General features: G+C 30.6%; 1 protein-coding gene and 2 long non-coding RNA genes across 6 annotated transcripts; 2 read left to right on the plus strand and 1 right to left on the minus strand.

The window, feature by feature from the left end:
* Nucleotides 1-6,066: 6,066 nt before the first annotated feature.
* Nucleotides 6,067-121,600, plus strand: LOC129920207 (uncharacterized). 4 transcript variants are annotated; one of them, XM_056001454.1, is made up of 9 exons: nucleotides 60,483-60,685; nucleotides 79,834-80,065; nucleotides 87,548-87,718; nucleotides 90,149-90,264; nucleotides 90,344-90,590; nucleotides 90,698-90,812; nucleotides 120,835-120,976; nucleotides 121,112-121,185; nucleotides 121,291-121,600. In XM_056001454.1, the coding sequence occupies exons 2-9, from the start codon at nucleotides 79,867-79,869 to the stop codon at nucleotides 121,487-121,489; spliced, it is 1,263 nt and encodes a 420-aa protein (XP_055857429.1). In that variant the 5' UTR covers nucleotides 60,483-60,685; nucleotides 79,834-79,866; the 3' UTR covers nucleotides 121,490-121,600. The 4 variants fall into 4 exon arrangements, with proteins under 4 accessions (XP_055857431.1, XP_055857433.1, XP_055857429.1 ...); XM_056001456.1 differs by lacking the exons at nucleotides 60,483-60,685; nucleotides 79,834-80,065 and adding an exon at nucleotides 6,067-7,539; XM_056001457.1 differs by lacking the exon at nucleotides 87,548-87,718 and having other exon boundaries at nucleotides 60,484-60,685.
* LOC129920209 (uncharacterized) lies at nucleotides 35,886-37,499 on the plus strand. Its single transcript, XR_008773208.1, has 3 exons — nucleotides 35,886-36,451; nucleotides 36,511-37,040; nucleotides 37,094-37,499. It is a non-coding gene; the product is annotated as an uncharacterized LOC129920209 (long non-coding RNA).
* Nucleotides 85,052-85,878, minus strand: LOC129920208 (uncharacterized). Its single transcript, XR_008773207.1, has 2 exons — nucleotides 85,545-85,878; nucleotides 85,052-85,463 (listed from the first exon to the last, which is right to left on the minus strand). It is a non-coding gene; the product is annotated as an uncharacterized LOC129920208 (long non-coding RNA).
* Nucleotides 121,601-121,896: the final 296 nt, after the last annotated feature.

Consider the following 121,896-nt stretch of genomic DNA (forward strand, 5'->3'; position numbering starts at 1 on the left):
TGGGGCGCGTTTAAGATGCGTTTTGGACGCGTTTCGGACGCGTTTCAGACGCATTTCAGACGCGTTTCGGACGCGTTTCGGACGCGTTTCAGACGCGTTTTGGACGCGTTTCGGACGCGTTTCAGATGCGTTTCAGGCGCGTTTTGGACGCATTTCGGACGCGTTCCAGACGCGTTTTAGACGCGTTTCAGGCGCGTTTTGGGCGCGTTTCAGATGCGTTTTGGACGCGTTTTGGACGCGTTTCAGACGCGTTTTGGACGCGTTTCAGACGCGTTTTGGACGCGTTTCAGATGCGTTTCAGGCGCGTTTTGGACGCGTTTCAAATGCGTTTTGGACACGTTTTGGGCGCGTTTAAGATGCGTTTTGGACGCGTTTCGGACGCGTTTCAGATGCGTTTTGAACGCGTTTCAGACGCGTTTTGGACGCGTTTCGGACACGTTTCGGACGCGTTTCAGACGCGTTTTGGACGCGTTTTGGATGCGTTTTGGACGCGTTTCAGACGCGTTTTGGACGCGTTTCAGACGCGTTTTGGACGCATTTTGGACGCGTTTCGGAAGCGTTTTGGACGCGTTTCAGACGCGTTTCGGACGCGTTTTGGACGCGTTTCAGACGCGTTTCGGACGCGTTTCGGACGTTTTGGACGCGTTTCAGATGCGTTTTGGGCGCGTTTCAGGCGCGTTTTGGACGCGTTCCAGACGCGTTTTAGACGCGTTTTGGGCGCGTTTCAGATGCGTTTTGGACGCGTTTCAGATGCGTTTCAGGCGCGTTTCAGACGCGTTTCGAACGCGTTTCAGACGCGTTCCAGACGCGTTTTAGACGCGTTTTGGGCGCGTTTTGGGCGCGTTTCAGACGCGTTTTGGACGCGTTTCAGATGCGTTTTGGGCGCGTTTCAGATGCGTTTCAGGCGCGTTTTGGACGCGTTTCAAACGCGTTTTGGACACGTTTTGGACTCGTTTCGGACACGTTTCGGACGCGTTTCAGACGCGTTTTGGACGTGTTTTGGATGCGTTTTGGGCGCGTTTCAGATGCGTTTCAGATGCGTTTCAGGTTCGTTTTGGACGCGTTTTGGACGCGTTTCGGACGCGTTTCAGACGCGTTTTGGACGCGTTTCAGATGCGTTTTTGGCGCGCTTCAGATGCGTTTCAGGCGCGTTTTGGACGCGTTTCAAACGCGTTTTGGACGCGTTTTAGACGCGTTTTGGACGCGTTTCGGGCGCGTTTTGGGCGCGTTTCAGATGCGTTTTGGACGCGTTTTGGACGCGTTTCAGACGCGTTTTGGACGCGTTTCAGACGCGTTTTGGACGCGTTTCAGATGCGTTTCAGGCGCGTTTTGGACGCGTTTCAAATGCGTTTTGGACACGTTTTGGGCGCGTTTAAGATGCGTTTTGGACGCGTTTCGGACGCGTTTCAGATGCGTTTTGAACGCGTTTCAGACGCGTTTTGGACGCGTTTCGGACACGTTTCGGACGCGTTTCAGACGCGTTTTGGACGCGTTTTGGATGCGTTTTGGACGCGTTTCAGACGCGTTTTGGACGCGTTTCAGACGCGTTTTGGACGCATTTTGGACGCGTTTCGGAAGCGTTTTAGACGCGTTTCAGACGCGTTTCGGACGCGTTTTGGACGCGTTTCAGACGCGTTTTGGACACGTTTTGGACGCGTTTCGGACACGTTTCGGACGCGTTTCAGACGCGTTTTGGACGTGTTTTGGATGCGTTTTGGGCGCGTTTCAGATGCGTTTCAGATGCGTTTCAGGTTCGTTTTGGACGCGTTTTGGACGCGTTTCGGACGCGTTTCAGACGCGTTTTGGACGCGTTTCAGATGCGTTTTTGGCGCGCTTCAGATGCGTTTCAGGCGCGTTTTGGACGCGTTTCAAACGCGTTTTGGACGCGTTTTAGACGCGTTTTGGACGCGTTTCGGACGCGTTTCGGACGCGTTTCAGATGCGCTTCAGATGCGTTTCAGGCACGTTTTGGACGCGTTTCAAACGCGTTTTGGACGCCTTTTAGACGCGTTTTGGACGCGTTTCGGACGCGTTTCGGACGCGTTTCGGACGAGTTTCAGATGCGTTTCAGACGCGTTTTGGGCTCATTTCAGACGCGTTTTGGACGTGTTTCGGACGCGTTTCAGACGTGTTTCAGACGCGTTTTGGACGCGTTTTGGGCGCGTTTCAGATGCGTTTTGGACGTGTTTCGGACCCGTTTTGGACGCGTTTTGGACGCGTTTTGGACGCGTTTTGGACGCGTTTCGGACGCGTTTCAGACGCGTTTTGGACGCGTTTAGGATGCGTTTTGGATGCGTTTTGGACGCGTTTCGGACGCGTTTTGGACGCGTTTCAGATGCGTTTTGAACGCGTTTCAGACGCGTTTTGGACGCGTTTCGGACGCGTTTCGGACGCGTTTCAGACGCGTTTTGGACGCGTTTCAGATGCGTTTTGAGCGCGTTTCAGATGCGTTTCAGGCGCGTTTTGGACGCGTTTTGGACGCGTTTTGGACACGTTTTGGGCGCGTTTAAGATGCGTTTTGGACGCGTTTCGGACGCGTTTTGAACGCGTTTCAGACGCGTTTTGAACGCGTTTTGGACGCGTTTCGGACGCGTTTCAGATGCGTTTCAGATGCGTTTCAGGCGCGTTTTGGACGCGTTTTTGACGCGTTTCAGATGCGTTTTGGGCGCGTTTAAGATGCGTTTTGGACGCGTTTCGGACGCGTTTCAGACGCGTTTCAGACGCGTTTTGAACGCGTTTTAGACGCGTTTTGGACGCGTTTCGGACGCGTTTCGGACGCGTTTCAGACGCGTTTTGGACGCGTTTCGGACGCGTTTCAGACGTGTTTCAGACGCGTTTTGGGCGCGTTTCAGATGCGTTTTGGACGTGTTTCGGACCGATTCACACGCGTTTTGGACGCGTTTTGGGCGCGTTTCAGACGTGTTTTGGGCTCATTTCAGACGCGTTTTGGACGTGTTTCGGAAGCCTTTCAGACGTGTTTCAGACGCGTTTTGGACGCGTTTTGGACAAGTTTCAGACGCGTTTTGGACGCGGACTTGATTCACACGCGTTTTGGACGCGTTTCAGACGCGTTTTGGACGCGTTTCAGACGCGTTTCGGACGCGTTTCAGACGCGTTTTGGACGCGTTTCGGACGCGTTTCGGACGCGTTTCAGACGCGTTTCAGACGCGGCAAAAAAAGTTTAATTTGGTTGGCCAGTGTTGTTTCTGATTCAAAGACCACTACTTAAATTTTAAATATCTCGGGCAGTAAAAGAGATATCGGAAAGATTTAAGATTTTTGGAAAGAATAAAACTAGCTCTTATAGGCAACGTTACAAATTTATTCATAATGAATTACTCCACATAAAAACATAACCTCGAAAACAGCCCAAATTACGTTTTTTGATATTTTCTAACGGTAATATTTCAAAAACGAAGGCCAATCAAACTTTTCTGTCTTCAGATTCGGATTCAGCACCCCAAAAACTACTAGAAAAGTATATTTTGGTTCTTGTGGCAAAAACCTTGTTGACCAGTGTAATCAGCCCTATCGTGAGTTTCACGTTGAATGTTTAAATTTTAAAAGGTAACGTGAGTTTCACCCGAAGGGAATTTACATTCTCCGCTTAACTAGTTTCTTGATCGGCACCAAAATTTAAGTGAGAGAAGAGCTGTCATAATACCTGAAAATACCGAGAGGAGAGATGTCCGAACGTGAACAACTTTTTGCCCGGAACTCACAATAGAGAATAGTGAAATTAATTTTTTCCTTGTGGAATCTTGTTCGCGTGAAATACACGATAGGGCTAATAATTTGGCAAACTAGATCAATTCAAATTAGATATTTTTCTATTCGAAATTTGGAATGAAATAATTTGCAAAATTATCTTCTTTGGGCTCTAGTGAAAACAGGCTATAACACTGTAAATATGAATTTATTTATATTTCCTTAACGCTATCTATATTTAGAACAGAGCACTGTCGGCATTAGCTTTTTCAATTTGAAACTGGATTGTTACTGAGCTTTAAGCTTTTTCGTTAAAAAAACTAAAATTCAAACCACATTTTTCAAGTTCTGACGAATAAAACTTATTTTAAACTGAAAATAATTTTGTGTAAAGCGTTTATAATTTCCGACATACGAATCGAGTTAAATAGGAAAATATTATACGGATAGGGTCTTTATTCCATGTGCAAGGTCGGACTGGGGCAAAGGGGCCCGGATGGCAAAGTGATGAAAGGGGCTCGCCGCCGTCACTGCTTCCTCTACGGAACTTAAAAAAAGTTATCTACAATAGATACCAAACAAATTTTAGTTTTTGTTTGGCTCGGAAAAAGAAAGTATACTTTTGTCAAGATTTTTGGTGCTTCCAAACCGAATTTTTGCATGCATTTTTTCCAACACATCATTCTTTTGACGTTTCTAATTTTAAAATATTACATCTTAAAATTAAATACATAAATAGAGTAGGTTGGTATGCAAACAGAGCCCCAAGAGGCGTAGGTTGAGCTGCTGGGGCCCCGGGGCAAGACTTTAGTTGGGGGCCTTTGTTGTCTTTATTTTTCCTTCAAAGAAAATGCATGGAATTTATTTGTTTTTAATTTTTAAAATTTGAAACTTCTTCACAAACAAAAAGCGGAATAACTTTCTGTATAATGATTTTCAAATTTTTGAAATTGCAACTGCAAATAAGCAACATATTTTTTTTGTTGTTGTTAAAATCGAGTTTTGCTTGATTCGAGCCTATTACTAAGGGCCCATGAGGATATCTTTTTATTTATTTTGGGGCCTTCGTGTGGAAAAGCTCTCAAAAGATAGCCAATGATTTTGGAATTGAAATAATTTTAATTTGTATTTGGAATTTACAAAACGCATTTAATTTTTACAGGGGTCCAATAATGTTAGGTACAAGCAAGACCCGAAGATAAGTACGGTACGCGAAAAACCCAATAATTTGTATCTATTCTGAAGTTCTATTACGTAATACGAAACGAGCGGCAAGTCAACGATACTTAAGCAAACGATAGTCACGAAAAGAGCTATTATGTAAAACGAGAAAGTCGTTTGGCTAAACTAAACCGACCAATATATTTGTTTGAGGCTCACATGAATTCTACCAGCAAACGTAATAATATTATGACAGGTAAACGCAAACGAAAGTTAAACGATAAGTAAATAGCAGTCGTAAAGATTAACGAGTATCGTTGAAGTAAAACGATTATCGTAATATGTAGTCGCATTTCAACGAAAACGAAGTAGTTTCAACGATAATCGTTTTACAAAATAGGGCCCCTGTTTATGTTGATTCAAGTCTTAAAGATAGATATCTTAGGCGAAAATAAGAAAACGGAGTGCACATCATAGGTATGTATCTGTTTGTTTTGTTGTTTATTTCTTACATCCTGTTTCTTCCTTAAATACAATCTAACGTGGGGCCCTGGCATATGTACGTGGAGGCCCCAGGGCACTGCCTGAAAACAAGGGCCCCTAGGGCCCCAAACCTTTTCACTTCTTATATACATAATTATAAATATAACTTTCAAATAGTTAGATTAAGGGCCTACATTTGTTAAACGGGCCCCTTTTCTTTGTTTGAAATTTGTATTTGTACTTGTTTTTTACATGTTTTTTATGTATTTTGATTATGTAACTATGGGATAGCTGAGGGACCGGGTGGCAATCGCCAAGTCTTTTATATGGCCAGTCCGACCCTGTCCATGTGTGAACTCTTTCAGTGGCAGTGGCATTGGGTATAATTTTTCCGAGAATTCTTTGAATTACAACTCCGTCTCCAGATTTGACACCGTTGGTAAAACATAACAACTTTGCGAAATTTCTTCTTGTATACGAACCACCAATAAACACTTAAATGCAAATTAAAAAGAAAAATTCAAAAACAAACGGTAATCAAACATTTTTTTATAAAGCTTTTTACTTGACGATACTTTTTTGTGAAACGAACAGTTCTACAAAGTAATTTTCAAAGTTTATTTAAACTTTGAATTCTAACATCCCTGTGTTACATTGAGCTTTAATACTTTACTATTAAAAGCTTTTTTAAAAATAAAACAATGCAAAACAAGTAGACAAACAACTATATCGCATGCATAACAAATCAACAATCTAACGTAAGGAAATGCGCACTGCCTTGTACCAGCACGTGCCGCATCTTCTCAAAATGTCAACAAAAGAATCTTCCACATTACATTGTACGACTGCTGCTGAGCGAAAAGCCTGCGCACAGCTCATCATCTTATTTTCGCTGAGTTCGATGCGGTTCCCTTAATACTGCTGCTACTGCTGCTGCCAAAGCAGATTACCTATAATGTCCCGTTGTATGCATTTTCGCAGTTTAGTCGCTAACAGGACATCGGCTGAGGATTTTCGTAGTAAATTGGTTTTTACTGCGCGGTAAAAACCGTGTTACTGTTATTTATCTCTGTTTAAAGAGTGTGAGGGTGTATATGTACCGTTCGTTTTTGTTGGTGTATAGTTCGCAGAGTGCTAGTAAAAAAAAAAGTGACAAAATTCGTATCCGGGTTTCAGTTTCCTTTATTTTTTTGTTCATTCGACATATCCTTTCTGTAGGTTATTTCGATTTTAACTGGGTCGTATGGCGTATACGTACTTTTTTTTTGTTTAATGCATTTATTCCAATGTTGCTGTTATAGTTCGTGGTTGTCATCGTTGTCGTTGTCGCTGTTGTTCTGTCGACTCGAGGTGCAATGTTAAGTGGCTGCAATTTGAAAGAAGAGGTCTTTTTCTGAGATCTTCATTCGTATCTGTTTTTGTCAACCTTTTGTCTTGTCTCTCCGCGTGTGTGCGAGCTCCAAGTTGTATTCGTATGGTTTTTTGTTTTTGCTTCTTACACCAATGTTCGTAATGCGGAACTAAGAAGATGTTATATAGTAAAAAATTCTACTGCAATGATTTATGCATAAAATATGAAATCCTATGAATGCCAAGGAAATATTTAATAAGTTGTAGTGTTGTGCCTGTCAAAGGAGCTGTGAAAGGTCCTTCCTATATTTTTTTTTTGTTTGTTTTTTGTTTGAAAAGCAAAAGTGAATAGAAGAAAATAATGTGTGATTGAGTGGAAGAGAAGAAAAAAGTAAGGTGAAAAGTTCACGTGCAATAATATATACCTATCTAGGAAATAGGAAGAAGCAAGGGATGGAAAAAGAAGGGTGAGAACCTTGTTCACAGTGTGAGAGAGTTTGAGTTTGATGGGTGCAAGGTCCCAAAAGGATACACAACACATCACAAAGGAATAAATATGATGATGCTGCATTCAAAAAGCAAAATTTGAATGGCTTGGCTGAGTAATTAGTTGTTTTGTTTTCGGTTTGTTTTTATTTTTTCCTTTTATTTCGGTTCGTTCGGATCATGAGCGAACGAGGTGTTAATGGACGACACTCGCGTGTTAGTCCCTCACCTGGACGAGGAAGTAAGATCGCCTATTCACCGTGTCCCCGATCTGATCCACAAGAAATAGAAATGGCTGGTAATTGTTTGGCCATTCCGATGTCGGCCATACAGACTAATGGAAATTCAAAAGGTGAGTTTTTTTTATGGATAATATAATTATTAATTATTTGAATTTAGATCTTGCATGGAGCTTTTAGCTGTGTGATAATATTTTATTTTTTTTTTTTTCAAGTGTGAAATTGACATTTTGTGGTAGATAAGGAACGCGATTCTGTTTCGTTATCCTTCCCTTTAGGTATTAGAATGATCAAAGGAAAAATTGTCACATAACTAATACATTCATATCTTCGTTGTTTGGCGAGATAAAATTTTTTTTTGAAATGCCAAACGAAAGTCAAAGTAGTAAAAAAAAAATAATAAAATAATATAAAGAACGTAACCCTACAAATGCGGCAACCCCATTCAAATGAAAACAACACTGACAAAAATCTTCTTTGAACAACACAGTATAACTTTTTATGCACTAAAAAGCTAAACTATACACCATATTTTAGATAATACTCTCTCTCTTCTATCTAAAAAATGTTGGGTGCCACCTCGCAAATGCAGACAAGTACTCGGCAACCCTACTCAAATGCTAAAAAACCCTAAAATCACTTGTTTTTTTAGCCAAAGTGTATAATATTTGATAGAGTTAAAGGCTATAGCATACATAATATTTTAGCTAAAACTATCTTCTATCTTAAAAATTTCGGGTGCCACCTCGCAAATACAGACAAGTATTCGGCAACCCTATCCTAATTTTATTTAAAAAAAATTTTTTTTTTAACCTACACTGAACCAAAAAGGTACAAAAAATTAATGAATTTGTACATTAAATTAATGTAAAAATTCATTAAATTTAAGAATCTTTTTAAGAACAAATTCATAAGGGAATGAATATTTCTTAAAAATTAAGAATAAGTTCTTAAATTTTAAGAATTGTGTTCATAAACGAATTCGAAAAGTTTTGAACATGTTTAAGAAAAGTTTCTTAGATTTTAAGAAAAATTCATACAATTTAAATCTTTTTTTTTTTCTTCCATAATTTAAGTACAAAGTTTAAGAAAAGTTTCTTACATTTTATGATTATTTCTTAAATTTTATGATTTTTTTCATGAATTTCGTAAAAAATTGAATGAAATGTTGCTTAAATTTTATGAAAAAAAATCATAAAAACTATGAATTTTTCTTAAAGTTTTATGATTGTTTTCATAAAATGTAATACACTTTTTATTAAAATGTATGCATTTATTTATATAGATGCATATAATATACATTACCATTATAAGCATTTAATTTGTTTCTGAAAAAAATTGTATTCCAACCAAACAAACAGCCAAAAAAAAAACAACCCAAAATCTAAAACAAACAAATGAAATAATTTTTAAAAATAAAAGAAATGATTGAGTTTAAACGTAATAAAAATGTTTTATTGGTCACTGTAACTATACATTTATTTTTTAATTTAATTTTTCTTTTTTAATTGATGCATCATCTGGAAAGATAAAAAAAAGTTTGTATTAGTAAAATGACTATGTACTATTTGGTTCAAAAAACCGAAATAGGAGGTAGAATTATCTTTTACCTTATTGTAATCGGCAGCATAAGGCTCTGCAGCTGAAAGAAAAAACAATACAAAATTGAATAAGTTGGGGAAAGATCACAATATAAAAAATTTAGGTAGATACATCATTATATAGAATAAAATAAAATTAAAACAAAATTTAAATATTTAAAGGAATCAAATAACATGCAACACTTACTAAATTCTATGTTTTCCAAACATGATGTGTTTGCTTTATTCTGCAATGACAACTTCGGGTGTACTGGATCTGTTGCAAACAGCCTTTAAGATGGTTTTTATGGAGCAGTATTTAGTGCTCTTTTGCGGGTTCTATTATATTTCACTTTTTTGCGAAAATAACATGGTCTCAAATTGAAGATTACTCAAGTGCCTACTCATTTCACAAAAGTATCTAAATTATGTACCTATAACAAAAAAATTTAAAATATATTTAATAAATAAAAGAAAGAAATGTTTAACATATTATGTTTTTATACTTATCTGAGTATATGAGAAAGAGGCAACGTGAACCAACAATAATTTCAACTGTTGAAATGTCTTATACTCTTCAGAATTGTTTACGTGGTTTAAAATGCATAATAAATATTGTTTTTTGTTCACAAATTTGTTTCGGCAACGACCGTCCACTTTGCATATCAGATTTTAAACTAAATCCGCAGAGAAATCCTTCTAAGGCATAGATTCAAAACAACAGTTATTATTTTCTAATTAATGAAAGTCTATGTATGACTTTAAGAAAATATACCTAAAAACTCAAAAGGTAAGAATTTTTTCATAAATTATACATATGTATACTTTCATAAAATTTAATGAATTAATTCTTAAATTTTGGAAAAATAAGAATTTCGAACTTAAAAAGTATGAACAGATTCTTAGATTTTAAGAATAAGTTCTTAATGCCGAATGCAGGATAACGGTAAAATATTCGTTATTTTTCAATTAATGAAAAAATACATTCATTTTAAGAAAAAATACTTAAAAACACAAAATTTATGAAATCCTTACAAATGCAATTTAAAAAATAGATTTTTCTCAATTTAAGAATGGAAAAGAGTCAATTTTAAAAATTATTTTAACTCAAAATACAACTGAATGGAAAATAATAGTGAATTTCATTCATAAAAGTATGTCCAGATTCTAAGATTCAGCTAAATATTCTTTCAAATTGGAGCTAGAAGTTTATGAATTTATTCATATACCTTCGTATTTGTTCTTAAGAAAAATTCATAAAATTTTTTTCCATAGGAAAATTTTTATGAAAACCGATTTTATGAATTTTTCTTAAATCTAAACTTTTTTTTTAAGAATTTGTGCTTAAATGTAATGAATTTTTCTTAAAAATGTATGAATTTTGGTTTATGAACAAGATTCATAGTTTTTAAGAATAATAATTTTTTCAGTGTATATAGTAGGTACCTACATTTTCCAAATTTCTATATAAAAAGTCTTAAAAATTTAAGCAACTTGAACTCCAAGAGCAAGTTCGTGCGACCCAGTCGTGCATTTTCTTTATCATCAATCATCAACTATTGAAACCAATAGTTTGGGAGATATAGACCAATTTGCGATTTTCAAAATGCCGAATTTCACCAGGGGGCTTGCTTCCCGAAAACCAGGACTAAGGCTTTTCTAATACCCTTCAAACACAAAATGCCTGTTTTTGTACTTTCTTGTACTATAAAGAATTGCCAAGACTTGAGTGTATGGAGAATAAAACACAAGTTTGAATATTTGTTGGTACTTTTTTCACTTCAAACGAAATATGTGATTATAATAGTCATTTTTAACTATTTTGTACCTATTTTCTGTACAAAAATAGAGTTATTCGCAAAATTTCATTCAATTCTATCAAGTCACTATTCAAATAGTTACAAAATAAACTATTTTTTCTCTGAGTCTCCATTGTCTGAATAGTCTAATGTATGTATTATGTACCTACGTATCATAATGAGATTTGCGACCTTTTACTGTAAAAGTCGCGAAAATGGCTTTTTAATGAACTTTTGAATTAAACAACAACTATTTGTGGGAGTTACCAACAAGTTGGTAGGTTGGTTTTATGACCTTTTTACGTTTTTCGCAAAAACAACGCAGCTTAAATGATAAGTGTTTTTTTTTCTTTCTAGAAAAGAGAATTAGGTAATTCATCTCCATTTTCAGTGTTGACAAAAATACAATTAATTTGTGTTCCCTATTTCTTGATTTTAGGTACAAAAGTATACCTATGTCTTTTGTGAAATCATGTATTAAGATATACTTATGTTCTTGGCTAAGATCTTATGTTTCCAATATTGTAATATTATCCCAATAAATGTACCTATCTCCACGATTGGGCAATTTGTATAAATGAAACACATCTGCCTGCTGCCTACATACATTTTCCAGAACATCTTTCCTATCTCAATAACATACCTATTATTTTTATTAAACACACGCAAATATTTTTTTTTTCCAAGAATCAAACATCATCTTTTTGTACCTTCCGTCCCGAAAAAAAAACCATCATGATACATTTTCGTTGTAGAAAAAGAAAACACAAGAACATGCCCAACGCAATGCGTGTAACATCAGTCACCATCACCATTGTAGGAGACTTTTCCTTGAGAATCAAATTGATGTGGGTATCACACGAAACATATCACATTTCCTTTTTATGAGTCACCCAGACCCAAATATATATTTTGCATAAAGTTTAAGTAGACCAAAAGGATTTTTTTTTCATAAAATTAAAATAGAACCTTTCTTTATTCTGTATATTATATGGACAGCGAAAATGTGCATATGTGTATGGAAAATGTAAACAGTCAAAGAGGTAAACTTTTCTTTATAACTTTAAGGTAAAAATATAAGAGAAGTACCTTTCCTATAGTGCCAATTTCATTTCATTTCATTAACAAATAAGTTTTTTGTAGATGCTTTGTTTGCCCGGTTGTGTGTGTTTATTTATAGAGACAGCAAACGAACCCTTGAGCAAAAAAAAAAAACGAAACAACTTTAGCAAACGGCACTCGTACTACTATACTGCAACTATTCTCGAGAAATGCAGTCTTCAAAGAGGACGAAAATATATAAGAAATGTACTTCCAAGCGTGGAAGCATCTAGTGAAGAGTCTTTTGCGAATTAATTTTTTTAAGGTCAAGTATTGGTGGCTTGAAACAAATTATAATTATTTTTAGAGTTCTTAAAACTTTTGCCTAACATAAAATGTAATTAGTAAATGCATTTGTATAAGTGAGTGCTATTAAGTCATCGTTACTTTTGTGAAAAAATAGAAAACTTTTCTCAAGTTCTAGACAAAAAATCACAATTATTTAGATTTGCAGCACGTTTGTAGTTTTCGAATATAAACTATTTGCTGTGTTAATGTTAATGTTAATGTTAATGTTAATGTTAATGTTAATGTTAATGTTAATGTTAATGTTAATGTTAATGTTAATGTTAATGTTAATGTTAATGTTAATGTTAATGTTAATGTTAATGTTAATGTTAATGTTAATGTTAATGTTAATGTTAATGTTAATGTTAATGTTAATGTTAATGTTAATGTTAATGTTAATGTTAATGTTAATGTTAATGTTAATGTTAATGTTAATGTTAATGTTAATGTTAATGTTAATGTTAATGTTAATGTTAATGTTAATGTTAATGTTAATGTTAATGTTAATGTTAATGTTAATGTTAATGTTAATGTTAATGTTAATGTTAATGTTAATGTTAATGTTAATGTTAATGTTAATGTTAATGTTAATGTTAATGTTAATGTTAATGTTAATGTTAATGTTAATGTTAATGTTAATGTTAATGTTAATGTTAATGTTAATGTTAATGTTAATGTTAATGTTAATGTTAATGTTAATGTTAATGTTAATGTTAATGTTAATGTTAATGTTAATGTTAATGTTAATGTTAATGTTAATGTTAATGTTAATGTTAATGTTAATGTTAATGTTAATGTTAATGTTAATGTTAATGTTAATGTTAATGTTAATGTTAATGTTAATGTTAATGTTAATGTTAATGTTAATGTTAATGTTAATGTTAATGTTAATGTTAATGTTAATGTTAATGTTAATGTTAATGTTAATGTTAATGTTAATGTTAATGTTAATGTTAATGTTAATGTTAATGTTAATGTTAGTGTTAATGTTAATGTTAATGTTAATGTTAATGTTAATGTTAATGTTAATGTTAATGTTAATGTTAATGTTAATGTTAATGTTAATGTTAATGTTAATGTTAATGTTAATGTTAATGTTAATGTTAATGTTAATGTTAATGTTAATGTTAATGTTAATGTTAATGTTAATGTTAATGTTAATGTTAATGTTAATGTTAATGTTAATGTTAATGTTAATGTTAATGTTAATGTTAATGTTAATGTTAATGTTAATGTTAATGTTAATGTTAATGTTAATGTTAATGTTAATGTTAATGTTAATGTTAATGTTAATGTTAATGTTAATGTTAATGTTAATGTTAATGTTAATGTTAATGTTAATGTTAATGTTAATGTTAATGTTAATGTTAATGTTAATGTTAATGTTAATGTTAATGTTAATGTTAATGTTAATGTTAATGTTAATGTTAATGTTAATGTTAATGTTAATGTTAATGTTAATGTTAATGTTAATGTTAATGTTAATGTTAATGTTAATGTTAATGTTAATGTTAATGTTAATGTTAATGTTAATGTTAATGTTAATGTTTAAAAATAAATGTATTTTTCAAACCCCTTTGGCAGCAGATGGTACTCTTTAAAATGCAAATATCACCCCCTGAACCTGATGCATTGGCATTGGAAATCGATCCGAGATCTTTTTTTTATTAATCATAAAGTAGGTTCCATACACATAATGCATATTTGAGTAGAAGTCAAACCTTCAAATGCATGCAACCAAAGTGCAGTTCCCTTTTTAGATTTTTTTTTTCAAGCCGTAGGCAAAAAAGGCTTCTCTATAACTTTCTGTATTTTCTAGCTAACGTGTGCTTATGTATATGCACGTCTTGAGATGCGCTTTCACCTCCTTCATTGTTTTGTTGCGATTTCAAAAGCAAAAGCACCATAAGGTATAAAAAATATTTTATGCTGTTCAAAATCTGGAGAAACTCTCAACAGGATGCACATACAGAGGAAGGAGATTCAGCAACACACCAAAGGCATTCAGGTAGTCAAGTAGAAAGTGCACTTTCTTCAAGAAAAATAAAAATGGAAAAAGCTACGACGACGTTGTTGCATATAAATTCTTAGGTATATTATGAAGGGAAAGTACCTTCGTAAAATGAGATTTGGCGAGGATAAGAACTAAAGTGTATTGGGACTGAAGTGAATATCCAGGGATGGACTTAGATATTAAGAAGCTCAAGCTAAAAGAACTTGTTAAAGTGAGGTGTGCCCACATCCTCGAATGTGGGATTTTTGTACCAAACTTTGTACACCCTTTTAGTAAGATCTTTATCAATATCTACAAAAGAGAAATTCTTCAAACACGCAAAGCCCATAGCGATGGATAATCCATCCCTGCAGTTTATTCCAAGTATCCATTACTTTATATAGGAAAACGTGTGACATATTTGACATTCAAATGTAGTATAAGTCTAACGTTGCTGTAGATTTGTGTCCTTTGGGGTTTGAATTGCTTGAGTATAATCCCCCAAGATGTATATGAAAGATTAATTCATTCCAATCCTTTTTACGTTCATGGCTGATGTCTTTTACTGTAAATTCTGCCTTGCAAGTGCACAAGTAAAAATATATATGTAAGTCAAATGGCTTTGGAAGGGATTTTACGATTCATTGATATCTTTGGCTATGCATGTCAGTGTGTGTTATATTGGTCTTGTAATGGAGAGTTTAGTTGTTGAATGGTGTTCATTTTGGAAAGTCATTTATCTTGAAGATTTGTAGAATTTGTATTTCCAATGGAAGAAAATCGAAAAGGAAATAAACTGCAGGTGAATTATCGATATGAGGTTCCTTTAAAATTGGGTGGTTTGAACCAAAAATATTTTTCTAGAGACACGACGAATACGACCAAGAAATTATAGAAGCTTATGATCGTCGAAAGGAAATTGGCTACACACTCGTTCTATATTTTTTTTTTTTTAATATTTTTTTTTTTTATTTATATTTTTTTTTTTTTTGAAATCGCGGTTTAAGGCTTAGGATCTGGGTTAATATGAGGAGGCATTTGAAATTAAGAATGCTGATTTTAATACCCGGTTGTGGTCGTTAAGGCCTCGAACTCGAGATAACAAATTTAAATGACATAACGATGAAAGAGAATGCTAGAAAAGTGGGGCCGGCAATTCTATCTGTCTACCTGTGTGAACTTCGAGCTACAGCCCAAACTAATCGAGCGATTTTCTTCAAACCTTGTACACTGAGGGAAAAAATAAATTGAAGTTGAAAAGTCGTTATTTCAAAGATGAACTACTTTGTTTTATGTGACTTTAAGATACGAAACCATCAAAAATTAACCTTTTTTCCACCTTGAATTTATAATGTTCATCTTCAACGCAAAATCATTCCGAATAATAGTTAAATCAATGTGGTTTTCATTGATTTCACGTTGTTTTATGGTGGCTTTTCCCTCAGTATACAACTTGGCGGCTCCTGTCACCCCTTTTTCGTCCACTGCCATTTTGGAATTGTCTATTTTAAACTTTCTTTTACAACCTCTGTCAATTTTCAGTTTTGGCAGAGACAGATTTTTTTTCCAACAAAAAGCAAGTTTCGTTCCGCTTGTTCCGTCCAGTCTGCTTTCTGCCAACAAAAATTTCCCGAAAAAAAAATTCCATTTCACAAGTGAGGTGCTTGCTGATGATCAAAAATCAACATAATGTAGACGCAGCTTTATTTTTATTTATTTAATATGTTAAATGCTAACATTAGAAATAAACTTAAATACTAACAACGGAATTATTAAACTTAAACTCAATAATTGTCAATTAATCACAATAAAATATATTATGTATATTAACATTGAAACTAATTGTACTAATATATATAACAAGAGAAAAAACAACATTCTGCTACATTAGTTATAGAAGCTATTTTTGAATTTATGGGATTTAACATTATCATTAATAGAATCGATTATATGAAAGTTTTTGTTAAAAATATTAATTAGTTGATTCATAGAGCTATTGATGCCATAGTTAGATCTACTAAAAAACACACAAATTGGTAACCTATTTCTTAAACCAGCACGCCCAACATTAAAATTCAGTCAGCTTCTTCATTCAGTGTTATGATTTCTATCTAGGTACTCTGATGTGATAAGCAAAACTAAAAAAAATAGTAGGTATATGAAATTTCATACACCCAAAATGTGAAAAATTAAAATATCTAAAATATTAGGGCTTCTAGAAAGAAACCATTGTGATTTTTAGGCTAAGTGAATCCAAATGCATCAAGATCAGTAACAAAAATTTCTGGAAAATGTTAACAACCAGTTAAAAAAAACGTAGGGCGTATGAGTGTTTTTTACTCAAAGTGAAAATTTCATTCGCAAATTATTTTGTTAATCGCAAAAATTCGCACCCAAATTTTCGAAATTAAATTAAAAGAATAGTCAAAGTTATCATAAATTTATGTATCGAAGCAGAATACAAGGGTATATACAATATGTATATATAACAAAGCACTTATACTTAAAAAAAGGAATACAAATATTTAAATGTGGCACACTCTTTTCCCACTGTCATTTAATTGAACAAAAAACATTTAATATTCCCAAAACTACTCTTTAATTACTATTCAATACCTGCAATTGTATTTTTCATTTGAAAATTTTATGTTTAAAAGCACAATCGCTTACAATCAATCTCCTAACAATACTCACCAAATCACCAAAAATTACAAAAAGAATTTCAGAAAATAAACAGCTGACTTTGAACTTGTTTTGTCACACCAAACACTTTACCACAAAAAAAAGAAGTGCATCTTATGAGCCTATGTATATTAGGGTGTCCGTTATTTCCCAAAGTGATGTTTTTGGGGGAGACACCCCCTAGATCGAAATCTTAGGGCCTAAATAAGGGGAATTTAGCAAAAGAAAATTTTTTGGAGGTCATTAACCCGTGCCTCTAGGGTCATACTTTCCCCATACAAATTTGTATGGGAAATTTTTAACTCATACATAAAATTTTTTTTCTCTCGAGTTAAATCATATTTTTTTTTAATGTTTGATAATTCTGGTTGGAAAACAGTTAATTTAAAAGATCACATTCAAAATTTCCCGTTTAAAATTGTTTTTATATTTTATTTCGGTTTTTGAAATTATTAGCTATTTTCGTAGTTTTTGCTTTCACCTATATCACAATTTTAAATGCAGTTTTATTGTTTTTTAATTCTTTTCAAATATTGCATTAAAAAATTTGTGAATAAATCAAAAATTTCAATTTTTTGAAAATTTTTTTTGGAAATTTTTGCCGTTTTTGTAATAAAAAAATATTATTAAATACTTTACCCTTTCTTGTTTGCAACTTTTTTGATGTAGTTTTTTAGGTGAATAATTTTTAAACAAAATTCAATAAAAATATTGTAAACATATCTTTTGTAGTTCGAGAAAAATAAATTTAAACGTATAAAAACGGCAAAAATTTCCAAAAAAAATTTCAAAAAATTGAAATTTTTGATTTATTCACAAATTTTTTAATGCAATATTTATTTGAAAAGAATTAAAAACCAATAAAACTGCATTTAAAATTGTGTGATAGGTGAAAGCAAAAACTACGAAAATAGCTAATAATTTCAAAAACCGAAACAAAATATAAAATAACCTGAAATTTTGAATGTGATCTTTTAAAGTAACTGTTTTCCAACCAGAATTATCAAACATTAAAAAAAAATATGATTTAACTCGAGAGAAAAAAAAATTTATGTATGAGTTAAAAATTTCCCATACAAATTTGTATGGGGAAAGTATGACCCTAGAGGCACGGGTTAATGACCTCCAAATAATTTTTTTTTGCTAAATTCCCCTTATTTAGGCCCTAGGCTTTCGATCTAGAATACTCCTATGTGCGCTGGCTGCTGTTTCAGTATGGCAGGCTCAACAAAAGGGTTAAAAACTCCTTACACAGATTTGACTTTATTTTTTTATACATGTTTATAATAATGTGACAAAGTATTAACTGCAATTTATACAGCAGTAAACTGTAATATTTGTTGAATGCCTTTACTTTTGGTTGAAAGACGTTGGAAGACAAAATTGCATATTTTCTCCAATGGCTTTACTATTTTTAGTCATTTTTAATCTACAAACATATTTACGTTTTAACTGCCAAGAAACTCGCTGTAAGTTATTTAATTTTTTTCTAGTCTTCTGATGGCAATATTTAAGTCAAACGATTTTAAATAAGTCAAAGTAAAATCAAGCCTTTTGGGAAGTTCTTTATAAATGCAGTTCGTTTGCTTGTAGGCTGCACAGATTTTTTTTTGAAAATTATTCTTCCGCTTCGTTTAATTTGATGAGTTATTAATCTAGAACCCCTGGGAACAATTTTTTCTAATTACCCAGTAAGTAACAAACGTTCACACATAAAACTAAAATATGTATGTAAATTTGTAGTTCAACACTTTACGAAAGTCAAAGTTTTCCTAGAAAAAAAAAGTCAAAGAAATTCACATGTTAATTATAAATATTCACTGTCCATATAAAATGCAGGCGATATTTTAGAGTTTCAACCCCCCCAACCGTACGGGGTAATGCTTCCTTTTTTTTCCATGCAACAGCTAACAAAGTCAAGGATATATAGACAGTCAAGAGAACGTATAAAATGAAACACAGAGCTAGAGCTCACTGCCACACTTCATGATTCTCCAGAAATACACTTTTCCAGTTTATTTATTTTTCATTTTAATTTTTTTTTTTTTCAGTTTGTTGTTGAAATATTTATTGCTGCAGAATATAAAAAGAAGCTCAAACTTTTTTGTTATGACGTAGCTAGACTGCGTATTGACTTAGTTCTTGTTTGAATTTTTTTGTTTTTGTCGTCGTCCTGCAGCAAGGATAAAAATAGGCGGGACAAAATCCTAAAGTATGAATTATTTTGCACAATAATGCAGGTTATTTTTTTAAGCATTTTTGTTTTTTTTTTTTTTAGTATTTTGTAAGTAGTCATACTGTTGGCATCTATCTCAAGTTCAAAGGCGAAACGTGTTTTCTACACTCATTTTCTTTTGAGAAAAAAATGAAAATACAAAAGTCAAGGATCTTTTCAGGTATGTACATCATCTCGCCCCTCTTTCAATGTCACAAATCAGACTCAAGATGACACGTATAAATCTATGCTTGTGCGGATGTTTAGTGATATGTGGAACGTGTGCCAACATTATTTTTCATTATTTAACCTTTTATGCTATGAAAGTTAAGATTTACGGGTCTTTTTTGTTTTGTGTTTTGGCAAATCGATCGAATTATTTATGTATGAGAACCGATATCTGAAAACAGCTTGATAGTGTAAAGCTCATTGAAATCAATGGGCTTAACCTTCAGTGATTTATGTTGTATTTAATATTTTATTATTTTTCGGTTAAGCTTCCACAGGTTATTGTTTGGTAGAACATTAATAGTCTATTGAATAGACCCTTTTGGATGGAACAAATTCGTTCAAGAGTTTTTATTGGCGATTATGATTCCTTGGCATACAAGAATACTCCAGCCAAAAGTGCTACTAAATCCATTGGTGCATTTCTGAGAAAACGGCAACACTGGTCACTTTTCAGTTTTTTTGATTTAACTCGAAAACCAAGCCTGACTTTGAATGGTTCAAAGACACTTTTCATAGCAAATTAAATTTTTCTGTCAAGTTAAGATGGTTAAAAAATTTTAAAAATTATTTTTGACTAAAATTCTAACCTAAAATCAAAGAAAAAACAGTTAAAAAATTGACAATTTTATTTTTTTTTACTAAATCAAGGGGCATTTTGTGTATGTAGCCGGGACGGTCCAAACTTTGTACTAATGAAATGAAGTAGAGGTAAAATCCTTTGATAATATGCAATTTTTAATTTTTTTTGTCAAGAAACAACTTAAATGTACCTATTCAAAAATTAGCACTTTTTCTAAATTTTTGACTTTTTTAGTTAAAAGCAAGTTTTTAAAACTCGATAAAATCGTATTAATTGGTAACTTTTAGACTTTTAAAAGTAAACATACTTCGAGGGATTGATTTAAATATAAACTAAATATGACAAACAAAAAAATTTATTTGCATCCTTATGGCCTTTTGTGCAATTTTGTGTATGTGCATTTTTATAAATTCGGGTCGAATGGATGGACAGAGAGCCATTAGCTTTGGTCTATTGCATAGAAGAACATTTAATACCATACTCTTTTACTGTTTTCATGGGCCTGAAAAACAATTCTTGTAAAATCCGCGACCAAAGAAAAGTTTCTCTTGAAAAACGAAAAAAATACTCTAATGAGTTTGAAACAAAATAGCTCAGGCAAATTAGTAAATCAAATTGCACTTTTCGGCGGGACAAATTTTTTTTCATGGAACGTGTTTAGGTGAATGTCCTTATCGTAAAAGTGAATTTTTTGGGATGATAAGATATCGGGAACAGCCGCCATCTTGGAAAAGAGGTCGGTGCCGTTTTTATTTTATAACTCCATTTTAACTCATTTAAACCAAAAATGTCCGAGGATAAACTTATTATCAATTAAATTATCTAAAAAATTATATACAAATGAATTCCGTGAGTTAGTTAAATTCAATTTTATAGTCGGTCAAAGTCCGGGTTCTTCTCGCAAAGTTAAGACAATATGACATTTTTTCAAATATCTGAAGAACTTTTTATTTGTTTGGGATTTTCTTAAAGAATGAATTATAGCACTTTTAATTATCTATAAAATGAGCCCTTTATCGTAACTGTAACCAACATAATGTATAAGCCATCTAACGTCGAAGTTCACATTCTACTAGTCAAAAGTGAGAAAATAACAAGTTTTCTTCTATTAGACCGAGCAAATTTTTGAAGTTGAGGTACAACCAAAATATAAGTAAACAGTTTTTTAACTATATTCGTCTAAATATTGAATTAAAAGTTTGAAATCTTTAATGTTAACCTTTTATGGTTTTCGAGGTTTTAAATGAAGTGAATTTTCCAATTAATGTGAATAAGCTAAAGTGACACTATTTAAAATTCTAAATATAAGAACTGATGCCCTGTCATTTTTCCTAAACATGAACACCTTAATCTCAGCATTACGATAAGTATAACTCAAGATATGAGGTGTGTAAGCCGTTATGTTTTCGAGACTATTGTGTTTAATTTTTGATTGTTTATTTGAACTATTGAAATCCCAAATATGTTCAGTTAAAAAATCGTATATCATGACTTCGACGTTTGGTTGCTTCTACAATGTGATGGCTACAGTTATGATAAAGGGCTCATTTTATAGATAATTAAAAGTGCTATAATTCATTCTTTAAGAAAATCCCAAACAAATAAAAAGTTCTTCAGATATTTGAAAAAAATGTCATATTGTCTTAACCTTGCGAGAAGAACCCGGACTTTGACCGACTATAAAATTGAATTTAACTAACTCACGGAATTCATTTGTATATAATTTTTTAGATAATTTAATTGATAATAAGTTTATCCTCGGACATTTTTGGTTTAAATGAGTAAAAATGGAGTTATAAAATAAAAACGGCACCGACCTCTTTTCCAAGATGGCGGCTGTTCCCAATATCTTATCATCCCAAAAAATTCATTTTTACGATAAGGACATTCACCTAAACACGTTCCATGAAAAAAATTTGTCCCGCGAAAAGTGCAATTTGATTTACTAATTTGCCTGAGCTATTTTGTTTCAAACTCATTAGAGTATTTTTTTCGTTTTTCAAGAGAAACTTTTCGTTGATCGCGGATTTTACAAGAATTGTTTTTCAGGCCATTGAAAACAGTAAAAGAGTTGGTATTAAATGTTCTTCTATGCAATAGACCAAAGCTAATGGCTCTCTGTCCATCCATTTGACCCGAATTTATAAAAATGCACATACACAAAATTGCACAAAAGGCCATAAGGATGCAAATAAATTTTTTTGTTTGTCATATTTAGTTTATATTAAATCAATCCCTCGAAGTATGTTTACTTTAAAAGTCTAAAAGTTACCAATTAATACGATTTTATCGAGTTTTAAAAACTTGCTTTTAACTAAAAAAGTCAAAAATTTAGAAAAAGTGCTAATTTTTGAATAGGTACATTTAAGTTGTTTCTTGACAAAAAAAAATTAAAAATTGCATATTATCAAAGGATTTTACCTCTACTTCATTTCATTAGTACAAAGTTTGGACGTCCCGGCTACATACACAAAATGCCCCTTGATTTAGTAAAAAAAAATAAAATTGTCAATTTTTTAACTTTTTTTTCTTTGATTTTAGGTTAGAATTTTAGTCAAAAATAATTTTTAAAATTTTTTAACCATCTTAACTTGACAGAAAATTTAATTTGCTATGAAAAGTGTCTTTGAACCATTTCAAAGTCAGGCTTGGTTTTCGAGTTAAATCAAAAAAACTGAAAAGTGACCAGTGTTGCCGTTTTCTCAGAAATGCACCAATGGATTTAGTAGCACTTTTGGCTGGAGTATTCTTGTATGTCAAGGAATCATATTCGCCAATAAAAACTCTTGAACGAATTTGTTCTATTTTTGCTCTGGAGCTCGGGTCTATTAAATAGACTATAAAGGTTATTTTTTTATAAATTTTGGATTCACATCCACATACATATTATGTATGTGTAAAACTATCACATTTATAAATTGAAGTAAGGTTTTTAGTGAAGCGGCCTAGCAACAAAGCCGTGCACTTTGTGATAAAAGCATGAAATTTATATCATTGGTACTACTCCATATAAGAGTTATTTTGAGATATTGGGCCACCTTGTATTAATATAATATGTACCTAAATGATTTCGAGGTAATTTTTAACGCCCGATCGAATAAAACCAATACCAATGTGCCTGGACCGTCATCGTCAGGGGCGGATCCAGGATTTTTTTCTGGGGGGGGGGGGGGGCACAAGGGACGGATTGGCAAAAAAAATCAGCAATAACAGTTAGAAATAAAAAATATAAAAAATCATAAAATGCATGTATAATCCTGTGCTATATTAAAGTTAGTACCTAATCTATTAATTATTGTATTTTTTGACTTAAGTTGTTTCATTGAATAGTTTTTGAGAAATTGAGTTTTAAAAATAAAATTTAGAAAAAAAAAATGTTTACGTTTTTTAATTGATTTTGTATAAAATTTTGCAATATCATGGACATATTTATACCATTATTTAATGACCTAGTAGTTTTTAGTCAAATACTTAAATCTTCATTCTAATAAACATTTAAAGTTCTAAAAGAAAAACAAAAAAAAACTGAAACATTCTTTTTGCCCGGGAAACCCAGTTTTGTTTTTTTTTTATTTGCATTAAAATTTTTTTATATCTCAAGAATATTGTGTTCAAATTGTAAGTCTATTGGAGCCAAATTGACCAAGTTATGGGTATTTAAATACTTCGCTTACGAACGTTTTAGTCCAGAGTTCATAACTTTAAATCGTTCTCCCCACAACTAATGTTTTCAAAGCCGGTGCCCCTCATAACTTCAAAACTAACGCACAGATTCTTTTGAAATTTAGAACACTATTTTTGTTTACATATTTTTAAATGTATCCCTGGAGAAATTTTCTTAATAACATACTGTTTATAAAAATCTATAAGTAAGGGTCGCTTTTGAGGAGTTTTTTTCAAGGGGTCTTTATTTCGGGGTGCAATTTTGGGCAAACTTCTGAAATGCAAGTTTGTTCTACATATCCAGCAGTTCAATAATATATAGGCAATGTTGTGGAGTGATGCGCTGTTTTAAAAACACTAATGTTAAAAAAAAAAACAACGAAAAAAGTGCAAATTTTTTAAGTGTGAACTTCAATCCCTTCGTATGAAAAAATAGAGTTGCATATGAATTAATTTTTTTTTTAGAATACCATTCATACCTTGATTGTCAATGTCCATATCAAAATCTTTCACCAAAATCACTTTGAAATTAAAAAAAAAAAAAACACTTAGAAAATTCACAAGAACAAGAGCCAAAATATTACCAAGTAGATACTCCTTGAAAATAAGTGGTAGGCTGATGAAATTTTGTATGCACGTTTACTATACCATAGAAAAAAATAATAAAATATGTCCGTGAAAAAATTTCAGGTCAAAGGGTGTTTTTTTTAGAGAGAAAGAACACTTTTCAAATGGTACCATTGCAGCACATGGAATTTTTTTGCATTTTTTTGAACCGCATATATATTTTATACATCGTATGAGAACCAAAAATAATCAAAAAATGAATTATACTTACCATGGAATATTGAATTTTCATGCAAAACTTAAATTGCTTGCTTTTATTTTTTATTAAATTTTCATACAAATTAATATTTTGAAGGAGTGAGGTGCAAAAGTAAAAGTATGAAAAATAATTGTGCAGTTTGTGATAAAAGGATCAAATTAATAGGATTGTTAGTGCAATATATAACCCTCATTTTAAGATATTGGGCCACTTAATTTAATATTAATATTATAATATGTTTGATGAATGGTCAGTCAGTTATGTTTTATTTTTTTATTTAGGAGGCTCAGAAACTACTATTAAGTAGCTGAAATTTTATTTTTGACTATAGCTAAAAAAATTAAGCGATTTTAAAATGTCTTACATTTTTGGTTTTGATGTTAGAGCGTTACCTCCTTTAACGCTCTAACATCAATACCAAAAATGAGTCTGAAAGGCTCTGAATTGTTTCATGTAAAAGGGTTAAGTACCAAAGTTGCTAGACCTGGCGGTCCAAAACCGTGCCCATTAATAGCTTACAATGTTAAAGCAATTAATTTGCTGCCAGGAAACTTTTTATAGAAAGTTTAAGTCCCTACAAGAAAACATCTTGCTAATTTGAAAATATTGGATTTTCAGTGAATTAGAAAATTTTGAAATTGAAAATTGATTTTTTAATTTTTTTCTCGATTTAAATCGTTTATAACTTCTTTAGAACTCAATTTAGGGAAAATTACTATGAGACCTTTTTTGTAGAGAATTAAATTTCCTATAAGAATCTGTCGTGGGTTTATTTTTCTATTCACTTATTTGCTCATCACAAAATTCCAAAGTGAAACAGTCAAATTGAAAAAACACTTCGATTTAAAAAGCTTAATTACTCGAATACGGCTCGTCTGACGAAAATTTTCAATTAGATCTTTTTTGTAGGAAATTTAATTTTATATATGAAAAAATGAACAGAAATTTTTTTTACTTTGATCGTAAAACATTATATCATGTATAAAAATAAAAAACACCGATGATAGACCTCTTAAATTTTTTTTTAACGGCTCAAATTTTCACCAAATTTTTTTTTCATCATCCTGAACAAGATTTTCGAAGTAACTTTCAAAAAAAAAATATTTTATTTTTTTGGCCCAGTCTAGCTTACATATATATCGCTCATCTACTTGATGTCATAACTCAAATATCACAAGTTTTGAGTTATCAATGCAGAAGTGATTGGAATAAAGTAATCTTTAATCCTGCTTAAAGTCATTTCTTAACCTTAAAAAATTGACGGAGAAGGAGCACTAGTTTAGTTTTAGAAACTAACTTTTTGCATACAAAAACAGATCGATAGAAAATTTAAAACTCATTTTCTGAAAAAACAGTTTTTTTTTTTTTGAATTATAGGTATGACAGTGTTCAAGTAAATGAGCGACATGTGTATAAGTCGCAAGCAAAATCCTTATACTTATTTGAAGCCTCATTATGTGTTAACTATTCAAATGTACGTAGCAGTTCTGCATTTAATTTTTATTTTCCTTCCATTCTTGTTTTATATCTTATATTTTTTTTTCTTAACCTTTTGTCATAACATTTTTTTTGTATTATTCCTCTTGAATAATTTTTCATTATCATGAGACTTGCGTGGTTTAATTTTGTGAGATAATGAAACGTGACACGTAATGCACTCTCTTGAAAGGAAAATATGTTAATTTCATTTTTATTGACATTTTATATAAAAAGAAAGAAAATATAAACAAAAGAAAAAAGAAAAAGAGATGAAGTATTTATAAAAGAAAACAATTATAATAATTAATATGAATTACATAATATATAATTTTGTTGCTTCAAGACTAAAAATTATGTCTAGACATGGTTTTATATGTGGGGGAAAAACATCGACCAAACAAAACAATTTTGTCATGAAACTTGAAACGAAAATGAAATGTCAATTAATTATATTGATGTTTAAAAAGTAGGTACTTTTATGATTTCAGATTAATTAATTTTATTTTATTTTTTGACCTATCCACATTCAGATTCTAAAGTGATCCCTCTATGTCACTTTTTTTCCGCAAATGTTAAAATTAGTGAAGGGAAGAATATTCAGCTTAACCTAACCATATTTATCTATAGATACTGTCAAGATATGAGGGCTTTTCTTAATAGAAAAAACTATTCAAACAAATTCATTCTTCAAATATTTAAACAAAAAACATTTCAAAGCCATTGAAACATTTCTCACACAGATAAAAGTTAATTTTATTCCAAGCTGATAAATAATTAAACTTAACACTTCAATCTTATTTTCACACGCTTTTACTATTTTCTCTCGAAAATTGTCTCGATTTTTATTGTATTTTCACAAAACCCTTGGATATTGAATATCCTTTATCGTTTTCATTTACATAAAAATACAAAACGAAAGGATTTCTTTCTTCGTAAAATTTCGATTTTATACCTACCTTTTTTTTTTGTATTGTCACTCACACTCAAAAATTATTTCGTTTCCAGCTGATGTCTCACATTTAAACCCAAAATCGTTATCCTTATTGAAATTTTCATGTCGTGTCCTTGAAAAGTAAACCTGCAATTTGCGCAAAATAAAGATAAATCTCATTCGTTATGCTCCCTCGGAGACTGTTAAATGTGTTACAACAAGACTCTTTAAAAATGCAGTAAGCCATATTATGCATGAGTTGAAGACAGCGAGAGAGAGACATAGATAGAGAGCGAGAGAATAAGATAATATCTGAACCTATTTTTATCGAGTGTTTTGAGCGGTTTAACAACTTTAGATACGCATAAGGATAATACCTACTTCTGGGTAATCTCATTAAGTGGGGAAAAAATGGATCTTAAATATGCCAAGATGAGATTCTTGTTGTTGTTGTTGGTTTATATATCTATTATATTTTTTTCATTCATTGGGGCAAGATTATCATGAGGCTGGTGTTCTATGAGTACAAGTTAAGTGCCTAACCTACCTATCTCAATCTCAATGTATATAAATATAAGGATAGAACTTATATTTCTACGCTGAGTCTTAACAAGAAAAGTGCTTCCCTAATTGCATCTAAAATATATGAAGAGGATGTTTTTGTATTCTATAAATAAAAGATTGTTTTGTCTTGAACCTAGAGACTCAGGCAGGCTTTAAGAGTATATAAAGTCCCTACTTTAATGATTTAAATATGACATTATATTCAAAACGCTTGTTTATTTGTATATTGAGGAATGTCCCACCCGGTCTGCAGACAAAAGATGTACAGCAAATCTTCCCATAGCCATCATCATGAATGATTTTTAAAAAGACTTTTTTTTGTATATTATTTTCATTTAAATTTTAATTGGATCTTTGTTTTTATGAGCACCAACAACGACAAAATTCATGTATTTTATTCACAAGGCAATCAGAATGAAAAATATTTATGTTTCATTGTGCAAAAAAAAAAAAACATAAAGAAAGACAAAAGCAGCTGTTGCATAACAAATACGCTGCCATCAAAAAAGAACTATTATAAATGAAATAAATTTTGAGAATGGTCTCTAAACGTTAACGCAGATTTAAAAACAAATTGATAACCTAAAACATATATATGTACATACAAATGTATGTATGTTTTGTATGAGTGTCTGATGGTATCATATGTTCATTGTTTTCATTCAAAAAGAATTTGACAAATTGTTATGAAATGTTTTTTGTTTTGTTGATTATTTTTTTTTTTTTTGTTTAAAAACAAATGTCATTGATTGCCAAAAAAATATATAAAATTTATGTCAAAGCATTTTTGGTCTGCAGACTGCAAATGAAGGCATTTAATTTGGTTTTGAGAACGAATTTATTTTATTTTCGGTTCTTTTGTTATTGAATCATCTCAAAGGATTTCATTTTATTGTTCTGATTGGCCACAAGTGGTTTCAAAAACATCAAAAACCCATCATACAATGGTTAATTTACTTTGGTTCATTTTTTGTATAGACGAAAAAATTAATTAATTAAATTCTAATTAATTTGCAAACATTAATCTAACAAAAAAATTTAAACAATAATTGTCTAAAATAATATTAAATTAAATATAAATAAAAAAGTACGTATACACCCTAGTGAACTTGTATGGTAATTTTAAATTATTAAAAAATATGTTCGTCGTTTTTTTAATTTACATTGATTTTGTTATCATATAATTCGAAAATTGAAAAATAAAAACAAATAAAAACAAAAAATATTTTGAAAAAAGAAAAATCTGGTAAAATAATTTTTTCAATTTTCTCAAAAACTATAGAAACATATAGTTTTCACCCATCGATAAGGAATCAATTGAGGCAGTTTTTTGTGTGAGTAATTTTTTTTATTAAAATTCACAGTCTGGACAAAAATAGTATAAAATTAGTTTTAAAAAATTTAGTTTCGCCTATTTTTAACTTTCAAATCGATTATTTCAAAAACTATTGGTTATATTATATTGATTTAAAAATTAAAATTAAATATACAATTTTGTCTTTCGGAAATGGTATCATTTATCACTGTAAGTGTTGCCGTTGTTTTTTAATAATTTTTTTTTTGTTTTGATAATTTTTTTTTAGAAAACTGCCCCTCCCACCTAAACGGAGGGAGATAGACCCCTCCTTTACAAAAACCCGTTATCAAATCCTGGCGCCCAAGTTATCCTACTACGTGCCAAAACTACATTTTTGTTCTATACCTAAAAGTTCGAATTTCTGTATCTGGGTTGAAATCGTAAAATTTTTTTTTCTAAGCCAATTTTAAACCGATTTTCATAAAAAATAACTCTATTGATTTGGAAATAAATATTGTTTTAGAATATATTTTTAAAACAGCATGTTGTTGTGAAAATATATACTTTAATTTGATGTCGAAGTTGGGTAAATGACGAAAAAAATGGAATTTTTGAACTTTGACAGCTTATAAATTCTAGGTGGTTTAACCGAGTTACATGTTTCATACATTGTTGAATAGGTTTATTTATCTCCTATCAGAAACTGACGAGGCTAGATTTTTTTCAATGGGTGAAGGTAAAAAAAACCGTTTTTTGCCCCTAACTCCGGATTTTGGGATTATTAGGGACCGTTTCGTAATCAGTGCGATTAGCTCTACAAAATGTGATAGGTCTCCGCCCGCGTATATTTTAAAATCTCATTTTTGTAACACCGTATAATTCAACAACCCGAACTCCTACAAATGTTTGGTTTCCAGTTGTGAATAGAGTCTAAAAAGTCCTTTCTTTTGATGTTTTATTCGATAGATTTGGGGAAAATGTTTGAAAATTCCGAATTTTTAGACAAGGGCAGGTACAAATGTATCAATGTGATTAAATGACTAAGGCCCAATTTATTCACTCTCCATTATTTTTAAAGGCTCCATTAAAAATTATAAAACTGTCAAATCGCATACAAATTTTAAAATTTCCCTTTTTTAATGGCGACTTTAAATTTAATAGAGTGTGAATAAATTGGACCTAAGCTAGATTAATGTCTTTTTTAAACTTAAATTGCCCCAAAATATGTGGTAGTCTTCAAAAGTTAGAATTTCTTTACAGATTTTGATGTTTTCAGTTTCAAACTAATCCAATAATTTTTTTTAAGAAAAACCTACTTTTTCAGCGTTTTCTTTGACAAGGATTATTAAACTGTTGAAATACATTTTTTTTGTAGAAACCTTTAAATTGCCTTTAAAGCACCTGTATCTCGAACTCAAAAGAATTTCACTGTCTCTTCTAATGAAAATAAACCTTTAACAAATATGAAATGGCAAAGTTGAACAGTTCCATCCCAAGTAAATAATAACATTACCTTCAGTTTTGTGGTTGTTTTAAAGCCTCCAAATGTGTAGCGGGAAAATTCAAATGTCGCACTGCGGATGTTGTTTCCAGTCTCGCATTCACTTGCTATACCTATTATCCGAAAGTTCACATCTCACAATGGACGCGTGCCTTAGGACTTTCAAACAGAAAGACCACATCTCGCTTCCTGGGTTATATAGCGTGTGTATGTGTAAACTTTGTGTTTTAGAGAGCAATTCGAATTTTTTGTTTGTTTGCATGGGTCGGTGATGAGGCAGAAAACAGGAGGAGGATGTAAGTGGAAAAAGGCGGGACGCATAATGAAGGCCTTGAGCAAACTCACAAAATGTCTGAGCTGAGCCGCCATCCGAAGGTGCTTCCTTGGAGGATGTTTTTGTTTACTTGTGTCTATTTTGTTTGTTAGCTGTGCCATTGACAATTTAGAAAAATAATTATATTTGACACCGATTAGATTTTTATTTTTTTTAGATTTTACATTGCCTTGGTCTATCAGTTGAAAAATTGCAAAAGGCCATTCGTCCTTTTTTGTTGACCTTGGTACTGGCAGTTTAATGAGTGAGGGAGTTTGTTTTTTTACTTAACTTTTCAAATGTTTTCAAAATTAAAAATATATCCTACTTGTTTTCAAGGTCTCACATGGTACATATTTTTTTTGCTGCCAATTTGATTGATTTCTGTCAAATAAAAAGTGTCAATATCCAGAGTTTGAGCAGACTTATTGGAATATTCAATTGAGAGTCAAAGAATAAGGATATGGTAAATGAACATCTATCTTTAGTAGCGTAATAAATTAAATGGATTCAAGGATGAATGACAAAAGCAGTTAGGTTACAAAGTTAATTAATCCAATGGGAGTTATTAAGACTAACGATGGAAATCTTTTTTTATTAGATGAACGTATAAATAAAATGCCTTCGAGGTTTAGGAATAATTAAGTATGTATGTACAAAGTTTTATTATTTTTTTTTTTTTTCAAAGGAGATGGATGACATTGGGAGCATATTAATTATTTTGTCTTTTACGTGGGTAGACGTTTTAATGTTTATACATTAAGAACAGAAAACAAAAAAATAGACAGGTTTTTTAAAAAGTTGTATAATTCTTTACGAGTAGAATTAAATCAAAATCATGAACTGAATCATAAATATAATCCTTTCTTTAATAAAGTTTTTAATTTTTTTTTAAATTATAGCCTGAACCTTTTAGAACTCCAAAGGGCTACAAAATTGTTCAAAAATAAAACCTAGATAAAGGACAAAGGTATGCTTACAGATAATAAGAGGACAAAGGGATAGATATGTACAATAGGACGTTCCTTATTTTGAATTAAAGTTCCTAAGTGGAAAAACTATTTCTTAATAATAAAAACAAATCTCCTAATGTTTTCAGATTTTTATTTTGACACTAGATGGCGCCCCAAGAGGTTTAAAATTTTTCCTCATTGATTTATGAGGCCATTTTTAGGTATTGCCTTAAAGTAAAAATGTTTGATGAAGTTAAACACCGTTTTCAAAAAGGTATAGGTAAACCATTTTTCGGGGACCAGGGGTTTAGTCAGGACATGCATGTACATCAACTGAGGCTATATCCTCAACATCTTTATGGGAGATGGTAGAGGGGCCTGTTTCCCTCTTTTATAAAAAAAAATTACTTAGAATAGAATAAAATTCACGATTTAGTTAAAGAGCTGGCCGCAGATTATTTGTGTGAGAGGTAACAAATTAAATAAATATTTTAATAAGTACCAATCGTGGTGATGACGAAAACTATAGTCTGACAGCATGTATTGCAGAAAAGTTTTTTGAAAAAGTACCTTTTTTATAATTGCGTAAGTGAGGGTACCCACTTGAAATAATAACTATCCTGACTCCCTCTTGTCCCTGGTTAAAAAATACTCATGACAGACGTTTTATCCGCTCCCAAACAACAACAGACGATCTCAAAAAGGCGTATTTTTACGAATTTAAAAATTATTGAGGTAACCATCTAAACAAACCAAACCATGTGGCAAGCCAAAATTTTGTGTTCTTTTTCACGAAAGCAAGGACTTGCGGTTACCACTTGAAATTAATTTCTTCCTGTTGCTTATGACTCCCTGATTACAAAAATAACACCAATGACAGAAAAAAGTGGGTCTGTGTGTCTGACTGTCTATTATCTCGAGGTACAGCTCAAACAACTGAAGCATTTGCTTCATAATTGACTAAAGACCATTTGAAATGATGTTTTACAAAAAAACGAGTATGCCATTTTATTACTAATTGTATAAAGAGGTATTTTTAGAAAAAAGTTTTCGAAAATCGTTAGAGCCGTTTTTTTAAAAAAATATTTTTTATATATAAAAAATTTCTAACATTTAAAAAAAAAATAGTTGGTATGCCATTTTGAAGAGATAATTTATTTACGCATAAAAACGAAATTTCAAAATTTTTCACCAACCTGTTTTCAAAAAATAAAAAAATTTGAAAAATTTTTTTAAAAATCCAAAAAAATTTTATTTATTTATTTTGAAAATTTTAATATTGCCTTTACCTAAACGCTTTCGTATACAAATTTTAGTTGAAATCGGGTTAATTTTGTACGAGATATTCAGAAACCAGAAATACCGTTCTATGACAGGTACACGGTTAAAAAATCTGGAGTATTTTTTAATACTTTTTGGGTTACATATAGGTCTACACCAGAAATGTATTAAAATTTAATACAAGACAAATATTAAAATTTTGTAGTTAATAAAAAATGTATTAAAATTAGAATTTAATACCAAATGTATTAAATTTCAATTATTGTATATTAAAATTTAATCTTTTCGTATTAATTTCTAATAAGAATTTTATTAAAAGATTATACAAAAATATTTCAATTCAACACCAAATGCATTTAAAGTTAATAATAAGTATTCTTTTCCTAAATTCATTACTGAAAATAAATATTAATCATAAATAATATAATAATGGTGATATTATTGTTTCTATTTTACATTTTTCACAAACTCCGGCATGTAAAATCTTATTGCCGATCAAAATTCATTTGCAATGTATGTGTTTTGCTTCGAAAAAACACAAAGCGCCTTCAAATTAGTACAAATTAACAAATATTAATTATATTTTTTTTAGAAAAGGTACCTCAAACAATGGATTTTTTTAATTTTTAAAATGGCTGCTGCTGACCACAGTTCACATTAAAAGGTAATATATTCCAAATCTTATTTCTTTTATTTACCGACGAAAAACGCACAAAAACCAAAAACCGTGCACACCACTAATTTGTTAACAATTATTCACCATTTTCCGCGAAGAAACACAAAGAAATTGGTTATTTTTTAATTTATAATTTTTTCAAATGACATTTTATAAATTAACACAAAAATAAATTTCCTGTTTACCGCGATTAAAATATAAAAATTAAAGGCCGACCTGACAGATTGGTGGCCATTTTGGACAAACAAATTTAGACAACGTTCGGAATATATTACCTTATTATGTGTACTGTGGCTGCTGACGTTTGATTAAAATTTAATATTCTCTCATTACAAATTAATACTTTTTATATTAGTTTTTAATAAATTTTTATTATATTTTAATACAATTATATTAAAATGTAATACAATATACTCAAATATAATACAAAAATATTAAAATCTAATACAGCGGCATTAAAATTCAATACAAGATTAGAATTTAACCCACGGAGATTGTTTTCTAATAATTTTTGTATTACAAGTAGTAAAATTAATACTTAAATATTGAAATTTAATACAAAAAAGATTAAAAATAATTTTAATATTTTGGAAGTATTAAAATGTAATATTTTTTGTATTGAAAATTGCTTTAATACAAGAGCTGTATTAAAAAATACTCCAGAATTTTTAACCGTGTACCGTTAATAACGGTACAAAAAATATTTTTTTTATTTCAAAAGTTGGCTCTTATTAGGTATTATGTAATACTACACACAAAATTTTTTATCAAAAACGTTAGAGCAGTTTTTGAAAAAAAATTAACTTCTCTATTTCCATTATATGACAGGTACCGTTAGTTTTGGTCATAAAAAAAATTTCAATTTTCCCTCTAGGGAATCACCAACTGCTAACTGCCAAGTTTGAAGAAAATCACTTGACTTGTTTAGGCTGTAGCTGGAGGTATACATATACAGACAGACAGAATTGCCGGACCCACTTTTTTGGCATTCTCCATCACGTAATGGCCTGTAAAATTGCCCTATAGTACCTATGTCGCAAGTAAAAAGGTTGTTTTTCATAAAAACTGCTCTAATGATTTGTATTGAAAAACTTTCTCGTGAAAGTTTATGAACAAAAACGTTTTAGCAACTTTAATATTTGAAAATTTGGATGAATAATTTTTTTTAATGAATTTTTTTTTGAAAAAATAATAGATTTTCGTTAAATAAGTTTAAATGTGTGGACAACCAATTTCTTAAGCAACTTTAATTTAAAAATTTGGAAAGTATAAAAAAATCAATTCTTGCTTTTTTTAAATTTATTTGTTGAAAACGAAACAGTGGATTTTTATTTAATTTAGTTTAAATGTGTTGACCAGCAATTTTTTCTGAACGGCATATAATTTTTTTTATGTTTTAAAATTTTTATGTACAAACATTTTTTTTAATACAATTTTTGTAAAAAAAAACACGTTGTTATACAAAAAATCTAAAGGAGATTAAACCCATTTAAAAAGGTGTTTTGTTATTTGAAAAACAACTTTTAATACTTTTTTATATTTCTTATAAAATTAATTGTAAAATTAGATAAATTAATTGATTAATGATTAATTGTAAAATAAGATTATATTTTTTTTTTATTATGAATAGGTATGTGAATTCAAGTAAGAACTACAATAAATTGATTTGAAAACGCCAATAAAATGCAAACAAAAATCCTGTTAATAATTTTTTTGATGTCAAAACCTTATTCGACCTCACTAACTTATGCATAGTATAGTAAAATCTAGGAAAATATTAAAATATAGAAGACTCAATAAAGATTTAACTGAAGGATATTTCGGAATCTGCTTGTGCATCCAGATTTCCATTATGTGTATGTTAAAACGTATGATTTGCATAAAAATACAACGTTATTTCTCAAACTATATTTTTATCTTCATATGAAATCAAGGAAAATTGCACTTTTATAGGATACATCAGCATTTCAATAACTCGAAAAGTGTGATAGGTTTTATGTATGCATATTGTTTTTATTTTAAAATGTAAGTCATGGTAGATGTGTGTTTTCTATTTTTTCAGGCGATTTAACGCATTTTCATATTTGAATAAGCAACACTGCATAACCCATCGGGCCTCACTCGTACTTGTGTATTGTGAGGTTTTATAAATATAAGACTTGTGATGGATATGTATTTATCATGACAAATTTTATGTGTTGTCATTTTGTTCTTTTCTGGGTTAACATTTTTCTATTAAATTAATCCAGATAGCTTTATGAAAATTGAAATGGTAGATATTAAAAAAGGACACATTGACCTCTTTTTCCATAAAAATGTATTTGTGGAGTTTCAAACTATGTATACAATTCGTATCCTTTGATTTTGTGATTATGTACCTACTGTGTTTAATGAGATGGACATTATAAGTTTTCGTTTATCAAATAGTGGTTCCTAGTTGAAAATCAAAATAAGCCATTTTCTTGTATTTTAAATAATTATAGGTATACGTTTGCTTAAAGTTTGATGATTTTTTACCTACTAAAATTATATAATTCGATCGGTTACCTGGAGGTAGCTGAAATGGGTATTATCCTTCGTCTAGATACTGGTAAATTTCAATAAAAATAAAGTTAGCTGCGTGTACTAGTATTTCAAAACTTTCACCAAAAAGAAGTGCCTTCCTTCAAACGTAATTAGGAAAAGGTGTACACTCGGGCGTATACGTGTTTTTTTTTTATAAAATCAGATTTAGCGTGTTCCAAGTTGATTGATCTTCTTTATTTATTCTTCAGTAATAATTTTCAATCTCCTAACTTTTTTAAGGTTATACTACGTATGCAAAATCAAGAAGAAATAAAATATCTATAGAACGATAAATGTTGGACGATATGTTATGATATAATTTTCGTTTCATCTAAATACAAAAAAAAAACACTTCTCAAGTTCAGATATAATATCATATTTTTTTTTTAGAGATTAAGGAACTTAATTTTATAAAGGTTTGTATTTGTATTAGACAGCATTGAAAATAGCCAAAATCCTCAATTTTCAAGGAAAAAATAAATAACATAATAAACGTTTAAAAAATAGGTAATTTATCATTATGTCTGCTGGCAATACTTCAACTTAACAAAACTTTTAATTTCAAGAGTAATTTCTAAAGGAATGCAATTCACCCAGCTTAATGACAGCAAAAAAAAAGTCAACAAGTCTTAAGAAAAGCTCAACACAAATTCAACGATCCAACAAAAAAATTGTATATAATATTTTGTTATAATTACCTGCTTCAGAAACAGCTGCCAGCACATAAAGAACCCTGGCAACAAACTTTGCAAAAAAAAATATAAATAAATAAAAAAAAAACAAACATTATCAACGTCAAGTTCAAAAACGACCGCACCAATACAACTACAAAGCCGACAACATCCAAAAGGATGAAATTCACTACAACGACGATGACGACGACTACACAACGACAAAACAAGAAGGATATTGAGTTTGGTTCAAGTGAAATAAGGTCAAATCCATTAAAATAAACTTAAAAAGCTAAGCGATTTAACCCCATGTTCGAGTTCTTAGTATGCTTTTGTGCCTTGGATATAAAGGCTCTGATGCTCTCATCAATCCATCCATCATTCGCCTCAGAGTGAAGTGTAACAAGAAAAAATATATAAATGAGGTAAGTACATGGGAGAGTAAAAAAAAGAAAATAATGACACTTGAAATACACAGAAGTGGATAATTACGAACCATCGAATTTCACCTGTCAACATTTCCTCTAATAAAAGAGAATACTCCCGTCTGAGCCTCCACTTTTAGCAAAGGTACGAAAAAGGTCCTTGCACTTGGCCAATGCCAATGCTAAGCCTTCTAGCACGTGTGTTTGCTCATATTATGTATGTTGTAGTTCAAACAGTGGTGCATTATGTTTAGTAGGTGGCTTTGACAGTAAATAGGCGTTGGGGGCTACTTAGAAAAAAGAAAAATACTAAAAAAAGTTTCAAACTTGAAATACAAAACAAAAAAAGGACTCGAATTTCTTTTCTGGTATCAGGAAACACTTGACACATTTATCAAAAAAAAAAAAAACAACAGTAAAATTCCAGGAGCCTTTGCCAATCATAAATCAAAATCCTCCCCTGTCCCAAGCAGGGGCGTACACACCATTGGGGCAAGTGGGGCGGTGCACTATGGGACCAAACGATGTAAATCATCTCAAAATTCCATAACTTTTTTGTTTCTTAATATTTTTGTTTGAAATTTGGCACAAATATACTACAATGTATATGCTTCAACATGGAATAAAAATCAGAACTAAAAAATTATGTATGTATTTATTATAACATTTTCAAAAACAGAAATTATGAAAAAAAGCTCAAATTCATCAATTAATGGCTTAATTCCTATACAAAATTATATTTTAAGTCGTTGTAATTTGTGTTTAATGTAAGTGAAGTTATCCTATATATATGTAATATATTGATAAGAAAGCAAAAATTAAAAGATTATTAATTTAAAAAAAGCATACGAATGAAAGATAATATAAAATTCATTGTAGGTAGAATTTATTTTATAAGTAAGAAAAGAAAGAAAAAATGTGAAAGGGATAAGTATCCAAAAGCGTAGAGACTAAATTAACCACTTTCTTAATAAAATCAAAATTATTGTGTATTTTATAAAACTCAAACAAAAAAAGGGATGAAGAGGAAAAAAGTATTAAAACGATATAGAATATGAAAATAATTTATAATTTATATAGAGAAGGCTTTTTAAATAAAACAAAAGCTTGAGATAAGAATTTAAATAGCGTAAAAAAATAATAGTTTGAAAAAATGGGATGAAATTTAATAAAATCAAATCTGCAGATTTTGATTTGCGGAAGAAAATGGGACTTGAAATCCGTTCAGATGGTCAAGCTTGTTGGGAATTCCCTTTATAGGGGATCCCAAAAGTAATTATTTAAAATACATATCTCAAATTCTTACCATTTTCGATTAAATGCACTTCTTGTGAAATTTCGAAAAATTTCTACTTTGAAACAGTATTTTAATTCCCCTGTTCATAATTGATTTTTGTTTTAACAAACGTTCATTGAAACATTGGTAAATAAGAACCAATTATTTAATCAAAACATTATTTATTTTGTTCGCCATATCGCTACAAATTAGTTAGCAGTTTTAACAAAACTCAATTTCTTACTTTTATTTTAGAGCAACACCCTAAAAAATAAATTGTACATTTTGAAACTGGTTTATCATTTTTATAACTTGCTTAGTTATCAAAGTTTTCAAAAAAAAGTATACAAAATTCGGAAATTGAAGTTAGGATGAAAGATACTATAATTTGAATTCAACAAAACAAGGTTTATCAGAGTAAAAAGAACAATAAAAAACATAGGCTTTTGTTTAAACTAATTTGTAGCGAAATATTTTTTTTTATTTGTCAATTGTTCTTAATTGTCAATTATTGTTTTAGGGACATATTTTTAAAAAAACACAAATATAAATTATGAACAACGGAAGCAAAATACTGTTTTAAAGTAGGAATTTTTCGAAATTTCACAAGAAGTGCATTTAATCGAAAACCGTAAATATTTGGGATAAACAAGTTACCAAATTTTAAGAACCCTTTAAATAGCCTATCAGAATATTTCATTTGAATCATTAATTTTGAGACACCCTGTAGATGACATTAAAAAAAAAATTTGCAAACATTTTTGGAAAATTTTTATTTTATACATTTTTTACCGTAAATCAAAATGGCGCAAAAATGCGCAAAATTTTATTTTTATTCCTTAATTTTGAGTAAAATGAGATTCTAAATTCATTCATGACTCGACATCGGCAGTCGTCGGCAAAGGAGAAATCTACAATTGAAAATTAAAGTTGTCCAAATTACTTCCCATTAATTGTTATTTTTTCTAAGCAATCAATTTAAAGTACATTCAAAAGCAAATAACGGATTTATAAAGTAGAGATTCTAACCTTTTTATTGATATACAACACTTATAAGGTTTCTTCACAAACTTCTAAGAAAACTAAGTTTAAACTGTTATATAAAATTGGACGAAAAACAATAAAAATTGAAATGTAAGGTTCGAGACTCATTTTAATTACTTTTATCCAAAATATATTAAAAACGATGTATGCTATTATAATGGCGCACATTTCTATTATGTTAAACAATCATTACTTTTTTGAAATGATCACATTTGTTAAAACCAATTTTGAGATGGTTTTGGTCGTTTGGTCCCATTGTGCGGTGCCCCCAACCATTCAGGGCCCCGTAAGGAGACAACTGGTTATAAAAGTATCGATGCAAAAAGATAAAATACTTGACATGAATCACTTCGGACACAAGAGAGACAAATTTTATTTTTCAGTGAATTGGTAGCCAGCCACATAATATTTCATCTAAGGAAAAAAGTATTAAATTGATTTTTTGAAAGAAAAATTACATATTATCTTGGGGCCCCAAAACATATTACTTACATAATTTTAGCGACCAACAAATGATAGGTACATCAGGGCCCCCAAAAAAATAATAAGTGGGAGTATACGTACTTTTTTATTTGTTCTTATTTTCTATATCAAAGGGGCCCCAAAGATTTAGTCTTGCCCAGGGGCCCCGACAACTCAACGTACGCCCCTGGTCCCAAGGAGAATATGTTTTTCTCTCTTTGCATGTTCGATATTATTGCCGATAAAGGGATATCCCAACGCATAGAAAAATTAGAAATTAATTGATTTATGATCGTTTTGCAATTTTTGATGTGTGTTTTGTATCCTTTAAGGAACTTGCTTTAATATCGCAAACATTCACATTTAACTGAATGTATGTATGTATATTGTATGTGTATAGTTTACTTGTTATAAATATATCCGCGCCCCCATTTCAGCCATCTGCATATATACCTACCAGAAGTTTTGTTATTTATTACGTGTTCGTAATGGATATAGTGTTAATGTGGTTGTTTGTTGATGATTGTAAATGTGAAAGGAAGAAAGGGTTGGTGTGTACTGTAATTCCGGTTTCCGTTTGTGGTAAGTTTGCAATTTTACTTATGTACATTGTACATTTACTCTGTGCGGTAGCAATAAATTACAGAATGAGCTCTGGAAATTATTTGAGAAAGGACATACATACACATATAATATTAAATGTTGTGAGGGGACAGAACCTACTTTATGAAATCATTTAAACCCGCATACCAGCAAACATAGATGTTATATTTATGTAGGTTCAAAAATTACTTTTTATCAATTTAATTGAAAGCTTTAAGTTTTAATCTATGATTAAGAAGAATACGTATGTATGTTTGTTTTGTGTGAGCTAAATTTTTAATTTCCCTTGTGTGCCTTTGAATGGAAAAGTCAACACCAACACCTAAAGAAGTTAAAAATAAAAGTAGATAAATGGTCCTTTGAACCGGCATCTTTTTTTGTTGTTGTTGTTTTTTTAACATTTTTATTGTTCTTGTATGTTATGAAGATGGTACAGAGGGGAGATTAGCTATAAAAAATAGGATCCTATCAATTTTTAATTTGTCGCATCGTTGGTCAAAGTAAATAACGAGAGAATAATACATTTTTAAAGACATTTCCTTAAATAAAACATCACTTGATTACTATAAAAGAATAGGAAATTTTACTATCTCCTCTTTAAAAAATAATGCATGTCTTGTGATCAAGCTTTAAAAACAGATTTAAAGGATCTTTTTCCGTTCCAAATTGTGTTACATTTTTGTATGGTGTTCTATTTTTTCTTGCCTAGTTTGAATATGTTATTTTAATTGCCCTCGAGAAGACTTGGGACTTGACCATTGGGGATGATTTTAGACCGGTCAAAACTCTAAATTAAAGCTTACTGCTTTGCAAAATTAACTTAGGAGTATTAAAACTGAGAGTAAGTTAACATTTGAGCCATCTTCGTTTACTTTTTATATAAAATAAAAAAGGGTTGAAAACGGTAAAAAAAAACTTTTGCTAAAGTTTGAAATAGTCATATACTTGTAAGTTAAAAATTTTGTATAAGCTTTTATTAAAAAAAAATTTCAAAAATACCCCATATACTTAAATTTTTACAGTACGTAAAAGGTATAAAAATAATTAATTGAAAACAATCATTTTTCATGAAAAAAGTGAAAAAATCACATATACAGGGTGTCCCAAAAGTAATGGATCAAACGAAGTATGCTGATAGGCCAACTTAAGGGCTCTCAGAATTTGGTAACTTATTCATCCCAAATCTTTACGGTTTTCGATTTAATGCAGTTTTTGTCAAATTTCGATAAATTCCGACGTTGCAACAGTATTTTGCTTTTTCCGCTTATAATTGATTTTTGTTTTTTACATTTCTTTCACTAAAACATTGCCTTATAATAAGGAATAAATAATTAATCAAAATATTTTTTTTTCATTCGCCATTTTGCTGCAAATGAATTACCAGTTCCATGTTGTATGAAAACTCAATTTCTCACTTTTATTTCAGAGCAACACCCTGAACAACATTTTTATGGTGCGTTCCTGGTTTATTATTATGCAAAAAAACAGAGGTTTTCAGAGCAAAATAACAAACAAAAATCGAGGCTTTTGTTCAAAAAGAAATAAACAAACAACAGTCGAGAAAATTTGTTTATTTTCCTTTGTTATTTTTCTCTGAAAGACCCTGTTTTGTTGCTTTTAAATTGTAATATCTTTAGTTCTAACTTCAACTTTGGAATCTTTTATACATTTTTTAAAACTGCAATAACACGGCAAGTTTTCAAAATAATAAACCAGGGTCACACCAAACAATTTTTTTTCAGGGTGTTGCTCTGAAATAAAAGTAAGAAATTGAGTTTTTATAAATCATGGAACTGTTAATTAATTTGCAGCAAAATGGCGAATGAAATAAAAAATATTTTGATTAATTATTTATTTCTTATTATTAGGCAATGGTTTAGTGAAAGAATTGTAAAAAACAAAAATCAATTATGAGCGGAGGAAGCAAAATACTGTTTCAAAGTCGGCATTATTCGAAATTTCACAAAAACTGCATTAAATCGAAAACCGTAAGGATTTGGGATGAACAAGTTACCAAATTCTGAGAGCCCTAAAGTTGGCCTATCAGCATATTTCGTTTGATCCATTACTTTTGGGACACCCTGTATACAAAAAAATATTGTTTTTTAGAAATGTCTCCAGGAATGTCTTTTTTATACAAGTAATCAAATGGTATACTTCCTTTGGCGAATAGAACAATTTCAAAATTAATTTTCGTAATTTTAAAAACAACTTTTTCTATTTTTTTTACATTTCTTATAAAATCAATATTAAAATTAAACTAAAATTATTATAACGAATATTAACATAAAAAGCTGTAACCTTCAAAGAATCCTTTTATCATAAGATCAAGTTCGTAAGATTCACTCGTATATTTTATTTATATTTTGTATTTTGTTGATAAACTTTAATATTATCTACGTACCAAGGAAGTCTTATTCAAAAGGGTTTGATTGTTCTCATGTAATCAACTTTCTTGAGTCAAATGTAATTAACAAAAGCACTTCCAAAAAAGCAACGATATCTCCCTCAATATATGGTGTAATGTGCTTAACGTTGGTTTTTTCCTTAATGTATGTTAACTTTAAACTGATTTAAAACATAATCTAACAAAAAATATGTTGAAGAGAAAAAGTCAGTAGGTAAGTCAACCGTTACAAATCTGAATCTCACAAAAGAGTATAATCCAATAATACGCTTTTCCTTACATTTTTCCATTATTTTTTTCTTCCAAAATCTAAGCATATTATGGTTCCTCCTTTTTTATGCCAAGCACCTAAATCGCTTGAAAAAAATGTCAACACTTTAGATCCATTCAACCAGCATTTTTTTTTTTTTTTGCTTTTCAACATTCGGCAGGAACACTTATTCACCAACGTAAATTGGTTATCCAATTAAAAGTCGTTATTTTTTCGTCTTCTTTCAAATTGAAGTACTCGTTTCCGATGGTTTCTCACATTTGTGGGTATAAAAATGCATTAAGTGTTTCCTTTTCCAAGTGAAATTGTTTGAAGAAAAAAATTAAAAAAAAAACACGAAAAAGAAGAAAAACAATTTTGGAAAGAAAAATGTTCTACACGTTGGTTGGATGTGTTGGCGCAATATTGTTGTACATGTATCCGGAAGTATATACCTCAAGAGCTTAATTGTACGAAATCTTTTTCTGAACAAGTTCGGGCCATTTATTTTTTCGTCTTTTTTTTAATGTTCGGTTTCTGCAGTTCTAAATGTGCCTGCAGAGTTTTTGACTGAAAAGAATGTGTACAAGTAGTTAGGTGGATAAGCTAACCACCACAGGGAGGGTATAAAGGCGAAAGTTGACCCAAAAACTGATGGTAGTTAAGATAATATTGTCGCACTAAGTTTTTGGTGTCTCTAAACTAGAACGGAAATCGATATATTGACCATGCTTGCCACTATAGTTTATTTACTTTACTTGAGTTTTAACGAAATTTAAAATTTTTAATGAGAAGCTTATTTTTTTTAAGACGGAACATTAGGTACATCAACATTCATAAATGAAGTTTTATAGGGTTTTGGAGCTTTTACACCAATCCTCTTTCATATCCTTTTTATACAATTTCATTAAAAAAACACAAGAATTTAAAAATTTAAATGAATAAATTCATATAATAAACAAACAAAAAAAAAAATTGCTGCATGAGTGAATAATTCATTTAAAGCCGTCTGTTTCCACACATGCATTTGCCATCCTTCCAATTATTCAATAATAGCACCATCGCGTGCAAATTCATCCAAACAAAAGAAATTCTCTCTCTACCTTTCTCCACCACCACAACTATTCCACTATACCATCATCGGAAACAAAATCCTGACTAAAATAACAAAATAATGACACAATTTAGCAATAAGCAATTTATGTTTACAAGGCACACCATTTTGCCATACTACCTTGTACCACGACGATAGTCCTTTTGTGCAGCAGCGTCGACCGTAGTCGTGTTGCAATTTGTATCGAGCAACAAAAGGAGCATATTTTGCAATGACAATCACATGATTGCCACATTATTCACGGTCTTTAATATTATAGGGGCCGAGGTGCTCAGGATGAGTTTTAAATGTGAACAAACAGAAAAACAAAAAAAAAAAAAAAAATAAGCACTTTCAAGGTGATTCGGAGAGAAAACATGCATAGTAGAGTGCAAAGTGCAGGAAACTTAGACTTTCATTGATTTATAAACTTGCGATATAAACAAGGTAATATTATGATAAGTAGATATTATTTTTTGAGGCCTTGGGGAAGGTTATTGGTATTTTTTGATATGGCAAGTTGATTTTTAACAAATTCAAAATGTACAACACACAAAATATTTGCGAAATTTTAACTTCAACTGTACAAATAGATCAACGATATGTTATATGTAAGTGACATTTAATAAGGCTTCCTTGGATCCGCGATATGAAAATATGCCCATGTTATTAGATCACATGCTAGTTAAATGGCATGAAGCTAAATCGCATGTAGCTTGATGAAACGCTGATAGCCACTCTGAAGCTGACATGACATGCAATAAGCACCGAGCATTTCACGTTGGTGCATGACATGTAGCTAATTTCGAATGCGGATTGAACTTGAACAACCCAATAAAGTGTTCTCCATGTACTTCAGGTTATTTTTGACTGATATTACTTATACGTCTGCGAATTTCAAGGTCAGATTTCTGAAATTTTCTTTCAGAACCCAAATTCTGACATGGTTGTGTTGATCCGGTTCACCCATTATTAAAATATTTGAAAAGTCTAATGATGGGAACCTTGACATTCCAGGCCGCTAAGACTAATCATTTCCATGAACCGAATCTTTTCCAAAGTGTAGGCATACAATATCGCTTTACAAAATTGGTTAAAGTTTCGATCCTTGATCGATTGGTAGATGAACATGAACACATGTAACTAGGTTTAATGAAACTAGAAGGCATTGATCTAGGTGGCTTTTTAATTAAGTGAACATTATATACATAGTTGCAGTAACTATGCGGTTTATTTAAGAGAATAAAAATCCATTTAGGATGGTGACAAAGTTGATTCGTTACTTGAAGCGAAGCAAATATTTAGTAACTCCATAAATAAACCAAAAGAATTATTCATCTTTTGTATGTATACCTCTACTTTTCTTTGGTCGTGTGGGAAACAAAATATCAACTTTTTTTTTTCATCGATTTTATTTTAATGTGTTTTTGGAGGATGAAATTAGTGGGTCACTGTGATGTTTGCAAAACTTTAATAAATTAAATATGACTCAACATATAAGAAAAAGACCTTTATCCTCGATGGATTTAGAAAAAAAATTTATAAATGTATTTTTTTTGCAAGGATTTTTTGCAAAAAAAATGTTTGTATTTTACTGTCTGAATTCATAGGGCTGTAAATTACTCATATCTTAAAATTAAAACCAGTTTCGTGACTTAGGTCAAAAGATATCGGCTTCGCAATGTACCTAAGAAAGAGTTAAAAATAAAATGCACGACTTAGTTGCACGAACTTGCTCTTAGAGTTCAAGTTGATTAAATTTTTAAGACTTTTTATTTTTAATGTTGAAATATATGTAGGTACAAAAAAAATAAACTTTAAATTCGTTAAAAAAAAAAAAAATAAAACAAAATCTGAAATCAAATTGCCCTTCAAAACAAGTATGCAGTTTTAATTGATATATTAAGATGTATTTTTAGAAAAAAAAAATTTTCAAAATCGTTAGAGCCGTTTTTAAAAAAACTAATTTTTTATAAATAATTTTTTGGAAAAAAATAAAATCGGTATGCCATTTTGTAGAAATCACTAATCAACATCTAAAAACAAAATTTCAAAAAAATACAACGTCCCGTTTTCGAAAATTTGATTTTTCAAAAAAAAAAAAAACATTTTTTTTTTAAATCCAAAAATTATTTTTTTCGAAATTTTATATTTAGCTTATATTAAAATTATATTAATGCTTCTTCACAAAAAGTTTCGTTGAAATCGAATAAGCCGTTTCGGAGAATATCGGATTTACAAAAAAAAACCGTTCTATGGCAAGTACCGTTAATAATGATTTTCAAAAAAAATTTTTTCATTAGAAGATAGACCTTGTCTTAAAACTTGCATTTGGATTTTTTAAACAAAATCGTTGGAGCTGTTTTTGAGCTATTTCAACTATACTAAAATCGGTATATGGCAAGTATACCGTTCTTTTCAGTCCAAAAAAATTAATTCCAAAAACCCCTCTGGAGAGGCTCCAAAAAATGCTAGATACCAAGTTTGAAGTCAATCAGTCCATCCGTTTAGGCTGTAGCTCCTTATACAGACAGACTGACAGACAGACAGACGGACTTCCGGGATCCACTTTTTTGGCATTCTCTGCCATCGTAATATTATGAAAAAAAGTTATCGTAACTTTTTTTTTTTGTACGAATGCATAACTTCATATATGTATAGAGTACCTATGTATGTACATATATCGCAAGTAAAAAATGTTTGTTTGGAAATACTTATCTCAACAACCAGATCTCCAAGAAACTTTTAGTTTTCAGTTATGCATAGATTTTAAAGAGACCTCTCTTTTGATGTCTCACTCAATGGATTTGGATGAAATTATTAAAAATATATTTTTTTTTTTGGCAAGAGGTGTACCCCTTGTAATTTGTTCGAAAATAAAAAATAATAGATTTGTATTTTTTTACCTGAATGCAAAGACCTATTAATTAAAAACTCATATCTTAAATTCAAAACCAATTTTGAGTCTTTGGGAAAAAGATAACGGCGGAAGAAAAAGGAAGAAAAAAAATGTTTGGTTGCACAATGCACATATTTCAAGAAACAGACCTCCAAGAAACTTTTGGGGTCATCCTGAGATATCTTTGATCTAACTAATTTTTTTTAAGATTTTCGAAAACTATCCATGGGGTACCCCTTGTCTAAAAAAAACTGAATTTTCAAAAAATTTCTCCAAATCCATCAAATACTACATTAAGAGAAAGGTCTCTTTAGGCTCTTTTCATAACTAAAAATCGAAAGTTTCTAGGATTTTGGGTTGCTTAATTATGTGCCGGTGAAATATTTCTTTTTTTCAGACATTTTCGGATCAAATTCCCGAAACAAGTTTTGGTTTACAGATATGAGATCACAGTGAACAGGCCTATGCATTCAGCTAAAAAAATTAAATTTTTTGTTTTAAGATTTTCGAAAATTATTTAAGGGATGTACCTACCACTTGTCTAAAAAAACGGACTTTTAAAAAAAAATTCTCCAAATCCATCGAATGAGACATTAAGAGAACGTTCTCTTAAGGCTCTGTTCATAACTGAAAACCAAAAGCTTCTATGATTTTGGGTTACTGAATTATGTGCAATCGAAATATTTTTTTTTCTTCCATTCGAAAGCAGATATTTTCGGATCAAAGTTCCGAAACAAGTTTTGGTTTACAGATATGAGATCACAGTGAACAGGCCTATGCATTCAGCTAAAAAAAAACCACAATTTTTTTTTTTTAAGATTTTCGAAAATTATCCAAGGTTTACCCTTGTCAAAATGTCTCTGAATTAATTTGTCATATGGGGATTTTTGAGGGACTTTAAACCTGCTGTTGAACGTGAAATTCTATGTCGATACCGCTCATAAAATGAATTAATTTGTCTGGCCCTCTCGGTACTAAATTTCCTTCTTGATAAATGATAATCATCAAAATATCCTCTCGATATGACCTCCAAAATGGAAAAACTGCGATGAAATTGAAATGTCTTGTCTTGTATATTATAGAAAGCATAATACCCGGAAGACATTACTCATAAGTTCCCATATATAACAGCTATCATATCAATCTCTTAACAATATTTACCTTTTTGAATTCTACAATCAGAGAGAAATCTTTTATAATTGCTTCAGGTTATTCGATTTTTGTATTAAACTCTCTAACCCAACACCCCATACTTTTCCTACAAAACAGGAAAACCACTTATAATTGCATAATATTTCCGATGGAATGCGCAGAACGAACTTTTCTAATTTAACTTTTTAAAACCCCTGCGGAGGCAAACGATTGCATTTATCTTGCAAACACCAATATGTAGGAGGATTTTTATTTTCTCAAAACTATCACCGTCGGCGTCGGTCGGCATCGCCGGTAGTATTGGTCAACATGAATTCAGAAGAAAAAAAAAAATAAAGATATAAATATTTTGTTATATTTTCTAAGAGAACTTTTTATCCGAAGGCTTTCAATTGGACAGGGGATAAAATGGAAAAGACCTTCTCAAGATTAAGATGAACTTAAGCTTATTTTTTTTTTATTGTGAAAAGTATTTATCACTTGAAGGTTTAAGAAATGAATTTAATATTTAAGAACACGGGTAGGTATATCAATACGAAATGAGCAGGTTTTTGTAATTTATATCTTTTCGTCCTTTTTAAATGGAAACTGAAAATACGATATAAATATTTTTTTAAATGAAAAATTGAAAAGGCCAAGAAAGCAAATATTCTTTTTTATTTTTTTTATCACAGAAGAAAATATGAAAGTACCACCACATCCTTAAGTTATTCCAGGTTAATGGTGTCTCGTTTAAAATAAGTGTTTGCCTTTCATTCAAGGATAAATATACCTCCTCAGAGTTAAAAAAGCAGAAGGAAACGGAAAATTTCTGGCACATGTGATTTTTGAAAACATCATGTGTTATTAATAAATTAGAGTCTAGGCATTACCTTTTAAATAAAATAATTAGGTTATTTCTATTAAGTCTCAAATCACCTTTTAACAAACATCTTTTAAAGTCAAATTTTGATAAATGAAGTAATGTTTTCCAGGTCAATTCCAAAGGGTATAATAATATCTTGCAATTCACTCCTTGTAACAGATTGACAATTCATCTGTTTGTCAGAATTTTTGAATAAAAACAAAAAAAAAAAAAAAACTAGATTCATATTTCATCTTATCATCATCATCAGGATCAGTATCTTTATGCCAGTGGGTCCATCTTCAATATTTGGGTCAGCTCTTAATTTAAAATCAAATTGAATAAAATTCACAATGAAACTCACAAACAGAATTCCAAAAAAAAAAAAAAAAAAAAACAACTTTTTTCATTCATTCATGCTGCGTTGTCGGTCGTGTTCATCTTCTGTTCGTCCCATTTCTGGGAGTACGTTTGTCTTCTTTGATGAACAGTGGGAAAAAAGGGCTTATTTTAATTTAAAAATTTTAATAAAAGTATTGAAATTTAATGAATGAAATTGTTGATAATTTTAACTTAAAAAAGGCAGATGCCCAGGAAAAATGAACAAAATCAGAAAATAAGTTCTATTAAGATCGTATGCGAATAATATATCCCAGGTCGTATTACTTTTATATAATTTCTTAATTGCAATTAAGTATTAAAACAAAAAAAAATAAAACCGAGTTCCAAAATAACAAATCGTTCGTGACATTCCGATATTTTGACTGTGAGCCTAAACCGGGACGCCTATAGTGATAACCTTCAGATTCGTTATAAACGGCGGCATTCAAACACACTTCACTCTCCCGTCCACTAATTTTAACAAAGTAGTGCTAACCGATTTTCCAGCAAGGAAACAAACGGTGTTATCCAATGAAGATCAAGTCTATAGGTATTGACTGAACTAGGGCTAGGGTTATCTAATATCTACTTAGATAACTTTTCCGGGAAATGTTTGCAGTTTGAGAAGCTGCAAAATATATCTGAATTAATAAACCAAAATATTGGTATTTTTAAAGACTGCAATCAAAGCCATTTAGGTCCATTTTCTTCACTCGGAGTTGAACAAAACTTGAGAATTTTTATATTAAAAATTCTCAAGTTATGTTCAACTCCGAGTGAAGAAAATGGACCTTAGTCAATTGTCACGAGACCAAACTAATTGATCGGTGTCGAAATGAACTCAGATCTATAAGCACAACGAACACCGTTACCCTTGACTGGATGCCAGTTTACCATGATATACAGTTGAATGAAAGGGCAGATGAACTACCCAAAAACGAATCAACACTTGAACTGAGTCAAACTATATCCTGACGGGTACTTATGACATAGGAACACGAAAAAAATAAACTACAACAAAGTTTCTTCAAATCTACAAAAGATTTCTAATAGAAAAAGAAAACAAAACTGAAATCATCTACCTTCTACCTATTTAATTTGCAAAACTCAAAAGTGAAGCGGAAAAATTTTAGGTGTGAATATAAAACTTTGAGTGAATTTTTATTTTCATGCATTTTAAAGCTTCCGCTTTCCAGCAATTGATTGGGATTGATTTGATTTTGATATTTGAGTGATTATTAATAATCCCGCTTTGTTTGCGAGATAGTTACTGAAATCACCAGCGGTTATCACTATGAGATTCCAAACTGATCGTTTTTTACTTCAATAAGCTTCTTATTTCAAAAATTCTAAGTTATGTTAAACTAAGTGATATCACTGGTCTGCAAGGAAATCCTCCCTTAAATAAAACTATACTTTTCTAAAGGATTTTTGTATGCTGATTCACGTTTTTTAGAAATTCCAGTAAGAAAATCTCAAAAACCCATTTTTTCGCTGTTTTCGAAGAAATATTTTGGCATATTTGTACATAATCTTTTTCAATTAAAATTGTTATGGTTTATGAAAGAACTTATTTTTTTCTTTAAAATTCAATTTTAATCTTCTCAATATCTCTTTTCTTCTCCGAGATATCTTAATTTAAGTAAGAAACTGATCTCTAAAAATTAATATATCTTTCTCCCTAGAACAAAAGTATACTTTTCTAATGAACTTTAGTGTGCTGATTTTGAATCCGAACTCTGAAAATTCCGGTCAGCTCTGGTTTTTGCGATATAGTATTTTTTTTTGAGATTTTCTAAAAAAAAAACTTAATTTTGTGATACTTTAATGCGAATATCTCATAATCCTGAATTATACTTTTGTTTCTAGGAGAAACAAATCTGAAGCTTTACAAGGCAGTTATAAAATTACAAAACACGTAAAAATTTTGTTTAATGTATTTTATAATGGTTTTCTTTGCATATTTGACTTTTTAAATATAATGGGCGTTGATATTTTACATTTTTCTTAACTAAGGTGTTTTTGTTCATGTAGGATTTACTAAAAAAGGATTTCGTTATTTCTGTTTTTTTTTTTTTTGTCAATCAGTAGTATCAAAATATATATATTTGGTGTCAATCGATAGGTCATATTATGAGGAATAAGTCCTCAATATTTGAGATCAATGCGACAAATAGTTTTAATTTTATACAAGTTCAAATGAATCTAAAAGGGTGATTTTTTAGAAACTACCTACATTTTTAAAAAATCATTTTTACAAAAATGGTACCTGATAGAATTTTTCTGAAACCAGATTTAGATTCAGGAAAGTATAATCTTTTATAATACCAAAAAATTATTTGAAGGAGAAAAAAAGTTAAATTTTGCAGACCAGTGTATTTAGAAGTTACTTTGAAGTTCGTGCAAACCGTTATGTGGAAGTTAGTCGTCTATTTACTACTTAAATTTTTAAGTTTCGTTTCAGAAAATGAAATTCAATTTTCAACAAAAAACTTAATTTATAAAAGCAATTCAAAAATGTTTTTGAATGTTTCCACATTATTAATAATGTTTCGTAAGTATATTAAAAAAGTATATTATGGTTTACCAAAAAAATTAATTCCCAGTTTTAATGAACATTGAAATTGTTCATTAGGTATAGGTATTATGTTTTTTCATATTTACTTAAAAACAAAGTTGGCAAGCATTTAACTCCAAAATATAAATTTTTTATGAAACATAAATAGCAGAGATGACATTTTAAAAATAAATCCGTGAAATAGCGTAATAAGAGGTCTAAAAGTGTGTTTTACTAATTTGGCACTTTTAGGACTTTGTTTTCAAATTTTTTTTATGAAATATGAATCTATGAATCCTAAATCTAAGATTCAACACCTTTTTGACATGAATTTATCCAAATTTCTAGCTTATAAACTATTGAAAAATAAAATTTTATTTAAGGCTTATTTTGGCCGCCATTGTGGAGCCGCCATTTTGAATTAAAAAAAAGTTTACAGCTTTTTCGTATTCTATATACTAATTTTCTTCAGTGTACCAAATTGCATGACATTTCCTCAAGAAATGGCCAAGCAATTGAATTTTGAGAAGCCCGCTTCGCAGAGCGTTTTTCTGAAATCGTCATACCTGTTTTGTCCGAGTCAACGGTGTTTGGAGTCTCTTTTTCTGATGGCTAGTTATTTTATTATGGTTTTATTGAGAAATCCCACTTGCATAGCCTCTTCCGCTTCAATTCCTGAAAACGCACAGATCGCTTTTTTCTTGCGGTATTAACAAAACTATAAGAATAACTCAGGAATAAAACGGACTTTTGTTATCCACAGATTTTAGTATTGTTGTTAAAAAATAATTGTTGCATAGTTCTTGGTATAAATTTTCAATATTTTGTATGTGGGTATTTCTTCCACTTTTACAAAGAAAACGATTCACTGTTTTATGCCACCGGTTATGAATCCATCAAAACAAAATAAAAAGGAAAAGTCACGTTTCATTCAACATGGAAGTGGGTAGGCAGATCCCTCAGGTCCTTGGGTGACAGTTTTGTCACCCCTATTTCTCTGACACCAAGGATGAGGATGTTCGTTGAACACACAAGTTGCAATGCAAAAGATAAAAAAAAAAAAACATTCAAAAAGACAAATTCACTTTTTCACAAAAAAAAAGTTATTTACCAGTAAAATTCTAGTAAAATACCCTCGGATGCACAGAGTTCGTGTCTAGACTTTTTATGGTTGTTTATTCTGCAAAATAATTTTACTTTCTCTCTCTCTCTTAAAAAAATATATTTCTGATATCTGTTGTCCCTGTTTGAATACTTTCGTCCTTTGTACAACAAATTTGAACAAAAACCACATGCTGTTTGTGTAACTGGCTGTGTTTTTGAATTTTGGCAATCAACCGAAGTGAACGGAAAAGGGAATCGGTCCTTCAAAAAAAAAAGAACATGAAATCGAAATGCCCCGTGTTCAAAATCTTCTCCAGAGATCTGCAATTGAAACTTTGGCTGTGCTCCAGAATCGTGTGATAGCGGAACTCTTATTGCCAGCAAGAAGTTGATTTTAATTTGGTGGCACGGTCTCTATGGTGTTAAGTGGAATGAGGGGGAAGGCGAGAGCTGGCTGAGAGGGGGCGGGTGTTGTGTTGCGGTTGCGGTATGGTTGAGGATTGAAGTTTGGCTAAAAGAAAAACTACTGAAATGGAATGAAGTTGAGCAGATTAGGAAGGATTAGTGATGTAGGGATTTAATTGTTGATCCTTTTGAATAAACTAACGAAATGAACCGTCATCATGGTTAAAAAGAGATTTTGTATGAAGGTGAAAGAGAGTGAGCTTATGAATTGAAAATCTTAATGAATGTGTGCGATGGTCCATTTACTTGGAGATTATAAATAAGATTTATGATTAAGAATACTCTGAGGTTTGAGTTTGCTTTTATATTTTCATACCTAAGGTAGTTTTAAAAAGTAATGAGACTTGCTTGTTATACATTTAAAAAAAAAATTGTTTATCTGACTTAGATGAGAAAAAAAAGCTGTTTTTCAAACATTACACCTTTACCTATAGTTTTAAAAGGTTAAGATGATACTTTGAGCTAAGAGACCTTTTTGATTTCCCATTCGATGGGTTTGGAGGAAATTTTTCAAAATTCATTTTTTTATCGGCAAGAATAAAAATTTGTAGTTTTGTTTACCAAAATTCATGAACCTGCTCACTGTAAACTCATATCTCCAAACCAAAAATTGTTGCGAAACCTTGGCCCCAAGTTTTCTGCCTCCGAAACTAAGAAATTTTGTATTCAAATAAGCACCCAGATCTTGATTTTCAGTTATGAAAAGGGCTTAAAGAAACCTTTCTTTCGATGTCGATGGATTTGGAGGAAATTTTTAAAAATGCATTTTGTATTGGCAAGTGGTAGGGTAGAGTTGCCTATTCTCGGCCGTCTCCAGTTTCCGGCCACCTTTCAAAAAATCGTTATAACAAGTGATTTCGAAGGGGTTTATTCCAAATTTTCACTCGTATGCTGTTCTAACAAATAAGAGAACAGTATAAGAGCAAAATTTTGGAATAAACCCTATGAAATCCCTAGTTATAACGATTTTCGGAAAGGTGGCCGGAAACTGGAGACGGCCGAAAATAGCCAACTCTACCCTACCCCTTGAATTTTTTCCGAAAATCTGAAACAAAAAATTGTAATTTTTTTACTAAAATTCATAAGCCTGCTCACAGTGAACTCATATTTGTAAACTTAACCCTCTACTGCATGAATTATGAACGAAATGAAATAAAAATTTTTTAAACAATTTTTTAGCTTTATTAGGGGTTGAAAAAAGGTATTACAAAATTTTTTTTATTTTTTTACATATATATAAATTTTTAGAAACATAAACCATATATGGGTTAGTATGCATCAAGTCGATTTCCAGCAAACAATTAATAACCCATATATGGTTTAGTATGCATTCAAGGTATGTTTTGTAAAATATGTTTTTATTACATCGGACTTTCCTTATCCATGGAATTTATTCAAACTCTTTCTTTTATCATTGTTGCAGAAGAACACCTTCCATTTTCTACATGTACACAATACGTTTTCAGTCCCCAAATTTGACATATTGGTGTTTTTGTTTGTCATTCAGGGATATGGTCGATGTTTTCAGTTAGTACTGAATTCAACGGCTTTTGCCCTTGGTTGTTGTGAGTGAATTGTAGTTTCGGGATTAGATGGGGCTGGACTTCCGTGACTTGTATATAACTCCCTCAGCTTTGTTTTGTTCCATCTCTGCTTTGATCACCTGCCAAAGCGGAAGGGAATCATCTTTTTCGTGACATTTTAGGTGTTACAGATTTGCAAAAGTGCTCGGAGATGGCTTGTTTGATGTTAAAAAGGGCCAGAATCTGAAGCTAGATCGTCATCACTTCGAAAGCCATCACCAGTTTTGCATTAACACACTTATTTTTTCCATAGAAAGTCTTCGAATTCATTTTACAAAAAAAAAAAAAAATTCCCACAGAAATCAGTAATGTAAGTCGCCAACGCATGATAACCCATATATGGTGTTTTGGAAAAAACGCAAAAAAAGACAAAAATTATTAAAAAAAAACAAAAAACAAACTTCGTAAACATATAAAAGTATAATAAATTCATACGAAACTTATTTTTAATTGGATGCAACTTACTTATTTCTTATAAAAAAACATTTGAAAAGTTCACACTTTTATTCACTGATTTGCATTTTAGACTTGATCTTGAAACAATGAGTTTATTTCAGAATCATGACTCTCTTACTGATAATAAAAACCGGTCAATTATAAAATAATAGACATAGTTTTATTAAAGTTTTTTCTTTTTGACATTTGGTGCAATATAACGGGAATAAATCAATATGAAATCGATAAACCATATATGGGTTAGTATGCGGTAGAGGGTTAAAGCGGAATTCATAGTCCTTACTCAAGTTAAGATTTTTCTCAACTTAAGCATTGACTTGAGAAAATATTTTTCTCAATCGAACTCACCATGAAATATGACTGATTGGAGCAAACTGAGTCGCTGGGAAAACAAGCACAACCAATGCAATTTCGAATATTTCAGAAGACCGATGTTCTAATTGATACATTTACAGATGATAAATCTCTCTGGTTGACCGAAACATAAAAAAAATACAAAATAAAGGCTTCTCTCAGACCTTGACCAAAATTTTTCCTTTGTAAAATAAAGGTTATTTTATGACCTTTATTGAAAATGGCAACAAATAAGAGTTATTAAGGAACTTTTCAAAAGGTTGAGATTTATTTCTGATCTCTGGTCTGAAGAGATCTTTTTTACGATGCCCTATTCGATGGCTTTAAAGGAAATTTTTCAAAATAAATTTTTTTTTCGGCAAGGGGTATTGAAATCTGAGAAAAAAAACTTGTAATTTTTTTACTAAAATTCATAAGCCTGTTCACTGTGAACTCATATCTGTAAACCAAAACTTTTTTCCAAGTTATCTGCCTCCGAATATAAGAACAAAATATTTGTGTGCTGCTAACTCAGGAACCATCAGACCTCCAAAAACTTTTGGTTTTCAGATATGAATTGAGCTTTAAGAGATTACCCTTTCAATGTCTTACTCGATGGGTTTGGAAGAAAATTTTCAAAATGCATTTTTTCTAAATGGTCTGTTCATATACCTTGTATTTACCGTTATTTTAGGTCTTAAAAATTTTGGATTTCCCAAAAATCGCTGAATACAAAATCCATCCATCCATATTGATAATTTAGAACAAACTGAATTGGGAATTTTTTTCAAATTCCAGTCAAAGAGAAAAAAATATTTGACCACACGTGTAATAGCACTTGAACTGGCACCCTTTTCCACGTGCCACTTGCACACATCCAATAAACCTCTTCCAATTGCCAAATATAAATTGCTACTATCGACTTAATTAATAAAATAACAATTTTAAGCAACAAGAAAATATTTTTATATCATTATGAGGACATGTACCTACACCCGAAATAACTCATCTTGATTTGTGTATGTCCTGTCCATCCTCTATCAAACAATCAATATTTAGATATAAATCACGAGCAGAGATTTTTTGCTCTGCCACATCATAAATCTTCTTTTTTTTTGTATACAGAAAAAATAAAAAAAAAAAATGAATGAACCTGTCAATGCAGCTATCATCGTTAGAAGAAGTGACCTCAATTTAAATTAAAACCTCAAACTTTATCGTTATTAGCTTTTTGGGTGAAAATATAAAAATCCATAACTAAAATAAATTATCTTTTCACCAAATAAAATTTGAAAACCCGCAGCAATTTATTGTTTGCAATTGAATGGAGGTGATTTTAGAATTTCTATTTTTAAATATTGAACAACTTTTAAATCCATAAAGTTAATCAATTGTTATCAACTAAAGTTATCAGCGATGTGTAAAATTAAATTTAGCCTATTTTGCCGATACTGAATTCGTATAATTTTTACTTTAAATTAATTTTGATGAACTTAAAACACATAAAAGCAAACTTTTCAGCAAATTAAATCGTTCAAAAATAAATCTGAAAAAAAAAATATTTTGACTAATAAATTTGGTGCACTTACATTGAGGAAAATGCGTGTCGCTTAAAAAGAACTATTTTTATTTTGCTCTTTTTTCTAAAAATAGCTTGAAAGTGCGACAGAGTCTATAATAAAACACTTTATATCTAATAATCCCATAAAGGTGTAGAAAAAAAATGTTTTAATGATTTTTAAGAGAAACAAATAATTTAACATAAACAAATGAATAATAAGTTTATCGTTATTGTATGATAAAAATTCTAAAGGTCAATAGCAATGGCGGCACAAAACTTACGTTATGGTAAGAACGTAAATGTAAGAATGAGTGAATCTGAAAAAAAAACGGATGAAACTAAAAGTGCTATATATTATGTATGTACGTATAGCCCGTAGCGGAAAGCAAAATTGTTCTAAATCCACTTTTTACCGAGAATGAGATAATAATGCAGTTTTACTAATTTGAGGGTACTCTTTCCGAATTTGAAAAGTGTTTTTTTCTAAAAAATTTCTTTAGCAGATAATATAATTTAATAGGACATCGAAAAGTAAAAAACATGTAAGTAACCTTCTGAAAATGAGTTCCCGAGTTTTCTTGATTGTTCTAAGTCCCATCATATTTTGTTCTAAGTCCATTTTTTATTTAAGGAAAGTGCGTACTTGTATAGGAATTGTTCTATGTATGTCCAATTTTGGTATTTTAATCTTTAAAAATATTAAAAAAAATAGTATGTTTTTAATAATAAAGTAAGTTTGTATGGTTTATTCAAAAGGAAAGAACAAACTCTATAAAAAACATAACTTGAATTCCCGACGAGCAAAAAAATATGGTTTTCAATCAATTTGAAACTCCTGTAAAATTAGCTTTTTGTGACTTTTAACAATTTTGCTTTCCGCCGACACGATATGTTTATGAAAAAATTTCAAGTCTGACATTCAAATCATCGACTCAAGTCTGCAAATCAAGTCTGTGACTCATCGGGGATTATAGACTTCGCGTATGTCATGGAATCATCGGCAAACATTAGACTTTCCGTGTTTTCAGGTCAGAGTTTGTCGGAGACAAAGATGTTGAAGAGGAATGGTCTCAGTTTGGATCTATGTGCATTTTCTGCTTTTGTGGTCCTTGTTGTTGATTGAAAGATTCCGATCTGGACATTAGGAGCACGATTGAAGGAACGAAACGATTGAAGGAACGAAACGAAGGAAAGAAACTTTTTTTAAATTAAGTTATCGGGAATTGAAGTCCTTGCATCCAAGATATGTCGAATGTCTATAGTCGTTTGAGTTCAAAGAAAGAGCTATAAATATCGCTTGAGTTTTAAAGGGGTTTAGAGTGGATTGATTTTGTTTTTGCCGAAGAAAGTTTTCAGCCGTTGAAGAAGAAGCTGAGTAGAGGAATCAGCTTATATTCAAAGACGTCATTATCGTTTTTTTTGTTGGCAAGAGCGAAAGTTTTAGAAAGTTTGCATTGGGTATAGGGAAATTGTTGATAAGAATCGCCAAAGGATCTTCAACTTCATCAAGAAATCCAAAGTTCGAGAGTGGATTTAGTTAGAAATGGTTTTCAAAGTAGTCCGCAAAAGCTTTGGCCTTGTCCTTGTTAGATGTAACCTCACCATTAGTGGTGGTATTGTTTTTTGGCACGAAAATCCTATTTCCAATTCAGCTGTAAATTTTCCTGATTGCGTGTGGCCTTGGTTTGGTGATTTGGAGTCTCTTCTAATTTTTAACGTCAGTGGTTCACAGTGTTCCTAAACATGATGTTTACACATTTGAGTTCAATCAGCACCGCCTAGTAGTTAAGCTGTGTTTAGTGAATCCTATAATGCCGCTTCTGAAGCCTCTACACTGAGGGAAAAGCCACCATAAAACAACATAAAATCAATGAAAACCACATTGGTTTAACTATTATTCGGAATGATTTTGCGTTGAAGATGAACATTTTAAAATCAACGTGGAAATAAGGTTCATTTTTTGTGGTTTCCTATTTTAAAACAACATATTTCAAAGTTGTTCATCTTTGAAACAAAGACGTTTCAACTTTAATTTATTTTTTCCCTCAGTGTATTTATGATGGTAAAGATTGGATTTACACGGGTAGATGTTGATTTTTATAGTGGGAGGTCTTTCACTTCTTCTGGCTTTCAAGTGCGACGGAGACTGCAGCACTGCAGCTATCTCTAAAAGGACAATGACACAGCGTCAAAATCTTTGTTAAGAAAGTTTCTTTTGGATGTAAATAAAATGAATCGTATTCGTCGATCAATCTCTGTAACTAATAAGATATTTAATGTATTCCTTAGGTCGGCTGGCGGGTAAAATTTGGAATTGAAGGTTATTAGACAAAAATACGAGTCACCAAAGGTTGAGGTTGCCAAAAAGATATCCAGCGTTGAGCGGGTTCTTTGGGAGATTAGCTTACGGATATGATGTCAATTTTCCTTTAGCTTACAGGGTAATTTGTTTAAATTGCGACAAAAAGCTTTACCTTTATGTGGTTTATCAAATAAATGTCGTATAGAAGAGGTCTTATTCTTCCACGTTTAGACTGGAGCTGCAATCTTATTAAAATAATAATTCAAATGTAAAGAAATATAAATATATAAAAATTTAACGCATATGCATACTTTAGATTTCTTATAAAACCAAATTGTTCGATAAACTATTCAGTTTAATTTGACAATTTTTTAGAAAACTAACTTTTCTAGAAATGTATTGCCAAAAAAGTTTGCAGTTAAAATACCGCACTTCTATATAAAAAAAAAAACTCATTCCAAATACTCAACAAAACAGTTGTTGAACTTTCGCAGAAATAAACAAGTTTATCAGAGATCTGTGAGACGATTTCACGATCAGCACTTATTTCGAAATTCAAAAAAAAATGTTTTTTTTTTTTTCATCTCTCAAATCCAATAAATAAAAATATATAAATAAATACAAAATTATAAAAATAAAACAGATAAACAACAACAAAAAATAAAGCTCATTTCTTTTTTTCTCAAATACACACAATAATCTGCAAATTCGATCTCGAGAAAATTAGCTCGAAATTTCAGTCTTTCGCGATTTTTTCAGCTGATCGTTGATTTAGCGTGCGTTTGTGACCGAAAATAAAAAATAAACTACCGCAAAGTGTCTTAAAAAATAAAAATAAAACAAAAAAAAAAAACTTCAAATCAAAAAGTCAAGGTAAACCATCAAAATTGACAAACAAACAAATTCACACAGTTAACATTGATTTTCTAAGTGAAATGACTTCGCTAAAACGTAATGTCTCACAAGGCACTCTAAAAAAGAGTGTCTACGATATTGACAGACATTCAGACGTCACTGAGTGCTGCTGCCATTATGTCCACCGTCACCTTGGTGGTATTTTTAATTCCCACGACACGATGATGATGAGTTGGTGTTTTTGTCGCATTGAATTCTAAAATTGTCCTAAGTGAGCAAAAAAATTGCAATCTTTTAAAGAGATTTGAACCAAAATCACAAAACAAAAAAAAACTTATATGTCTTAAGAGAGTGAGTGTCTAGCGTTATTTGGGGCGGTATGTGAGTGAATGACATTTTTGTTTTTGTGAAACACAACAACTGTTTTCCACGTTCGTTTCATTTTGGAAAACTGAAACAAATTAATCATGGAGACACCAGCACCGTTTCGAAGAGTCCTTTTTAGAGGATTGTTTTTCTGGTCTGCCTCTGCTGTTGGGCGATGCGGTGGTTGTCCTCTTTTTTGGCTCTGTTAATAATGTCCGCGCGGTTCTATAACCACAAGTGACCCAATTTTATTTCATTTTCCGATTGTGTCTCCATGTGGTATATATTGTCCTGCCATATGTGTTAGCTGCCTTTTATTTTTTTCTCCCATACGATTTCAGCTTTCACTTTATCTATTGTGTGTTTGTGGTATGGTTCATGCTCAACCATATTAGATTTGGATTTATAGTTTTTTTTCTCTTTTTTTTCTGGAACAAACGGCGATTAAAAGAAGAATTCCGGCTTCTAACGAACAAACCAATGAACGAACGAAGGATTGAGGATTTAAGAGTATTGTTTTTGCTAAGTTTATTGCTATTTCCACAGGAATTCATTTAAATGGGTGACTGTATTAAGTTTTTTTTTGTTTAATTAATGCTTCCTAAAATGGACTCGTGATTTATGTTTTAAAATAGGGATGAACAGCATGGTTTTTAAAGCTATGTATTAAGCTTTTGGTATTGTTTTTGAGAAATTTATTAAACATTCAGTTTTGTATAATTGAATTGTTCAAAAAACTGAATAGTTAAAACTAAAATTATTACCTCCAGCTCTTGAACAATGTTTAGTATCCAGTTAAGCTCACAGAAAAAAATTTAAATTGTCTGAACTAGAAATTAAAGGGGATTTCTATTTTTACAAATGGGCAGTAGGTACAGTATGTGTTAAGTAAACATTTTTAGTATCATGTTAAGTAAACATTTTTAGTATCATTTTAAGTAACCATATGACCAATAGTATTATCACATTGCATTGTTGCTGACACGATGGGAAATGATTTCTTACCAGTTCCCACTGAGTGTTCTTTTTAAGTATAATTATGTATTTTTTTGTATTCTATCACCCATTTTTACCTTTCCTACCATATCATATTTCCACCCAACTCCTACTTCTGCGTGAGACCAGACGAAATAAGATCATTTAATAAAAGTTCAATGTTTAGTCTCACGCGCTGAGTGTTCATTATGCTGACTTGTCATTTTTGTTTTGTTTTATTAATTTACAGGCCACTAAACTCTTTTAGTAGGTCCTGTCACGGTCGCCAAATGTTCTTTAAACTTTAGAACCTTGAAAATACAAACACCTTTTTTTATTATTATTGATTACAATTTTTATTTGATGTTCACTTGAAAGTGGTTGGACAGCGAGTGCCCATTATGCCGATCATTTAAAGGTACTTTGCCAAAAATGACAAGTCAGCATAATGAACACTCAGCGCGTGAGACTAAACATTGAACTTTTATTAAATGATCTTATTTCGTCTGGTCTCACGCAGAAGTAGGAGTTGGGTGGAAATATGATATGGTAGGAAAGGTAAAAATGGGTGATAGAATACAAAAAAATACATAATTATACTTAAAAAGAACACTCAGTGGGAACTGGTAAGAAATCATTTCCCATCGTGTCAGCAACAATGCAATGTGATAATACTATTGGTCATATGGTTACTTAAAATGATACTAAAAATGTTTACTTAACATACTCCCCCCCTTTGAGGGATCTAATCCCTCAAAAAAAAAAAAAAATTTAAAATTGTGTGTCTATTTCAAAACGAGGAGCGCTTCTTCTAGGAAGTGGTTTGGGTTTTCTTTTTTTAATAAAATAAAAAATAATGAAGCCAATCATTGTAAGGAATAATATGAAGCTCATGCTATAATGATGGTAATCGTGCGTATTTATAGAATTTACCCAGGTATCATTATCTAGGTCTTTATCAACTTCACTAATTTTGCCTTTTAAATCTTCTATCTCTTTAAAATTAGTCTCATTGCTCGGGGATGTTATGATGTTCATATTTTTCATCGGAATTTTACCTTTAATTGACTCAGAAATTTTAATAGAGGGAACAAATGAGTTTTTTAAGGTGGTATTGCTAAAGACTCGACCATTTATCACTATGTGTGGAAGTTTTAAAATACATGGTATCAAAAATTCTATAAAACCACTGTCACTTAGGGTAAGACTTTTTGTTATTCCTTCACACACCAATAAACCAGTTACAGCCTCCTTAAGAGCAAATATCCAAGTATTGGAACTTCTTAGGCTTACCCATCGATCTTGAGAGATGGATCTCGTTAAACAACAGTGACTTAAAGCACTACTCAAATGATTCAGAAGCGAGACTTCACAACTTATACCGCTGTCTCGATGAATCATTGTTGGTAGTTGTTGGTTACAGACAAAATTTTTCGTTGAGAGGAAGTGGCATGATGATAGCTGATTTTCTGTTAATTCAAAATACCTATCTCTTGTTGCAGTGACTGCTAAATAAGGGGATGATAATTCTATTATGAAACTTGAATCATTTTGAAATAGAGGAAACTGAACTAAATTAAAAAGCTGAAATTCTTGGTTATCAACCAAAGGGATCATCATTTCAAATACTATTGAGTCATTAAGACTTCGTCCTTTAATAGATGACAGCTTAAAAATATCTAATACAGATGCTGTCGGAATGTTAAGATGGGATGGAATGTTGTTCCGAATAATTTGGAGCTGTTTAGTAAATTGTGACGGCGAAATAAAATGAGGATTCATTTTGACATTATTAAGACTAAGAAGAACGTCAAGTAATGTGTCTTGCACTCTTTCGAGGTTTGAAATTGACAAAATCAAATATGAAGTTAATGCAGAAAAGCGCTGACTGACATCGATTATTTCTTGATGCTTTTCAATGCTGTTTAAGGATTTTTCGAACATGGTTTTAAAACCTTGATATTGCTGACTGAGTTGCAGATTATTTCGTTTAAGCAGATTTACGGTTGAATCTGCGATTGAGCTCTGCTTTTTAAAGAGATGCACGAGATGCTGTTCATCTTGGTTGACCAAAGAGATTTGGTGCTGTATGTCCTTAGCATCATCTTGATCCAATACCCCAAATAAGCTATGTGCCACGTTTCCTATAAAATCGAAAGGAGATCTAGCAATTCTTATCCTTTTATTGTAAGAAGTATGATAATTACACTGGTCAACAAAATTTAACTTTTTTTTTGCCACAAGAACCAAAATATACTTTTCTAGTAGTTTTTGGGGTGCTGAACCCGAATCTGAAGTCAGAAAAATTTGATTAGCCTCCGTTTTTGAAATATTTCCGTTATAAAATGCTAAAAAACGTCATTTTGGCTGTTTTCGAGGTTCTGTTTTTATGTGGGGTAATTCATTACAAACAAATTTGTAACGGTTATTATAAGAACAGATATTCTTCTTTCAAAAACTGTTTAAATTTTCCCGATATCTCTTTTATTGCTCGAGATATCTTAAGTTTCATTTAATAAGCCAAAGAGAAACTAAACTTAATCTAAAGTTCAAGTCACTGGTCACAGAATTTTTGCCACAAGAACCAAAATATACTTTTCTCAAGGTTTTCGAGCTGCTAAACTCAAATCTGCAATCGGAAAAATTCTATTAGCCTCCGTTCTAGAAATATAACCGTTATAAAAAAAACCCTTTTTTTGCATTTTATAACGGTAATATTTCAAGAACGAAGGCTAATAGAATTTTTCTGATTGTGGATTCGAGTTCAGCAACCCAAAAACCTTCAGAAAAGTATATTTTGATTCTTGTGGCAAAAAAAGTTTAATTTGGTTGGCCAGTGTTGTTTCTGAATGAAAGACCACTACTTAAATTTTAAATATCTCGGGCAATAAAAGAGATATCGGGAAAATTTAAACAGTTTTTGAAAGAAGAATATCTGTTCTTATAATAACCGTTACAAATTTGTTTGTAATGAATTACCGCATATAAAAACAGAACCTCGAAAACAGCCAAAATTACGTTTTTTGACATTTTCTAACGGTAATATTTTAAAAACGAAGGCCAATCAAAGTTTTCTGACTTCAGATTCGGATTCAGCACCCCAAAAAATACTAGAAAAGTATATTTTGGTTCTTGTGGCAAAAACCTTGTTGACCAGTGTTATGAATGAGGTCATTGTTTGATTCGATTGCTATAACTCTTTGTTTGAGAGCTGTTACTGTAGGCAAACAGTACGGATTAATTTTCAATTCATCTAAACAAATATTATCCATTCTCTGTAAATAAGTTTTCACTTCTCCTAGCTCTAGCCAATATGATGATAAATTATAAAATATATAAATGTTCCAAAAACTATTAACGGTGCTCGCACTACCTATATCTTCAAAATAAATCCCTGTGGGATGGTCAAATTGGGTTATTCTTATTGGTTCGGTATCTGAAGAGGCAGCTAATGGAAACAATAGCAACATGAAGCATAATAATGATGTTAAAGAGTTAAGGAGGTATCTCCCACTTCTTAATCTCATCAGGGGTTGTTTTTTTATTGGGATTTGTGCAGCATCCTTTTGCTGCTCTTTATGGTCAATCGGTAGGGGACAAAGATTTTGAACAGCTCGTTGATATGTGCCGGTTTCAGTCTTAACATATGCCACTCGTACTAATCCGTCTGTTCCCTTGACAACTTCGATTACACGTCCGAGCTTCCATTTCATTGGAGGCTGGTGTGCATCTTTTAAAACAACCATTGTTCCAGGTTCTAGATTTTTGGATTCCACCTTCCACTTTAATTTCTGTTGAAGAAGATGGAGGTATTCATTTGACCATCTTTGCCAAAAATGCTGTTGAATATGCTGAATCTGACGAAATTTGTCTAATCTTGAGATGTTATGATCAGTTATGTCAGGTTCTGGAAGCGATGTCAACGGAGCACCAATTAAAAAATGACCGGGAGTCAATGCCTGCATGTCATTAGGATCTGAGGAGTTAGGTGTAAGTGGGCGTGAATTCAAGATAGATTCAATTTGAATCACAACTGTGGAAAGCTCTTCATAAGTTAAAGACGCTTCTCCTAAATATTTTAACAACAATGTTTTTGCGGATTTAACAGCGGCCTCCCAAAGGCCTCCGAAATGGGGAGAACGTGGTGGAATGTGTTTCCAGTTAATTCCCATTTTTAAACAATTTGAATTAATCGATGATTGAGTTTCAGACGAATCAAGAAAATCTTGAAAATCTTTTAATTGGTTTCTTGCCCCTACAAAGTTTGTGGCATTGTCACAGAATATAGTATGGCATACACCTCGTCTTCTTATAAATCGTTTCAAGCAGTTAATAAATGATTCAGTAGTAAGGTTGCATACAACTTCAATATGAATAGCTTTTGTTGAAAAGCATACAAATACTGCAAGATACGATTTTGTTGAAGTTTTCCCTCGAATATTATAATGTGTTCGTATTGGCCCACAAAAGTCCACCCCTGAATAATAGAATGGGCGAGAAGGTACGATTCTTTCCTTAGGTAGATTACCCATTAATTGATCTATGGATTTGGGTTTCGCACGGAAACATTGGATGCATTTAGAAAGTACCTTTTGTGTTTCTCTTCCTACACTCAAAATCCAAAATTGTTGCCGAGAGATAGATACAAGTGTTCTATGGGAAACGTGTAGATGTTTTTTATGTAAGTGATCTAAGAGTAATGTGGTAACTATATTATTTTTTGGGAGTAATATTTGATTTTTTGCTTGGGAAGGAATTTCAGCATTTTTAAGTCTTCCACCCACATGTATTAACATTGTTGTTTTATCAAAATATGGGCTTAACGAAATTATGCTAGAGGTATTGCGGAGAGGTTTCCCTGCCTGAAGTGCCTTATACTCTTCGGGAAAAACACTTAATTGAACAATCCTCCATAACAAATGCGTTCCTTTCTGGATTTCTTCCGCGGTTAAAGAACCAGTTCTTCTGTTTCCTTTGCAGCGAATATTAAAATTCATCATGAATCTATAGCAATGTGCAAAAATTTTCTGCAGTGTAAAAAACGAGTTTTTATGGTTGATTGAATTTATTATATCATTTTGGATTGACATATTTAGCACTGTCTTTGGCCTTCGATGCCCAGAGATTTCTTCTGGAATCGAATACTCCATTTGTATACTTGAAGTTTGTCTTAAAAACTCAGGGCCATTGAACCAAATGGTTGATCTTACAAGATTGGGCATTCCTAACCCACGCGATATAAGATCTGCTGGATTTAATACTCCCTTTACATAATTCCAATGATTCAAATCTGATTTAGATTGGATTTTTGCTACACGATTTGCTATATATGTCTCCCAAGTATAGGAAGGTGCCTTTACCCATGTTAAAACCGTTGTAGAGTCGGTGTAATAACTGACTGATGTGATCGTCCTACTGATTATTGGAAGGATTTTTTGCACTAATTCCACCATTAGGACAGCCGCCTGAAGCTCTAACCGAGCTATAGTTGTCGCCTTTAAGGGAACGACACGAGATTTTGAACATAACAATTGAACAAAAACTTTCCCTTCATTATCAATAGATTTTAAGTAAATGCATGCGCCATATGCGCTTTCACTACTATCGGAAAATGCATGCACTTCTAATTTCGTAGCTGAGTCTATTAAGATAAGGCGTGGGATATTAATTTCACACAAAGAAGAAAATTCTGATAAATAGTTTACCCACTTATAAGCCTGTTCTTGAGGCAGATTCTCATCCCACAATATCTTAGATTTCCAAAGTTCTTGTAAAAATATTTTTCCTAGTAATATGGCTGGGCCTATCAATCCCAAGGGATCGAAGAATTTTCCCAAGTCGGCAAGAACGCGGCGTTTGGTAATCTTTAAATCATTGGGTGCATTGTACTTGTAGCAAAATTTGAATGTGTCTTCAATTGGGTCCCAAACCAAACCAAGGGTTTTAATGACCTCCGACTGATAGATTGTTAACATTCTTTCTCGATCTTGCATTGGAATATTTTCTAGAATGCGTGGATCATTTGAACAAAATTTGGTTAAATTAAAATTTCCTTGACTTAATAATTTTATTGTTTCATTGAGAAGCAACTTGGCTTCCTCAAGAGAATCTGCTCCTGTTAGGCAGTCATCCACATAGATATTTTTTGTAATAATTTTTGATGCATTAGGATATATATGTTGAAAATCATCTGCTAATTTGACCAAACATCTTGTAGATAAATAAGAGGCAGACGCCATTCCATACGTAACTGTGTTGAGCTGGTATGTTCTTAATGTGCTCTTAGGATCTGGCCTCCATAAAATGTGCTGATATGCTCTATCCTTTGGATGAATGAGTATTTGACGATACATTTTGCTAATATCGCCAGTGAATACATATTTATGTAATCTGAAATTGGCTATAACTGAAAATAAATCTGATTGGACTGTTGGACCAACCATGAGGGTGTCATTAAGTGAATACCCAGATGTCGTCTTTGCAGAAGCATCGAAAACCACCCTGAGCTTTGTTGATGAGCTCTCGGGTTTAATTACACAATGGTGTGGAAGAAAATAATTTGACTTTGGTATGTCAAGCTCTTGAATTGCAGTCATATGACCTAGACGCTCATATTCCTCCATGAAGTTTGTGTAACTTTCTTTGAGGTCTGCATTTTTTTCTAGTTTTCTTTCTAAGAAATAAAAACGCTTCTTTGCAATTTCTTTTGAACCTCCTAATGTTTGGTTTGGGTCTTTCTTAAAAGGAAGTCGTACTATGTACTGACCCTGGCGTGTTGTTTCCACGTTATCATTAAAATGTTTTTCACATTTAAATTCTTCTTCGCTGTAGACCTTCGATTCAACTTCAAAATTTTCACTTTCCCACAGTGATCGGACCATTTTATCTAGTGTTCTCAGACTAGGTTTTGACACTGAATGACAATGAGAATTTTGGGAAGAATCTACAGCGCTTCCTGCTAAAACCCATCCTAATCTAGTATTCCGCAATAGAGGAAGATTGTTTGAGATTTTAAATTCTCCCGGCAAAAGAAGCTCAAAGAATAACTCTGCTCCAATTAACAAGTCTATGCGGTTGGAACTAATTGTGTTAGGGTCAGCAAGAAGAATATTGGAGGGCAATTGCAAAGTTTGCCTATCCAGAGATGCAGTTGCCATATAATCACTTATTTTTGGCATTATACTGGTCTCAATAGTTCTTTTATATGATGAAGTTCTGGATTCTAAATGAACATTTATTACGAAATTGGCCTGACTTTCCCTGCCTCCAATTCCGCTAATCGGAATGTCCTTTCTTCGCTTTATGCTCCCTAACTGCTGGGCTAGGGATGTTGTAATAAAATGTAATTGAGATCCCGAGTCTAACATAGCACGACAAGGAATACGCGTTCCTTTTGAACTCACGACGTTCACAATCGCCGTGGCGAGATATACCTCGCGACCCTTTAATACGACCCCTAGAGAATTGTTATTATGGGACCCTGAAGGAAACTCACCCACCCGACCAATAATATTATCACACTTACCGGATGCTGGGTTTTTTACGTTGACATCTTTTTTATTTGGATAGTGTAGTAGAGTGTTGTGTTTCCCGTTGCAAACCTTGCATCTACGTTGCTGTTGACACGATGGGAAACGATGTCCTTGCAAACAGTTGGTGCAAAGTTGAAGCTTCCGCACCTGCTGATTGCGATCCTCAACTGAAAGATTAATAAATTTTTTACAATTAAAGATCTTATGATTATTAGTTTTACAATATGGACAATTTGAAACTTCCCTATTTTCAGATGCGGTGGTTACCGCTTTCTTCCTTTCATCTGATTTCACCGTCTCCAGGGCTTGGAACCTGCATTCGACAAATTCCAGTAATTGGGTTAGAGTTGGTGTTATTCTTGGTGCTTGTAGGGATTCCTCGAAAAGCATTCGGGTGTCTTTGTCCATTTTTTCCAGCAATAGATGTACAACTAATGGGTCCCATCCACTGGTGTCATAGCCGAGATTGTTGATGGCTTGAATGACTTCCTTTGTTGTATCATGCAGCCTCTTGAGACTTCTGACAGTGTCTACGATGGTATTTGATTGGAACAATCGGCTTAACTGAGCGGATAACAGCAACCGCTTGTTGTTGAACCTGTCAACTAGAGTGTTCCAAGCCAATTCATAATTGTCATCAGTGGCATGGAAATGTTGAATGAGGTTTTGGGCATCTCCAGTAAGATTTGTCTTTAAAAAGTATAATTTTTGAGCCGGTGCAATTGGTTGGTTGTGCACCATTTGTTTGTATAGATCGAAGAACTGCGGCCAATTAAGATAGCTTCCATCGAATTTGGGTATCTCAATTTTTGGAAGCTTGATTGTTGTTGCTCGTCCTTGATTCATTTGAACTGTTTCAGCTGGCAATGTATTAGTTGGTAGCCAGGTGATCCTCAAATCTAATTCATCCTGGAGCTCAAAGTAAAGCTGTATATCTTCTACAGCTGCATCGCCTCCAAGTCGTCTATATGTTGTTGTTATTTCATCCCAATTGGTCATTAGGGTTTTTGTTTTTTGGTTAAATTCTTGCGGTAAAGTTTCCCGCAATTTCAATGGGCACTTATTAAGACCTCCTTGAAATATTTTGCAGAGTAATCGGAATTTGCTATCCGTAGTCATCCTGTTGACCTTTACACTGGTGTCATCTATTAAAGTGGGCTTTATTGTCAGCCCTGGTGGTATGTTAAATTTGGAAATTGCTGCGGTAACTCCCTCTGAATGCCCTGCTGGGGGCTTAACGGCTGCTGGTCCTAAGAGGGCTTCTTTTAGCTGCTCCGGCTGAGGATGGACTGCTGCGGTCTCCTCTATAGCCCCATCAGATTTTTCTTCTTCCGCTACTGCAAACCGCTTGATGATGTCATCTTTCATTTGATCATGAATTTTTTTTACCCCATCGTAAAAACCTTTAGTGAAGTATTCGTGTTCAGTTACCTGCGGATAATTGTCTCTTATCTCGCTATCAACATTGTCGAATACTTCCCATAATTCATTTAATCTTGTCCACCGCGCATTTAAATAATCCAGGGTTTTCCTTCCTGGACCATCCTTTCCGTAATTGCGAGCAAGTGTACAGATTTCTTTTCCTACAGCTTCTTGCTGATTGGTAAGTTCTTCAATTGTAGCCACCATTTTAATTATTTTTTATATTGAATTGTTAGTAATTGAAAGGAACTTCTTTTCCTTTTTTTTTTTTTCTTTTTTAGTCTTCTTAATAACGACTCACTTCACAACACTGTTTTCTTTTATTTTGTTTTGTTTTATTAATTTACAGGCCACTAAACTCTTTTAGTAGGTCCTGTCACGGTCGCCAAATGTTCTTTAAACTTTAGAACCTTGAAAATACAAACACCTTTTTTTATTATTATTGATTACAATTTTTATTTGATGTTCACTTGAAAGTGGTTGGACAGCGAGTGCCCATTATGCCGATCATTTAAAGGTACTTTGCCAAAAATGACAAGTCAGCATAATGAACACTCAGCGCGTGAGACTAAACATTGAACTTTTATTAAATGATCTTATTTCGTCTGGTCTCACGCAGAAGTAGGAGTTGGGTGGAAATATGATATGGTAGGAAAGGTAAAAATGGGTGATAGAATACAAAAAAATACATAATTATACTTAAAAAGAACACTCAGTGGGAACTGGTAAGAAATCATTTCCCATCGTGTCAGCAACAATGCAATGTGATAATACTATTGGTCATATGGTTACTTAAAATGATACTAAAAATGTTTACTTAACAGTATGTATAGGCTTAAGCTTTTAAGAATAAAATATTATTTCAAATGATTCCTTTGTATATTTTCTGATTGTTAGAGATGGTTAGTTTTCCACTTTAATTTGGAACGCAACGTTGTCAAAAATACAGAAATGTTAACAAATTTAAGAATTTTTCAGTTTTTCGTGATTTTAGATCACGTCTGTCTGTTTGTTTCTATCTCGAGCTGTAGCCCAAACCACTGAAGTTGAAGTGATTTACTTCAAACTTTAAAGTTAAATGTTTTTGGTGATTTCCCAGTTTGAAAATTTATATTAACATTGATTCTAACAAATTATTTTTTTACAAAATTAGTTTAGTTACCTTAATATTCAAATTAATAAAATTTTAAATTTTTTTTAATTTTTAACAATTTTCAAAATTTTGTTTCAAAAAATTCTTTCGTTTTTATGAACAAAATTAAAGAATAATAAAATTAAAAAATAATAATTTGAGTTTTTAAGGAATTTCCTAAGAATTGTAAAAAAATTGTAAAAAAAACCTTAAACCATTAAAATGATTTTGATAACAGAACGAAGTTTCTCATTTAATTTTTGGAAATTAAAAAAAAATATTGAAATATTAATAAAATATCAACAAGTTAAAAAAAAAAGTTTGCATATTCTAAGCAACTTGAAATATAAGAAAAAAATTGTCAATCTGTTGTGCAGCTTATTTTATATTGTTCGTTGGGTGCTAGCTAACCCGTATAAAAACTGCAGTTTTTAGATATTTTTAGTAAATCATTCCATTTTAAATACAGGCGTTTCGCTGTAAGGCAACTCTAAAAGGTATGGCGTATACGTGTTTTTTTATTTTAAGAAAGTCTGTATTGCTTGAATTCTTTGTAAAAAAAATTAACTAATTTATTAATTAATGTAACAATTAAACGTCACATTACGATGGTAGAAAGTCTATAGGGCGAAAAACATGAGAACTTGTATTAAAGTTAAAATACCCGCATCTACTATTAACCCTCTGTAGACACACCTCTTTTTTGTGAGGTGATAGGCACAAGAGTGCGAATTTGGTTGATACTTTTTCATGTCGCTAGATCTTTTTTCGGTCTCAATATTTTACAGAGAGTCAAAAATGAAATTGATGTAAAATTTTCTGAAGAATTCGAATATTGTATTCACAATTTGAAATAAATATATTTTCACGCTTATAAAGAGACTTTTTTTGACCACTTTTTTGAAAATCGTAATTTTTTATTTTTTTCCTGCCAAATTCGCACCCGTGCGCCGACAGAGGGTTGAAAATATTTGAAAAGTAAAGTACGAACAAAATTAATGTTATTTTTGTAAGGGGTTATATCGTCGGCCCAAAGCGAAAACCGCGAATCTGGATTTTTTGATATTTTCACTTTAATGCATCATTCACCTTGTTATCCGTCCCTCTATTCACTGCGTCGACCCCGATCCTCCATCTGTTGCTTAGAACCCTAAACTATGAATTTTCGTTGCACGAGTTTCCATAAGTTGCATGAGTTTCCAAAACTTTGAAGACGTTTTTCTCAAAACTACGATTTTGCAGATTCGTGATTTTAGCGTTGTGCCTACGATACCTAATTGTTTGAATTTTTTGTGAAAAGGTTTTCTATTAAAGAAATACATGCAGTAAATGTGCATATAGCGAATTTAATGTACTTTAAGGATTCGCGATGTATTTACAAAAATATTGAGTTCCGTTATTTTTGTAGAAGATTTACTAGAGGACTTCCACAAAAAGATGTCTGGCGGTGAGGAAGATATCTCTGATCCAAATTGTTTAAAATAAAAAAGTCCAAAAGATTCGTTTTTAGAATAGATACAATACCAGGTAATGAACGAAGGAATAGTCAAAATTTTGATTTTTGTCAAAATGGCGGGTTTTTTTTACGAATTATTATCGGTAAAATTATTCCTTCGTTCATTACCTTGCAAAAGTATCTAAGAAGATCGTGTGAAAATTTCAAGCCGATCGGTGCAGCCGTTTAGGAGAAATTTTCCTCACCGACTTTGAAAACATCGTTTCGAGAAAATCGCGTTTAAAAATTTTGGGAACCATGTAAACTAAATTTAAAAGTCTACACAAATACGCTTATTTCTCTGAAACTAATTGCCGTATCAATGTGACATTTTCGGAGAATATTCTTATATATAATATGTTTATGTATGTATTTCTATATGTATTTATTACAACTAGATATAACTCCTTCATGGAATCCAAATAAGAATCATCAATTTGGAAGAAGATTTTGACATTAATTTCCGGATGGTGATTGTATTTTTAATATTTTTATAAGAATCTTACCTCCCATTGATCTTACTATTTTGAATAACATACATCATGTATGTTTCATCTATATGCCTATTCGAGTAAATAAAAAATAAATTGCACTTGTTCACTATGGTGTATGAGTACTTTTTAAAGAAATTTTATATTGTAAACCAAGATGTCTGGACATCTCCCCTCCTCCGGGGGAAAAAATTTAATTTTAATAAAAGTCAGTATTTTTAAACATTATTAATAAATTGGACTAAATTCACAGTTTCATCGTAATGGCACTGATATTTCACTCTACAAACGGAAATTCATTTTTCCAGACAAGCAAAAAATTGGTAAAACTGTTTTGGCCTACTTATCAGTTTAGACCTTCTATCGTTCAACAGTTTGGGCACATTAAAAATGTTAGCATGAAAAAATGTTATAAAATGGTCACTTTAAAACAATTCAGTATCACCTGATAAATATGTGTCCTATTTCAAATCAAAGTGTCTGTGAACACATTAGTAAAACCCAACAACTTTAACCGCCCCATTTCTCACATTAGCCATTTTAACTTACCAAGTTATTTTTTGACAAAATTTCTGTATTGTTTTAAACCACAGTACACATAAAAAGGTAATATCTTCCGAACTGACATTGGTCGCCAAGTTGTCAAAACATGACAATTTGGCGACCAATGTCAGCTACCGTAATTCTTATTTCTTTTATTTACCGACCAAAAACGCACAAAAACCGAAAAATCACGCACACCATTAATTTTTTAACAATTATTCACCATTTTCCAAGAAGAAACACGAAGGAAATTTGTTATTTTTTAATTTATAATTTTTTCAAATGACATTTTATAAATTAAAACAAAAATGAATTTCCTGTTTACTGCGATTTAAAAATAAAAATTAAAGGTCGACCTGACAGATTCGTGCCCATTTTTGACAAACAAATTTTGACAACGTTCGGAAGATATTGGGCAGGTTCAGAAACGTTAGGCACTAAATATTTAGGTAATTTTTCGGTCTCTGATTGGTCAGCTGTCAGAAAAAATCTTTCCAATTTAGGTAATTTTATTGGAAAGCTAACTGGAAAGTTAGGCAAGAAAATTTTCCCTAAAAATTTAGGAAAGTTTTTTTTTGTAAACATGACAGCAGATTGTTTTTAATTAAAGAATTATTTTAGCAAAATTAAATTTATTTGTATGAAAAACGAGTAAAATGTGCATTATCGTTTATAATTAATATTATTTATTCATTAAAGTTAAGTGAAATTTGGTGTCTTCCCCATGCGATCGGTAAAATACTTAAATAAATTTCTAAATTTGACAATAGCATCATATCCAAACTAATTTACTCAATTTACTCAAATTTCGGTTCAGAAAATGACGTTGCCTAAATATCTATTCCCTAATATTTCCTGAACGTGCCCAATGACGTTGCCTAAATATCTAGTCCCTAATATTTCCTGAACGTGCCCATTACCTTATTATGTGTACTGTGGTTTTAAACTCCTTAATTTTAATATTTTCCAAAAAAATAATTACTTGAAACCTCAAACTGAAACATTTCGTATAAAATTAACTGTTTACTGAGAATCACCCATATTACAACATTGATTAGACTATTTTACTTAAAATTCAGTAAGAAAATAATGACAATTCGAAATGTATCAATGTAACAACTAATAAATAAAATAAAATGACAACATTTTACATTAAAACTTAACTCTTCCCTCAAGTTAATTCCAAACAATATTGTCAATTCCAACACAAATAACAGTTGATAAACTAACTCTAATGCAAAATGCGTGCACAACAACTTCAACTACTCATTTGTCGATTATTCGAATCGATTAATGGCGTTCACACGCATTTGTTAGCTTCAAAGTTTAGTGCTTCCTTCCGGTTTTGTTCTTCTATATTATTCTCTTTACCCAATACTGAGTTTGTTTGATTGTTTTACCATAAGCCTGTTCTTTCCGAAAAAAAACAACAGTAATGGAAAGGATTGTTTGCTTTCCCTACTTCTAATAGAAAAGGAACAAAAAGTTAGTAACGTCTTTGGAGCACGCAAAAACCTCCTATACCCGCATGTTTCCCGCAATTGTCAACCATTTTCTTCATCGTCATCGTCAATTACCTCCAATTTGTGTGCTTTTGTGTAAATTTTTCGTTTAATTTTAATTTTATGCGCAATCAGCAGACATTCAAATTGAATTCTCTTGTCGTCCTTTTCAAGGACATCTCTGTGTATTTTCTATGAATATTTACACATGGTGACTGATGTGTGTTGGTTGGTTTATATGGAGGCACAGGTACATGCAATGGCATAACGACTAAATAAGGAACATTTCCATTGCAAATAATCATACATATATGTGAAGAGGATTGAGTGGCAGGCTATAGAGCTCTTCTATTCAATCACTTTACCCATTGCTTTTGCTACCAACCAACAAGACTAGGTAACTCATCCTTATATTTGGTTACACTTCTGAACAAATTTAACCTTCAAGAGCTTAAGGCGGTTGCTAGAAACTTTATTTTTTTCTTTGTACTTGAAAGAACCACGTTGATTGTGTTTTCATAATTAACTTGGGTATTTTGGTCATGGAGGGGTTGAATTAAAATATAATTTGCCAACCCTTCAGATAGGTGAATTAAAGTTATGGTTTTTCCTTTGGAATTCACATTTACACCTATGCAACTTTGTATATTTGATTAATAGATATGTTTTCTTAACCCTATATTTGTTTACAGAGCTTTGATTTACATAGTCCCTTTGAATTGCTAATTAGAGGCTATAGTTTGCTTCAGATTCAGTTGATAGTATCAACAGGGAAGTATGTTAAATCGTCAGCTTCTCAGACTTCTTTATAAAACTAACTTGTTATGGGAAAAAACTTCAGGCGTCGACCTTAACTTCAAAATAAGAGCTTTTGGTATGGGTTTTTTGGTGTTCGAATTGATTTTCAAGCTTAAACATTGTGAAACCAAGAATTAAATAGGAGTATTAATCAGATTTACACACCTTGTGTTGACGACCAACACACGAAGAGACGCGTCCGGTTGTGGTCATTTACATACACTCAACTTCTTATACTTTCATAAATTATCATGCGTGTTAAGAAGGTTTTGTTTGATTACAAAAGGAATTTTTTTTTGATAAATAACCGCTAGTTGTAAGAACAAAACATATTAAAATTTTTCTTGGTTTATTGTTTTTATTCTTTTTTTTTTTTGTGTTATAAGTACCACACTTGGAGCCTTGTTGATAATTTATACAAACATTTGTTTTGAATTCAACCAGTACCGTAACCTCTTATGTCACCTATTTCGAAGTGACACCCAGTAACCACGTAAACACGAAATTGTAACGGAGCTATGAATACCGCTTGTTATTTTGCTCTGAAAAGCCATGTTTTGTTGAATTCAAATTGCAATATTTTTCGATCTAACTTGAACTTTGGTAACTTTTATACTTTTTTGGAAACTCGAATAACAGGGCAAGTTTTTAAAATAATAAACCAGTGTCACACCATAGAAAATTTGTTCGAGGTCTTGCTCTCAAATAATTTGTAGCGAAATGAAATAAAAAATATTTTGATTAATTAATGGTTCGCAATTATTAGGCAATGTTTTAGTGAAAGAATTGTAGAAAAAAAAAAAAACAAAAATCAATTATGGGCGCAGGAAGCAAACTACTGTTGCAAAGTATGAAATTTTCGAAATTTCACAAAAACTGCATTTAAATGAAAACCGTTAGGATTTGGGATGAACAAGTTACCAAATTCTGAAAGCCCTTAAGTTGGCCTATTAGCATATTTCGTTTGATCCATTACTTTTGGAACACCCTGTATAAAAAGTCAAATATGTAAAGAAAACTATAATAAAATACATTAAAACAAATTTATACGTATTTTGTAATTTTATATACTATTTTTCTATTTAGAAACATCTTATCTGTGTTAAACCATTCGATACACTGTCTTCTAAAGCTTCAAATTTGATTCTCCTAAATTGATGTGCTGAGTTCGAATCCGAAGAAGTATAAGCGTTAGAAAATCACAAAATCAAGTTTTTTTTTGTTTAGAAAATCTCACAAAAAACTACTATATCTCAAAAACGGGAGCTGATCGAAATTTTTTGAATTCGGATTCAAAATCAGCATTCTAAAATCTATTAGAAAAGTATAGGTACTTTTGTTCTCGGGAGAAAGAAATATGAATTTTCAATGATCAGTTTCTTTATGGTTAAATATGCCAAACCTACTTAAATTACTTATATTAAGATATCTCGGATAAGAAAAGAGATATTGAAAAGACTGAAACTGAATTTGAAAGAACGAAATTAGTTCTTTTATAAACAAGTTTAGTGACAAGTTTAGTTGAAAAAGTTTACATTACGCCAAAATATTGCTTCGAAAATAGCAAAAAAAAATGGGTTTTAGAGATTTTCTCACGGAAATATCTAAAAAACGTGAAGTGCTAGGCCAGTTTTGACTTCAACCAGTTTTGACTTCGGATTCGGAATCAGCACACAAAAATCTTTTAGAAAAATATAGTTTTATTAAAAGGAGGATTTCCTTCCAGACCAGTGTATCCTTACAGTAATATTTGATAGTATATTTATGTTCCTTAAGAACTTTCTTAAAGCATAATGTTATAAAGTTCACTTATTGAAATGCTGACTTTTTTTCAAGTTTATTACCCGACAATGGGAAATAGATGCATAAAATATTAAACGATTCAATCTCACACCCCCGACTCACTTTTCACAAAGGTTGAAACACATAATCATTTCATTCGCACAATCTGCTAGAAATCAAAGAAAAAACAAACTGAAAATTACTAACAATTATTTTAAAATTATATAAAGTTCTTTTTAAAACACGCCTTTTTAGTTCCGTTTCATTATTTTTTTTTCTTCTTTTTGTTGTGGTGTATTAAATCACTCTCAGTTCTCTGCACGAACGCAAGAAACTTCCTAGAAAAATCTGATAAGACTTTGATTACCGTCAAAGCGGATATGAGGTATTTCCCGGGTGAAATTTTAACACCTTCCTGGGGTAAGATTTTGTTAGTTTTCTCGTCTGGCTGTTGTCCTGCCCACAATTCCATATGCTTTTATGTCGCTCGTAAATAGGGTTGGATGTAAAACAAAAACAAAAAAACACAACCAAAACAATTTGTAACTGGGGAGTATATAAAAATCCAAACTAGACGTGAGTCGTGATTTTGGAGCGAACTTCTGGTTGTATTATTACAATCTAACAACAAAAAAAAAACCTCCAGAGAGTCAACAGTTCATATCGTGATCGCCTGACAGAAGGACACTCACGCGCTAACTTCAGATAGTAGTTGAAATATTATTATACCTAGCTAGTTTTATTTTCCCTATCGTTGTTGTTGTTGGTTTTATTGAAGTTCAAAAGTGAAATTAACAATGTTCACTCTGAAGGATAAAGGACAATTTTGCTGTGTGTAGTAGTAAGTTAATTTATAATTTAAAAAGAATTTTATCGATTTCAATGCGGATAGAATGAAAAAAATAAATTTACTAAAAATTCTCTTCACATCCTGTGACATTCACTGCACTCATTTGCAGGTGGATAGTTTGTCCTAAGGTCGAGGTCCAAAATTTTGTATTCCCTTTTTATAAATAAAAATTGACAACATAAAAAGCTGTATTTCACTTGGAAAATCGATGTTGACAACATTGAAAACGAATTTTATTTCAACAAATATAATCCTTAATCCTTGAATTCTGTATATAGTGGAATATAAAAAGCCGATAAACTCCCGTCAAGATGAATTTAATGTTTCGAAAGAATTTCCGCGAAGGTGGCGCTTCCAAGTCAGGTGGAGGTGGTGGTAAGCTTACAAGTAAAGCAAACAGGACCAAGCGCTCCCGTGACATGGGCATATCAAATACAAATACCGAGGACATTCACTATCGAACACATTTGTTCTTTCAACCAAATCGACAAGGTGTTGATTTCAACGAAGGTATACATATTTAAATCAATTGATTTTTTTTTTCTTGCAAAAAATCCAAAAAGAAAAAAAAAAACAAATTGTAGGTACACACAATAAAATAATAATACAAGAGAATCCTCTGGCTGTAGCACAAATACTAACCATTAAGCATTCATACATTAATAAACACAACACACACACATAAACACAAATACAAATAAATACAACAAAAAATAGTAGAAAAAAGGACACAAAGTTTAAAATGATATATTTTTTTTAACTACCACAAACTTTTGTTGGTTCTAGTCTCAAAAAAGGTAATTTTCAATTTTTATTTTTTTTTTTTTTTTTGAAAACTAGGTGCATTTTAGTCTTAGTTTCCAGTTGGCTTAGCAGGAGCATGTGTAAGTTGGACGCATTTGTGGTGAATAATTTGAATATAAAAATATAAAGATACATAGCTTGTTCAATATGTATTTCTGTGCCTGCCTAATGCATTCGTGTATCATAAATAACGGACCAGTGACAGTGAAAGAGTGAAAAGCGTAAATTTTGTTCAGATTCATGTTTTTAGTTGACGAAATTGTGTCTGCTGAAATGTGTAAAATATTATCTAGATTTTATTTTGTTTATTTTTATAAGATGAGTGTGTTTTTTCTTTTATTAACGAGTTTAAAAAATAATTTATTATAAACGAATTATGGACTGTTCCAATATTTGGAAAGACAAATATTGAGTTTATTTTAACACAAAAGTATGGTCTTTGCATTAATTCTAAATTCTTCAAGTGACTTGCAGCTTCGCTTATTAAATTTAACATTTTAACTTATACATAAGTGTTGATTTATTTGAACCATTTTAGAGTAAGGCTTGATTTTCGAGTTAAGTCAAAAAATTTAAAACCGACCAGTGTTGCCGTTTTCTCAGCATTTTTGACTGAAATTTACTTTTTTGCCAAAGAATAATATTCAGCAATAAAAACTAAAATAAACGTATCCATAGTAGGTAACTCAAAATAAAAACAAGCAATTCTTTCCAACGATCAAAATTTAAGAAATCTAAAATTTAAAAAATTTTAAATTTAAAAATTAAAATTAAAAAAATCTGATTTTAATAGTTCATAGATAAAAAAATGACTGACACTTACTTTTGGTGGTGTGGGTATGCACATCCCAAGGAAGATTGTTTTTTTTTTTTTCTTTTTATAAAAAATCGCCGTGATGCGAATGTCCCAACAATTTTTTGAAGGATAAAAAAAAACATTTAGAAAACTGCAATATTTTGTAAATAGGCAATAGCCTAAATCAGCAAGTTGATTTGGTTAAAAATTGGTTGTTTTTTCTGATTCCTAGAGGGGAATTTGTTTTTTTTTTTACTGTGCTTGCCATGTGACCAATATGGAAAACATAACCTATACTTTTTTCGAAAGGGACTCTTACGATCTGTATGCTTTGGAAAATAAGGTCCCAATTTTGGAATAGAAACAATTTTGGAAATTCCGTTTATCATGTATCGAATAAAAATAATTATGCTTGGAATATGGCATGCCAATGTTTATTTTTTTTTTTTGAAAAATGTGGTTAGAACCAAAACTGTTTATTCGATACAAGATTGCAATCTGAGTCTAAAAAATCTGTACCTTGAAAATAAATATTTTTTCTATATTTTGTATATATCTCATAATCCAGTCAAATAAGGGTTTAACCTCGGAATGAATGTTAGTAGAAATTTTTTTTGTTCAATATCTTCCTTTTGCCATTCTATAACATATCTCAAAAGTCTAGAAAAATCTCATGTCCGCTTGTCGCGATTTCAAGGTCAAATCGCGAAATGGAGATTTTCAAAATTAGCAAAATTAGGCTATGGTATTATATACACATATGATAAATGATTTCAAGGTATTTTTTAATGCTGATTCCAAAAAATCTAAAATCAAGGCAATCTGACGTCTCTGAAAAAAGTTATACCTGTTTTTCATCTGTCAACTCATATTATTATAACAGTTGCTAACTTACTACCGAAAAACCCTTAAAAGTAATGGTAGCGGAACCAAATTTTGCATGAAGGTTTTCATATCCATTATTATTAGGAATCAAAACAATGCAATGCAAAAAAACATTTATATCTATAACAAAATGGTATTTTTTGAGAAAAGGGGAAATTTTGGGATGTGCACTAAAAAACATCCTGGTACAATCTTGGAATTAGTGCTAATAGGCTAATTTTTTTGTTTCTATCTTTGTTTGGATATTCTATAACTTATGTCAAAAATCTAAAAAAATCTCATGACCGCAAGTTCTTATTTTCCAGGTTAAACTAAGTTAGGTGCAGATTTAAAAAAAATAATAAGAAAATTTTAGATTCTTATATGTATACCAACATAACCCATATCATTTCAAGGTATTTTTTAACGCTGATTCCAACAAAACCCAAAAACAAATCAATATGACCATCCCTGAAAAGTAATGTACCTTATTCATGTTGATCTGACACAAATATCTGAAGAGTAGTTTTTCAATTTTTTTCAAATCTGCACCTTATCTTCAAACCAAGAAAATTAGGACTTGCGGACATGAGATTTTTTTAGATTTTTGAGGGTAGTTAAAGAATATCCAAACAAAGATTAAAATGAAAAAATTAGCCTATTAGCACTTATTCCAAAGATGAACAAGAATCTTCTTTAGTGCATATCCTAAAATTTGCCCCTCCATCAAAAAATACCATTATTTCGTAGGTATATATATTTTTTGTAATGGATTGTTTTGATTTTTAATAATGATGGATTCTAAAATCTTCATGCAAAATTTGGTTCATCTACCATAACTTTTAAGGGTTTTTCGGCAGTAAATTTGCAACTATTATAATAATATGATTTGACAGATGAAAAACAGGTATAACTTTTTTCAGAGACGCCAGATTGCCTTGATTTTAGATTTTTTGGAATCAGCATTAAAAAATACCTTGAAATCATGTATCATATGTGTATATAATACCATAGCCTAATTTTGCTAATTTTGAAAATCTCCATTTCGCGATTTGACCTTGAAATCGCGACAAGCGGACATGAGATTTTTCTAGACTTTTGAGATATGTTATAGAATGGCAAAAGGAAGATATTAGGCAAAAAAAATTTCTACTAACATTCATTCCGAGATTTACCCCTTTTTTCTCCTTATTTTACTGTATTATCAGCATTAAAAAATTCCCCTATATCATGTTCAATATAATTATACTACACCAAAATATAATTTAAGTTATTATATCAAAATTTTCATTTCTGTCAAAAAAAACACGCTTTCATCTTCGATATTTGCATAAACTCTTGTGGTTCTTAATTATCATATCAATTGCAACAGTATCACTAAATTTCATAAATGGTGAATATTCTCTCATTTTCCCCAAAAAAATACGTTCTCACTTGAAAAATTAAAATAGAATTTATTGTTTCCTTATTTGCATGGCAAATAAAACCATAGTGCCAAGTTTTACTACCGTACCATCATTTTGAATTTGGTTTATTTTAACCTTCTTTTAATGGTCAAAATGGGAACCGTAATGAAACACAAATATGAACAAAGCCGTATCTTTACAGTTCTTGTTTGCTTGTGTCGGGAAAACTTTCAATTTACCCCGGCATGAAATTTTAAACAACAAAATCGAGAAAACCAAAATTCAAACGCATCTCAAATTAAAACACAATTTTTAGAGTTCTCATATAAGTTCTCGTTCTATTCAGCATCAAAAAAAACTTTAAAATGTGTAATTTTGCCAGATGAAAATGTCTAGCTTCTGATTCTGATCAACCGTCTTCACATGCAGTTTAAACAAAAATTTCATAAATAAAAAAAACACGTATACGCCACAGTGTATTTGGACAATGTGCAAGTAATGTGAATTACAACTTTGGCTTAGATGCCAAACAACCAACTCGATATTAAATAACACTTGCACTTATAAATGAACAAAATCTTTCTCCCCTTTGTAGTCAGTGATAGTTATGTCGTTTTCGATTGGAATCACTCAAGGATTCACTCATTCTGAAATCCAATAAAACAGTTTGAATCGCTTCCACTCAATTCTGTTTTTTGTGTTTGTTTTTCTGTTAAATTTAAAATGTCAAACATGGCATATGACTTGAAAAATAATTAATATTCAAAGAAAATTGTATCTAATTTTTAACCAATTAATGGGGAATTCGTTTTGGAAAATATTTTAAAAGCATAATTTATTTGTTTGAAAATAAATTAACAAATTAAATGCAGAAAACAAAAAAAAATTAAATGAAAAACAGAAAAAAACAATGATTGAGTGTTTCTTTGACATGTAAGTATAAATGTATTAGTTCTTATTGATTGGATTCGGATTTGAGAACCGTTCTGGCGGTCATTTTCATGCCAATAAAACGGTATCAGAAGGCTTCTGAATGCTTCCGGACGCTTCTAGACGTCCAATCGAAAACTACATTAATAAACTGAAAAACAAATTCTTATAAAATAAAACCTGAAATACATAGAAACACAAAGTGAAAAAAGTACAAAAAAGTTTCTAATTTTTCAAATAATTTTAATTTTTAAATGTCACATCAATTAAATTGTTGTTGTTCTTTTGTACTTTTGTTTACTTTTTATACTTTTTTTGACTTTGTGTTTCGATGTTGTTCTAGCTTAAGCCTGAACTACATCAAAACACAAAGTGAAAAAAGTACAAAAAAGTAAACAAAGTTCAAAATATAAAAATCACATGTATATTTACCTGACATCTATTGGAAAAAAATTAACTAAACAAGCTCTTTTGTTTTTGAAGTTTTGTAATTTCAAATAAAAAAAAATCTGGAAAAGTAAACAAATTACAGTAGATTTCATCTAATTCGAATTTTTTCAGGACACCAAAATTAGTTCCAGTTAGATGGAAATTTAAGTAAGGAATCTTGTTCTTGTTAGAGGGAAATTCAACCTAAAGGAAGTACGTCTTCGAGGGAATCGACTGTATATTTGAAAAAAAAAAACTTCATTATAATAAGTTGCGAACCAAAATCGAAATATTTTTATTTTAATGCAGAAATTATTTAACATATAAAAATAATTTCTAAGGAATACGGTCTAAACATACATTTTACAACTGTCAAAAAATTGCATTTAAATATAGTGTTCGCTCTTGAAAATACGACGAAAACTAACCCAAGAAGCGTTGAGCTATTTGTTGGGCAATAAGTTGCTTCTGTTTCGAAGTAATTTCGCATTTTGTCGCAAATTGTTGGAATTTTCTGAATGATTGTTATCAAATTACTTTCTTCAATCTTCGTTACTTGCTTCTGGAAAATTAAGTTTCGTCAAAATGTTTAAAAATTTCGATTGAATAGACCATTTCAAGGTTTTTAAGGATCCATTCTTCAAACACGTGGTCAATTTAAATAGAATCTTTGAAAAATCTATAAAGAAATCAATGTCAAATAATTTATTTAGGTATACAAATATTCTAAAACATTTAAAATGGTAAATTTTTTACTTACGGCATTGTTTTCTAAGCTTTTGTATAAATTTAGCTCATAATTTTTAGATATTAGTTTGAAATTACATTTATTTGTCAAAAGAGCTTTTCTTCGAAAATGACAGGAACTATGTGATCGCAGAGCTACCTTACGGAAAGGATATACAATTTTGTTTGAGTGTATTTGTTTTTGAAACTTTGTGAAAATTGAAAGCTTGTTCATGTTCAAGCTTTTTGACTCGAATACTTTTTAAAAATGAAAGAGAGATATACAAATAAGTTACTAGGGGGAACAAGAAAAAACATCGTGTTTACTTTTTTGTACTTTTCTGACTTTGTGTTTTGATGTAGTTCAGGCTTTAAGAATCAAAAAAAATTCGTATTAAGTTCTTTTATTTTCCAAATATTACAAAAACAAAAAAATAAACAAATACAAATTCAACACTAAAAAAAAAAACAAATATAGTCAAACAAAAGATAATTAGAACTTTGTATAATAGTTTTAGTTACTTAGTAACAAAAAAAACCTTTTTAGATATTTCTATCGAATACACAATCCTGTAAAGCGACTTTGACTATTCATAGCAGATTATTTTCCCGGTGTCACTTCTATATAAAATTATTCAATGCCCAACAAAAGTTTCAGACGTAGGTTCCCGCATGTTTCGACTTTTCGGAACTGCATCTATTTTAGCAGTCACTTTTAAAAGTCGAATCTAAGGCATAATCTTTAAATTGAATATTTATTACCTTCATATCTTCGTTATCCACAGAAATTGAAATCATTTAAAAAAGAATTGGGATATTTGAAGAGGCCTTCAAATTAATAATTATTTTAAAATTGTTTCCAGTGTAGATTGCTTTCGGTTTGGTTCCACAAGAACCAGGATCGAAACATCCTACGTAACAAACCAGAAGAAAAGATAAAAAAAATTGTTAATATGACATATATTCATTTATTGCATTGTTTTTTACAATCGGATAAAAAAAACGACAAAAAAAAATACTGAAAATACTGAAAATAGACACTGCTTAGGATCTGTCATGAATTTTGTTTTATTCTCCCCTGGCCTGGCTTTTTATCTTTTGTATCTCTGTTAATTGAAAAGTTGTGATCAAATAAAAAGAAAACCCAATCAACCATCTACAGAACAATCTCCGAAAAATGCTCCCAGTAGTCATTTCACTGGGCATTTCATTCGTCCTCCATATTTCCGTAGACTTTTTCTCAAAAAAAAAAAGAAAAATCAATTTATTTGTCAATTCAATTGCCGCAGTATGTGCCTTTATACAACAAAAAAAAAAATATTGAAAATTAATTTCCCATCGGCTTTTATGGCAAACCTTTTATGGTTCCATTTAAATTAAACACGCTTTTATTAAAACGCATAACTTATCTTCCCAAAGGATATGTATGACATGTTCCCTATATCCTCTTGCTGGTATACCCATACTCATACGAGTTTGTATGTTAATATAATTTTCTCTTTTTTTTTATCAATTTTTCATTTATTGTCAACTGCATCGACCATACATACTATAAAATCGTATAGTTTTCGATTAAAAATACCACAAAATGTCAAAGGGATAACTTTAAGTATTTAATAAAATATATATACTGCCTAGCATTATGGCAAGCTTTAAAAATCGGAGATTCAATTAAAAATTTAAACGCATGTGAGCTTTTGAATTTTTTTTATTTATTTTATTAATAACCGAAACACAATTTATCAATTTTTTTCTATAAATATCAATAAATTATGCTAAAACAAAAACATAAAAAACTTCCAACTAAAAACAAAATAATAAATAAAATGTGTCTAGTTTTCTGTAAAAAATAATAAAACAAACCGTATGTGATGCGTATAATTTAAAATTAAAACTATAAAAACACACACACAAAAAACTTAAATATTTATATTAAAATTTTAAACATTATCAAAATCAAAAAAAACAAAACAAAAATATAAATAAAAACACAAAAAAAAAAAAACTCCATCATAAAAAAAGAAAACACATTTACAGAACGTTGCGGTCCTTTATTATCGGGTGCTAACAACACCCCTCCAATATCACCTTTGTCCTATGATGTGGATGCACCTCAACCCTTAGTAGATCGTAAGCCATCTGTATCTTTATTAAAATGGAACTCTGGCAAGAGGAATGACGCTCCCACACCTACCGCTGCCAGGCAAGGTTTGAGTTGCAAATTAGTTTATTTTAAAATTATTCTTTTTTTGTTGTTAATTTTCACGTAAAAAATAAGTACCTAAAGTAATTTGTTTATGTTGTATTTGATGTTACTAATCCACGTTGAACACAAATTAGTACATTTTTTTGTTAACTTTTTTAAAAATTTTATCATCATCCTTCACATGCAACAAAATACTGAAAGCTAGACATATTTTCTACAATTGACTGCATTGAAATGAATTACAAAAACCAAAATGTGAATAATACTTTATTGTACATAAAAAATATATTAAAATTTTACACAAACAGTTTCTTTTTTTTTGTTTTTTGCTGCTTAAAATTAGTGTTGAAAAGTGTTGTTTTTTTTTTCAAATTTATCATCACATTTATAAATATTTCTTACATAACTGGACTGGATGGATTTAACAGTTTTCAGTATTTTTTTGGAGTGAAGTTTGATTGATTTTGTTTTTGTTACGTTGAATTGCTTACAGTGCTGTCCCTGTTTTTTTTTTTTTTTTAAGTTTAAGTTAAAATGATTTTTATTATAATTTTTTTTTTTTTGAAAATCAAATTCTACGACATGAGAAAGTATTTCAGATTAGAAAACTAAAAGGTTAATGCAGCTCCATAATATTTATTATAAATTATAATGTATTGTAATTTAAAGAAGGAAACATTTATGACTTATTATTCTATCAAGATTCCAATATTTTAAAGGTGTTCTAGGTTAACAACGTGCAAATTTTCGTACAGTCCGGGTAAGTCTAGACGTGATCAACGGAATACGGAAGTAGAGATAAATTTTCACTATTTTTAAAATTAAAAAAAACTACATATATGCTTTGAACCATTACGCTACATAACAATAAAAATTGTGCCGTTATACTTTTTGTATAGATTTTAACCCAGAATACCCAAAAATCATATCTAAAAATGTTTATTGATAGGTTTTCGAGGTACATATGTATGATTTTTCAGAGCATTTTCACTTTGATTAAGCATACATACTTAGTATGCGGGCTACATATCTTGAGTAATAAATGTACATTGTACAATCTAAACAGAAGAACCGGCAACTGAAAACTGAATAAATAACAAGAAACACTAGAATAACTTTTTTGGGTAACTTTAGATGTTTTAAAAGAACATTTTTACAAATAAATTTCTTACTCAAAGAAAAAATCTTTTTAATTTTTGAAGTTTTAAGTTTTGCAAGTGTAGCCTAATTTCTCACAAAAATTTCAAGGTACTTTTCTTAAAAATCTATGGATAAGACCATTTTTGTAACGATATGAAAACACCAATTTTTTATTGAAAATTTTGATTTACAAAATCTGTTTAAAAAACTGGTTCTAAAATTTAAAATAAAAATCCGAAATTTTTTGTTAAATTTCGTTTTTAATATTCAATTTTTACTACAATTTAGTACCTAAATGGTTATAACTGTAGAAATTTGCCTCCCTTCTTAGCTTACCGATTTTGGAATGTTCTATGGTTGAGCCAACTAAATGCAGAAGTCGTTGCATTTGTTTGTTTCAGGTGTTTGTCGATACCGATATGGTTTTTAAAGTCGGTACTATACCTAAATAGAGTCGTTCACGCTATATTTTATCCAAAATCCTACTTTTAACTTAGAATATTTCCACAAAGCTGTCGTGTTACTGTTCAGAAGTCCACCAGGAAGCTTTAATTCAACGAGGCGCTAACAATAAGCTTTTACAGGGTACAAATTCAGGTGTGCATTTGAGTTTATTGTTCAATCATCTCTTCCTGATTCTTGTTTACTTGTTACCAAGTTCCTTAATTGACTCCAATATTTAAATATGTCTCGAAAACTAGACAAATTTTATGTTCGTTTAATTTAGCTATCACGCAACTTATCTCTAGAAATTTAAAAGGTCAAGCAATTTTTAACTTAAAAGTCTCAAGCAAGAACATTGTATGTATTCGAGAATTAATAAAACAGTATTTTCAAATTTTCCGCTAAATTAGAGAACTATGAATGTTTTTTAATCCCAATTAAAAACAGATCACTTGCAATTTATCAATTTTTTATAATTTTATAAACTACTTGCGACAGCACTGATTTTTTAACGTTTTATTATTGCTTACAGCTTTCTAAATGTTTTGTTTAAAAAATTTTTTTGCTTATATTTTTGCATTGTTGTGTTCAAAATTTAAGTCAAAAAAACACCAATGAATTTGAAATATCCTCTTTTACGATAAAGGACAAACAATTTATACCTGTAACCTATATTCACATGTTACTCTCTCAATGTATTCTAAAAATGAATAGATAAATTTTATTTAGAATTTTGTTGATAATATTTTATTTTTTATTTTAATATTGCTATAATAACAATTTATTGAGAATTTAACATTGCAAAAATCTTATTAAAAAAAAAATGATTTTTTAAAATATTTTTACAGTAAGCTTTGGCGGTGGTTCGGCTCGAACAGAACCAATTTCTCTTTCAACTTTGGATCGTGATTGTTTTATTATTCCGGTTCAGAGTGTAGATAGGTTTCTACCTGCAGGTATACCGGTAAATAAACATTTATTTTTAATTTTACTTAAAAAGTTTAACTCCAATGAATGAATTTTTTATTTTTATTTTTGTTTAGCTACCACCTCCCTCCGCTGATGGGGCAAAGCCGACAAGTCCTTTAAGTGTCCTAGAGGTGTCCGATCCGAAACTATGTATACTCGTGCATCTGATGAGTCCCCTGGAGCCAATAGATCCTGTAATGGAATCACCGCTGTCACATCCATTACTTAAGCAAAGGTCTGTGGCAGCGGAACTTTTAAATGAGGTGCAACAAGCGAATACAGCTGTAGGTGGAATGTTGTTAGCGAACATGGAAAAGAGCGGTGAGTTTGTGGTTTCAGTGCTTTATAGTTGTTCTTTCTCTTTTTTGGTTTTAATTATGATAAATTACGGGTACTTTTGTTTTTATTTTTTTTTTTTGTTATTTTAGCGGAATTTCCTTTTATAGCATACTATTTAATAAATACAACACAAACGGATCCTTCGAATTTTTACACCGGTATGCGAGTTTCATCGCTTTCGAAATTCGAACCGAAAAATTTAAAGTAAGTTTTTAACCTAAATAGATTAATTTATTAAATTTTTAATGTGTTGAAATCGAATAATTCTTGAATTATTTCATTTACTAGTGGCATTTGTTTTAAGTTCAGATTTTTTAATGTTGTTACTCAAAGAAGTACATGTTACGCAAGCAATACTTAATCAAAACTGATAAAAGTTTCAAAAATTAAAAATTTAGGTTAGGTACTCTGAAATGTATTCTATAATTGCATAGACAAATGGACACGAAATCACTTTAATTCACTTGTCAACTCGTCACTCGTATTCTAAGCCGGAATTTATGGTCCAAAAGAATTTTTTCTGAACTTTGTTTTATATTAAATCCATATCATTTAAGGGGAATGTGTTGAATGCTTTTTATGTGAGCTTAAAAAGAAAATATTTATCAAAAAATTATGTAGCAGCCAGATGTAAGCTCGTATCATTACTATTAATACTCTCAGGTGGTCACTGTGGTGTATGAGTAACTTTTTTTTAAATTAATTTAAAACTGACGGTTAATGCAAATTGTTCTATTTTTGTTTGGTCATGCATAGTTTCGTATGCGGGATGACACACTTAAGGATCAGCTCAGAGCTCCTGAAAAATTATTTCCGCTCAGAGGCGGCGCTAGACCAAAATGAGTCGTGTGCTAGAGTAAATTTTCGGGGCCCCTGAGAAAATGAATTTGGACTATTATTTTGAAAAAAAGTATCAAGTATCAAGTTCAAAATTCTAATAACAAACTTAAGACAAAACGTTTCATTTCAATGTAAGCCCTGTTCCTTTGGGAGGTGGCAAAGTACTACTAGTAGTTTACTAGCGATTTCCAAGACAGTATATGATAGTACTAGATTAACCAAAACATCTACTATTAGAAGACTACCACTTCCAATGGAACTGGGCTGTAGATGAAAAACAAAATGCACGACTCGATCTCACGAACTTTTTCTTAAGTTTCAGATTGCTTTAATTTTTAAAACTTTTTATATAAATAAGATTTTTTGTTAAATGTTCTAAAACGTACATATCAAAAAAAAATAATTCGTTCTTCAAATCAAACAAAAAAACAGCATCTAGAATGAATTTCAGCAATTTGATTTCTTTTATTAGGGCGCGTTTTTAGAAAAAAATCAAAATCGTTAGAAATCGCTATAAACATTTTTCGGAAAAAAACTATTTTAAGTAAAATTGATATGAAATTTTGCAGAAATTTTTAATCTACATTCCAAATTTCAGAAAAATTAAATGCGAAATTTTCTAAAATTTGACAATTCAAATAAAAATCAAACTTTCTTCATCAAAATAAAAACTAATTCTTGATTGCTTTTTTGATTAAATTGTACTTTTCTAAAATTGGTACAATATAATATAGCTATTTATTTTAATGTAGAAATTCTTGTTTTCGTCAGTTTCTTTTTTAGAATATAAAAATATCAATTGAATTACCAATTGGAAAAGGGGAATAAATCCATCTCATCTTATTGTTAGCAAAACGCAAATAACTGCACAACTTCTTTATTTGATGGTTCTAAGAATGCGGTTAGGCTAGTCTCACGTTAGTCTTAAAATTTAAAAAATTTACACTTTTCAAACAACCTGTAATATAGCTGAGTGCCATTGCTATATTAAAATAAAAAAATTAAAATTTATCAGTAGGAAGAAGGAAATAAGGCCGGGATTTGTTTCTTTCTTTAAACTATTGTTTTTTTTTTAAATCACTTTTATATGTATATGATTTCTATGTAGTTTGGTAATAACAACAAATGCGGATAGATAAATGTCGATTGATAAATGTCGATTGATAAATGTGGATAGATAAATGTGGATAGATAAATGTGGATAGATAAATGTCGATAGATAAATGTCGATTGATAAATGTCGATAGATAAATGTGGATAGATAAATGTTGATAGATAAATGTCGATAGATAAATGTCGATAGATAAATGTCGTTAGATAAATGTGGATAGATAAATGTGGATAGATAAATGTGGATAAATGTCGATTGATAAATGTGGATAGATAAATGTGGATAGATATATGTGGATAGATAAATGTGGATAGATAAATGTGGATAGATATATGTGGATAGATAAATGTGGATAGATATATGTGGATAGATAAATGTGGATAGATAAATTTTAAACTCGCTACATTTGTTGAGCTGATCAAAACCAAACACCTCGCAAAATTTAAGCCTCCTACGATGAGTAGTTTCTGAGATATAGGGCTTTAAAAATAGCAAAAACCGTAACTGACTAACTGACTCACTGACTCACTGATTCACTGACTCACTGACAGATCATCAAAATTATGGAGAACTTCCCGATATCGTAGAAACTTGAAATTTTACACGGTGATAGGACTTGTGGTGTATACAAAGAAAAAAATCGAAAATTTGAGATTTTCAATTCAGCGGGCGTGGCATCCGCCCATTTCCGCTGAATTTTCATAAAATATTATAGAGCACTTCTGATTATCGTAGAACCTTGAAATTTGGTAGAATGTGGATAGATAAATGTGGATAGATAAATGTGGATAGATAAATGTGGATAGATAAATGCGGATAGATAAATGTCGATTGATAAATAATGTCGATTGATAAATGTGGATAGATAAATGTGGATAGATAAATGTGGATAGATAAATGTGGATAGATAAATGTCGATAGATAAATGTCGATTGATAAATGTGGATAGATAAATGTGGATAGATAAATGTGGATAGATAAATGTGGATAGATAAATGTCGATTGATAAATGTCGATAGATAAATGTCGATAGATAAATGTGGATAGATAAATGTCAATAGATAAATGTCGATAGATAAATGTCGATAGATAAATGTCGATAGATAAATTTCGATAGATAAATGTCGATAGATAAATGTGGATAGATATATGTGGATAGATAAATGTCGATTGATAAATGTCGAAAGATAAATGTGGATAGATAAATGTCGATAGATAAATGTCGATAGATAAATGTGGATAGATAAATGTCGATTGATAAATGTGGATAGATAAATGTGGATAGATATATGTGGATAGATAAATGTGGATAGATAAATGTGGATAGATATATGTGGATAGATAAATGTGGATAGATAAATGTGGATAGATAAATGTGGATAGATAAATGTCGATAGATAAATGTCGATAGATAAATGTCGATTGATAAATGTGGATAGATATATGTGGATAGATATATGTGGATAGATATATGTGGATAGATAAATGTGGATAGATAAATGTCGATAGATAAATGTCGATAGATAAATGTGGATAGATAAATGTGGATAGATAAATGTGGATAGATAAATGTCGATAGATAAATGTCGATAGATAAATGTGGATAGATAAATGTGGATAGATTAATGTGGATAGATAAATGTGGATAGATATATGTGGATAGATAAATGTGGATAGATAAATGTTGATAGATAAATGTCGTTAGATAAATGTGGATAGATAAATGTGGAATTTGATGAATGTCGATTGATAAATGTGAATAGATAAATGTGGATAGATATATGTGGATAGATAAATGTGGATAGATAAATGTCGATAGATAAATGTCGATTGATAAATGTGGATAGATAAATGTCGATTGATAAATGTGAATAGATAAATGTGGATAGATATATGTGGATAGATAAATGTGGATAGATAAATGTCGATTGATAAATGTGAATAGATAAATGTGGATAGATATATGTATATAGATAAATGTGGATAGATAAATGTCTATAGATAAATGTCGATTGATAAATGTGGATAGATAAATGTGGATAGATAAATGTCGATAGATAAATGTGGATAGATAAATGTCGATAGATAAATGTGGATAGATAAATGTGGATAGATAAATGTGGATAGATAAATGTCGATAGATAAATGTCGTTAGATAAATGTCGATAGATAAATGTGGATAGATAAATGTGGATAGATAAATGTGGATAGATATATGTGGATAAATGTGGATACATAAATGTGGATAGATAAATGTGGATAGATAAATGTGGATAGATATATGTGGATAGATAAATGTGGATAGATATATGTGGATTAATAAATGTGGATAGATAAATGTGGATAGATAAATGTCGATAGATAAATGTGGATAGATAAATGTGGATAAATGTCGATAGATAAATGTGGATAGATAAATGTCTATTGATAAAGGTGGATAGATAAATTTGGATACATAAATGTCGATAGATAAATGTAGTTAGATAAATGTGGATAGATAAATGTGGATAGATAAATGTGGATAGATAAATGTCGATAGATAAATGTGGATAGATAAATGTGGATAGATAAATGTGGATAGATATATGTGGATAAATGTGGATACATAAATGTGGATAGATAAATGTGGATAGATAAATGTGGATAGATATATGTGGATAGATAAATGTGGATAGATATATGTGGATAGATAAATGTGGATAGATAAATGTGGATAGATATATGTGGATAGATAAATGTGGATAGATATATGTGGATAGATAAATGTGGATAGATAAATTTTAAACTCGCTACATTTGTTGAGCTGATCAAAACCAAACGCCTCGCAAAATTTAAGCCTCCTACGATGAGTAGTTTCTGAGATATAGGGCTTTAAAAATCGCAAAAACCGTAACTGACTAACTGACTCACTGACTCACTGATTTACTGACTCACTGACAGATCATCAAAATTATGGAGAACTTCCCGATATCGTAGAAACTTGAAATTTTACACGGTGATAGGACTTGTGGTGTATACAAAGAAAAAAATCGAAAACTTGAGATTTTCAATTCAGGGGGCGTGGCATCCGCCCATTTCCGCTGAATTTTCATAAAATATTATAGAGCACTTCTGATTATCGTAGAACCTTGAAATTTGGTAGAATGTGGATAGATAAATGTGGATAGATAAATGTGGATAGATAAATGTGGATAGATAAATGCGGATAGATAAATGTCGATTGATAAATAATGTCGATTGATAAATGTGGATAGATAAATGTGGATAGATAAATGTGGATAGATAAATGTCGATAGATAAATGTCGATTGATAAATGTGGATAGATATATGTGGATAGATAAATGTGGATAGATAAATGTGGATAGATAAATGTGGATAGATAAATGTCGATTGATAAATGTCGATAGATAAATGTCCATAGATAAATGTGGATAGATAAATGTGGATAGATAAATGTCGATTGATAAATGTCGATAGATAAATGTCGATTGATAAATGTCGAAAGATAAATGTGGATGGATAAATGTGGATAGATAAATGTCGATTGATAAATGTCGATAGATAAATGTGGATAGATAAATGTCGATTGATAAATGTGGATAGATAAATGTGGATAGATATATGTGGATAGATAAATGTGGATAGATATATGTGGATAGATAAATGTGGATAGATAAATGTGGATAGATAAATGTGGATAGATAAATGTGGATAAATAAATGTGGATAGATAAATGTGGATAGATAAATGTCGATAGATAAATGTCGATTGATAAATATGGATAGATATATGTGGATAGATATATGTGGATAGATATATGTGAATAGATAAATGTGGATAGATATATGTGGATAGATAAATGTCGATAGATAAATGTCGATAGATAAATGTGGATAGATAAATGTGGATAGATAAATGTCGATAGATAAATGTCGATAGATAAAATGTGGATAGATAAATGTAGTTAGATAAATGTGAATAGATTAATGTGGATAGATATATGTGGATAGATATATGTGGATAGATAAATGTCGATAGATAAATGTAGTTAGATAAATGTGGATAGATAAATGTGGATAGATAAATGTGGATAGATAAATGTGGATAGATAAATGTCGATTGATAAATGTCGATAGATAAATGTCGATTGATAAATGTCGAAAGATAAATGTGGATAGATAAATGTGGATAGATAAATGTCGATTGATAAATGTCGATAGATAAATGTGGATAGATAAATGTCGATTGATAAATGTGGATAGATAAATGTGGATAGATATATGTGGATAGATAAATGTGGATAGATATATGTGGATAGATAAATGTGGATAGATAAATGTGGATAGATAAATGTGGATAGATAAATGTGGATAGGTAAATGTGGATAGATAAATGTCGATAGATAAATGTCGATAGATAAATGTCGATTGATAAATATGGATAGATATATGTGGATAGATATATGTGGATAGATATATGTGAATAGATAAATGTGGATAGATAAATGTCGATAGATAAATGTCGATAGATAAATGTCGATAGATAAATGTAGATAGATAAATGTGGATAGATAAATGTGGAAAGATATATGTGGATAGATAAATGTGGATAGATATATGTGGATAGATAAATTTGGATAGATATATGTGGATAGATAAATGTTGATAGATAAATGTCGATAGATAAATGTCGATTGATAAATATGGATAGATATATGTGGATAGATATATGTGGATAGATATATGTGAATAGATAAATGTGGATAGATATATGTGGATAGATAAATGTGGATAGATAAATGTCGATAGATAAATGTGGATAGATAAATGTCGATAGATAAATGTCGATAGATAAATGTCGATAGATAAAATGTGGATAGATAAATGTAGTTAGATAAATGTGAATAGATTAATGTGGATAGATAAATGTGGATAGATATATGTGGATAGATAAATGTCGATAGATAAATGTAGTTAGATAAATGTGGATAGATAAATGTGGATAGATAAATGTGGATAGATAAATGTGGATAGATAAATGTCGATTGATAAATGTCGATAGATAAATGTCGATTGATAAATGTCGAAAGATAAATGTGGATAGATAAATGTGGATAGATAAATGTCGATTGATAAATGTCGATAGATAAATGTGGATAGATAAATGTCGATTGATAAATGTGGATAGATAAATGTCGATAGATATATGTGGATAGATAAATGTGGATAGATAAATGTCGATAGATAAATGTCGATAGATAAATGTCGATTGATAAATATGGATAGATATATGTGGATAGATATATGTGGATAGATATATGTGAATAGATAAATGTGGATAGATAAATGTCGATAGATAAATGTCGATAGATAAATGTCGATAGATAAATGTAGATAGATAAATGTGGATAGATAAATGTGGATAGATATATGTGGATAAATGTGGATACATAAATGTGGATAGATAAATGTGGATAGATAAATGTGGATAGATATATGTGGATAGATAAATGTGGATAGATATATGTGGATAGATATATGTGGATAGATAAATGTGGATAGATAAATGTGGATAGATATATGTGGATAGATAAATGTGGATAGATAAATGTGGATAGATAAATTTTAAACTCGCTACATTTGTTGAGCTGATCAAAACCAAACGCCTCGCAAAATTTAAGCCTCCTACGATGAGTAGTTTCTGAGATATAGTACTTTAAAAATAGCAAAAACCGTAACTGACTAACTGACTCACTGACTCACTGATTTACTGACTCACTGACAGATCATCAAAATTATGGAGAACTTCCCGATATCGTAGAAACTTGAAATTTTACACGGTGATAGGACTTGTGGTGTATACAAAGAAAAAAATCGAAAACTTGAGATTTTCAATTCAGGGGGCGTGGCATCCGCCCATTTCCGCTGAATTTTCATAAAATATTATAGAGCACTTCTGATTATCGTAGAACCTTGAAATTTGGTAGAATGTGGATAGATAAATGTGGATAGATAAATGTGGATAGATTAATGTCGATAGATAAATGCGGATAGATAAATGTCGATTGATAAATGTCGATTGATAAATGTGGATAGATAAATGTGGATAGATAAATGTCGATAGATAAATGTCGATAGATAAATGTCGATTGATAAATGTGGATAGATATATGTGGATAGATAAATGTGGATAGATAAATGTGGATAGATAAATGTGGATAGATAAATGTCGATTGATAAATGTCGATAGATAAATGTCGATAGATAAATGTGGATAGATAAATGTGGATAGATAAATGTGGATAGATAAATGTCGATTGATAAATGTCGATAGATAAATGTCGATTGATAAATGTCGAAAGATAAATGTGGATAGATAAATGTGGATAGATAAATGTCGATTGATAAATGTCGATAGATAAATGTCGATAGATAAATGTCGATAGATAAATGTCGATAGATAAATGTCGATTGATAAATGTGGATAGATAAATGTCGATTGATAAATGTCGATAGATAAATGTCGATAGATAAATGTGGATAGATAAATGTGGATAGATAAATGTCGATAGATAAATGTGGATAGATAAATGTCGATAGATAAATGTCGATTGATAAATGTCGATAGATAAATGTCGATTGATAAATGTCGATAGATAAATGTCGATAGATAAATGTGAATAGATAAATGTGGATAGATAAATGTGGATAGATAAATGTAGTTAGATAAATGTGGATAGATTAATGTCGATAGATAAATGCGGATAGATAAATGTCGATTGATAAATGTCGATTGATAAATGTGGATAGATAAATGTGGATAGATAAATGTGGATAGATAAATGTCGATAGATAAATGTCGATTGATAAATGTGGATAGATATATGTGGATAGATAAATGTGGATAGATAAATGTGGATAGATAAATGTGGATAGATAAAAGTCGATTGATAAATGTCGATAGATAAATGTCGATAGATAAATGTGGATAGATAAATGTGGATAGATAAATGTGGATAGATAAATGTGGATAGATAAATGTCGATTGATAAATGTCGATAGATAAATGTCGATTGATAAATGTCGAAAGATAAATGTGGATAGATAAATGTGGATAGATAAATGTCGATTGATAAATGTCGATAGATAAATGTGGATAGATAAATGTCGATTGATAAATGTGGATAGATAAATGTGGATAGATATATGTGGATAGATAAATGTGGATAGATAAATGTGGATAGATAAATGTGGATAGATAAATGTCGATAGATAAATGTCGATAGATAAATGTCGATTGATAAATATGGATAGATATATGTGGATAGATATATGTGGATAGATATATGTGGATAGATAAATGTGGATAGATAAATGTCGATAGATAAATGTCGATAGATAAATGTCGATAGATAAATGTGAATAGATAAATGTGGATAGATAAATGTCGATAGATAAATGTCGATAGATAAAATGTGGATAGATAAATGTAGTTAGATAAATGTGGATAGATTAATGTGGATAGATAAATGTGGATAGATATATGTGGATAGATAAATGTCGATAGATAAATGTCGTTAGATAAATGTGGATAGATAAATGTGGATAAATGTCGATTGATAAATGTGGATAGATAAATCACAACAAAAACATTACTGTTAAAAAAAGAGCCAAGTTCTCCTATGTTGAAATTATGCTGGCACAAAAAGTACTGAGATGTAAAAGTGTACCAAGTTCTAAAGTTTGGGTTCAAATTCGTATCAATAAAATTTTGATTGTTCTCTTGGCAATTTTTCTTTTAATTTCCGATTTTTAAAGTTATTTCAAAACTTGCCAAGTAAACAATCAAAATTTTATTGATACGAATTTGAACCCAAACTTTAGAACTTGGTACACTTTTACATCTCAGTACTTTTTGTGCCAGCATAATTTCAACATAGGAGAACTTGGCTCTTTTTTTAACAGTAATGTTTTTGTTGTGATTTCACTACTTTTTGCAAGGTAAGGCTGTAGAATTGAAAATCTCTATATTTGATGAAAATTCAGCGGAAATGGGCGGTTGCCACGCCCCCTGGCTGAAATTCTCAAACTTTAAATTTTTTCCTCTGTATAAACTACCAACTCTACCATTCTACCAAATTTCAAGATTCTAAGATAATCAGAAGTGCTCTATAATATTTGATGAAAATTCAGCGGAAATGGGCGGATGCCACGCCCCCTGAATTGAAAATCTCAAATTTTCGATTTTTTCCTTTGTATACACCACAAGTCCTATCACCGTGTAAAATTTCAAGTTTCTACGATAACGGGAAGTTCTCCATAATTTTGATGATCTGTCAGTGAGTGAATCAGTCAGTCAGTCAGTCAGTTACGGTTTTTGAGATTTTCGAAGCCCTATATCTCAGAAACTACTCATCGTAGCAAGCTGAAATTTTGTGAGGAGTTTTGTTTTGACCAGCTTAAAAAATGAAGCGAGTTTGAAATTTCTAGTATCTTTGTTGTGGAAGTTAGAGGGGGGTCGAAAATGGCCTGAGTTGTTTCCTGTAAATAAGGGTGTAGTGCCAAAGTTGCTAGAGAACTTGGCTGGGCACTACCGTGCCCCTTGATGTGGATAGATAAATGTCGATAGATAAATGTCGATAGATAAATGTCGATAAATAAATGTCGATAGATAAATGTCGATAGATAAATGTCGATAGATAAATGTGGATAGATAAATGTGGATAGATAAATGTCGATAGATAAATGTCGATTGATAAATGTGGATAGATATATGTGGATAGATAAATGTGGATAGATAAATGTGGATAGATAAATGTGGATAGATAAATGTAGATTGATAAATTAATGTCGATAGATAAATGTCGATAGATAAATGTGGATAGATAAATGTGGATAGATAAATGTGGATAGATAAATGTCGATTGATAAATGTCGATAGATAAATGTGGATAGATAAATGTGGATAGATAAATGTCGATTGATAAATGTCGATAGATAAATGTGGATAGATAAATGTCGATTGATAAATGTGGATAGATAAATGTGGATAGATATATGTGGATAGATAAATGTGGATAGATAAATGTCGATAGATAAATGTCGATAGATAAATGTCGATAGATAAATGTGGATAGATAAATGTCGATTGATAAATGTGGATAGATAAATGTGGATAGATATATGTGGATAGATAAATGTGGATAGATAAATGTGGATAGATAAATGTGGATAGATAAATGTCGATAGATAAATGTCGATAGATAAATGTCGATTGATAAATATGGATAGATATATGTGGATAGATATATGTGGATAGATATATGTGGATAGATAAATGTGGATAGATAAATGTCGATAGATAAATGTCGATAGATAAATGTGGATAGATAAATGTGGATAGATAAATGTGGATAGATAAATGTGTATAGATATATGTGGATAGATAAATGTGGATAGATAAATGTGGATAGATAAATGTCGATAGATAAATGTCGATAGATAAATGTGGATAGATAAATGTCGATAGATAAATGTCGATAGATAAATGTCGATTGATAAATATGGATAGATATATGTGGATAGATATATGTGGATAGATATATGTGGATAGATAAATGTGGATAGATAAATGTCGATAGATAAATGTCGATTGATAAATGTCGATTGATAAATGTCGATAGATAAATGTGGATAGATAAATGTCGATTGATAAATGTGGATAGATAAATGTGGATAGATATATGTGGATAGATAAATGTGGATAGATAAATGTGGATAGATAAATGTGGATAGATAAATGTGGATAGATAAATGTGGATAGATAAATGTGGATAGATAAATGTGGATAGATAAATGTCGATTGATAAATGTCGATAGATAAATGTGGATAGATAAATGTCGATAGATAAATGTCGATAGATAAATGTGGATAGATAAATGTCGATAGATAAATGTCGATAGATAAATGTCGATTGATAAATATGGATAGATATATGTGGATAGATATATGTGGATAGATATATGTCGATAGATAAATGTCGATTGATAAATATGGATAGATATATGTGGATAGATATATGTGGATAGATATATGTGGATAGATAAATGTGGATAGATAAATGTCGATAGATAAATGTGGATAGATATATGTGGATAGATAAATGTGGATAGATAAATGTCGATAGATAAATGTCGATAGATAAATGTCGATAGATAAATGTGGATAGATAAATGTCGATTGATAAATGTGGATAGATAAATGTGGATAGATATATGTGGATAGATAAATGTGGATAGATAAATGTGGATAGATAAATGTGGATAGATAAATGTGGATAGATAAATGTCGATAGATAAATGTCGATAGATAAATGTCGATTGATAAATATGGATAGATATATGTGGATAGATATATGTGGATAGATATATCTGGATAGATAAATGTGGATAGATAAATGTCGATAGATAAATGTCGATAGATAAATGTGGATAGATAAATGTGGATAGATAAATGTGGATAGATAAATGTGGATAGATATATGTGGATAGATAAATGTGGATAGATAAATGTGGATAGATAAATGTCGATAGATAAATGTCGATAGATAAATGTGGATAGATAAATGTCGATAGATAAATGTCGATAGATAAATGTCGATTGATAAATATGGATAGATATATGTGGATAGATATATGTGGATAGATATATGTGGATAGATAAATGTGGATAGATAAATGTCGATAGATAAATGTCGATTGATAAATGTCGATAGATAAATGTGGATAGATAAATGTCGATTGATAAATGTGGATAGATAAATGTGGATAGATATATGTGGATAGATAAATGTGGATAGATAAATGTGGATAGATAAATGTGGATAGATAAATGTGGATAGATAAATGTGGATAGATAAATGTGGATAGATAAATGTGGATAGATAAATGTCGATTGATAAATGTCGATAGATAAATGTGGATAGATAAATGTCGATTGATAAATGTGGATAGATAAATGTGGATAGATATATGTGGATAGATAAATGTGGATAGATAAATGTGGATAGATAAATGTGGATAGATAAATGTGGATAGATAAATGTCGATTGATAAATGTGGATAGATAAATGTGGATAGATATATGTGGATAGATAAATGTGGATAGATAAATGTGGATAGATAAATGTCGATTGATAAATGTCGATAGATAAATGTGGATAGATAAATGTCGATTGATAAATGTGGATAGATAAATGTGGATAGATATATGTGGATAGATAAATGTGGATAGATAAATGTGGATAGATAAATGTGGATAGATAAATGTGGATAGATAAATGTGGATAGATAAATGTCGATAGATAAATGTCGATAGATAAATGTCGATTGATAAATATGGATAGATATATGTGGATAGATATATGTGGATAGATATATGTGGATAGATAAATGTGGATAGATAAATGTCGATAGATAAATGTCGATAGATAAATGTCGATAGATAAATGTGGATAGATAAATGTGGATAGATAAATGTCGATCGATAAATGTCGATAGATAAAATGTGGATAGATAAATGTCGATAGATAAATGTGGATAGATAAATGTGGATAGATAAATGTCGATTGATAAATGTGGATAGATAAATGTGGATAGATATATGTGGATAGATAAATGTGGATAGATAAATGTCGATAGATAAATGTCGATAGATAAATGTGGATAGATAAATGTCGATTGATAAATGTGGATAAATATGGATAGATATATGTGGATAGATATATGTGGATAGATATATGTGGATAGATAAATGTGGATAGATAAATGTCGATAGATAAATGTCGATAGATAAATGTCGATAGATAAATGTGGATAGATAAATGTCGATTGATAAATGTGGATAGATAAATGTGGATAGATATATGTGGATAGATAAATGTGGATAGATAAATGTGGATAGATAAATGTCGATAGATAAATGTCGATAGATAAATGTCGATTGATAAATATGGATAGATATATGTGGATAGATATATGTGGATAGATATATGTGGATAGATAAATGTGGATAGATAAATGTCGATAGATAAATGTCGATTGATAAATGTCGATAGATAAATGTGGATAGATAAATGTCGATTGATAAATGTGGATAGATAAATGTGGATAGATATATGTGGATAGATAAATGTGGATAGATAAATGTGGATAGATAAATGTGGATAGATAAATGTGGATAGATAAATGTGGATAGATAAATGTGGATAGATAAATGTCGATTGATAAATGTCGATAGATAAATGTCGATTGATAAATGTCGAAAGATAAATGTGGATAGATAAATGTGGATAGATAAATGTCGATTGATAAATGTCGATAGATAAATGTGGATAGATAAATGTCGATAGATAAATGTGGATAGATAAATGTGGATAGATATATGTGGATAGATAAATGTGGATAGATAAATGTGGATAGATAAATGTGGATAGATAAATGTGGATAGATAAATGTCGATAGATAAATGTCGATAGATAAATGTCGATTGATAAATATGGATAGATATATGTGGATAGATATATGTGGATAGATATATGTGGATAGATAAATGTGGATAGATAAATGTCGATAGATAAATGTGGATAGATATATGTGGATAGATAAATGTGGATAGATAAATGTGGATAGATAAATGTGGATAGATAAATGTGGATAGATAAATGTGGATAGATAAATGTCGATAGATAAATGTCGATAGATAAATGTCGATTGATAAATATGGATAGATATATGTGGATAGATATATGTGGATAGATATATGTGGATAGATAAATGTGGATAGATAAATGTCGATAGATAAATGTCGATTGATAAATGTCGATAGATAAATGTGGATAGATAAATGTCGATTGATAAATGTGGATAGATAAATGTGGATAGATATATGTGGATAGATAAATGTGGATAGATAAATGTGGATAGATAAATGTGGATAGATAAATGTGGATAGATAAATGTGGATAGATAAATGTCGATAGATAAATGTCGATAGATAAATGTCGATTGATAAATATGGATAGATATATGTGGATAGATATATGTGGATAGATATATGTGGATAGATAAATGTCGATTGATAAATATGGATAGATATATGTGGATAGATATATGTGGATAGATATATGTGGATAGATAAATGTGGATAGATAAATGTCGATAGATAAATGTCGATAGATAAATGTCGATAGATAAATGTGGATAGATAAATGTCGATAGATAAATGTGGATAGATAAATGTGGATAGATAAATGTCGATCGATAAATGTCGATAGATAAAATGTGGATAGATAAATGTCGATAGATAAATGTGGATAGATAAATGTGGATAGATATATGTGGATAGATAAATGTGGATAGATAAATGTGGATAGATAAATGTCGATAGATAAATGTCGATTGATAAATATGGATAGATATATGTGGATAGATATATGTGGATAGATATATGTGGATAGATAAATGTGGATAGATAAATGTCGATAGATAAATGTCGATAGATAAATGTCGATAGATAAATGTGGATAGATAAATGTCGATTGATAAATGTGGATAGATAAATGTGGATAGATATATGTGGATAGATAAATGTGGATAGATAAATGTGGATAGATAAATGTGGATAGATAAATGTGGATAGATAAATGTGGATAGATAAATGTCGATAGATAAATGTGGATAGATATATGTGGATAGATAAATGTGGATAGATAAATGTGGATAGATAAATGTGGATAGATAAATGTGGATAGATAAATGTCGATAGATAAATGTCGATAGATAAATGTCGATTGATAAATATGGATAGATATATGTGGATAGATATATGTGGATAGATATATGTGGATAGATAAATGTGGATAGATAAATGTGGATAGATAAATGTCGATTGATAAATGTGGATAGATAAATGTGGATAGATATATGTGGATAGATAAATGTGGATAGATAAATGTGGATAGATAAATGTGGATAGATAAATGTGGATAGATAAATGTCGATAGATAAATGTCGATTGATAAATATGGATAGATATATGTGGATAGATATATGTGGATAGATATATGTGGATAGATAAATGTGGATAGATAAATGTCGATAGATAAATGTCGATAGATAAATGTCGATAGATAAATGTCGATAGATAAATGTGGATAGATAAATGTCGATTGATAAATGTCGATAGATAAATGTCGATTGATAAATGTCGAAAGATAAATGTGGATAGATAAATGTGGATAGATAAATGTCGATTGATAAATGTCGATAGATAAATGTGGATAGATAAATGTCGATTGATAAATGTGGATAGATAAATGTGGATAGATATATGTGGATAGATAAATGTGGATAGATAAATGTGGATAGATAAATGTGGATAGATAAATGTGGATAGATAAATGTCGATAGATAAATGTCGATAGATAAATGTCGATTGATAAATATGGATAGATATATGTGGATAGATATATGTGGATAGATATATGTGGATAGATAAATGTGGATAGATAAATGTCGATAGATAAATGTGGATAGATAAATGTGGATAGATAAATGTGGATAGATATATGTGGATAAATGTGGATACATAAATGTGGATAGATAAATGTGGATAGATAAATGTGGATAGATATATGTGGATAGATAAATGTGGATAGATAAATGTGGATAGATAAATGTGGATAGATATATGTAGAGAGATAAATGTCGATAGATAAATGTCGATAGATAAATGTCGATAGATAAATGTGGATAAATGTCGATAGGTAGATGTGGATAGATAAATGTCGATTGATAAAGGTGGATAGATAAACTTGGATAGATATATGTGGATAGATAAATGTCGATAGATAAATGTCGATAGATAAATGTCGATTGATAAAGGTGGATTGATAAATTTGGATAGATATATGTGGATAGATAAATGTCGATAGATAAATGTCGATAGATAAATGTCGATTGATAAAGGTGGATAGATAAATTTGGATAGATATATGTGGATAGATAAATGTCGATAGATAAATGTCGATAGATAAATGTGGATAGATCAATTTTCATAAAATATTATAGAGCACTTCTGATTATCGTAGAACCTTGAAATTTGGTAGAATGTTAGAGCTGGTTGTTTATTCAAATTAAATTATTCAGCCAGGGGGCGTGGCAACTGCCTATTTGAGGTGAATTTTCATCAAATATTATAGAGCATTTCTAACTTTCGTATAACATTAAAATTTGGTAGAATGGTAGACCTGGGAGTGGCACTACACCCTTATTTACAGGAAACAACTCGGCCATTTTTGACCCCCCTCTAACTTCAACACCAAAGATGCTAGAAATTTTAAACTCGCTACATTTGTTGAGCTGATCAAAACCAAACACCTCGCAAAATTTAAGCCTCCTACGATGAGTAGTTTCTGAGATATAGGGCTTTAAAAATCGCAAAAACCGTAACTGACTAACTGACTCACTGACTCACTGATTCACTGACTCACTGACAGATCATCAAAATTATGGAGAACTTCCCGATATCGTAGAAACTTGAAATTTTACACGGTGATAGGACTTGTGGTGTATACAAAGGAAAAAATCGAAAACTTGCGATTTTCAATTCAGGGGGCGTGGCATCCGCCCATTTCCGCTGAATTTTCATAAAATATTATAGAGCACTTCTGATTATCGTAGAACCTTGAAATTTGGTAGAATGTGGATAGATAAATGTGGATAGATAAATGTCGATAGATAAATGTCGATAGATAAATGCGGATAGATAAATGTCTATTGATAAATGTCGATTGATAAATGTGGATAGATAAATGTGGATAGATAAATGTGGATAGATAAATGTCGATAGATAAATGTCGTTAGATAAATGTCGATAGATAAATGTGGATAGATAAATGTGGATAGATAAATGTGGATAGATATATGTGGATAAATGTGGATACATAAATGTGGATGGATAAATGTGGATAGATAAATGTGGATAGATATATGTGGATAGATAAATGTGGATAGATAAATGTCGATAGATAAATGCGGATAGATAAATGTCTATTGATAAATGTCGATTGATAAATGTGGATAGATAAATGTGGATAGATAAATGTGGATAGATAAATGTCGATAGATAAATGTCGATTGATAAATGTGGATAGATACATGTGGATATATAAATGTGGATAGATAAATGTGGATAGATAAATGTGGATAGATAAATGTCGATAGATAAATGTCGATAGATAAATGTGGATAGATAAATGTGGATAGATATATGTGGATAGATAAATGTCGATTGATAAATGTCGATAGATTAATGTGGATAGATAAATGTCGATAGATAAATGTCGATTGATAAATGTCGATAGATAAATGTGGATAGATAAATGTGGATAGATATATGTGGATAGATAAATGTCGATAGATAAATGTCGATAGATAAATGTCGATAGATAAATGTGGATAGATAAATGTCGATAGATAGATGTCGATTGATAAATGTGGATAGATAAATGTGGATAGATAAATGTGGATAGATAAATGCGGATAGATAAATGTTGATAGATAAATGTGGATAGATAAATGTCGATTGATAAATGTCGATAGATAAATGTGGATAGATAAATGTCGATTGATAAATGTCGATAGATAAATGTGGATAGATAAATGTCGATAGATAAATGTCGATAGATAAATGTGGATAGATAAATGTCGATAGATAAATGTCGTTAGATAAATGTCGATAGATAAATGTGGATAGATAAATGTGGATAGATATATGTGGATAAATGTGGATACATAAATGTGGATAGATAAATGTGGATAGATAAATGTGGATAGATATATGTGGATAGATAAATGTGGATAGATAAATGTCGATAGATAAATGCGGATAGATAAATGTCTATTGATAAATGTCGATTGATAAATGTGGATAGATAAATGTGGATAGATAAATGTGGATAGATAAATGTCGATAGATAAATGTCGATTGATAAATGTGGATAAATATATGTGGATATATAAATGTGGATAGATAAATGTGGATAGATAAATGTGGATAGATAAATGTCGATAGATAAATGTCGATAGATAAATGTGGATAGATAAATGTGGATAGATATATGTGGATAGATAAATGTCGATTGATAAATGTCGATAGATAAATGTCGATAGATAAATGTCGATAGATAAATGTGGATAAATGTCGATAGATAAATGTGGATAGATAAATGTCGATTGATAAAGGTGGATAGATAAACTTGGATAGATATATGTGGATAGATAAATGTCGATAGATAAATGTCGATAGATAAATGTCGATTGATAAAGGTGGATTGATAAATTTGGATAGATATATGTGGATAGATAAATGTCGATAGATAAATGTCGATAGATAAATGTCGATTGATAAAGGTGGATAGATAAATTTGGATAGATATATGTGGATAGATAAATGTCGATAGATAAATGTCGATAGATAAATGTGGATAGATCAATTTTCATAAAATATTATAGAGCACTTCTGATTATCGTAGAACCTTGAAATTTGGTAGAATGTTAGAGCTGGTTGTTTATTCAAATTAAATTATTCAGCCAGGGGGCGTGGCAACTGCCTATTTGAGGTGAATTTTCATCAAATATTATAGAGCATTTCTAACTTTCGTATAACATTAAAATTTGGTAGAATGGTAGACCTGGGAGTGGCACTACACCCTTATTTACAGGAAACAACTCGGCCATTTTCGACCCCCCTCTAACTTCAACACCAAAGATGCTAGAAATTTTAAACTCGCTACATTTGTTGAGCTGATCAAAACCAAACACCTCGCAAAATTTAAGCCTCCTACGATGAGTAGTTTCTGAGATATAGGGCTTTAAAAATCGCAAAAACCGTAACTGACTAACTGACTCACTGACTCACTGATTCACTGACTCACTGACAGATCATCAAAATTATGGAGAACTTCCCGATATCGTAGAAACTTGAAATTTTATACGGTGATAGGACTTGTGGTGTATACAAAGGAAAAAATCGAAAACTTGCGATTTTCAATTCAGGGGGCGTGGCATCCGCCCATTTCCGCTGAATTTTCATAAAATATTATAGAGCACTTCTGATTATCGTAGAACCTTGAAATTTGGTAGAATGTGGATAGATAAATGTGGATAGATAAATGTCGATAGATAAATGTCGATAGATAAATGCGGATAGATAAATGTCTATTGATAAATGTCGATTGATAAATGTGGATAGATAAATGTCGATAGATAAATGTCGATAGATAAATGCAGATAGATAAATGTCTATTGATAAATGTCGATTGATAAATGTGGATAGATAAATGTGGATAGATAAATGTGGATAGATAAATGTCGATAGATAAATGTCGTTAGATAAATGTCGATAGATAAATGTGGATAGATAAATGTGGATAGATAAATGTGGATAGATATATGTGGATAAATGTGGATACATAAATGTGGATGGATAAATGTGGATAGATAAATGTGGATAGATATATGTGGATAGATAAATGTGGATAGATAAATGTCGATAGATAAATGCGGATAGATAAATGTCTATTGATAAATGTCGATTGATAAATGTGGATAGATATATGTGGATAGATAAATGTGGATAGATAAATGTCGATAGATAAATGTCGATTGATAAATGTGGATAGATATATGTGGATATATAAATGTGGATAGATAAATGTGGATAGATAAATGTGGATAGATAAATGTCGATAGATAAATGTCGATAGATAAATGTGGATAGATAAATGTGGATAGATAAATGTCGATAGATAAATGCAGATAGATAAATGTCTATTGATAAATGTCGATTGATAAATGTGGATAGATAAATGTGGATAGATAAATGTGGATAGATAAATGTCGATAGATAAATGTCGTTAGATAAATGTCGATAGATAAATGTGGATAGATAAATGTGGATAGATAAATGTGGATAGATATATGTGGATAAATGTGGATACATAAATGTGGATGGATAAATGTGGATAGATAAATGTGGATAGATATATGTGGATAGATAAATGTGGATAGATAAATGTCGATAGATAAATGCGGATAGATAAATGTCTATTGATAAATGTCGATTGATAAATGTGGATAGATAAATGTGGATAGATAAATGTGGATAGATAAATGTGGATAGATATATGTGGATAAATGTGGATACATAAATGTGGATGGATAAATGTGGATAGATAAATGTGGATAGATATATGTGGATAGATAAATGTGGATAGATAAATGTCGATAGATAAATGCGGATAGATAAATGTCTATTGATAAATGTCGATTGATAAATGTGGATAGATAAATGTGGATAGATAAATGTGGATAGATAAATGTCGATAGATAAATGTCGATTGATAAATGTGGATAGATATATGTGGATAAATGTGGATACATAAATGTGGATGGATAAATGTGGATAGATAAATGTGGATAGATATATGTGGATAGATAAATGTGGATAGATAAATGTCGATAGATAAATGCGGATAGATAAATGTCTATTGATAAATGTCGATTGATAAATGTGGATAGATAAATGTGGATAGATAAATGTGGATAGATAAATGTCGATAGATAAATGTCGATAGATAAATGCAGATAGATAAATGTCTATTGATAAATGTCGATTGATAAATGTGGATAGATAAATGTGGATAGATAAATGTGGATAGATAAATGTCGATAGATAAATGTCGTTAGATAAATGTCGATAGATAAATGTGGATAGATAAATGTGGATAGATAAATGTGGATAGATATATGTGGATAAATGTGGATACATAAATGTGGATGGATAAATGTGGATAGATAAATGTGGATAGATATATGTGGATAGATAAATGTGGATAGATAAATGTCGATAGATAAATGCGGATAGATAAATGTCTATTGATAAATGTCGATTGATAAATGTGGATAGATAAATGTGGATAGATAAATGTCGATAGATAAATGTCGATAGATAAATGCAGATAGATAAATGTCTATTGATAAATGTCGATTGATAAATGTGGATAGATAAATGTGGATAGATAAATGTGGATAGATAAATGTCGATAGATAAATGTGGATAGATAAATGTCGATAGATAAATGTCGTTAGATAAATGTCGATAGATAAATGTGGATAGATAAATGTGGATAGATAAATGTGGATAGATATATGTGGATAAATGTGGATACATAAATGTGGATGGATAAATGTGGATAGATAAATGTGGATAGATATATGTGGATAGATAAATGTGGATAGATAAATGTCGATAGATAAATGCGGATAGATAAATGTCTATTGATAAATGTCGATTGATAAATGTGGATAGATAAATGTGGATAGATAAATGTGGATAGATAAATGTCGATAGATAAATGTCGATTGATAAATGTGGATAGATATATGTGGATATATAAATGTGGATAGATAAATGTGGATAGATAAATGTGGATAGATAAATGTCGATAGATAAATGTCGATAGATAAATGTGGATAGATAAATGTGGATAGATATATGTGGATAGATAAATGTCGATTGATAAATGTCGATAGATTAATGTGGATAGATAAATGTCGATAGATAAATGTCGATTGATAAATGTCGATAGATAAATGTGGATAGATAAATGTGGATAGATATATGTGGATAGATAAATGTCGATAGATAAATGTCGATAGATAAATGTCGATAGATAAATGTCGATAGATAAATGTCGATAGATAAATGTGGATAGATAAATGTGGATAGATATATGTGGATAAATGTGGATACATAAATGTGGATGGATAAATGTGGATAGATAAATGTGGATAGATAAATGTGGATAGATAAATGTGGATAGATAAATGTCGATAGATAAATGTCGATAGATAAATGCAGATAGATAAATGTCTATTGATAAATGTCGATTGATAAATGTGGATAGATAAATGTGGATAGATAAATGTGGATAGATAAATGTCGATAGATAAATGTCGTTAGATAAATGTCGATAGATAAATGTGGATAGATAAATGTCGATAGATAAATGTGGATAGATATATGTGGATAAATGTGGATACATAAATGTGGATGGATAAATGTGGATAGATAAATGTGGATAGATATATGTGGATAGATAAATGTGGATAGATAAATGTCGATAGATAAATGCGGATAGATAAATGTCTATTGATAAATGTCGATTGATAAATGTGGATAGATAAATGTGGATAGATAAATGTGGATAGATAAATGTCGATAGATAAATGTCGATTGATAAATGTGGATAGATATATGTGGATATATAAATGTGGATAGATAAATGTGGATAGATAAATGTGGATAGATAAATGTCGATAGATAAATGTCGATAGATAAATGTGGATAGATAAATGTGGATAGATATATGTGGATAGATAAATGTCGATTGATAAATGTCGATAGATTAATGTGGATAGATAAATGTCGATAGATAAATGTCGATTGATAAATGTCGATAGATAAATGTGGATAGATAAATGTGGATAGATATATGTGGATAGATAAATGTCGATAGATAAATGTCGATAGATAAATGTCGATAGATAAATGTCGATAGATAAATGTCGATAGATAAATGTGGATAGATAAATGTGGATAGATATATGTGGATAGATAAATGTCGATTGATAAATGTCGATAGATAAATGTCGATAGATAAATGTCGATAGATAAATGTGGATAGATAAATGTCGATAGATAGATGTCGATTGATAAATGTGGATAGATAAATGTGGATAGATAAATGTCGATTGATAAATGTGGATAGATAAATGTCGATAGATAGATGTCGATTGATAAATGTGGATAGATAAATGTGGATAGATATATGTGGATAGATAAATGTGGATAGATAAATGTCGATTGATAAATGTCGATAGATAAATGTCGATAGATTAATGTGGATAGATAAATGTCGATAGATAAATGTCGATTGATAAATGTCGATAGATAAATGTGGATAGATAAATGTGGATAGATAAATGTGGATAGATAAATGCGGATAGATAAATGTTGATAGATAAATGTCGATAGATAGATGTCGATTGATAAATGTGGATAGATAAATGTGGATAGATAAATGTGGATAGATAAATGTGGATAGATAAATGCGGATAGATAAATGTTGATAGATAAATGTGGATAGATATATGTGGATAGATAAATGTGGATAGATAAATGTCGATTGATAAATGTCGATAGATAAATGTGGATAGATAAATGTGGATAGATATATGTGGATAGATAAATGTGGATAGATAAATGTGGATAGATAAATGTCGATAGATTAATGTGGATAGATAAATGTGGATAGATAAATGTCGATTGATAAATGTGGATAGATAAATGTCGATAGGTAGATGTCGATTGATAAATGTGGATAGATAAATGTGGATAGATATATGTGGATAGATAAATGTGGATAGATAAATGTCGATTGATAAATGTCGATAGATAAATGTGGATAGATAAATGTCGATAGATAAATGCGGATAGATAAATGTTGATAGATAAATGTCGATTGATAAATGTCGATAGATAAATGTGGATAGATAAATGTGGATAGATAAATGTGGATAGATAAATGTGGATAGATAAATGTGGATAGATAAATGTCGATAGATAAATGTCGTTAGATAAATGTCGATAGATAAATGTGGATAGATAAATGTGGATAGATATATGTGGATAAATGTGGATACATAAATGTGGATAGATAAATGTGGATAGATAAATGTGGATAGATATATGTGGATAGATAAATGTGGATAGATAAATGTGGATAAATGTCGATAGATAAATGTGGATAGATAAATGTCGATTGATAAAGGTGGATAGATAAATTTGGATAGATATATGTTAATAGATAAATGTCGATAGATAAATGTCGATAGATAAATGTCGATTGATAAAGGTGGATAGATATATGTGGATAGATAAATGTCGATAGATAAATGTCGATAGATAAATGTCGATTGATAAAGGTGGATAGATAAATTTGGATAGATATATGTGGATAGATAAATGTCGATAGATAAATGTCGATAGATAAATGTGGATAGATCAATTTTCATAAAATATTATAGAGCACTTCTGATTATCGTAGAACCTTGAAATTTGGTAGAATGTTAGAGCTGGTTGTTTATTCAAATTAAATTATTCAGCCAGGGGGCGTGGCAACTGCCTATTTCCGGTGAATTTTCATCAAATATTATAGAGCATTTCTAACTTTCGTATAACATTAAAATTTGGTAGAATGGTAGACCTAGGAGTTTATACAAAAGAAAAAATTTAAAATTTGACAATTTTAGACAAGGGTCGTGGTAACCGCCCATTTTCTCTGAGCAATGCCTTGCAAAAAGAAGTGAAATCACAACAAAAACATTACTGTTAAAAAAAGAGCCAAGTTCTCCTATGTTGAAGTTATGCTAGCACAAAAAGTACTGAAATGTAAAAGTGTACCAAGTTCTAAAGCTTGGCTTTGTATACATAAAATGTTGATTGTTTTCTTGGCAATTTTTCAAATAGCTTTAAAAATCGGTAATTTAAAGAAAAATTGTCAAGAGAACAATCAAAATTTTATTTATACAAATTTAAAGCCAAGCTTTAGAACTTGGTACACTTTTACATTTCAGTACTTTTTGTGCTAGCATAACTTCAACATAGGACAACTTGGCTCTTTTTTTAACAGTAATGTTTTTGTTGTGATAATATTTACACAAATAAAGTAAGAATAAATAATTTTTAAGTGTATTTATATGTTTTTTAGTAAGATATGTTGTTTTGACCAAACTATTTTTCGTTCAAGAATAAGATTATTTCGAGTTGTGTCCTATATTTTTTTAAAGAATTTTAATTTTTCGAACGAAGGAACTTAGTTGTGCTGTTTTGACCAAACACTTTTTAAAAGTATAAACATTTTTGATTGGTCAAAACAGCACAAGTTGGAGTTATACCATTATGATCAAATATAATTTTAGAAAAAAGGAGTTAAGTGTGGTTAGGGCCATTGAATATCTTTGGAACTAGTTTACTTAGAGTTATGCAGTTAAGACCAAACGAAAATAGATTTTCGAAAAAAATGAACTTATGCTGTTAATACCAAACTCCATAGATTTCTATTAGAAAATCGTTTTTTTTTTTCTTTCTTTTGTATAGAGACAAGATTTACATCAAAATGTAATTTTAGGAATATTGAGGACTTATTGCTTCTTTTAATTGGTGATTCAATTTTGCTTTTGAGTTGAAGAAGAAGAGACCGGAAAAAACCAAGGGGCTCCCCCTGCTAAATACAGGAAGATATATAAAAAATTGGAATTGTTTTTGTTGATGTTTGCTTTTCTCTGTTAGATACTTATCAATCATTTAATTTTTTTTTCACGAAATAACTGATAAATTATTCGCATGTTTGTTTGAGCAAAATTTTTGATTTAAAACGGGTTTTTAAAGTTTGGTGGATTGTAAATCCGTCCGTATTTTGAAACATCAATGAATCCGCAAAATGTGTTCGAATACGGAATTTCGAACAGCGAAAATTCGAAAATTCCACTGAAGAAAATGGTCCTTTTTAATCATTAAATTGGCGGCGGAAAACAGTAACAAAGTGTTGAAATTTCTAGAAAGTGTAAAAAATCAGTTTAGGAGAACTTGGCTCTTTTTTTTTAAGGGAAGTAAAGTTTACCCATTCTTAACCTTTACAAAAACTTATTTCATACAATTTTAAATACCTATACAAAATTGAAAAATAAAAAATAAAAAAAAAAAAAAAAAACAGTTTTTATCACTGAGATTTTGTATTTTAAATTTAATTGGGAATTTTAAAAGCAAAATTTTATATAATCCAAGTTGCTGGGCAAACTAATTATCTGCTTCAGTTGAGAAAAAAAAAAAAACAAACAATAATCTTAAATTGTTTGATTTATTTTTTCTTTCCTACTTTTGCAAAAAGTGGCCAATGTATGCTTCGACTCATCTCGATGGAATTATGGAAATCGAGTGGAAACAAGCCAATTTCAGTTATTTGATTGTTTTGAATAAAGAGAAGAGACATGGTTTTTCGGATTTTATTATTTCTGAGACATTTTCATTTAGCGACCGCGGGGCCCCTCTAAGAGCGGGGCCGTGTGTGGGGGCACACTCCGCACACCCCTTCCACCGCCTCTGTTTCCGCTAATGAATAGATCCGATAGATCTAGTTTTTTAAGTGTTTAGGATGTTAACTCATCACATATAGCATTGCAAAAATATTCAAATTAGCTCTTATGAAAAAATTTGAATGGAATATTAGAGCTTTTTATATAAAACATTATAAAAGAATATTTTTAGCTTAGTTTTATAAGAAATTTAATAAAAAATGAAAACAAATTGTTTTTACTATTACAAAAACATTTTCGTTAAGGGGTTATATCTAGTTGTAAGTTCAGAAAAACCTTCTTTTTTGTGGATTTTTTGTGAAGAGGCATTTAATTATATAAACATAAAGAATACATATCCATATAGCAAATTTAATGTATTAAAATAATTCGCTGTGTATTAAAAAAAATATTGGGTTCCGTTATTTTTGTAGTAGATCTTCTAGACGACCTCCAAAAAAAAGGTGTCTGGCGGTTTTAAACTCCAAACGAAGTATGCCTTTAAATTCTTGTTTAACAAAGAATTTCTAGAAAAATAATTAAATCGACAGCAACGAATATAAAAAAATTGTATTTATAAATAAATATGTACATTCGAAATAATGTTGAACTTTGTTGAATTAAATTGGAATTAAATAAATAAGAAAGTAATAATTGAGATGAAAAGAAAAAATTCCATAAAATAATTGATAAGAGTTTTGGGTTATTTCCTAGGAAAGATATTAAATTTCGTTTTTAGTTACTTACCATATGACCATATTTCTCAAAAACGGCAACAGCAATTTTTTATTAAAAAAAAAAATTCATGTAAAATGGCAAAATTGTTCGTAATTTTGAAATAAGAAACACAGTTTTGGACCGTTATTAACGGTATTTGACAACGTGTTCTTGATATCCAACTTTTTTCAAAGACCGATTTCAAATTTTTGTATTGTATAAAAAGGATTTAGTAACTCTGTTGTTGAAATTTAAAAAAAAAATTGAAACGGTCATTTTTTTTATGAATTAAAAAAAAGTTCATGGATTTTTTTAAAACACCTGAATGACTTTTCTTTGAAACTTTTTTTGAATCTATCAATTTAGATTTCCATTTTGAAAAATGTTTGAAAATTTTTAAATACAAAATTAGTTATGCAAAATTAAGGGCTTGAGGGCTAAAAAACCTGCCACCGAAAAATTAAATTTTTTTTAAATTTATGCATCATTGGATTTTTTTGGATATTAGAAATGTTATTATTTTCAATAAAAAAAAAAAAAACAGAAATAGAAAAAAAAATTTTACTTTGGTCCAAAAGTAGATATTTTCATTTGAAAAATTACCACTTTGAAAAACACAATAATTACACTGGTCGGCAACGAAAAAAGAGCTTGAACCAAACCATACTTTTCTAAAGGATTTTTGTGTGCTGAATCTGAATCCGAAGTCAAAATTTCACGTCACGTTTTCGAAATATTTGAATATTAACAGGTCAAAAATGCGTTTGTTTTGGTACTTTTGGCGTTGAATTTAATCACCTTTAAATTTTGTTTGCAAAACTACTTATTCAATCTACAAAAGCCATATTTTATACTTTTAAATATGTTAATTTTTTTTTAAATATTTGATATATAAGTGTGTGATATTTCAAAATCTTGGTGGTTAAAGTAACATATGATTTTTTGAAGCAGATTTGAAGTAAATTACAGTTTTCGACTCTTGATTTAGATAAAACAAAGCAAAATATTACGGAAAAATATAAATTTTAGATCAAATTTAAAAAAAAAACTTTTCATTCAAAATTAGTTTTTGGAAGTTTATAGTGAAAATAGTGATGAGCATAGCTCAAAAACTAGACGTGTTGGAATAAATCCGTAAACAGTTTTGAATTCAGCTCCCGACTTTTTTTTGTTTTTTGCCGTACAGTGATTATCTAAAATGACCACTCTTTAAAATTTCTCTAACTTTTCAAGAAATATTTTTTGGTCAGTTGATCAACTCTCAAAAATCGAAAAAAAAAATATTCGAAATTGAAAAAAAATAGTTTAAATATGATCTTTTTTTTTATTTTATCAAAAAATCAAAAATTAAATTGTTATTTTTGGTGGTAAAAAAACTTAGGTGTTTTTCAATGATTTTTAAATTGGAAACATGACGAACACAATCTTAAAATTAAAAAAGCTCCGACATTTATTTATTTAAAATACTCCAAGAACTTGCAATTTTGTCTTCTTAAACTGTTGACTGAAACCTCCCTTAAGAAATTTAAAAAAATACTGCTGAGAATTTATTTTAAACAACATTCTAGTAAAATTAAACAACTTTTAAATGAATAAGTGCATTCAATTGAATATTATTATTCATTTAAATTGACTTATTTTAATAATTCATCACAATATTCAAATAAATTGTTATTTTTTTCCAAATAATTAACTTTTAATGCATTTTCCTTCTGCAAAATTATTCATCCATACAATATTAAATCATTATACATCGAAAACAATAATAACTGACTTCTTCCGATTAAAAATTGAAATGTTTTAATTTTTTTCGACAGACATTGTGTTCTGAATCCCCAAGGGCAGAGAACTCTCTTTTCCGGTATAAAATTAATTCCAACTGTAACGCGAATAAAATATTCGTTTCAATCCAAATTAATTATCGACTTAAAAGCACCAGAGGTTATGGTTGCCAGGGCACTCAAAACATATTTCTTGATCATAAGTCTTCAACAGTAAACAAGGATATTCTTATAGGGTTACATTATCAGATGGAACAGTTCTTGTCCTCATTCCTATTACCTGGCAACCATGCCAATTAGGACTTCCTTCTCATCAATTAAATCATTATTATGTTTCCTTACTCTGCAGGGCATCATCTGTTAAAATTAATGAATGAAATTCAACAGGTGGTCATATTTTTCATTTTTTTTTTTTGCTGAACTTTCGTTGAATTATTGAGTTCATCATCTTTATATTCGCATTTTTTTCGCATTTCAATAATATTTTTTTTTTAAATTAATTTTTAATTAAATTTTTCAGATACACTGCCGCCCATACTTTAGATTTATACAGTGAGGTAGCAGCGATATGTCGTCCTCCGCTCGTCTTGGCGCCCAACGAGAGTGGCAGCTTTAAGAAATCTCAAACTCCTTCAACTGGATACATAATAAGCGTTTACAAGGCAAGTTACGAGTATATACCCAATTCATGAGTATATAATAAACTTCATGATAAAATGTCTTAATTTAATGAAATTTAATTTACTTTTATATATTTTATTTTTATTTCAAAACTTTCTCTCTTTGGACTGCTCCAGGTATTCGAAGGAGACGATGGTGAACGTTTTGAAAAGAATTGGCTGTATTGGACCGGTGCACGAATGCTCTATAGGTAAGGAATATAGCTTCTGCTGTAGAAGCAGTCTGCTCTATATAACATTGCACGATATAATGGGAATGAAAAATTCAATTATCCTTTCTGACTTGCATCCCTAAGGTATCTGCCTCGTGCCGCTGGCTTGAGGAGAATTGCCCTGCACAAGAGCACTTCGCAAAAGGGTGATAAAATGTATTTGCTAATATGTGAGTGTGCGGATTTGCTGAAGGACATTTCATCGGCTGCAGTTTTGATACCAGCATTGCGGGCACGTCTTTGTGGATACACTGGACTGTATAGACCAATTCAAGCTTTTTAGTTATGTAAATACAAAATTATTGCTGTTTAGTTTTATTTTTTATTTCATTTTAAATTCGTTTTCTGGCGAATGATATTTTAAAAATACAATAATTTGTTTTAAACATCTGCACTATTGAACTTTTAAAGTGGAAGTAAGCGTGTTTTAAAATGTAAACACCTTGTAAATACATTTGAAGTGTATTGTAAATTATTGTCGCTGTTATATTTTTGTCTTGTAGTTCTATGGTTTTAACATTTTTGCATTAAAATCTTTTTTATGTAATTATGTAAGTATAATGAAACGAAAGAAAAAATGGAGAAACAACACTTAAGCTGCCATTTTGTTACAATGTTATATTTATACAAATCTTGTTTATTTTTTTTTTACAAATTTGTTTTTGATGGTTTATTGTAAATGAATTTAAA

Source organism: Episyrphus balteatus, chromosome 4 (assembly GCF_945859705.1).
Source record: "Episyrphus balteatus chromosome 4, idEpiBalt1.1, whole genome shotgun sequence".
Classification (NCBI taxonomy): domain Eukaryota; kingdom Metazoa; phylum Arthropoda; class Insecta; order Diptera; family Syrphidae; genus Episyrphus; species Episyrphus balteatus.

What these genes read in the sequence shown, in the direction of transcription:
- LOC129920207 (XM_056001454.1), top strand. Translation starts at nt 79,867, where the DNA reads ATGAATTTAATGTTTCGAAAGAATTTCCGCGAAGGTGGCGCTTCCAAG. An exon ending in TTCTACCTGCAGGTATACCG is followed by an intron (nt 90,265 to 90,343) that starts GTAAATAAACAT and finishes ATTTTTGTTTAG; the next exon opens with CTACCACCTCCCTCCGCTGA. An exon ending in GGTGCACGAATGCTCTATAG is followed by an intron (nt 121,186 to 121,290) that starts GTAAGGAATATA and finishes TGCATCCCTAAG; the next exon opens with GTATCTGCCTCGTGCCGCTG.